This window comes from Python bivittatus, unplaced genomic scaffold, assembly GCF_059951505.1.
Source record: "Python bivittatus isolate LINGU-HERP-01145 unplaced genomic scaffold, Pbiv_v1 ctg000100_np1212, whole genome shotgun sequence".
NCBI lineage: Eukaryota > Metazoa > Chordata > Lepidosauria > Squamata > Pythonidae > Python > Python bivittatus.
In genome coordinates, this window is record NW_028277038.1 from 2,368,707 (window position 1) to 2,470,938 (window position 102,232).

Genomic DNA, 102,232 nt, shown 5'->3' on the forward strand with positions numbered 1-102,232 from the left:
AAATATAAAAACTAGCAGCATTGTAGGCAAGTAAGACAAGGCTGATCTCCCGATGAAGTGGATCGTGCTTTGTGATCGGCTGAAATGCCCCTTGGCAACAGCTCGAAAGTCTGAATTGCGAAAGGCGGAGAGGAGGAGGGCAAAGAGGCAGGCCCTTCCTTAGAGACAAATGGCCCCATCGTTCTCTGGTGCCAAAAGCTTTAAAACGTGGTAAATGAGCAGAGGAGCAGGAAGGAGATACTGTAAATCCCCTCTGCTCACCAATCCTATCTTACTCAGCATCAAATCCATCAAATTCCTTCCTTTCCTCTCTTCTAATTCCCCTTCTCAAGTTGACTGGTACAACGGGGGTCCAAATGGCTAATGCACTTTTAAAAAATCTCCTGAAACTATTGATGGGGTGGGTGGGTGGGTGGGTGGGCAGGCGGGTGGGGGAATCTCTCCCTTCATTCAGCCTGCCATGTTTGTGTCTGTAGGAATGGACAGACGTGCCGTGGCTTAACAACATTTAATGTCATGCACTATAAATACGGAAGGCGTAGCTTCAGAAAACAGACCTTCTTTCTAAAAGTTCTCAGTGCAAAACATAAAAACGATGAGGTTTACAGTTGCATATAACTACAGTTTAAAAAGAAAGCAAGTTTACAACCTCTGCCAAAAGCCGGTACTAACGTTGGAAAACGAGAAACGACCCCAGTCTAAGGGCAGGGGGGAAAATAATAGTAATAATAATAATAATAACAATCTGAAAAGGGCTGGGAAGAATTTGGACGTAGCTTCTTTTTATTTTCTGTTTTAGGCTGAGCAAATATAGCACTTCCCCGGGGCTTCAAATTATACTGCAGGTACGGGCTGAAGATTAGGACGTATTGCCCAAATCCGTTTCAGCTTCCTTCCATTCCAAGGGGCAGAATCTTGTGGCTGTCACATTCCTTTATTTATTTTTTCCTGAATTAGTGCAATCCGCCAGCTTCCAAACTCCTATTTAAAAAACATTCCTTTAACTGGAACCAGCCCCGATAAACCGCCCATTCTATTCGGATTGCCCCCGTAGCTTTATCGTAGCCACTGTCAACGGGACTCAGCCCTGGAGCTGTCTGGGCGTCGCTTCCGCGTGCTGTTCGCCGGCCCCGAGTCCTTCCTGATTCCAGAAATGAAGCAAGTGGCATTGTGGTTGTAAAGCAGTGACAGTTGGCAGCGTCCCCCTCCCCATGTCTGGGTCACGGGGCCGGCCTCCGTGAATGCACGCCCCCCTCCACCGCCTGGTCTGCCGGTGCTCCTGCGTGGCACCACGTGCTCTCCCTCTTCTCGTCTTCGACGGATGGCTAAGAAGCTGGACAGGCACATATTTACAATCTCTAACCCTGGATAAGAGAAAAGGTGGAGCAGGAAAACGGTGGATCTTGGAGAAGAGGCAGCTTCCGGTCTTCCTTCTTCCAGCATCTTCGGGGGAGAAGGCGGCTCCAGTTTGCAGCCCTCCCAGTTGCGCTCCGCAGGCCCAACGCCCCTGCCACCATCTGGGCCTGCGGGTTTCGTGGGGGAAAGGAAAACAAAACCGCTCGGTTGCTCCTGGCCTGGTTATTGCCGCCCCACCGGCAACGAGTAGCACCATATTTGCCCACGAGCCCCACGCCGCTCGCCTCGCCGTTGCCCCTGCTTCCGCCCTGCAGGCACGTGCAGCTGGCCATCATCGCGCCTTGGCTGCCTCTACTTCTGCCCCAAGCTCCCCGGTTCGAGCCTCGAGACCGGGCTTCGGCCCCAGCAGCCCGTGGCGAGACTCATGCTCCTCTGGCTGCGCTCCCGCTCCCGTTCCCGCTCGCTTTCCGACTGGCTCTGTGTTCGCTCTGGACGGTAACTGGCACTCTGGCTCCCGGACGCAGCGGGCTGGGAGGAGATGGTCCGCAGCAAGTGGTTCCTCTTGCGCAGGAATTCGGTCTGCCCCGGGAGCCCGAAGCTGCCCTTTCGGAGCGCCATCCGGGTGGTGTTCTTGGCAGGCCGGGACCGATGCGTGTACTCTAGCTGGGCTAGGTGGGACGCGTATCCTTCTGTGATGAACTGCAGGACAAAAAACCCAGAAACTCCTTACTTTGCAAGAGGACTCAGGGTCGTGCCCTTGGCCCAGCTCCTATTTGGGATGCCAAGGGGGAACCAGCAGGAGGGTCTTTACTAGAGGTCTGTGTGAAACAGAAAATACAATGGATTTTGAACCCAGAACAAACCAGCGCATTGTGGAAGCTAGGGTTAGGGTTAGGGTTTCCTAACCTTTCCCTCCCTTGCCTCTCTCTACTGCTGTCACTGAAGTCTTGGCTTTCCCTGCTCCTCCCCATTCCCACGTCTGGTGGACACAATTCTGTTTCAGTCTGTGTTAGCCTTTCGAGGTAGTCCAGACAAGAAGCACAACCAGGAGTACTAACTCTATCTTTACTGTAAGGTTACATTAACAGATTCTTGCAGGACTGAAGATATTTCTCCCCTCTCTTCCTTTTATTCCCCGGAAAACTAGGGAGGATCCCTTCTGAAACGCTTCCTACACCTTCCCTCCTTCTGTGGGCTGAGACATCTTTTACATGCTGGTTGTCCGGTCTGCAGCTCTTCCTCCTGTCTCCCAAAGTCATTCCTGCAGACCATTACAGTTTGCATCTGGAAGAAAACCACCTCGCCTGGTTCTGCATCCTGGCTAAAACATCTGAATGTGCACGTCTGGTCAGCTCACAAAATATGGACATTCCAGACCACCCTGCTCCATTGCTCAAGCTTGGGTTCAAAAGCTAAACCTGATCTCCTGAAAGTCTCCCCATCTTTCCGAAAGGTCCTCAGGCAAACAGAGCTAAGGGGGGTTTGCTACTTCTGCCCCTGATACTAGCAATCCTTACCCCTTTCTTCTATAAGAAGCATTTATAAACAGTGGACAGTGGGCTGGACAGATTACAGCCTTCTCCTAGGATCTTAACTTGGCATTGGATCTTACTTGGCATTGGCTTTGTAACTTTTTGGTGGGCCGCCCGACAATGTAGATCTGTGGAGGGGACAGGTTGATGGAGGTGTAGACTGAGACATCCTTGGTGGATCCATAGGCTGCATGGATCTTCATGTCCAGCTACCCAAGGGTGAGAAGAAAAAATCAATCAGCTGAGATAAGACCAGAATGCAGCCTAACCCTAGTGTGGACACTAGAGCCAGGTGGTACATCTAAGGAATTTCTGTCCATGCTGGGAACATTCATTATTAGGTGGGTTAAATGTGTAAGAATCGAAGAGTAGGGAGTTTCTGGCCTCCTCCCTCCCATCTCCCTGAATGACTACTCTCAGCATCCTACATGGTTGAACATGATGGTTGTGAACTGCAGCTGAGTGATATCTGGAGAGCTACGTGCTCCCCACCTCCAATACAAATCAATAGCCAATTAAATGCCTGCAGAAATGACCACAAATGGATCAGCCTGAGCATAACTGCTTTCTCATTGCCCTTTTCTTGCCAAGTGGCCGAGCTCCCAATCAGAACAGCCCTAAACACGTGCCCACCCATACAGAAGCCACCCCTAAATAGCTGCCCGCAGACATGGCTGAACAGGGGCTCCCATGCCAAGCCTTGGACAGTTTGGAAAGAAGAGACAGATGGAAACCAGACCTCCCACCCAAAACAGAGGCCCATCCAACCCATCGTGCAAAGGGGACAGGAGAAAGAGGTGCAAGAATGTGAATCTTGATTTCATTATAAACACAGCTCGCGTTTGATACTCAGCAGTGCCTGGAGTATTTTTCATAATGGCTTCTTAGCTTTCCCGCAATACAATTTCTGATCAGAAGGTCTTGGATTCTCGAGGGCCTGTTTAACAGGGCTCAGCCCAGCCTGGCCGCTACTGCTTTAACCCACTGAGAACGCTGCTTACGTCCGTGACTAGAGATTTCAGGAAGTTGGCTTTGTGTCGCAAGGGGTCGTGCACCAGCCCGTCGCAGAAGGAGACAATCCCATGGGGGAAGTTGTGCTGTGCTAACCAGGCGACCACCCGTTGCTTCTGCATGTCGGGCCGGCCCGTGACGTAGATAATGAGGTAGCCGAGGTCTTGCCAGTGCCTGAGGAGGGAAAGACGCGGAAGACAAATGAGTGGGGAAACAGCAAGAAAGCCAACATGGAGAAGGGGCTCTCTTTTTCAAATGGAAATAAATGCCCCTGTTCTTCACCCCGACTTCCGGGCGCACTGACTCTCCCCACCGCTACGCCCTCCTACCGTACGACATCGACGGCTCCGGCCCTGACTTTGGGGTCGCTGCCCATGATGGAGACGCTGGCTGCGAAGGAGCCGTCAATACTGAAGACCACGAATTCGGTCCCCCGGGGTAAAACGGTGATGTAGCTGTCTGCATATGTGTGGTCACCCCTAAAGAGAATGGAGCAGAGAGGTTTTGGAGTCCGCAGAAGAAGAGCAGGCAAACTTTGGGGGGGCCTGATCAGGTTTTGAGGGGGGGCTGAGATTGTGGTGGGCGGGGCAATGCTCAAAGCGGTGCCTCTTTTTTTTCCAAGGCTCCTTGGGGAGGTTAAACTCCATTACGACTATTCGAGGACTCGTGCTACTGTTTTGATGTGTTTCGTCCTTCCAATTTAGGGTCAACGGCATGCCTGCTGTTTTTCAACAACGCTGGTCAGGAGGGGTCCAAGACGACCAGGCAGGCTTCAGAAGCTATGTGTGGCTTTAGCTTTATGGGCAGCTCAGTGTGGGGTTAGAGACTGATCGTTTCTTTTCTTATAAGTTGTCCTGAGCATCTGCCTTTTAGAGGGGGAAAAACAGGATAGAAACCCAAAAGACGAGCAAACGCTCTCAGCCTCGGATTAATGCTGGAGATGCTGATAGCTAATCCACAGTGCCTCAGTCGCCACATCTGTGATGTTCAGCCCATGCCCATTTTTTTCCTATGGCCTAACAGCTGGACCTGCAGCAAACGTTCCTGCAAGAGAACTTACCTCACCACCATTTTGACAGGGTACACCCCGATCCCCAGCCGCCTCTTCTCGGGAATCATGTAAGAAACCCGACCGCTGCTGTTGGTGATCTCCGTGTCGAAGTAAACCCATTCCCCTGAGGGGGGCTGGGTCATGATGTGAATGTCCACCTGAGGGGCAAAGCAAGACCGGAGAAGAAATCTGGAATCAGCAGGGCGGCTCTGCCGGACTAGGCCTGGGGTCAGATGGATTCAAAAACCCAACGTCGTGTTGACTAATTTTTTTTTTCTTAGGTGAATCCTCTGCATGGCATCATTGGGGAGGGGGAGAAAACACCCACAGCCCCCCATGCAACAGAACTCCTTGCGCTTTCTTTTTGGTTAATCTGGCAAAAGGCTGCTCATTAATCTTGCTTAATGTGGACTAGCTCCTTAGCTCTAACTTCCATTTTGGTAGATCGAGATCTCTAGAGGCTTTGCTAGGGCTGAATTATTGGCTAGGCGTCAAGGAAAAGTCCTCAGAGGCCTTCCACCACGGAACAGACGCCTTGAGAGGGAAGGGAAGAGAATGTGTGAACAGAGGTCGGATGGCCATCTGCAGGGGACACCCGAGGCAGATGGACGGGACGATCTTTACGACCCCTCCCAGCCCTTTTGCTCTAGGATTCTGTGAATGCAACTGCAAGGTGAGCAACTCCAGCTTGGACGTGAATTATGGTAGAAATTGGCCACGGAGCACCTGCCAGGCTTCGCGGCAACGCACCTTCTCCCCTGTGAGCGTGACCATGTCTAACAGGCCGTACACGAACCTCCCGTTCAACATCTGGGGCCCTTCCTCGTTGGCCACGGCGTCATTGATTCGGTGGTTGGCTGTGACGTTCTGCCAAAGAAAAGGAGAGGGAAACGTCGGATTTGGGAGGCCAGCTGGGAGCCGAAGGATGGGGCTGGGGGATGCATGATTTTGTAATTCATTTTTGATTTTATAATTTCAGCGCCTACCACGCGTACGCAACGCTTGATGGATCTTGTTTGTTTGTTGACCCAGCGTGATCAATGAGTCTGCACGGTAATTAATCATTTTTATGCACGGAGCCTTACTTAGCTGAAGCAGGGAGCTTTCTCCTGCCTGGCTGAGTGGATGCATTGATCTAAATTTACTTTTTAATTCAACTCTCGGGGTCGCTGTCGGCCCCCTTCTCTCTTCATGGCACTGACAAATGCTGGACGGAGGACGGATGCTGCAGCACTGCCCGGTTGGACTTCTGCCCATCTCCATCCTTTTGATCCTGTTCATCGTTTCCAAACAGTTTCGGATATAAATTTTTAAAATTTATCCATGATCCATGATCACACTGCTTCCCTCGACTGTCAGAATAGGTGTTCGCTGGCAATCAAAACGGTGGCAGAAGTGAACAAAAGCTATAAAATCTCTGGCCATTATTTTTTACTGCAGGCCCAGGCCACAGTTAACTCACTGGTCTAATCATTTTTCCCTTCTGGGGAAAGAGAATTTTTAAAATTTTCATTTCACACAATCATACCGATGCTTTCCCTGGTGTTCGCCCAGAGTCGCTTATGGGTAGCCGTGTAAATGGAATAAAATAAAATAAAGTAAAAAGTAAATGGAATAAAATAATTAGAAACTGAATAAAATAATTTGAATGAAGTAAAGAAATCGAACAAAATAATTAGAACGAAGTAAAGAAATAGGATGAAACAAACAGGATGAAATAAATTGCATGAAACAAAAATCAAATAAATAAGTAAATGAATAGAAACCTTAAGCTTATCTTTTGATTTTGTAAAGCTTTCGTTCGGTTCAAAGTAACGTTTAAAAAAACAAAAAACAAAAAACATTAAAACCATCCTGCTTGCTTTGTAAACATTTTGACTGCATAATACCAGCTTTTGCCGTATTCTCGTTTTCCTTTATCTACGGAAAAATAACTATTTGTGGGATTCAAGATTTATCATCTGGGCTTTATCGCTTGACTCTGCAGGCTGCTTTTCCTCAGGTTTTCATCGTACCCCAGAATTGGAAGGAATCATTTAGGGCCGAGTCTTAACTTGGTGTTGCTGGAAATCAGGCAGGATATAAATTTAATAGACCATCATCATCGTCATCGTCTCCTTGCTCAGTGGGGAAATCCAGATCAAAGTAATCTCACAAAAGGGGCATTTAATTGGACCCGTAGTTTCTAAAAAGGCACACCATTGCGCACTATTCTTATTACTTCCAGGGGATTCGACAGTACCGCCCGTTGCCCTGGTTCTTCCCACGTTATGATTTTGGGGTGTTTCATCCCACTCTGCCCCCCATTTGGGGGCCTGCATTCATAGCAAAAGGCAGCTGGACGAAAGCCACCCACCCTTAGCTTGACGTGGGTCCGTTTGCGAAGCCATTTCTCCCTTGGTTTGGAAGGCGTGAAGACCGAGACTTCTTTCCCGTCCACTTCTAGAATACTGGCGTTCTCGTGCCGTATCACCTGGAAGAAGAAGCCCCGATCAAAATGAAGCTGGGTTTGCCCATGCTGTGATGTCATTGTGTAATGCAGTGTTTCTCAACCTTGGCAACTTTAAGACGAGTGGACTTCAACTCCTAGAATTCCCCAGCCAGCCATGGGAATTCCCATGCTGGCTGGGGAATTCTGGGAGTTGAAGTCCACTCGTCTTAAAGTTGCCAAGGTTGAGAAACACTGGTCTAATGAATGGGCCAGATTTGCATGATCCACAAAGACATCAACTCTGGTTTACAAATGGCCAAGGAGTTCATGCCCCACACTAAACCCAAGATGGGCAATGGTTTGTCGGCTGGTAGGGCGGGCAACTGCCCAGGAAAGTGCCAAGGTCTTTCCATCCTAGTTCGGTAAGACTGCTGTCTGAACCAAGGAGCCCCAAGGTCTGAGTTTCTAACTTCTTTTAAAGGCCCAATGTTATACCCTTCCATTTTTCCAACGGAGAGACCATTCGGCTTATTTTACAGAAAAAGAGGGGTGAGATCTTCCCTTCGGGGAGCTCGAGGATCCTACAGAGATGGACATGAAGAGGGTGAAAGTAAAATGGCACAGTGGGGATGGAAGGCATTTGCACCCAGTACAAACAAACCACTTTTTAAGACATGTTTGACATGATTGTTGTCATATGTTATGTGCGCTTGGTTGGCTGGTGTAATGGTATGAGGGGAAGACCTTGAGAGATGGGGTGAAGAGATGCTGCCAAGGGAATGGTCAGATAAGAGAGGGCATAGCCCACAGCTGCATAATGGGTGGAGAAAGAGGCTCAGAAGGGACCCTCCCTAGTTTCTCAGGCTGTAAAGGAGATGTGGGGAGGAGAACTGTATTTTCAGACCTGCAAGGTTCTGTTAATGCAGCTTTACAATAAAGTAGATTTAGCTCACCTGATTGTGTTTCCTGTCTGGTCTACCTGGTAATCAATCTTGCAAGCGTGAAAGTATATTCTGAAAGTAAATTCTCTCCCCCCCACCTTCACAGTCTGAGAAGTGAGGGAGGGTCCCTTCTGAGCCTACAAAATCAGGCATCAAACATTCTCAACAGCAGCAGGAATTCTTCACCCCCAGCATGAAGTCACCTTCCTCCACCGTCTGGCACATGGCATTTCTTACAAACCGAGCGCCACATCATCTCGCTCAAACTTCTCCCTGCTTGAGGGAGCCGGTTCTGCTCAAACACTCGCCCATTGATTGCGTTAGTTACATTTCTGTCCTTCATGGCGGGGAAAAACAAGAGGTGCTTTCATGGAATCTTACTTTCTTTTTAAAGAAAGGATCTGGACATTGGCAAGAGGCAACTGACCTGTCTGAGGAGGAAGGAGACCACGTCCGTGGATTCCCAGTAACTTGCGTGAAAAAGGTGTGGTAAGGCGACTGTGGGGAAGGCAGTCAATGCATCAGGGCAGTAGAGAGCATAATCGATCCTTTTGGTCCCCCACCATTTCGCAGCAACTGAGAGCAAAAAGAGATCCCCACAAATACGTTTGGTTTCTACAAAGTCCCACATCTTTCCACCTGCTTCAATTCCCAAGGCCGTGGCATATCCAGAAAAAGGATCAGAAAACGCCCCTGGTCTGGCCATGTCAGTGCTAGGAAATGTTTGGCCATGGCTCTTCTTGGATCATGGAAGATCCAGCTATCCCACCACCCTGGGGGAACCGTCATAGTCAGGGATCCGAAAGCAACCTTCACAGCTTAGCATTCCTTGCTACTTGATTTCTGAAAACATACCTTTATGAACCTGTTTATGAACCTAAGACAGAGCATCCAAAATTTGAGTATCAAAGGAAAGGATAGAAAGGCTGGTCTGGATAAGAAAGCCCCCAACTGCTGTTCTGCGTATCATTCTTGGAAACTTAAATGTAAAGGGTCAAAGACTCGCCCATAAGGAGAATTCCTATTCATTTTATGTCCAGGAAAGCTTTGGATGGTCAACCCCAGTGACTTTGCTGGATTTCATCAATTCTTTCTCTTAATCCGGCTCTTAATTCCAGCAAAAATCCACAGCTGAGATGATAATGAATGAAGCCAATCAAATACGCAGTAGGACCACATTTGGCGCGGCTCTTAATGTTAAATTGATTGTTGGAAAAGCACAGCGGGAGAGTCAAAGCCCACTCCAAACTCCGCAAAAAGATTTCTGAGCTGCAGGAGTGACCTTAACTTTCTTTTTTCTTTTTCACAAAATATTTAGGAAATTCTCCAAGCAGGGCAGCCAAGAATAAGCCTTTTCTTCCCAAGAAACAGCAATAAGATTTCACGTGCCGCATAGAACGTCAAATTAATCGGAACGAACTTGACTCTTTGACAGGCTGTGAGTAGCATGTAGGTTAATCTCCAGAGTGAGTGTAAAAAGAGTGCTTTGTTAAGTAGAGAGCAAGATTTGAGAAATGCCCCCTGTGAAGAAGACTTTTGGGTTCTGGAGACAGCGAAAGAAGAGATAAGCAAGTGCTGCGTTTTGATCCCGTTCTCGTCGCTCTCCAGAATACCTTTGTTGACGTCAAAGTCTGGAATCAGATGAACGGTATCCACTTCTCCGTGGAGGGAGCTCTCAAACCTTCTTCCCAAAGGATTCTGGGATCTTTCAGGCTTGGGCCCCCTAGTCCTTTGGGGGGAGGTCTGAATGGGGGATTTGTGGGGGAGTGCTAGCAGAGCCAGAAGGCTAAACCCTCTGGAGTGGTTGAGATGTTTTTTCTCTAAAAGGAATCACATTTTCAAAGAGAGAACACAAAAGTAAAACACACACACTTGTTAAAACACACAGAGAACCATGCAAAAATGCACCTTAGATTTTGACCTCTCATAATGCACTGGGGATATAAAATGCATTCAATAACACATTGAACGATATAAAATTCAACAATGTTTGTTTCAGAGTCTGAAATGTGGGATCTAGAAGTCTGGTATTTAGCTGATATGGTTCATATCAGGCAGGAAGTTGAAAATGGAAGCAACTTTCGAAAGCGATGACTTCCTAAAAAGGATTGCACCCTTGCTCCCTTTGTGTCCCGGGAGTTATGGGAGGGTAAGAAACTGGAGGTGAAAAACTCTGAATGTCAATGGGGCCAATGAGTTGCGATGACATTCCCTGAGCCTGGGAACAAAAATGGACATCTTCAAAATATCGCAGGACAAGGATGGGTGGATTTTTTGCAGTATCAAAAAAGCGATCTGCACCTTCCCCACTCAGCCATGACTCAGTTAGAAAGAAGATCAAGGGGAATAGGGAGGCCCCTCCGTTGTTCTCTCTGATCAATGAGAGCTGAGTTATCTATATCCAGTTTCTGTAACTCACTTCTTACTCACTGCAATACAGACTCTGAATCTGTAAGGATTTCGCTTTCTCGATGGGAGGGCCGCTCTAAGGGGCACGGCATTCATTCTGCTCATCGCTGTTCCTTCTTCTGCAACGTTTTGAAAAGCTCCACGTTTATTCCCCGGCTCAGAGAACACCATGCTATGAGCCCAGAGAAGCAGCAGAGCGCATCAGCTAATCTTCACAGGCGGTTGGGGGAACTAAGCAAGGGGCAGGCTTGTTTCCATGGGAAGAACACTTACTGTTAGCTATGTTGGAAGCAGTGTAACTGTCTGCCATTCCCGACACTTGGCTGACAATGCTCACTTCGCTTGCTCTCCGGAAGCCCCTGAACTGGGGGCCTGAAACGGGAGCAGACGGGGACGCGTTTTCCACGAAGACGCCACCATGAGACTGAACAACATCTGCTACAGAGACGAAACAGGGAAATCAAGAATATTAAACCAAACAACAAACACACTAAGACAACCAGGATGCCATACATAAATAAACACACAAATAAATAAATAAATAACATTTTTTAAAAATGCAGGCACGCGTACAAAAAAAAAAGGGGGGGGGAAGCCTGGATGCCACTGCAGCTGGCATCGAGTCAAAGCTCTCAAAACCAACTCAACAGAAGAAGCGTTTGTAGGGAAGCACCAATGGGAAAAATTAGGTGGACAACGGCAAAAGCGTCAAAACAGGATCTCCACAGCCATCGCCCCAGTGAAGAGACCACGGAACAGAAACCGAACAAACCTTCCTTAGAAGGAAACAGAAAGGTGCAAGAATGCCACCGGGATTCACACCAACAGGCACAGCTTGTGGAGAGCAGAGATTTTTTTCCCCCAGTGGATGTCTTGAGAAATTTAGGGGTTGAGCGTACGTGGCTCTTGCAGTTCTCTGATGAGGAAACCAGTGGGGATGGACAAATGTCCAAGACAGATGTCTTGCAAGTTTAGCCACAGAGAATTTGGAAAGCGAAAGGCCCAGGAGGATAATTCACAGTACATCCCAAATCCTTTGTGACGTTTCTCCGTTAAGATGCAGAAAGGATGGTCGAAAGGCTTGAAAGTGCTGGGGCAGCATTCACTGAGGACAGGTGTAGGCAACCTTTTGCAGACCACCCGTAGCCTTGGAAGGCAACCTCTTCCCCTCCCAAATAGATCGGCCAGGCCAGGGAGTTGAAGGGGCCAGAGCAAAAGACAGATGGGATTTAAATCAAATCAACTGAATGCTGTTAAGAGGATTATCCCCTGTTTACGAGGGTGGTGCAGGGGTGAAGGTGGTGGACGTGGGACCAGGTTCAAGTGACCACAGAACTCGGTGGGTGCTCCCCTTGCTTAGTCCAACTTCCCTGACGAGGGAGCTCAAAGGGTTGTTTTCAGGGATCAAATAAAGGGGCTCCCCTATGTATGTCCCTACAGCACTCCGAAAAAAAGCTGGTCCATAAATGCGTGAAATAATAAACCAATCTATGGTGTGGTAGCTGGAAATTTTGGGGATCTGAGTTGGGGACAAATACTCTAGAGGGGCTTTGTGATTTGGTTCCACAGGACTCTCATTGCCACCCGAGACGATGCCTGAATGGAAGAGAAGCATTTCTGTTTCTTCCTAAGCCTCTTGCTGGTAGCTGGGGGGGAAGCAGGTTAACCCACTCCTGAAACTCAAAACAAGCCATCCACAAGCTCACGGATACGCCATGCAGGAAAGCGGCACAGGAAAACCGTTGGGTTTGGGGAGAGGAGCCATGAGCGGGACGGGGGGCTCGTGAAAGCTTTCCCAAAGGAGCAAGACATTTCCTAAAGTCCGGCCTTTCTCAAATGCTTGGTATGCTTGGAGGCAGCCCCTGCCAGGGTAAATGCAAGCATGGCCTTTCTTGGCCACGTCCAACAAACCAAAATAAACAAGGAGCACAACCTTATCATGCTTGCAGCACCAGAGAAGGTGGCAGATGGTTCCTGCTAATTCTGCATGTTCTGTAGTTCTATACCCACCAACATTAACCTGAGTTAAATTCCATGGAGTTACTACCCAAAATTTACTTTTAAGCAGACGTTACTGCAGCTTTTCCCTGAAGCCAGGCACCTTCCAGTTGTGTTGGGCTACAACCACCATCACCCTCAGCCAGCATGGCCAATAGTTCTGGTCCCTGGGGATGGGGGCTCAGCATATTTGGAGGGGCTCTGCTTGGGAAAAATTGTTGCCCCAGACCAAAACAACATGGGAAACGTTCATCTTTAGATGATGACTGTAAAGTATTTATATTTATGGGGGGGCCTGCATCCCCAGCAAAACGAAGAGTTTCTTCTGGGGGGAACAGACGTTTCTCCATCCTGCCCAAGTGCTTACAAATTCTCTACAGCATATATTTCACACAGCAGGAAACACCCAAAGGCAACTCCTAATGCATTGAGCTGAACCTGGAGAAGAAATTGGAAATGAAAAAAAAACAAAGATCGAACAGAGCTTTGGAAAAGGCGACTCGAACGACCCTTTTGAAACTCATGTTTGCACACTGCTGCTTCAATCCACTTTAGTGGACGGAAAAGTGGGTGCAAAGACAGAGCGCAACGACAGGCTGCTTTCCGTGGGGCCAAGGAAAAAGAATCCACCGTCAAGGGAAATAAATCTATCTATCTATCATCTATCTATCTATCTATCTATCTATCTATCTATCTATCTATCTATCTATCTATCTATCTATCTATCTATCATCTCTCTCTCTCTCTCTCTCTCTATCTACAGTATCTATCTATCGCCAGGAGTGACTTGACATTTAGGTGATTCATTTTCCAGAGAAAGATGTTTCTATCTGCACCCTCCTCCTGTTCTATCAGCAGGTCTGGGGATTTAAAATTCTCAGTTCAGCCGGGCTGCTGAACATCAGCCGGGATCCGGCCGACCCTTGAATGCCTGCAGACGCAGGCTGGCTTAGTGGAAAAGAGAAACAAAGGAGGCTGGATTGATTGCTTGTCAAAAAACAAAAAATAGAGAGGTAGAAGAAGGAAGGAGAAAGAGGAATTCCTTAGGGATCAGTTAACACTCTGGGCCATACAGAGCTCTGCTTCCCATACCCTTAAATCTGTATGACTATTGATTAGCCTTACCATAACATTTATACCACCCTATTTTATACTGCTCTATATTACAGCTTACCGAGCTTTCATATTCTTAATTATAATTTCACAGATAGACTTTAGCGATACAGGGATTTTATACTTCTTCTGTTCGGCGTTCTGATTTTTAACTGTTTCCCTCCCATCGATTTCTATATTAACCTTTATATTGCATTCTTTTATACGGTGTTATATGATGCTCGTAATATTCCAAATATTTTACTGATGCTGCGATTTGAAGGTAGGTTAGTCATTCTCGAGCTGGGGTATTTCTTCACAGCCTAGAAGCTAGACAGTAGGGATGGTTCTCAATTGTCATCATCTAAGGTTATTTTACGTTGGTCAATGACCAAACTAAACTGAGATTAAGCCCTTCTTCAAGCACTCTTTCCTAAGACGAAAGAGAAAGAGCGGATGAAAGAATCCTGTTTGCGACCTTGCTGGGGATAAACATCAGCCACTGGGATGCCACCTTCTCCTCCCCTCCCTCTTTCATCCATTTATTCTGCTTCCTCCAGCACAGCTGGAACGTTCTGTGAGGTCTGTCCACTAAGAAGACTGGAAAAGCTTTCAGGATGTGATGTTCAAGCATTAGCCACCACTCCAAGAACAACACAAGACCAAATGGGGAAGGTTCAGATCACACACACTCAGCAAATCCAGAATTTTTATTGGAAACGTCTTGCCAGTTCAAGGTGGGAACGGGGATACTGGTTTCCATGAAGGTGTCCTGGTTCTGAAGAGCAACCAGAAGGTTGCTTTCAACGAGGAGGGCAGGGTGGTTCTGGACTGTTTCCACTAGAAGCAGATGGGGAAGAAAACAAAGAGGGGCACCAAGGGAAAAACAAGAAGACAAGAGACATTTGGCCACAAACACTGAAACAGGAGACTTACAATGTCAACACCATCTCTACAAGAGTTTGGATGCTGGAAATGAAGCTTTGGGGGTACCGTGGTGAGGCCCGAGCAGGTATAAAAGGGTGGTGGCTTAAAGCAGAGATGCCATGGCCGAAGAGCAGATGCTGGGCCGTGGCTGCTGCGGGGGTGAGGGGCACATCCAGACTTGGGAGTCCAGTGGGGAGAACAATGTCGGGGAGTCAGTTTTTTAGGGACAGGGAGAGTCTTGATGGAATCAGGTTCCAGCATTCTTTGTCCACCTGTTTTTCCTTCACTTGATGTCAACCCACCTTTTATACCTGTTCAGTGGGGATCCATAGCCTAAAACACGGATCCTCTGCTAATCACATTGCCCTAGACCGAAAAGCAGAAGTGGGGGCAGTCCATGCCCATGTGGGCCCAGTGGGTAAAACCAGGATCTATGGCTACGTGGAATGCTTTCCTTTGTTTGGAAAGAATTCAACAGACATCGGTCCAACTTGGTACATTTTTTTAAAGTCCAAGGTATGAACATCTTGGCTGAGTTTCCACCCATCCCTTTAGAGAAGGACATTTCTAATCATCAGGCTGGATCTTAAAGAAGCCTCAAGCAGAAAACTCAGTGGATTATAGCTAAGAGGCAAAGGTTTTAAAGTCTAAGTATAAATCTGTCAAATAGACAGATTTATTTGCTTGTTAGCCCAAGATTCAATATTTGAACACTACTGTGCTGGAGATTTTTTGAAAAGCAAACCCCGCAGAGTCTCCCAATGGGATGTGAGACGGATGACAATTAGTTACGGATGGCCGACTCAGAATATTGTGTCTTGCACATGAAAAAGGATCTGCGACCAGGAAGAACACCGTTAACTATACAACAGGGATTAAAACCCTGTGAAAATGCCATTGCTCGCCATTCCTCAGAAATGAAGGGCCTGGGACTCACATTTCTTGCCAACCATTCATCATCTCAGCTGGACTTGATTTTCTCCAAACTTCCCAATTCACCAGGGACATAAGGAGAGCTGGAGTTGCAAGTCACTGCTTCCCCAGCCTAGAACACTGTGTTTCTCAACCTTGGCAGCTTGAAGATGTGTGAACTTCAACTCCCAGAATTCCCCAGCCAGCAAGGCTGGCTGGGGAATTCTGGGAGCTGAAGTCCACACATCTTCAAGTTGCCAAGGTTGAGAAACACTGCTGTACATGGACCTCAGATTCCTGAGGTCAACCCCTTCTCACTGGCAGGAGAAACTTCAAGAATTTAAAGCCAGTTCTGCTCATCCAGTCAACTGCTCCCTTAAAAGATGGAAACATTAAAAATGAACTTACCCAGAAGGGCTGAATTGCCATCCCCAAGAGGGAACCTCTGGTAACGTGGAATGCTGAAGGGGGGCAAGATGTGGAACTTCTTCTCTAGAAGAGGCTCCAAGCGGGAGGCAGAAGGATCAGCTGGATGGAACAGGTTGTAGACTTGCTGGCAAGCTGGTCTCAACTGGAAGACTAAGCCAACAGGTAAAAGAGAAAGAATCAGCAAGGGAGAGGATACTGAAACCATAACCCACAGCTCGGCTATCTCACTGACAACCCACTTCGTTGGTTCTAAGCTCTTCCAGGCAGTCAATATTAATGGGTTGCGTCTTCCGAACAGAAACCTAAGGAATATTTAGAGAAGATGCTTTCTTATATCCTGTTCAGTCTCAGTGCTCCTCAATTTAGCATGCAATTCCAGAGCAATGGTGTCACCTGTATTTTATTAAATTAAGCACTCAGGTGGCTGACAGGAGCAGACAGAATTAGGATTCAAAAAGAAGTCACATCAGATTTTGTTGCAGCAACTTGGCTTAGTAATGTATTATAATATCATCATATAATTCATAACATTATGAATATTATATGTATGATATTATACATATAATACACAATGTCTTCTTGATCACATGACTTTTAAAGAATTAGTAAAAAAAACATCTACAGAATATTCCAAGCTCGCTCATCTGGTTTATCTATCAGCTCATAAAAATATTTTGAAGGGCTGCAAAATTACTCAGCGATCTGAAGGAATGTGGAGTCCTTGGTGCTCTCTGAGCTTGGTGGCTGGCTTGCAGATGCTTCATTACCCGACTATTGCACTGAAGATGTTACCTAGTCAGGTAAAGAAACGTCTGCAAGGCAACCACCAAGCTCAGAGAGCACCAAAGACTCCACAGTTCAACCCTGAGCTACAGAAATTCTTCTCTATTGAAGGAACGTCTTAGTGAGAAGGTGACTTTGCAGACACAGGTCAATCGTAGATAGTTTTACAGCAATCCTGTGCATCTCAGAATATTCTGCCATAGAGAGGAAAAGCTCTAAAAAATGCTCATGTTGGTCTCATGACTAACTGTAGCATTCCAGATGTGCACCTTTGCTCACAAAACCTGTGAAAAGTAAGGCATGGTTTCAGAAGGCCCTCCTCCCCATGCTGGAACCTACTGTCAAGAGTTGGTATGATGGTTTTCCGTAAGGCAAGGACCAGCCCCAGAGGAGACCCAAACAGGAAGAAGTCGGTGACCTCAAATTCAAATTTCCCAACATTCCCACCGTCCAGTTGAGTGGAACTACTGGATCGCCTTGACCCCGGGAAGTTCTTCAGAGCACTAGAATGTAAACTAGACAGGGAAGGAGATGGAACATCAGCAGCAACGCCCCAAAAAAGCGTATCTTCCCGATGGACAATCAGGAGAACGTATCATGCTCCAGTTAACGAGACATGCAGTTTTATGGGATGAATAACCAGAAAAATGCTCGTGAGCGCCTGGACAGAGGGCAGCTTCAGTGGGACCTATAGCTGATTAAAGCAACAGAAGAATTCTAACTGTTGATTTCGTGGAACTATCACGCCGGACATTAGACACAACGTGGAATTATTTTGATCGCAAAATTTAAATTAGAAGAACATTTTGGGTGAAGCTCTGCTCTCTCATTACTTTTCAGCAACCCCATTTCATTTGTATTCTTTGTTGTTATTCACTGCTACTAGCATCTGACTTGGCAGCTGTTTTGGTCCCACAGAATGCAACAGAGAGGGAAGAAAAGGTAGGTATTGGCTAAAATGGTTTTGAATACATTTCCACCTCCTTAAACCATGTCCAGTTTTTAATTTTCAACCCATGCTGTTTTGGAGAAAAACTGTTTTCCGATGTCAGTTTGGCTCCTATTATCCATGACTGGCGAAGGAAATCTGCAGAACGGTTCAGCCATTCTTGGTCCAATACAACGTTATTCTCTGAGCTATTCCATGCATGTGCTCTGCAACGGGGGCAAGTCTTTGCAGAAATCAGACCCCCCCCCGTGACCAAAGGGGCTTACTGCTAAATTAATCTGCCCTCCTGAACGGCAACCAGAGTTTTCTTGGCAGATGGCCCCTCCCGCGCCCCTCAATGTTCTAGATTTCTTTATAATACAGAAAGTGGTGAATGCTGCTTACCTATTTCTTCCTCAAGGAAGGTGTTGGGACAAGAAGGGGTAGTTAAAAGGGGTTAAGACAAAAGAAAAGAAACAAGAGAGAACAAATAAGAGAGGGAAATGAAAGAGGAAGAACCTCAGTTGGCTTGCATACGACCTTACGTAACCACCATCCTAAAACATGTTCTCATAATTATTATCTGTATGCCCAGGTGAGCCATCATTGGTCACCCAATTGTCCTGACCATCTGGATCATGAGGCTGTGAGGCCTGGTTGTGTGTGTGTGGGGGTGGGAATGCTGGGCACAGCGCTCGCCTCCCACCCTCCCATCTTGCCTTCTCATCTCTGTTATCCAGCATATTGTTATTTAGATCCCTGGCCAAGGAGAAACTGGAGTAGCGACAGAGCAAAGCTGGAGTTACACCTGGCACCTTTGCTCACAGGCAGGACCCCTCTCGATCTTTTTTAAAAAGGAAGTGTTGGACGCCACACTGGAGTCGCGCTGGAGTCACCTTTTGGAAATCCAGAGCAGCGAAGCTCAGGAGACATCCAATGTAAGATGCTCAGCCGATTGACTGTTGTTCAGCTGCCCACGTTGAGAGGCAGAAACTACATTTCTAGGAAACGGGGGATCTGTGGAATATGATCTGGAATCTGCAGGCTGTTCCTTGGACAACAGCCATCCACCCCTTTGGCTGGAAGATTATGGGAGGTTGCCCCTCGCCGAGAAGGAACTCCACAGCTGACCCTAACAGGAGTCTCGAAACTTCCCTCTGCCCATGGTTGCCTGCTCTCCACGGTTGACCTGGCTGAGCCTCAAATCTCTGCCAGGCAGGTGGGATCTCTTCTCTCTTGTAAAGAGACCTGGGTTTCAGTTTAGCGGGCTCTACAGTTCCTACAAGCCAGCCCTGTTTGCCCTGTGATCTACAGAGCTGGGGAGGCCGTTAATAACAAGGAGGGAGCTTTGAAGCAAAGGAGTTGTAATTTTCCCGTCCCTCCAAGGCAGGAGGAAGACAACAGCCCGCAATATTATTTAGTGCCGGGAGTAAAACCAAAGCCACCACAGAATCCGATAAATCTTTGGAACAATACCGGGGGAATTTTCCTACAGATGGGAGACATGGTAAGTAAAATAGATGGCTGCACGGCTGAGCGAATACGCATTTCTTATCAGCTTGGAACAATCTGCACGTCAATTCCAGGGCAGCTCTTTTCAAGGGGGTGGAGGGCAACAGCCCGTTCAGGGATCCATTGCTCAAGACTGGAGGGCACTAAAGAAACCTTGGTTCAAGTCCCCTCCGCAATCCTGGAGCTTCCTGGACGACCTGAGCCAGTTCCTCTCTCTCTCGACATATCCCACCTCGCAGGGCTGATCTTGCAGGGACCATATCAGGGGAGACCTGTCCACCACCACGCCATGCACCCTCGGCACGCTCGGAAGAGAAACATCTCCCACTCTGCCAAGCTACCTGGACAGGAACGCCTGGTGCTGCTTCAGGGTGTCCAGCTCGAAGGTGGACGAGTCGCTCCTCTTCCGCAGCAGCTGCTGCTTCTTGGCGTCTTCCTCGTTGCTGCGCGGGAGGTCGGCCGTGCTCCGGCTGAGGTGCCGGGTGGCTTCCAGGCCGCAGCCTTCCGAGCAATAGCTGTTGTTCACGAGGATGCCGGGAGACAAGAGATCCGTGTCCTGGAATTTGAAGGGCACAAGGGCCAGGCCGTCAGACTCCTGAGAAAGGGCAGGAGGGCGTCGACGCTCTGTTGGAGAAAGAAGGAGATCCGCGCACGGCCTGACCGCAAGCTCGAAGGGCGGTGGCTGCTGGACCTGCCGAAGGTCAGTGGCTGACCCCTCGCTCGCCGGGTTGCGCTTAGCAGTCCGACTCTTCCCGGGGACATGGTGGTTCTTACCACCAGCCCAGAGGGGAGTAATTGAGGTTCAGAGGTAGCCGGCGTTAACCGAGCACGTGCCATCCTCATGGAAGGTACTAGCTAAAGGAGGAAACAGGTTTATGCAACCAAATGAGGGCCTTGCAGAGGAGAAGTGTGGGAATTACGCAGGGATGGATTTATCGCCACATTGTACAAACGTGATCTCAGTCTCTGCGTCTACATTGGTGCCTGCCCTGTTCTGAGCTGAAGGCCTCCCTCCCCAAAGTGCCAGGGCCTCGAGGAAGAAGCAAGTGGGGCCAGGGCCAAAGCTAACCCCAAGATAAATAGAAGGAAAAGCCGTTAACGCCATCACTTACCATGCACTCCATCATTTTTCCATCTGTGCACTGAACGCCACGGTTCAGTGGCAATCTTTGTGGTGGCCCTGGGGGCCCCGACTGGGGTTTTGAGGGTCATGGATTCTGCACCAACCTGGTTTAAGTCATGATTTCCTTTCTTTTCTGTCCAGAACAAGCTTGAGAGTTTGTCTTGTTTACCTGCACGCTGATGACGCTCCCGCGCCGGCTACTGTTTTGACTCTCCGGCATGGTCTGGTTGCTGTAACAAAGGGCGTCAAAGGCCAGGATTCCTCCCACGCAGTCCCCAATCAGGCACACCTGAGGAAGAGAGAACAAAACCCATGCCTGGTTCCTTTCATGAGACACCAACCCTTCAGGTTCCCCACCAAAAGCAGAGAATGGAAGGCTATAGGATGAGAGGTGACGGGGATTCTCTAGAAAGCCACGTCTGAGGAAGATCCACCTTGAAAAGCACAAATTTCGATTAAGGAAAATGGGCCCGGTGCTGTTGACTAATGCCACCTTCATCCATGGCCACATGGAAGGCCCGCTGGCTAAGCCTGAAAGGAGAAGGAACTTGGTTTCTAACGATTCCCCTCAGATTGTGTCGGATGCAGAAAAAGCAACTGGTATGGCTTTAGCTTCTAAAGTTCTAGGCCGCTGCAGCCTAGAGGTCTACCTTTACCCAAGTCACCATTAAAGTTCTCTCTCCTCCAAAAGAGTATGTGGCACCTAGAACATTCTCTTGGGAAGTTCATGCTGGGGGTGAGAGGAGTCAGCCCCAAACTGGAACAACTAAAGTCAAGAGTGTGTAGATGCATCTGTTTTCTCTCTTTCTGAATCCCATTTCATCCTGACCAGTGGAGTTACCACAGCATGAGTCAAAACTCCTGTCAGAGGTGCGAACACGTTGCTTTCCAGGACTTCCAAGGAGATGAGGCCAAGGGCTACACTGAAGGACCACATCTTGCCTACTTCTGGTGTAAGGAAAGGAGCCACAGGCAGAACAAGCTGGTGTTCCTCAGATGGGAGTCCCGCAAAGCTCAGGAAAGCCAGCGTCACAAGAAATCAGAGCAAGTTTGGCGATTGCTGTTCCAAGGGTGTGTCTGCGCGCGATGTGGACAAAGACTTCTTTAACAGCAATCCAAATACGTGCAGATTCAATCTGCAGATTGACTCGTTTCAATAACCAGGAGTTATTTAATAAGGCAATGGACTTAGTATTGATTTTTTTGCCTTAAGTCAACCCTCATTAAGTGATCTGTTTTGATGAACTTCCTCCAGCCGTGGAAGAGGATGGCGAGCTTGTCTCTGATGACGGAGGCCGCCAGCTACTCACCTGGCCACTGAAAGATGCGCCTTCTTGGGATTTGATAAAGTCACCGTACACTTGATTGGCTCTCAGGATCACCGTGGCAACTGCCTCTTGGTACTGTGGGGAGGATGTTGCCAGGAGAGGAAGCGCAGCGAGTGGGATGTGATCCTGACTATTGGAAAGGCAGCCTTCATCGTAACTGTACGGGCTGAGGCTAAAGAGAAGAGGAGGAGCAGGAGTCAAAGTTGTTTCCTTTCTGGGCAGCTATATTAAATCTAAATAATAATAATGACGACAACAAGAAGAAGATCTGGTTAATGCCAGCAGGCCTGGGGATGCCAGGGGATGGGTGAGTTAGTGAGGTGGCTCCGTTATTTTTAACATCCCTTCGTCTGCTATTTTTCTTTGTTTCAGTTGGCTTTTATATCTTTTAATGCATTGATTGATTGTTTTAGTCTTGTTGCATGCCGCCCAGAGTCGCTTGCTGGTGAGACGGGCGGTGATATAAATGGTATAAATAAAATAGGAATAGATAGATAATAAATGACAACTGCCCTGGTTTTAACTGTAATGCCCAGCTGTCGCCAGCGCTTAATCCAACTGGATTAAAAGAGATGCAGTGAAATGTCCGGGTTACGCTCTGCTAAGGAGAGCAAGAATGGCCAACTTTTGATTCTGGGCGCCCAAAGATACTGATAGAGGTCCAAAAGATGACTGGAAGTGTGTGAAGCTGCTCTCTCAGAAGAGAGATTGTCTAGCTTCATGGCAGAACAGCAATTTGCCAGTGTTACAAGGTTTGAGCCATTCATCTGGGTCTACTCTAGGTGTCTCGGCCTCTGTGGATCTCAATGCCACCACATTGAAAAACAGAGCAGGAAAAAAAAGCTTGTGTTTTTTCCTAAACTTTTCTAGGCGTTATTACCATTTGCTGAAATTAAAAGTTTCCTCCTGTTTTCCTCTTGAGAACAACATCGCTGCCCAGCATCTTCGGTGCCGGCTGGTATAAAAATGCTTGCAGATAAATCAGTCTCTGAGCCAGCATATCCAACCGACAAAATTTTCATTAGCTAAGGGTAATCTTCCAATACTCTCTTAGAAACACAGACTTCTGTGGGTGCCCTGTTGCTTTTGCTATGACTCAGGCCTGCACAGCTACCTTCCCCAGCCGCCACACTCCAGGAAGAAAATCAGTGGCCTTTCAAACAATTGAAGTCTATACGTGGTCGGCAGAAGGGTAGAAGATGCGCCACATAAATAATAAATGAGTAAAGAAAGAAATTGGCTCTGAGTGATGATTGCTATAGGCTGTACTCAGCCTGGATGAGTCATCACACATGAAATCGATAGGATACATATCTAGTCAAACAGAGGAAGGAAGGAAGGAAGGAAGGAAGGAAGGAAGGAAGGAAGGAAGGAAGGAAGGAAGGAAGGAAGGAAGGAAGGAAGGAAGGAAGGAAGGGAAGGAGGGAGGGAGGGAGGGAGGGAGGGAGGGAGGGAGGGAGGGAGGGAGGGAGGGAGATAAGTATATAGGTATCTGTGTACATAAGTGTATGTCTGTCTTTCTATCTCTAAAAGATATAAGTTACACCTACTTAGATTTTGTTTAAATCTAAGGAAAAACTTCTTGATGTTTCTCTATCTCTGGAAGTTTTTAAGAAGAGGCTGGACAGGCCTCTCTTTTAACGAGGTTTAATGGGTGGGTGGGTGAGTGGGTGGGTGGACGGATGGACGGATGGATGGACAGGTGGCCAGGCAGGCAGACAGACACAATGGATGGATGGAGACAGAATACTGGTTGTGGTGACTTGGTTACGCCCCACCAGAGCTTAACTAAGTCTCTCTCCCAATCCCATACACATAGCCATCGAAAGCAAAAGCAGTTGTGAGATCCACAGCTGGTGCCTAAATCCATTTAATAATAAAACCAGGGACTACACTAATCTACAGAACAAAGACGCGAAGTCTCTTTTGGAAAACAACCTTACCCTATCCTTTGCCTTCCCCAAATCTGATCCCACCTTCCCGAAAAACCAAGCGGTTACTCACTTGGAAACCAGGGAAAACGCTTCGGAGCAGATGGCCGGACAAGGGACTAACTTGATGGCGATCCGTCCCAGGGCGGCCGGATAATGGACCCTGATGACAGTATCGAAAGCTGTGGCGATGGTGTTGACGTCCCCCTGCTTGGAGCTTTGCTCGCCACTTCCCGTATCGAGGATGTTGCCTCCATGCAGGACCAAAAGGAGGACGTGGATTTGGCTGGGCTGCGCCAGCGGAGGTACAACTTCATCCTGGAAAGCAGAGAGTAAGAAAGACCAAATTCAGATCAAATGGATTCTTAGGACCGAGCGTGTTTTTTGTTAGAGAAGCAGGAACTCTTGGGTATGGCCCAATTATCTGGAAACTTTCAGATCCCCTGGCATGTTGGTTAGGCTGGGGGGTTTGATAGGCAGAGCCCTTGCGCTACGACCTAAAAGAATCTCTGAGCTCTCACCGTGGTCACCCGGACACTATAAATGGTTTCATTTGCCACATGCGAGAAGAAGACATATAAACACAAAGGATCTGCTGGAACAGTGACAAAAATACACTTGAGTACTTTCCTGGAACCCACTCAATTTTTTTGTATCACTTCGAAGTTCTGTTTGGCACATTGGCACCTTCATTGAATACTGTTGCTCCTACGTGTTTATTCTCCTTATAATTAACCATCGGTGTTGTGCAAAACTTGATGCCCAGAAAACTCCCTTGTTTTTTTGCATGAACAGGATGAAGGGACAGAACCCTAACATGGTTAAGGACTGTATAAAGTTTCCATCCTGAAACCCTCACCATTTTGGCTACACCGAAATCAATGGACTTAAAAAGTATGAGATGACCACCCTTTCTCAAGGCTGAGGGTTATTTCAAGACTCCCTCGTTGCTCAGGAAAGTTACAGCCTGCAAGGAGAGGATTCTGGATGGGCAGAAGGGTGAAACCTAGTCGAAAATAAAGTAGCCAAGAGTGTTTTGAGTTTGCTGAATTTGGGGGTATTTCTGGATTCTGCTTTAGTGCCAGCACTCGGTCACCACTGGTGCGTCCTGAACTTTTCTTCTGCATTTGTCCAACATACATAAAGAGATTCTTGCAAAGGGCCTCTTGGTCTCTAACTCATTCCTCTCCAGCAGACCAAGGGAGTTGCAAATCTACTCAAGCGCCAAAACATTTAACGCTGATGCTCTTCAGATGGAGCATCCAGAGACTAAACTGATTGGAAAGATGGAGGCGGTGGTCCACAATATCTGGAGGGCAATGGCAAAGTGGTCTATGCATCCACCTACAAGTATACATGTACCCCAAGAGATGAGTAAACTGTCTAAAAGTTAGCCTCACTCAGCAGCGTCTCATCTGTGAAGCTTCTCAAGAGAGAGAAAAGGACTAGGAATGAAGATCCTTTTCAACAGACTCTACCATCACCACCCAACATGTCAAAAGCAACAGGAGTGTCCACAGGTGGTGACCACAATGGTGTGATTGCATGCAATGCGCATTAAAAAGGTGTGGAGCTTCAAACACTTTGTCATGGCTGAATTAACAACTTTGCTTTTATGCAAGCAGACTGAATCTTGATGAATTTGGTAGCATCCTCAGAGATCAGACCAAGTTGCTCCAGACCCCATATCCAGAGTCCCAGGTCTTACGGACGCATCATGGAAGTAGGGTATAGAATAGTTAAGTGGGTGGCAAGTTCATTTGCTTTTCAGTAGAGCAGGGCATTTATTTAGATGTTATACCTCAATAATACTTAGCCTTTCCACGCTGCATCCGACATGATACTCCGCTGCTGATTCAAGGCTTGGATCATCTGGAAGGAAAAGGGAGCGGGCCTGTGAACCGGGGTTATCTCCTCCCAGTGAGATACATTTTAGGATTTAATCTGGAGAAAGGTTGAGTTGTGATCACGGCAGCTTGACCAACACTCAGCAAAATCAGAAGAGGATCTTCTGGACCTCCATCTCTCTAGGGGGGAGTACCCCAAGATTCCCCCTTCTAAAGATTCCAAAACCCTTAAATTATATAAAGCCAACATTTTAGACTGTAGCCTAAAACTATAGTCTACCTGACTTAAAAGTTGCCATCATCAACTCATTCCACAAATCTATTACCTGGAACTTCATCGGTTTCTGCCGTTTCAATCTTATCCATGAGATCATTTGAATTCCATTTCGCAATTTCTTTCGGGAACACCTCTTCATTCTCAGACAGGCCCTCTGAGGGGAGGGGAGGGGAGGGGAGGGGAGGGGAGGGGAGGGGAGGGGAGAGGAGAGGAGAGGAGAGGAGAGGAGAGGAGAGGAGAGGAGAGGAGAGGAGAGGAGAGGAGAGGAGAAGAGAAGAGAAGAGAAGAGAAGAGAAGAGAAGAGAAGAGAAGAGAAGAGAAGAGAAGAGAAGAGAAGAGAAGAGAAGAGAAGCCATTAGGACATGAATACCAGTGACACGCTGCCTGGGTAGCTTTCTGACAGCAGGTCAAACGTGGAAACTCCTTGGCCTCCTTGGCCCGAAAAACAGCCCATCTTTAAATGGCCAGAGCGACTGAAAAGTTTCAGGCGAGCCACGCCAGGTTTCCTCTTCCAGGACCCGCTGCTGCCCACCGCAGCAACAGGATCCATGGGTGAAGAGTGCCAAGACCCAGGTGGCCACCCAGCCAGAATAAGGCAGCCCCTTCGGACCACGGGGGGCCCCACCTACCATGTGCATCGAAGAATTCATCGTCGGAGCTTTCGTCCGAGTCCCGTGCAATGCTCTGCATTCTCCACTCGGATATGCTATGGTGCGAGGGGCTTGCTAGGAGAAACCGAAGAGATTTATACCCTCAGCTATTCTCAGAGACCCAGGGGTGCCTTTGCTGGCGGAGACCCAGTTGGGCGGCCCCATGGAAACCCATCCACTATGCTGCAGGGCACAGCAAATCCGAGAAGGCTGGCGCTCGGTCCAGTTTTCCTCCCTGACTTTGTCACTTGTTGTTTACAGTTCTCCGAGCCCACCGCCCGGCCGTCGGAGAGTCTCCGTGGCTGCTTTGAAAGGGTAGCTATTTATAAGCCTGGGAAGGACGTATAAAATCGTTCTGGATTTCCAGGCCGGCAATTGAGCAAAGGAAGTGGTCTGATTGAAATTTTTTTTCTCCTAAAGCCCAGGAGGTTGCAGTAAAGAGCTTCTTTCCCCTATGACAGTGTTCCTCAACCTTGGGAACTTGAAGATGTATGGACTTCAATGCCCAGAATTCCCCAGCCAGCCATGCTGGCTGGGGAATTCTGGAAGTTGAAGTCCATACATCTTCAAGTTCCCAAGGTTGAGAAACACTGCTATATTAGCAAGGTTTGCAAAAAATAATAATAAAATAAATAAACCAGCAAGCTTTGGCTCCCACAGATCTCAGGAGCAACATCAGAATTCTCTGTCCAGAAGAGTGCAGAACTAGGAGCAGCTCAGATCCTGCACAGATCCCTCAAACTCCCAGGTCTCGGGTAGAGGACCCGAGACTGAGGAAGACACAGCCACCCATAGGGGTGAGAGGGGATTTTTTAATACATGTGTGTGTGTGTGTATGTATATATATATATATATATATATATAGAGAGAGAGAGAGAGAGAGAGAGAGAGAGAGAGAGAGCGCACTGTGTTTAGATCTCCCTATATTTAGATCTCTCTATATTCTGGGGAACCTCTATATATATATGGGGAACCCCTCTCTCTCTCTCTCTCTCTCTATATATATATATATATATATAGGTTCCCCAGAATATAGGGAGATCTAAATACAGTGCTGGGGCCGTCTGCTGAAGATTCACATTTTCAGCAGCGGTTGAGATCAGATAGTGACTGATTCAGGTTTTTTTCCAACACTAATTGCCTCTGTGAACCAGACCTTCCGCCTGTCGTTCAGCAAAGAAGCCCCCTCGTTTTGCATTCTCCCAGACACAAAAAGACAGCGAGGCACAAATTAATGCAGAAGTGCGCACAGGAAGAAAACGAAAACAGCTTCCAGACATTTGTTAGGCAGCTGACATCACTCACAAAATCCGCACCTCAGCCCCCCGCAGGGAAAAAATCCGCTTTTCTCTGGAATGCTGGGCAGTGTTGGGTGAGGGGTACAAACGGAGGCTTCGGTCTTGCAGCCGTGCAAAATCAAGGCTGAGCTAGACGCCATGCATTTCCCCCCTCCTGGCAAATAATTGTTTTGGTGAACAGCAACCTTGCATGCATGCTACGAGGTGGAACAGAAAGCGGATATGGGTGATTTGCCATTTTTCCTTCCAGCAGGCCAAAATCACCTCTTCCCCTTGGAAGATACACAAGGGGAGCAATTTGGAAGTGACAATTTTGAGAAAATGGTGGGGGTGGGGGAAGGACTGGAGAAAGAGGCTTGTTCTTGCATCTCTGATTGTTCTGAAGGACCGCAGCTCCGTGGAGAACCAGACTGTCAATCCAGCCTCACCCTTCTCCAGAGACACCCTGTTTCAGTTCCCTCCTCCTTTCATTCCAAAGCTGCTGAGGAACAGGTGAACGTATACCCAACGTCGAGAGGAGCCATTCAACGGTCTGGACTTTCTTAAATCCACCCAGAAGTCAGCCAACAGCTGATGGTGGATGACACGGGAACCCAAAATCCCTCGTCATGCCTGAGCACCAGAAGACAACCTGACAATGCAGCCATTCTAACTTTACTAATTGTCTTGCGGAAAGGCCACAGTATTCAGGGATGAGCCACAGAACTAATTATGTCTTCAGCATGGGCTCCGTACACCCTTCCTGCCGATCCCACCCCAAATCCTTTGGGGATGAGGGAGCAGAATGACAACTCAGTCACCCTAGATGGGTGTCAAAGGCTCTTGTGTAAAAGCTGCTAAAAATTGGAGACAGAATCACGCAGGCCGGCCTGCGAGGAGGGTCCCCTGCTTGCTCCAGGGGTCTCCTGAGACAGCGAAAAACCAAGCAAGGGGGCATGCAGAGGGAGGGAAAAGCTGCCTTCACATCTGAAGTGCAGGAAAGCAAGCACGCCAGTGGACAGCTGTTTTCAAAAGCCAAGCTCAAGAAGATGATTCAAAAGCCCACTGGGACGTGTGTTCCTAGCTCAATGTGTTGTCATCTGTTGCTCTCACTGGCTGGATCTGGTCTCAGGCGAGAGAGCAGCTGAGGGGAGTGACAAGAAGTAAGCAAAGATGCTTGTTCTCCACCCAAGATCGTCCTTTGCACACGCAGAGGTCCTTTGCACACGCAGCCAGCATGTGCAAAGAGCTACAGGGGACTCACTATCAGCCTTAGGAGAGGAACTTCTCTACAACCAGGCAGTGGGGAAAAAAAAAAAAACCACTGAAAACCAGTGGGTGGGGGAGAAACTTGACCTGGACTGGAACATCTCCATGGGTGTAGCTTTTCAGAGGTACAGAACACCTCTGCATTGGTTGCCTATTAAGAAGTCATACTCTTGTCAAGACCGATGGACTTCTGGCCATCAGCTGGGCCTCCAAAGAACAAGAAGGAAGTGATTTGAAAAGCATCTTCCTATTCACAGCAGCCCATTCCATAGAACAGGGATGGGCATAGTCTGGACCGTGTGGCCCAACAGTGTGAGAGTTGGCGATCTGGCTGGATCTTTTAGTGGTGACTATACATGACACAGGAAGGAGGCCCCTAGTCCTTTGGGGCCAAGAAGGACATTTGCTAGGAGGCTTATCCCATAACATAGGTGAGGCCAAGATACCAGTGAATTTGCCTTAAAATAGAAGTAAATCTATTCAACGCAGTTCATATGATTTTCTCCTGATGCTACGCTAAAGGCTACAACGGAACTTCCGGTCAACACGGCTCTCCTTTTACCAACCTTGGGGCCCGACTCACCTCCTCTTTTCGAAGAGGATTTGGAAGACGTTGACCACTGCTTAGTCAGCGCTCGCCCTGGCAAAGGTTCGTCAATATTGCTAGCAGCATCCACCATCTCGGTGGATGGAGATATGGCCTTGGTTTCCACATTGCGCTCGTTCAGGGGGTCTTGGGGAAGGTGCGGTTCTGGCTCAGGCTCGCTGAAGCTGAACTGGGCCATCTTCTGGGCCAGCATCAACTGGGCCTCCTTCTCCAGCTGCCGGATGTCCTCTATGGTGAGTCCATACCATTCATCCTGCCAACACCAAGCCTGCCGGTGAGCCCTTACCATCACCTTCCGTAAGCCTGGGGGAAACCAAAGCCAACCATCATCAACCAATTGACAGGGATTCATATTCAGACATGCTCTTTTCCCTTTCATGCCTCTCCACCCTACTCTCAGTGATTTACGTTGTCCACTCAGGTGGCTTTTGGGCAGAATGGGAATGAATATATCTATAAATATGAAACACTCTATCCACCTCCTTGTCCTATTTCAATTCACGTTCATTTCCCACTACTTTGGTACGAAACTTCCATGTTTTCCTCCCTATGCAGATATAAATCCTTTCTCCTGAAATTCTGGACCCTGGGAGAGAATTTGTGATGCTTCTGTAAGCCGTGAAGGTAGCTAAGGACACCTTGGGAAGGTGTACCTGTCTCCTACAGATGAGCTGGAGCTCCATTTAGGGGCCTCGTTTTCTGAGGAATGTATCTTCCGTCTAGGCAGGAGCTCACTGGACTTGTTCATTTGGAGGAAGTGTTTTGTCCTGGGCCTGCAGACCACATCTTGAGCCAGTTTATGCAGATTCCACTGGAGAATCCGCTGGGGGATGCCTCTCATCCAGCCTTCCAGATGTGTGGACCAATTCCCAGAATTCTAGGAACACCAGCTGGAGAATTCTGGAAGTGGAAGTGCTCACCTCCATGTGGAGGGTACCCAAGTTGGGTTAAGCTGCTCTATCCTGGTAAGAGGAACTATATGTAGTGCTTCCTACAATTCTTCTGGTTCTTCAGTCTTTGAGAACTCTCTCTCCCAAACTGGATCCTCCAGGTGTGTCAAGACGACAACTCCCACATTCTATGAACCTCAACACATCTGGAGGATCCCAGGTTAAAGCAGGCTGTCCTGGAATGGCTGCCTCAGGGGGAGGGAGGCAGAACCAGGAGCACCCTGAAAGAACGGTGCTCAGGGTGGAGACCCTGGAATCAGAGACTCACCGACGTCATGAATGAAGCGCTCAATTTTGGACTGCATTCCCCAGTAACGGAACTCCACTTTACACAGTTTATAGGCACACATGATAGGACACTTCCCGGGGTTATTCTTGTGCTCTTTGATCCAGTCTTCTGGCAGAGGGCCCCTGGCTGTCTTTGCCGATTTAAACACCTTTGGGTCTTCCTCTGATTTGTATTCATGGGGTGGGACGGAGTCTTTAACAATATCGATAGGATCTAATGCAGGGAAAATACATACAGTAAATATATACAAGCCACAGGAAGTTGTTCTTCAAGAACCCTTTCCTGAAGTTTGGTTTCGTTTAGATAACCACAGAAACAGCATGACCATCTCCGCCTCTTTCTATTTAGACAAGAAGAGCTGGTGTTTAAACAGTTTATTCAAGTTGGCCAGAAGCTGGGTAGCCTTGATTTCCTCTGGAGAAGCCAGAAAGAGCATCTCTCTCCTTCTACATTTCGGGGGAAGCTCTCTTGATTGTCACATCTCTCTAAAGGACACCATATTCTAGCAGTCTTAGCACAACGGAGATGGCTCTGACAACGTCAACAGTCCGCTGACTCATACGCTTGCAGAAAACAGAGATTTTCCAGCTAGAAAAGGTCTCCTCGTCTATCTTTTGGGCCAAATGGGAAACAGGAGGGGGCAATTCAAGTCCTGCTACAACTCTCACAATTTTCTGCAGTCGTCCACGTGAATTATTCATTTTGCTGAGGCCTGGAGAATGCCAACCGCAGCTGAAATCTAGGAATTGGGAACACAGAAATGGGCTTTGTACCAAGTTACACCAATCCATCTTCCAGTTGAGGATGGTCTCTATACACATCAGCTCCCAAAGTTTTCAAACCCATGTGACTGATATTGGTATTTTAATCTGAGCCCCACCTCAAGATGGAAGAAGTTGAGCTAGCTTCTCCAAAAGTCTTCGTGCGTTTTAAGTCTCTAAAATGTAAAATGGCACTAAGACTTTTGGGACATCCTGTATATGCAAAAATTGTGCCATACCACTGAAGGGAAGCTCCTCCATTTGGAAGCAAGATTTGGGCCTGGATTTTAATATCTGAAGTCTTACCTTCTTATTAGATTAGGTTAGGGAGAAGCAGGCAGGGTTGACTGACAGGGCACAGTCCTTCTCAAATAACCCCATCCATGCCATTAAAACTGTCCACATCACCACAAACGTGTCATTAGCTGGAAAGGCCACAGTGAGGCTATGAGTATTTTTGCTGCAACTGGTCATTGCTGACATCTGGTAGCCGAAATGTTCTACCTTTTTTAGTTTGGGCAGGAGGGAGAGTATAGAGGAGAGAAGAAATGTAGTAGAACTAATTTAACAGCTCTCTTAAAATAAGCCTGCATCTCAGAACTGATGTCAGGGGACATTTAAATTTCAGGTTAAAAAACGTTCTAGCATCTCCATTAAATGTTCTTGGGAGAATTAAGTGGTCTATGAATTCCAGGCACACATGCATTGAATTCCTCGTTCCGGCGTGGGATGAGAAAGGAGTTCTGGAAAAACCCTTAACAACCAACACCACTAGGTCTCACGAACTCTAGGATTTGAGCCCTCCACCTTGCAGGACCCAGGTTCAAATCCTACCCCCCCCCCCCTTTTCATCATAAAGGACTGAATGTCACTCAGGTCTCAACGATGTGATTAGCACTCATGCATGGTTACTGCAAACAACTTGTATGGCCTCGCGTCCTTTGATTCTGACCTTGCCAGCGTCAGCCCTTACAGATTCATTACTGCGCTGGTGTTAATTGGGTGTGGTTTATAATGAGAAAGAGTAACTCTCTAACCTAGTTCCAGAGATTTGGCTAACCTGCTTTGGTGACATGAGAAGAAGGCAAACTCCACCCTCTCCACTGCAGGTGTGTCTATGGAGAACGTGATGCTCTCCTGCCCCAAATGTCCACCAGCGTTCACCAAGAACACTCTACCCGTGCAATGCTGGTTTCTCCCCTCCCCTTAAAGAAAAGGAGGGGGAGGTGACGATTGTCAAAATAATCATGTCGAGTTCTGGATGCCAGCAATGCTTGGGGTTCCTCACCACCTGTGATACCACCCCAGCTAAGGGGTGGGATCCTGAATGATGAATTTAGATGGTGAGTAAGGACATCTGGACTGTTCAAAGAGGAGGGGAACCATTCTTCCAGGAGTCTACGAGCTCTTCCTTGAGCCGGGATGTAGAAACTTAGTTCTTTGCCCTTCTGCACAAAAGCTTAAAGGGCTGAGATGCAATTCCAGAAGTACCGGAAGGGCTGGTTAATCCCTAAGCAAAATAAGCCAAAGACAGATGCTGGAAGAGCCAAAAGGTTTGGCCAGGGAGTAGACAGTCCTCGGCCAGCAAGCACTGGGGTGGGAACAACCTGTGCGTGTGAGGAAGGAATCTGCCGTCCCTGGCAAGAACAAACGTGCGAATCGGGTGCCCTAGGCATGTAAATGCAGGCTAGCTTTGCTTTCTGGGTAGTCCTGGGTCCATTCTCAAGAAAGAAACCACAGATATCCCCCAACACCAAAGTCATTTTCTAGCAGGAATGCTCCTTCACAGCTAGTAATTATATCTGAATAATGCAACAGAGAATGCCCTTGTTTTGTCGATATTTGCATGTGAAGGCTGACCGTGCAGACACCTTTCCTTGAGACTCTGAAGGCCTCGCATTTGCAAACACATTGAAATAACCACAACTTTCTCTGGGAGATCTGAGTTACTTTTTAAAGGCCCAAGACTGCCCTTTCCGCCTCCAAGATCTGCAGAGAGCTTTCCTGGGAATGTCATGGGAATTAATAAAACACCTATATTTAGCCTTAAATAGGAAGGAAGGAAGGAAGGAAGGAAGGAAGGAAGGAAGGAAGGAAGGAAGGAAGGAAGGAAGGAAGGAAGGAAGGAAGGAAGGAAGGAAGGAAGGAAGGAAGGAAGGAAGGAAGGAGAGAGAGAGAAGATGGGGGGAGGGAGGGAGGAAGGGGTGCTGAAAACATGAGAGTTGAATTCCAAAACATTACAACGGTCCTAGATCGTAGAAAGGCGCCACAGGGACCCACATGTCTGCCCACACTAGCAACTGAAAGATAGAAATTAAAATTTGGAGAAAAATCCATACTCACCCAGAACAGTCTGCCTCTTCTCTGCAGGGGAAAGGTTGAAGACGTTGGCTTGCTCTCCTGAGTCAGCTATATAATAGGTTTCAATATCAATGGAGAACTTCTCCACAAACGGGCAGGTGTACCTGCAAAAAAAACCCCAAAAAACAGGAGCAGCCAAAAAGCTTAGATTAAAAACTTCTTCGCCTCAAAACTTCTCCCCCCCCCATATATATATATATACAGTGTGTAATAAAGGCAGATGTTTTCCAAAGGAAAAAGAAAACAGAATAAAATAAAAGGCCTCAAGGATTTACAGTGTAACACAGAATTCATTAACACCTTGGTTTTCATAAGATGAACATCAGCTTTCTGCAAACGTGGCAGAACATGGGCGAGTTTGCCGCCTTGTAAATGCTGATTTGGAGAAAGCAAAAATATTGCTTTTTTGTGTGCCCCCCCCCCCCGCCAAAGCCATCTTGGACGTTATAGTTAGCCAAATGCTTGCATTTTTTTTTTTAATCTCTGCCATGATTTGCGGCAAAGGCCAGGGCCCTTCCCACTGCACGCCTCGGCTCTTGCTCTCATTCCCCCACATCCTGGCCTACTACTCCAGAGGCTTGTGGCCAAACTACGATGGCGTAAAGACGCAAGGGAAAATCACTGGGTGGTACCTCGTCCTCGTATAAGGATAGGCATTCCACGATTCCTCTTCCACTCGGAGGGCTGCCTTTGGCAGGATAGACCGAAACCAGCTGGGAATATGCATACCGATATGATATACTTTATGAGTAAACTGCCCACTGCCACCTGGGCCATCGGTGTACGGTCGGTTTTCCAAGATCTCTACGCCGCTGCCCTCGCCACAAGTCTCTTCCCGGCTCTTTTTCTGAAACCACAGAAATAGACAGATGGATAAATTCGATAGCATAGCTAAACATGAGAATTGTAACTGAACGTCACCAAAGCGGAGGTAGCCTCGAGGTCCTTTTTCCCAATCGGTCGCCAGCTGCAGGATCAGCCTCTCCGGATTTGGCGCCATCCCTGGTCCTCTTCCCAGGCTGGCTTTCTAGTACCCCTCTGGCCACGCTACGTGGGCGAGGTGGAAGCTGCAGTACTGCTGAAGGGCTTCTGCAGTCGTATCATCCGCCTGGTTGGGGAGCCCTCAGTTTTACACACAAGTGTCCTCAAAAGGGGACGTCAAAATAAATTGGTTTGTCTCTTGGGTGCACCCCAAAGCCACCGGCTCCTCTAGCATAATGCCTGCAGACTGCTGGGTGTTTGCAAATGTGACACTTGGATGCAAGTTCCACTGTTTCCTGTTGCTTTGCTTTCTGGATGACAGGGTCTCTGGGAGTGACTTGGGAGACAGGAGGAAGAGCCACAGCCAGGCCGACGGTCGGATAAGAGGCAGCTGAGCCCTCAGAAGGAATGGGACGGTGGAAAGCGTCTCGGAAGGGACCCTCCCTAGTTTTCCGGACAGTAAAAGGAAAGGAGGGGAGAAATACTTTCTGTCTGTTAATGTAACCTTACAATAGAGTTAGCACTCCCGGTTGTGCTTCTGGTCTGGACTACCTCGCAGGGCTCACACTGGCAAATGTGCAATGGCTGTTGGAGTCTTTCTTCAGCCCCAGTTTTGTGTGGGGTAACAGCATTTTCCATTCATACCTCAAACTACAATCCCCAAGGTTTGGGGGTTGAGGTGGGGAGACAAATCTGATATATAACTCTGTGTTCAAGCTGAAACAAGGAGGATGCTCTGTGGTTATTTTATTTTAACAAGGCAGGCTATATTCAATAACTAAAAGGAAGCTCTGCCTGATGAAGAGGTTTTGGCAACTCAAAAACTCGCATGCCGTTTTGTGAACCTTCAGCACTGCCTTCGTACGGATGGAAAATTAACCTGGGAAATTAAGAATATTTTCAGGTTTCTTATCCATGCAGCATCAGGATGGATAACACAAGAGTACCCCTTACCAAGCAATTAAAAAAAAAAAAATCTTTCATTTTCCTGCACCCTCCCTTTCTTTCATTTGTGTTTCATAAGTGCTTTTAAAGAGCCTGCCACTTTGGGAATTAAAGACAAGCTGAAATCTGAGTTATGAACTGACTGTAAAAAAGACTTCAGTTGTGACCTTTTATTTTGGCAGGCAAACAAGATGAAGAGAAAGCCATGTTTAACAAAAAGAATGATTAATAATGATGAAGGGGAGAAAAAACACGTGTAAGAAATGGGACATTTACTTTCCAAGTCATATAAGGGCCACTTAAAACTCCGTAGAAAAATAAATATAGCAAAGGATGCCACGAAGAAGCGCAAAGAAGAGCCCTTTTATAGGGCAGCAAAATAATTTTGATTATTTTGAAGATTGGCTGCTACTGTTCCCACATCTACTGATCTCAAAACGCTGAGCATAGCCAGGAACGCTGGGAGTCCATCACGGCTCTTCGCGGCTAACAGGCTTCTGAAAGTGATCACCCCACTTCCCCCAAGCTGCCGAAGCTTCTCAAATAATAAAGATCTTCCATTCACCAATCCATTCAAAAAGGAAAGAATATTGTTTGTTAGCAATGCTCCTCCATTTACGTGTTCGTTACATGTTGTCTGTGTTGAGTTGGCTGTGGCGAATCAATCTGAACAGTTGCGATGGGAGAATGTACCTGGCTGCCAAGCCACCATTCCTTCGGTTTCTGTTAAAGCACCACTGCAAGCTGTGAAAATGAAAGGGCCGGATACGTGGCAACCCTCGAATTTCTACCTGCTGCAGAGGATTCCGGGACTTTAAGAGGCATTCTCTAGTCCTAGGCCACACCAATGCTTTCTTGAGGCTGGATTTTAAAGGAGAGGGAAATGATAGTGGTGGATAAGCCACCTCTCAAACAGGTGATCTGCTGAAGGTCACATTCTTCTCATCGCCAGAAGAAGTCTGGCTGTTGCTGTAAAATATGGAGCTTGGATTGGCAAGGCAGGAATTGTGCCAGCCTGAGACAGATGCCCTAGGCACGCTCCTCAGATTTTTGAGACGTTCGGCTTTCCTTAAGAAAGGAAGAAACTTAACCCACCCCACTTTGGTGGCCCTCAACATCCCACAATCTAGACCCGAGGGGAAGTCTCTCCTGCTAGATTTCCAGGGCAGATGGGGACTCAGCTAAAGTAATAACATTACATGACTCATAACAGAAACCCAGATGATGAGAGCAAATGGCAGTCACTTAAAAAGCTTTTATGGAAATAAATCTCCAGGCGGAGGGGAATCAACGTAGGGCAGGACTCAGCACATGATCTTGCGCGAGAGAGCAGTTGTGGAAAGAGCGACTCCAGTAGATGTCAAACAAGCAATCGGTCATCTGCTCCTGGTGGCCAGAAATAACAGGACACAAAGAACAGCTGGACCACAGCCCCCAGGCAGGTCAATGAGGGACACTGGAATGACCTTTCGGAAGACGGGAGGTGGGAAATTCTGATGGGACGTGGCCACCAATGGCAGCTTCCAGGATGTTGCACGAAGCAACCGATGCTTCAGTTGCATCTTAGCTTCTCGCGCAGAAGGGCTTCCCACCAACTGGAGTGCCTCCAGCAACAATGCTAAGAATTGGTGGCACGGTTTCCTATCATTTTAAGAAAACATATGGAAATGAAACCCATCGTGTGAGCCCTAAATTAAGTTCTAGACTATTTTTTTAAAGGAAACCCTGGCGGGGGGGGAGAAAATCCTGCTCCTTCCCACGTGCATGGCATGCCCCCCCCCCCATTTTGGATAGCTGATCCTGCAACCAGAATCCTCATCCATACAGAGTGGCTCTAGTGTATGGTTTAATTAGTTGGCTGTAGCGGCCAAGAATTGTGGGAACTGTAGTCCCAAAAGATCAGGATGACCTCGGCTTGGGGGATGCTGATTTAGACTCTTATAAAATAAGGCAGTTCTCTCGTTTAATGTTGGTTAGAGACGTTCAGGGATAGCCAAGTTTCCACGGATTGGTGGGCGGCATTTTACCCCAGATGAAAAGTACAGGTTTCTACCGACCTAATCCAGTAAACTGATAGCATTTCTGACCTATCGTCGTAATAAAAGATTTTGATTTGATCTGAAACTGATAGCAACACATTGTCACTCAGTTTGCCTATAAATAGGGAAGTCATCACTTGGACTTTAACAGGCTCAAATAAGCAAAGACTCTCAGCTTGGTGACTCTGATGTTTTGAGAGGATGACAGGAGACTTGTGAAAAGACGGACCTCCTTAGGAATTGAGGTATAAAAAGCAGAGGCCAAACTCTTCCCCAGTTGTTGATCTTCACACATTGCGTTCCTAAATTATCATGGTCAACAGGAACATCTGTGCCCTGTATATTTGGAAAAAAATGCTCTAGGCATCAGCTTGAGAGTTGATGGCCTCCACGAGAGAAAATAATCAGCAAGAATCAGCTGGTGAGGGCAGTAAAGTCCTTCCAAATATCATGGAAACAACAGTTGTGTTGATGCAACACCAGGTGTCTTCTGATTTCAAATGCCATGACCAACATATAACTAGCATGTTGCTCAATCTGTTATCTACCATAATAGCCTCTAAATCTTACGAGCAAATGCGTCTTCCCTACGTTTCACACTTCTGGGTTAGATCATCCTCTCTACAGTACTCCACCCTTGCTCAATTCCTTTACACTACTAGTAGACCAACTCTTAAGTTCACGTCAGAATGTAATTGCAAGTCAGACTCTCAGCTCTGAGCCTGTGTAGTTACCCAAAACTCCACACGGGTTCTTTCTCTTGTGTGTAGACTGGAAAAGTTAAAGACTGAACTGGGACATTTGCTATCTGTAGACCTAAGGCAGTTTTGTCCAAACTTGGCCACTTTAAGATGAGTTATAATTTGTACATTAAAAGGGCCTCTTCAGGGAATGGGCACCGGTTCCAGCAATAGAGCAATGGGGTGAGCTGCTGTCCAAACTTGGCCACTTTAAGATGAGTGGACTTCAACTCCCAGCCAACTCCATGGCTGGCTGGGGAATTCTAGGAGTTGAAGTCCACTCATCTTAAAGTGGCCAAGTTTGGACAACACTGACCTAAGGCCTTCAGACATTGCAGAACCACAATTTCCAGCATTTCTCACAAGTGGAACGCTGAGTTGTAATTGTAGTTCTGAAACATCTGAGGGCCACACCTCTGCTGTGACCCTTCAGTCACGTTCAAGCTGCTACTTTATCAAGTGGGAAGTCACACAGGGAAGAACTGAAGTGAGCTCCTTGTTCTGAAACCCAGATGTGAAGTCGTGCTTTTTTGAAGGGTAGAATTAAGCTCACCCTTAGCGTCCACCTAAACATTGAATGGAAGAAAGCTGGGTGGATCCTATTCTTAAGAACCACAATGCCCCATCCCAAAGCACCTATTCCAGCCAGGAAGTAAAGGAAGCACAGCCTAAGATGGTAAAAATCATGACGTCAAGTGTACACTACTCATAATGTCTTATTCTTAAATACTGAATCCCCGCTTTTCTATCCAGCTTTACTTCTAGTCAAGGCTGTTTTCTCTCCTGTATTTATATGCCATCATTCCACTGTCATTGTAATTGCAGTATAAGTGAGCAAGTTGACACTATACGAGAAATCACTCCATACAATAGATTGATCTGCGTGCGTTACACAGCACATTGTTCCTTTTGGGGCTGGGGATGAGGAGTGACAAGTGAGAAGACAAAATCTGGAGTCCCTGGGTGGAACGATCCTTTCCTTGCCCCCAAGGTCTCTTTTCGGCCCCCGCAAATTTGCATCCCCCTCACTTGTTATTTTCACACTATTTATTTAGGCTTACAGCCTGCTGCAATCACAAAGGATGCTCAGCGGTGTACGCGCAGTGCAACGATTACAAGAAGTAGTAATAGAGTACAAAACATCTTCATCATCATCACGACCTCCATCTCCACCAGGCCAAAGGACCCCACTCAAGACTCAGTGCTGGCTGGGGACTTCTGGGAGTTGAAGTACCCGTGTCTTAAAGTTGCCAAGGTTGAGAGACACTGATCTAAGATCACAGACCCAACACCTCTCCTTACACATATCTTATTGGATGGACAGAAACTGGAGCAGAAAGTCCTGAACATATCCACTTGGGAATACTTCCTCTTCTCATGTAGACATCTCGGCAGTAACCCAACGGGTTCCCCTATGTTCTGCAAAGGATTTGCAGAAACGTCCTAGGCGTCGATTGGAACAGAACTGGAAGCTGTTACTCAAACAGCCCTATTCTTCATATCCATCAACCAAATTAGATAGATGCTATGAGTTCAAATCCAGTAAAGAGTTGGTTATATACATAAGACATAAGATATGGAGGCTACCATATTGTAAGACATATGCCTGATGACTCCCAATACAAGGATGAAACCTGTCGTACAATGCTTCCTTGGAGTGAGTGCAGAAACCAATATAATAACACTTATAAATAAAGGATTTCAGATATAGATCTGAGAACACAGGCAGGTAGATTCTGGATTAAAGCATTCCTACAAGTAACCAGGATCCAAATTAGGATAGCATTGTAAGTCCAGTTAAGAAGAGTTCTCCATTATGTCAAATTATCTAAACCAGGGTTCCTCAACCTTGGTAACTTTAAGACGGGTGGACTTCAACTCCCAGAATTCCCCAGCCAGCCTTGCTGGGTGGGGAATTCTGGGAGTTGAAGTCCACCCATCTTAAATTTGCCAAGATTGAGGAACCCTGGTCTAAACCAGTGTTTTTCAAACTTGGCAACTTTAAGATGCATGGACTTCAACTCCCAGAATTCCCCAGCCAGCATTTCCCAGCATGTTGGCTGGGGAATTCTGGGAGTTGAAGTCCACGCATCTTAAAATCGCCAAGTTTGAAAACACTGGTCTAAACCTCTGCCCTTTTTTTGCATTCTTTGCCTTTTTCTTCATTTACTATATTCCTAATTTGAAAGGTCCTGATTTGCCTAAACAAGCGACAGTACACATTCAAATCCCAGCAGGACTTATCCATCCCGTGTTATGCAGGCTGTCTCACATCCTTACTCCCAAGAAGATCAAAAACAAACCACCCGACCCTAATTCAAAATAAAATTGCATCGTTAAAAATGGGTTCTGTTTCCAGCTTGAAAAACTGGCTCCCTTCTTTCTCGGGCTGGATCGTGCAACGGTCTGAAATTCTGCTCGCAGCAAAACAGAGCGGCGACCAGCCACGAGGAACACCAGCGCCAGGGTGTGCTTGTCACAGTGGCAAGATTTGTGAAGTCTAGCATCTTACCGCACCAAGAAATGGGAACGTGGCAGACACCTAGCTGGGAATGCAAGCTCTTTTAGCGGAGCGTGGTAATTAAGCAAGGGCGTAAAGCTGCTAATGGTTTTTGACAGAATTACCCGCCACTAAGGCAGGGTTGATTTGCGACGGATGCTTACAGGCCTCGCTCTCTAGGTAAACATAACTTCTCAGTCATTTGCCTGCAGATGAATGACCTGAATCGATGAATCAGTATATTCCAGTTTGCTCAGTGGCATCCAAAACTGATTGCCTTGCTTTGGATTAGGGGCATCTGGAGGGCACATGGCCCGTAAGAAGCAGGCAGAGCGTCAATTGCACCAGCTGGACTTTTTTGACCACACCAAGTGGACCCTCCTGCTTCAGATAATTAAAAAAAATATATATATATATATACAAGTGATGTGAAATGTCAAAATATTGATATAAAATACAGTCATCGGTAAGAAGGAAAGGGAAGACCCCTGATTTCTCTCCCTTCCTGCTTCTCCGGGCAACAATGATGTGCCCAGGGAGGTGCCCAAAGGGTTTTCTTACTTGCCATTTTTGGAGCCTTTCTCCAGGCATCGATAGTTTGATCAAAAGATGTCTGGAGCGTCTGGGGAAGGGGATGGGTATAGATGTCTTTTTAGAAGAGGCAGGACCCCAAAACATGGGCCAGTGTTTCTCACAGAGGTTCTACCCTGACATCCTGCTCCGTCTCTCTGTGATGAGATGTTATCAACCCTCCTTCTGCATCATTCGCTCTGACATTCAATTCATCTGAAGCCACTTGTCCGCAGCGCCGTCAGGTTTCAGTCAAGTATATTGGCTAAGACTAGGAATTCTTTAAGCCTGGCTATTTCGTGGGACTTGAAGTATCTCAGAATCATCCACGTAGGGCTGTCATTTTGAGATAATTGGTAGCTATGCGACTGCTTCCACCCCAGCATCACGCTTTGGTATATGTGTGATGATTCCCAAAGAGTGTTCGTATTGCTAATTTACTCTCCTTCTGACAAATCATTTTTGCTCTCTCGGATGTAAATTGCAAGGTTGTGGTGAGCTCAAAACACAGCCATTTGAGTTACACAAAAAGCTCCTTGGAGAAGGGAAGATCTCAGTGGGACATCAAATAAGGTCCAGGCCTTGTAGGAATATTTTGTAAGACCTGGCCATAAATTTTGCTTTTTATGGATGTTGCACACGGGTGTCTTCTATCCCTTCCCGAGTTCTAAGGGTGGGACAGACCAACCAATCTCAACATTTCAAAATAGAAAATATCTGACTTCCATCATAAGCTGATTCAAGAGTTTGGCTTCAGTGCTAACCCCCCCTTTTTTTTTCATGGCAGAGGAGGAGAATCGGATGAGTATTGAAAACCCAACTCCCACTTGCTGTTTCGACTTTCCCGTGTATTGACCCAGACCGCCAGCATCCTAAGCTACAGCATTGTTTTTTAACGAGATGGGCATTGACAAATTTAATTGATAGATAGATAGATAGATAGATAGATAGATAGATAGATAGATAGATAGATAAAATGTGTATCCATAGCAATGAAATTGCCTCGCCAACCCCACCGTTCAGACGGTGTGTATCGCACCAAAGCGTTAGTGTTAATAGCAGATCAAATGATCTCACCAGTGAAATCTGGGCCTGTCCAAAATGTTCAGCTTTGGAGAAGTGGATAAGGGTACATTTGAAGTGGGGAGGTTGGTTGGAACAAACTGGGGCAGCACCCAATTTGATTAAAACTAAAGCAGTCCTCCAACCCAGTTTGAACAGACTGCTTTTGATGAAGCTCATCTTTTTAAAAAAGAAAGATGAATGTATTGTGCTGGGGGTTCCTTTTCACATTCCCTTGGATAAAGGGATGACTCACGCTCATAAAACAGAGAGATGCCTGGCTGCATTTAAAGGTATCAGCCGGACCTTCAGAAATAATTTGTGTCATTTAAATGGAAACGTAACCCACGTCTCCAGCTTGAGAGGGCTGCTCTGGAGAAGGTGGGAGTCGAAGGACAGAGGACATCAGAGCGGAGGAAGGCTGTACCGAGGGTCTGTAATATTACAGACATGAACTGGCAATAGCACCAGCAGCAGCCAATGTTCCCATGGAAGCCCATAACCAGGGGCTGAAGATAGCAAACCTTCCCCAGAGTGGTTTTCCAGCAATTGCAGTTGCCGGTAACAGCCAGTCAGCTAAACAGATTAAGACAGATAATACTCAGGAACCAACCAGCTTCTAAATTTCGAGCTGGAAACTATTTTGTGCTCCACAATTGGCCACCAGCGGTGGTCCGGTTGGCCCAAGAAACTGTTTTCTCCGTTACAAGCAGAAGTGCAGCTGTCGTGTGACGCTTGTAACCTTTTGCAGGTATGGCTGTCCTTCCAGCCCTCCATCCCAGAGCAGCGGCAGATGGCGTGGGTCAATCCCAGCCAGTGGAAATCAGCTGCAGCGGACAACCAACGGGTTTGGGAGCTGGCGAGGCAGAGTTGCATGTAAAGCGAGAGAAAGACAAGCAGACTTCCTTCACGACACCACCTTGGGGGAGCTCAGAGCAGATGGCTACGAAACACGGCACTAGTCATCTGGACAACCTCACAAGGACGAGATCTTTTTTTCCCAGCCTTGAGTATGGGAAGCCATCTGGACAAGCTTTGCCATATTTCTCCAAAAACATAGATAAACAGCAGGCTTTCGAGACGCATGCATTGATGCCCAAGTTTGGAGGAGCTTCGTCCAGCTCTCCTGGGAAGCTGGAAACTCTTCGGATGGCTTCAGAACGGGGGTAACAATGGGGAAGAAAGGAAGCACCTCAGAAGGATTTAGGGCTCTCTGCATCAAATCATCATCACCATCATCACCATCTTGTCCTCTAAGCCAAAGGCGACAACTTCTATAGGAAACACGGATTCTGCAAATCCTTAAAAAAATCACATTATGTTTTGCCAGAAAGCCCCAGAAAAACGGTGAAAGATCATCTTTCTTAGGAGGGACTTATTCTATGAAGAATATATCTGCCTTGTGCCAGCATTTTGCGCTGAACCCCACTTGATAAATCTTGACGTTCTAGTTAGGGGAAAAAAATGGATCCCCAAAGCCTCAAGTTTGCTTATCCTGCTACAAAAAATATCTAAAAACATAGTTTGTCAGGGATTTTTTTTTTTAAATGATGGACTAGTTTGGGAGGGGCAGCTGAGAACGAGGGCTGAATTCTTCCCCGTCCATTCCTTTACTAGATAAACTGCCGTTCAAGATATTTTTCTCTTATTAACAACATTGTAATTTTTAACAGCGTCGTGGCCCTCTTTGAAACGCATGTGTAATGTGTAGTTCGTCCCTCGATCCTGCTGAAATTAATGGAGCACCAGGGTGCTCAAAAATAGGACGCTTTATCATGCCTATGCCTGTCTGGATTGCTCTCACTATCAAATCTGTTTTTGTAATCATAAAAGAAAAGAAGCTGCTTTTTTAAAAAAAAAAGAAGAAGAAGAAGATTCACAAGAATCTGTGTCACATACCAGAATCTCAGCAAAAGATGAATTGCTTCAATTATATAACTCCTGCTACTTCCCAAAACGGAAGAGAAAAATGTGCATTCTCCAGATGGCTGAGCGTACCAAAAAGATCAATTGCTTTTTGATCAGCTTTTGGAATTAAGAAAACACACGCGTACATCCTAGCGAGGGGAATGAGCTTTTCGAGGCATTGCCCGTCCCAAAAGGCTGAAAGAAGGAATCCAAACCTATTTGCCAAGGCGAGAGAAGGCAAAGTCCCAGGGAACTGATGGCATTTTAAGAGTTTAGTCTCCGTGCCTGCTGGGCAGAATCGCTTTTTCAGCCCAATTCTCGTCTTGGACCAAACGGAATTTCCGAACGGGTAATCAACACGCTGTGGCTTAAGCAGACCAAGAAAATAAAGGCGGAAGTCTTAGCAACATGGCTTAAGATCCATACTCATAAAGCCACTTGTCTCCGGTTCAAACTTCAGGATCTGCAGGGAAGCCTGAAAAAATTCTCTTGTTTTGGAGCGGTGGGGAGCCACCACCGGTCAGTCACTGACTTCCTAAATAATATGCAACCCTTTAAACTCAACGCACGAACCTGGTTACTGAAAGCAGCACTCGCAATATGCTAATCATAACACTAACCATAATCATAGTACCTGATTATGATGAATAACCATCTTAATAAGCTGATAAGGTCCTTGTAATCTGTCTCGCGTGTAACCTCGTCGGCATAACCAACCGCTCTTCCCCATCCTTCCCCCGGCACATCGCAATTTAATTCTTACATCAATCTGGCCTTTCCCTGCATTGGAGGGAGGGAGCTGCAGCTTCTGAAAGCTGATGCCTTTGAATAAAATCCGTGGGCCAGAGAAAGGGCTACCCAAGGCCTTTTGGTTTTTGGCTACCAAACGCAGCTCTCCTCCTGCAATGAAAACAACCCTGAGAAGGATGTAACTGCTCCGAGATGGGGCCGTCCGGCAGCTTCCAACAGTTTGGGGGTGGGAGGTCTGGGAGTGACAGCTTCCCCATATCTGGGGGGCAATTGAGGTTGGAGAAGAACCTGGAGGGGAAGAGAACCTAACACTGCTGGAGGACTTAAGGCAGTGTTGTCCAAACTTGGCCACTTTAAGATGAGTGGACTTCAACTCCCAGAATTCCCCAGCCAGCCATGGAGTTGGGAGTTGGCTGGGAGTTGAAGTCCACTCATCTTAAAGTGGCCAAGTTTGGACAACACTGACTTAAGGGAAAAGCAAAGAGCACCTCAGCAGCTCACCCCATTGCTCTATTGCTGGAACCGGTGCCCATTCCCTGAAGAGGCCCTTTTAATGTACAAATTATAACAAAATCATACCCTGGAAATAAAAATTGGGGGAAATTCCAAGCATGGTTCCTCGGAAATTAACTCAGCAGGGCTTCCAAGGAAAATACATTTCAAGGGCAAAAAAAAAAGCCAGATTGTTAGGTCTTTCCCGAAAGGCGAATGCGTGGAATCATCGCTCCGCTCCTTCCTCCAGCAAAAACGCATTTTCTCTCTTCTCCGTTGCTCTCCCATTCCCCCACCACCACTTCCCCCAGTTTCAGGTCAGCCCTACCGAGCCTATCAATTTAATGCGAGATGGGATCGTTCCCCCCCCCCCCGTTCATCAGCAAGAGCATTGCGCCGTCCAGAGCACAATAGATAAATTACAGGACATTCCCGCCCACGTTCCTTTGGAGGCCGTCCACGCCTCTTCGTGGCTCCAGCAAAGGGCCACGTTTGAAGCAGGAAGCTGATGGGCATCTTTTAGAACTCAGACCTAACACGTCAGACGGGGTCAGTGGCTTCGTGGATCTGATGGAAGAGTGTTTTAAAAGACCCCGGCATTAAAGTGTAGGCCACGGGCAAGACAAAAAGCAAATGACTCATTCCCAGGAATAACGCCGTTTTCCTCCTGGTGTTGATTCACCACCAAGGGGAAGGATTTTTGCAGGGGGGAAAAGCCCTCTCTGATGCATCCTGCAGCAGAATAAATTTATTTTGCAATACATAGCCACTTTTGTTTGTTCGGACAACAGGGATTTTTTATTGGAAAAAAGTAACATTGGAAAGTTCGACCTATTTACTAATGCCTGGCGTGAGAGTACTCTGCGCTCCATTTCCATTTCTATCAAGACATCGATAGCTTGGGTGGAGGCGTGATTATTGCCAAAAGATAAAAATGAAAGGAGCCCATTTGTCTTCCTTAGTCAGAGCTTTCAGCCTCGGCTCCATCTCACTGAGCAGCTTTTGGCCATCTACGTCACTCCCAACAGTGGTGGGATGTCCGTAATTACATATCCATTAAGGAGAGGGGGAGAGAGGGCAAAGCAGATGTTAGCCATTACTGCACATTCAGGAAAAGCGACACTGGCAGGTCTACAGAGGAGTTTACGTGGCCTGCTGAAAGTTCCAGGTTCAGCTCCAGACGGGGTGGGAAAAGGGCCTGAACTTCTGAAGAGCTGACGTCAACCAGCTTGGACACTATTTTGCTAAAGGCGTCAAGAGTCCAGATCTTGGCAGCGGGGGCCATGTTCTCCTGGCCACCTTCAATCTGAGATCCTTCCAATGTGTTGGGACTCCCTGTGTGTTCTCAGCCAGGATGGCGTTGGTGCTCTTTCCCGCTCCAGAAAATTAACCAGACCTTAGCCTTGTCTAGAGGAAGATGGGAAACACGGGATCTTGGCTGAGACTGACTTGCTTCTTCGACTTGCTCAGACTGACTTGCACTCCGGACCTTGAGAGAGACCGCTGGATGGCGCTTCTTTCTCCCGGCTGAAGCGCTTGCAAAAGACACCCGTGATTTCTCTCAAAGGACTTGGAATCTGAACTGAAGGAGCTGGCAAGCGCTTCCAAGAACATCCCAGCGGGATGCACAGCTTGCAACGTCTTAGGACGATGCTCCTGAGATACAACTAAACGTATATGGTCTTTTTATATAGTATGATTTTTTAGCTCATTTTCTAAGAGTTTATTTTCTCTTAGGTCTGAAGAAGCAGCAAAAGATGCTGACGATCTTTTGGCTGCTTGCCCCAAATTCAGAGAGGAGTTGCCTTCAAATTGGTCACGGAATGGCTTGGTGGTATGGGGTTAACCTAACCATGGCTTCCACCAAGTCACAGGATTTGCCCAGAGTGGGCTGGGTGTAGAGGAACAGAGAAGTGACCTTGGAGGAGGTAGGTAGAGACTGTTAGCCAAACAGGAGCTCAGTCTGAGAAAACAAGAAAGTGTGAGAAAGAAACTTAAGGTTGCCCTGCCTTGATGCTCTGCGGTATATGAGAGCAGGATGGGGAAACACTGCCAGGCTTTCAAGATTCTGTTATTACAGCCAATAGCAATAAAATAAAGTTCTAGTATTTCTTAGGGCCTCTGTTTCCTGACCTGGCCTACCTCGAAGGGTTGACCCTGGGCAGATTTGGGCCCCTCGGCACCGGCTCCCTCTTTATCCAACTATTTATTCATCTGGGCATTAGGGATCCACCCAGCAGGGAAAGTTTGCTCGGTCAAGGACACAGATACAAGCAGGAAAAATCAAAATGAAACCCTGTTGAAGTCAATCAATACTATCTGCAGCAAGCAAAACTGAATTTCTGAGAGCAAAGGCTGAAATCATCGAGAGAAAAACACGGGCAAAACCTACAGAAATAAAACAGCTTTAAAAATAGTCGCTGGCATATATGAAGTTGGATTTTTAATGCCGAACAAATACTCTCAGGCCAGGCCGATCTCTCCCCCGCAAGAGCGGCATTGAAAAGACAGCTCCTGAATATGCGCCTAGTTAAAATACAGTGAGTTTTTCTTCTTCATAATACAGGTTTGTGAGCCTCCTGTTAAATATTTCATAGTTCGTGGGCTCCTCCTCCTCTCTCTTTTTAATTTAAACATCTAATTTAAATTTGAAGAGGACATAATCGCAGCCCATTTTTCAAAAGGAAAGCAGCTTTGGGCGAAAAACTGAGTGGAAGTGAACAGGCACCTAAGAAGCATAGCTGAGATGGGGGAAGGTTCATTGCATTGGTTTAAAAAAGCCATTTCTCCGTGGACACCTTCAATGGGTCATTCCTGCTAATGGCCAGAGAGGTTCTGCGTAACTCCAAAGCCGCTACGCTCCAAATGCAGGGAGTCCATACAGGAGTCAGATCGCGTTTCTGGAGGTGGTGGGTTCACCAACTCTGGTGGTTTTTGAAAAGAAGCTGGCCGGCCATTTCTCAGAGATGGCTCCCTTGCCCTTCCTGCAGGGGGTTAGACTAGATGGTCTTAGGGATCCCTCCCAGCGCTACAATTCTCGGATTCTACAATTATTTTCCGTGCGCTTCCATTCCTGGAGAAGCAACTCCTCCCGAGAGCCGGGGATGAAGGCACCCACCTGGATCATGTACAGCTGGGCAATCCGATATTCGTCCACGCTCATCGGAAGAGGAATCCGATATTCTTTTATGAGCATTTTGAAATCCGGGCACCCTTCTGATCCGGTCGGAAAGGCGAGCCCCAAGACGTTTACTGGAGGCTGCTTAAACGACAGCGGAGGCGGACATTTCCTGCAAGAAAAGCGGAGAAAGAGAGAGATCCGTGGAAAAGTTGGCTTTGACGGGGGCCCTTCCTTGAGCAAAGAGCGAATTCTCCTTTCTTTTCCTCCATGGAGTTTCCCAGTTCCCTAATCTGGACCCAAACCTATGGGGAAGGCGGATTAGTCCTGCCTAGGCAAGCTTAAAATCTCTGGACAGGGTAGATGGGTGAGAAGAACAGAGTAGTGACGTGGAGGCTGGTTGGAGTAATCAGAAGAAAAGTCCTACCTGCTGGAAAGAGGTTTATCACTCAGGTCCCACCAAACCCAGGCACAGGAAAACTGGGGGGGGGGTATCTGGGCTCACATGGAGAGAGGCCTGCGGGCGCTCCCCCAAAATGGCAGCCTGAAGACTCGTAGTCTGAGAGCCAACAGTCAAAACTGCTCCTGGCCCTGGAGGATCACTTCTGTCTGGACCCCGGAGGAGGACATTTCAAACCCCAAGGATTCTGTTGGATAAGGATCATCACCGATGAGAATAGCTTAGTTTTGCAGTGGGCTGCCTTCCATCTTACTTACTTACTTACTTACTTATTTATTTATTTATTTATTTAAAAGGATAGGGGTAGCCTATTTTTTTTTTTAATGATTTATAGATGGGAGGAAGGGACTGAGAGTTTGGCAGACCTGACCACCACAGGGCACCTCCCTGGCGAAAGCTAACTGTGGTCAAGGGGCTACAACAGAGAACAAGCCCACGCTTAGACCCCTGGTCTCTTGAACCCTTTGCAGAGCAGGCAGGCTAAACAGGGCAAATCCCGCTGTAGTGTCTGAAGAGTTTCACACTCCCTATCCAGGACCGCTGGTGCTTTTTGCACTCTTCTTGTGCTGGCACACCCACTCTCTCAATCCTCCCAAGGAACCCCACGGTGGGGAAGCCAAGAGCCTTTTTTGCAGCCTGCGCAAGCCCTCTTTGCAAGCCGGCATCTCCCGGGATCGCTGAGCGTCCCAGAAAGGCATTGGAAGAGGTCCTTCGCAGCAAAACATTTAAAAACTGCTGCTTTGCGCCTGGGACTTCCAAAACCGCCCTTGCCCTCGGCAGTGGATTCTTGAAACCCTCCTCGCAAAAACAACAAAAAAAGAGAGTATCGATACGTTAAATTTCACAGCTTCTCCATAAAGCCCTTTCGATGCAACTCCTCCTCTGAAGCTGCAGCGCGAAAACGCCTCGTAAGGAGAAAAGAGTTCCCCCCCCCGTGTTAGAGTTCTTAATTGGACTCCCTGTCTGGAGGCGCTGATCGGGTTGGGGAAGGAAGGTGGAAACACAGCTCCTGATGTTCGGTTCCTGGGCAAGCATGAAGCAAAACCACCTTGGAGCACCAAATGCACTGAACTGCCACCCAAAACCTGTCCCCACCCCCCCCCACCCCCGCCAACACAGACGTCCTGGAGAGGTCTGTCCACCGAGGAAAGACTTGCGCTTTAGACATGCACCCAAAAACTGCCTTAGAGGTTACTTCCACATTTTTGAGCTCTCTTGTGGAAAAGAAAAAAAAGTAGCTGTTGTCAGCCCTTTGAGGTAGTGCAGACAAGAAACCGAAGCCATGAGTACTAAGACTACCTTTATTGTAAGGTTCCAGTAACAGAATCTTGCAAGCCTGAAAGCGTTTCTCTCCTCTCCTCTCCTCTCCTCTCCTCTCCTCTCCTCTCCTCTCCTCTCCTCTCCTCTCCTCCTTTCCTGAGAACTAGGGAGGGTCCCTTCCGAGATGCTTTCCACCGCCCCATTCCTTCCGAGGGCTCAGCTGCCTCTTATCCGACCGTTGCCCTGGCTGCAGCTCTTCCTCCTGTCTCCCAAGGTTATTCTCACAGCCCGTTACAGCCATCTATCCCCACTGCCTTCCTGTCTGGACTGCCTTGGAAAAACCTGGCTTGGCAGCTACCTTGGGATTTACTGCATCTGTCTTAACAAGGGTACTGCAGCCACCAGAATCCGCCACCACGAATCCTTCATCCGTAACATCTGGACTGGGGGTGAGCAGAAAGAGGGACGGGCCGCTTTTCCAAGCGACGTGCTGCTAATTAGCATGACAGATGTGCTGCTGAAGGGAGTCGTGACAAGGCAGCACCCGGCGTGGCTTCAACACAGCCTTCGGTGCCGAGAAAGTGCATTGCTCATTTGCACAGCAATGTGATCGTACGGCGCACACTTTCAGGAGTTGGGATTGATCTTTTTAGACCCTGAGGTTCAGGACAATATGATTGTGGCTGGATGCCTGTACCACCCTAAACCACAGTTTCTTTATCCCTGTTTTCTTTAAAATAAGCCACAATAGTTCATCCAACAGGACTGCAATATTTAGGAACAAGTCAGGGCAACACAGGCTTACAAACCTTGCTCGATGCTCTATTACTGAGAAGGCAGGAGTTCACTTCCTTGGAGAGAACATGTTTATTTTGAAATGAAAATAGAATTGTACTTCCTTGAAAGTACCTCTTTGTGGAGGGCCGCTTACATTTGGGGGGACATTTAGAAGGAAAAGAAACAGCCATCAACTTGTACGCAAAGGAAGAATTGAAATGGGGAAGAAAAATGGATTAGGAAGGAAGAGACACGGGAAGGAAGTGACAGGATTGACCAGCCAATGTGAAAATTGTGGTTCAGTGGGTAAATGGACACTTTGCCCCTGCCCGCTGCAGAAAAGTTTCTAAAAATACCTGGCTGGCAAAGTTAATAAAAGCAGATTAAGCTTGGGGAGAAATGAGACTGATGATAGTTTGAATCCAGGAGTACCTGTGTCCCGTTGGCTCCTCTACTTGACTTTGGCCATTTATTTATTTACTTTATTACATTTATAAGGCTGCCCAGCTGTGTCTCAAGGGACCAATGACCAGGCTCAACTTATCTGACTTCGGACATCTTATGCGAAGACCCAGCTCTCTGGAGAAGGCTCTAATGCTGGGAAAGATGGAAGGAAAAGAAGAAGAGGAGGATGATACAGTTGCAGAGGTGATGGGGGCACTGTTGGAAGATCTGAAGAACCAGGTTGGGGACAGATCCTCCTGGAGAAAATCCATCTACATGGTTACTAAGAGTCAACACTGACTTGATGGCACATAATCAATCAATCAAATCAAATCAAATCAAATCAAATCAATCAATCAATCAAAACCAACTCTGTAACAATGAGAGCCAGCTTTACAATGGCCCTCCTTTACAATGGCCCTCCAGGCCTGTCAACCTGATAGTCAAACCTGCCCTAAACCTTTTGGTCATACTCACTGCTTTACAAGCTGTATTCCATTCAAAGGCCAAGCAAGATCTTTGGTTGAAAAAAAGCGGCATGCTCTTTTTCCTTCCAGGGTGGAGAGATGCTCACTCAAGTTGGAGATGTCTTGAGGGGTCTTTTACGCCTGAAGTTCCCCCTCTCATCTCCTGACTCGTTAAGGTTATTCAGTGAACCGACCTGCAAGTTCAGGAGAAAACTTTGTGCGAAGCTGCGAGCGTTGAGCGTTTTGCAATCGCTCAGCTTTGCAAAGACTGCAAAATGCTTCGTTTCACTCCAGCAATTTCTGCCCTTCTATTTTAGCCAAGCTACTGAAAGAGAACTTGATCTGACTTCTGCAAATCAAGGGGAAAGTTGACGTCCCCTGCAGACTGGCGTGGCTAGGTGACATATTTTAAGACCGATCTGGGTCTTAACAAATATTTTATGAATGCACGCTTTGATATATACCTGAGGTTATCTTCAAGTCTTGTACAATTGGATTTCCTGATTCTCTTTCCAGCTGACTGGCAGATAAACAGTGACTCTACATGAGGCCTTCAATTAGTACTTCTGAGCACGTTCCTCGGTGCCCAGCATGCTCCTTACTCTACCTATTTTTAGGTCTAAAGATCTTTTTAATAATAATTTAAAAATGAATAGGAAAGGAACATGCCGCGAAGCAAAACCTGCTTTGTATTTTCAATGCCTTTGGACCCCAGCCTTCTTAGAAAATCAGAGGCGGCTGCAACTTTGTGCTTTCTGGGATCTCGGCATCTGGGAATCGGCCACCCCCCCCATGACTTCATTTATTTTGCAAGAATAACGTGCTCTCAAAATCCAGAATGTGCCCACTCACCCCAAACAGTTGGGTAACGCCGAAAGGAGCCAGCCTCAGCATTCATAATGCATGCAATTATGGATTTCTTTCAAAATCGTGCCACCCCAAGGAATAAGACAGCATAAGTGAGAAACCACAGCTCTCAGCAATACATTTTAACCTAAGTGACACACGCTAATGGGAGAGCTGTCAATAGCGTAACTAGCACTCTGATACAGTTGAATTACTTTCAGTTCGGGAATGGGGCCCGCCCTGCGCACCAGCGATCAGCTCTGAGAATCAGCACAAGCCAGCATTAAAATCCCCACGTTGGAGACCGACAACAGCTTCGCTAACAGGAGTCAGGCCCAATGCAGCCACCACCCAGATGTGCTTTACAAGGCATTTTGAGAGCCACTGTAATTTCCCCAGTTTTTAGCAGGCCATGGGTTGATAAGTGGCTTGACTCTGCCCAAAGACCAGCAACTTAAAACATACTCTGAAAAATTCAGAAGTTTGTGCAATAATACCAGTCGCAATAAAGCAGACTGTAGGATTGAAAAGGATGGAAAACGATGCATTGCAGCTCGGAAGGGAAATGAACCATCAGCTTGTTATTTGTCTCCGTGGCCCACCCATTGCCTTGTAAAACCAAGCAATGTTTTGGGGTTACTGGCAAAAATGAGCTAGAGAGAATGAATTCATCTGCCGAAGCCCTAAAGTCAAGAGCTCCGTGGCCAGCCTCTGGAGGTTCCCCAGCATGATCAAGTTTTAATTTTTAATGTGATGGGAGGGGAACTATCATTAAATCCACGGGTAGATGGTAGTGGTGTTGAACTTCAATTACATTTCTACATCAATGAATTCAAATCAAATTTCATTTCTGTCCATCCATGGTTTTGGAGAGGGGAACCCGCAACGCCAAGCACAGCTCTCGGCTCTGCAAAAGTTGGGTCTCCTTTGTCTGTCATTTTAATCAAATCTCTTTTTCCTATGCCATTAGCTTCATGTAGTATAAGTCACACCTTATTAGTAGGACAAAAGGGCTGATGTAGAGAGTAAGAGAGATGACCTTGAGGGAAATAAGCAAGAACCATTATCTAGGCCAGTGTTTCTCAACCTTGGGAACTTGAAGATGGGTGGACTTCAACTCATGGCTGGCTGGGGAATCCTGGGAGTTGAAGTCCACCCATCTTCAAGTTCCCAAGGTTGAGAAATACTGATCTAGGCAAAGGGGGATGAAGCATTCTTCAAGTCCTGGGAATCAAGATAACATTCAGAAGTGGATCAGGCAGACACCTCCCTAATTCACTGGATTATAAGAGGAGGCACAACAGAACCAGACTTGCAAGATTCTGCTATTATAGCCCATCTCAACGAAGTGTAGTTCTGGTCTTCCTGTGGAGTTGATTTCATGGTGTGGTCTACCTTGTGGGGCTGAGAGCCAACTTACTTTAGGAGCTAGTACACACATGGATTCCTGCAACGTGTTTATTCCTACCGTGGCCAATTTGGGTAGGGCTTTGTCTGTGAAGAGATCCCAGCCCTTGCGATGCGTAGATCGTGGCTTAGTGATTAGCACATCATCCCAGGGGCCCAGCAAGCAGTCGGAGTCACCCATTCCAAACCAAGTAAATAGATTTGGATAGACAGAAAGATCAGGAAAGGGCATTTCCATCTCCCTCATATTCCCTACCCATCTATGCTATCCCCCAACACGGCTTGTGACAATTAAGAGGGAAAGAGACCCCATGGGAGAGGCGCAGCATTGCTAAACAGGTCCTCTCCCACCCACCCCTGCAAGAGGAAAAACACAATCTTTTTTAAACCAAGCCAAACTAGTGCAGTTTTGTTCTGGAAAGACTCCCAGGACTTCTGAATCATTTGAATAATAAGAGATTCAGGCAAAAGCAGGTTGTGATTAACCTCCAAGAAGGCAGAGACCAGACAGCCTTCAGACGCCTATCTAATTTTCAAAGATAGATAGGCACTGGAATCGGTGAGTGTGCAAACCCAGCTCTCAAGCTGTTTTATTGCAAGCGTCTCCGTGCCCTGCTTGACACAGCTGTCTTGGCGTGACTGTCTGAGATGTCTAGTGCTGGGCCAGAGATGTTTCCAGCCCCGTTCTTGGCCTTCAGATGGACGCAGAACAAGGAATGTCTTAAAACACTTGACCCAACCGTGACCATTTGTGAAGGAGGACGGCATCCACCCTGACTTGCGGAATTTAAACAGTTCTGCTTCAGTACCTTAGTCAAGATCAAGGAGCAAAGTTCTTTGCATCCCTACTAAAATCCAAAACATCTTAAAAGGCGGCCAAATTGGGTTTTCTTCTGCAAGTTCGTTCACTCCTTGGCTTTCCCCCCCACTCCCCGTATTCCTCATCCAAATGATCAACTAATATCTCGGTCTCCTCTGACTCCCCCCACAGCGTCAGGAAATCAAGGGGCCTCTTTGGGTAGAGGGAGAGCTCTGATTGCATACGTGAAAGATGCCCCAAAGAAATGGAGATGCTACCAGAGAATGTCGCAATTCAAGAAAGGCCCACGTGGGTACTTTTAGTCTTTGTTTCTATACGACAAGGTTCTGACATCATGTTTTGAATTTAAGAGCTCCCTGGGAAGCTAATGTTTAATCGGGAAGAAGTATGGAAAACAGCCAGATGCAATGCAGGTAGCTAACGAGTAGCTATTAAATCTCGCTACAGGTCACAGCATAGTCAAATATTTCCCTGTGGCAGCATCGCATAAAAGGAAGGTAAGAGAAATGCAAACATTTTTCCCAGGTGTTACCACCAACTCACAAATAAAGATCGTATTTCCTCCACCAACATTAATGGAGGGAAAAATGCATTAAATTTTAGCCTTTCCTACCATATTAAACACGGCACCCACATCTGTTCCCTCTTGCAATGTTTTCGTCTCTGAGCTGGGGTCGAGCAACAGAAATCGTCTGCTCGGTGACCACTGGAAAATTCGCAGATAGAGTTATCCCGTGGCTGAGGAATGGAATGGGATGGAAAGCCGCACAGCTGGTGATCGACTTAATCCACGAGAACAGCACAGCCAAAAATTCAGGTCGGGGACGTTGGCGTGAAATCCTACAAAATCTGATTTCCACATGGAAAAACTCCAGACATCAAGAATAAGGGGAAGAAAAACATAGCAAATCCCACCTGTTGACAGCTGGGGTTGTGGACTCTTAGAGACGTGCTTGAAGGACACCTCTAAAAATGAAAAAAAAACAAAGGACCAAAATAAAGCTAATTGTGATTTCATTAACTGGAATTCAGTTTATTCCCCAGTTGTGCATTTATTTGTTTTCTCTGTCTATCTGAGTGGGGATAAGCTAGATGGAAGATGGATGGACTCAGTTACATTAGTGATGGGTGCACCATTGGAAGATTTGAAGGACCCGGTTGGGGCAGATCACCATGAAGAAAATCTATAAATGTGGTTGTCAAGAGTTAACACCTCCTTGATGGCACATGGTCAACCAACCAATCAATCTTTTTGGGGCTCTGAGGGATTCTACCTTAGATTTTGGGAGGCCCAGAGGTGGGCTACTCAATCCTAGACTTATTTTCATGGGAAATTAGAAGTCTGGCTCCCCTCCTGGGTTGAAATTCCAGGAATCCTATCTTCCTGGGGCTGAAGGACATTATTTATAGGTATTTGGAGTGGACCACCACTGAAAAGATCACAGGGTAAAGCGTCTCCACTTAGGACTGGAGACAGCGAGAGGACACTATATGCCAGGTTGTCCTCTCTGCCTAGAATGACCTTTACCAACGTCTTACGCAACCTTGGGGCAAACCGGCATGATCCCTGAATCCATTTAGCAGCTTAAAGCTTTGGCACCTGAATTGCCTCTCCCAACCCATCTCCTCTTCTTTTTTTTTTTCCAACTGTAAGTCACCCTGTCAGAAAAGTGGTGCAGAAATGTAGCACTGTTGTTTTAAAAATGAACATTTTAAACCCAAGTGATAGCCAAAGAGGGTCAGACTTTGACTTTCTCGTGGCCTTCAGACCACAGACGTTTCTCCACCAATCTAATTTTGGTCACTTTGCTGATGTGCAAAAAGTCACAGATCGTTGTGTGCCCCAAAGGAGCTTTTGGCAAGTCCTCTGTTTTCAGTAAACCCATTTCTATGCTTCAGTTCCCCCAGGCTGTAGTCTTCAATTCTCCTTCCTGCTGCTGACCCTCCCTGCTCTTCTGCCATGGAAACTAAAAATACCTGGCTAAAAATATATGTTAACAACAGAGAAAGAGGGGGGGGGGGAAAGGTAGGGAGAACTGAAAATAGTTTTCAAAAGAGCTGGGGGTGGTGGGGAGGAGGCAGATCCACCAGAAATAGACATTGCAGAATCTCAAAGGAGCATCTTTAAGGAGACAAACTATAAGACGGTCCATCCAACCATCAAATCTTGGTCAAAATGATTGGGATAAAGGAATGGGTTCTCGGAAGATTCAATTTGTCAAAAAGCATCTGCAGAGAAACGGAAAGATGTGATTTCTCCGAAAGACCAGGTTATAAACCCAGGGCCTGGGATTACAAATGTGTCCTGAGGATTTGTAAACAAAAGTTAATCATTCCTGAAATAAGAGGAAAATAAAGTTTTTCATAGTTCTGGCCTTTTCCTCTAGTAGCTCATGTTCTAATGGGGGTTGTTTTTCCCACCGGCACATCTGCCAGCAATATTTTTGGGAGATGCCAAAGAGATGGGAAATACTTGCCCATCTGCTCTGCCCCTTGGGGTTAGAACTTTACTTTAGAGCAACCACACGCAGAAGACTACACAGAAGCATTTTCCATGAAAACCGGGCGAATGAGTCTAGGCATTAATAGTTAAGAAGTATAAACATTATTATTTCATGCTGTTCTGATTGATCTGAAGGACCATTAAGGAATAAAATGAATAAACTTGCTGAAAGCCAAAACGACAAGTCGCACATGAGTGAAATTAGCAGAATCTAAGGACTGAGCTGTTTTCAAGACAGTCGATCGCGTTCAGCCCAGAGAGAGATCAATTCACTTTCCTACGAGTCGTGAGGAAGTCATCCTCATGCCAGGCAAATCTTTCATAACTTGAGGGCCCTCGCGACATAAACGAGCGCTCTACCAACAGTGCTATCTGAAAGGTTTCACAGGGACTAGAACCTTGAAAAAGACGCTTTGATTATGCTAGGGTTTTTTTGACTGTCTGTTTTAGATTGCCTTGCCCAGAATCTTTCAAAACTGATTTATCTGCTAGTCTAAACAATTGTGGGGAAGAAAATGCTCCCGTTATTAAATCACAGAGGGTAATGAATGCTCGCATAATTTAATTGCTGATTTGATGCAAGGCCCCAATTTCACTGCAGTGGTCTAAATGTTTAATATCTATGCCTTCATGGCTGACATTAACAGATTAGTAACATCACATTGTTCGCCACACAATGCTTCTTCTCATCTATCCGGGAAAATAATTGTACCGAGCAAGCTCATTCCAAAATTATTAGCGCAAGCAAAAAGATGCATCTCGCGGCAACTGAAGCCAGGAGGTTCCAACAATTAGTGTTCGGAGTTTGCAATCTTGCCCCTTCCTCGCACTTCTTCAACAAAGTGCTCCTTTCATTTTTGTTCTTTTTCTTTTCCTTTCTCTGCAACAGGAACTGGGCTCCTCCTGCTGAAAATTGCTGCAAACTAAGACTGCAAGATAAAACCCAGCCACTAATAACCGCTAAATAATTGATGGGCTGCCAAGATGTTTTCAGATTGCCAAACAACGTGGAAGTGCCGTAGGGGAGGGGGGGGGAGGAAATCTCTCCTTTGGGCCCAGATGCAAAAAGGGGATGCTTGGAAGATCGGAATGGAGGGTAGCAAAGTTTGGGTTCGATGAAGGAACAGCATTCTGTCTGCAAAAAAGATGCTACCGTGCGGGGATTTTTGGGGTACAAACGGCAGATGTCCATGTGGAGCTCAAGTAGAGTTAGATTCTTCTGCAGCTGATGCGGTTCCTCTCCAGTGGCCATTTCTTGCTGGGATCTGGGTCTTCCATGAGTCCCTAGTTCAGTGTTTCTCAACCTTGGGAACTTTAAGACGTGTGGACTTCAACTCCCAGAATTCCCCAGCCAGCCATGCTGGCTGGGGAATTCTGGGAGTTGAAGTCCACACGTCTTAAAGTTCCCAAGGTTGAGAAACACTGCCCTAGTTAATCCAAAGAGGGAACGCCAGGAGATCCAGATTCAGGCTAGACATGCCAATGACAGTACAGGGCAAAATAGTATTCCTTTCAACAGGGTAGAATATGTTATGTCCTATAGACCATGTTTCTCCTATAGACCATGTCTATAGAATGTATGTAGAATATGTTATGTCCTATAGACCATGTCCTATAGACCATGTTTCTCAACCTTGGCCATCTTAAGATGCGTGGACTTCAACTTCTAGAATTCTCCAGCCAACATGGGTAGACTTCAACTTCAACTTCAGCTCCTCGAATTTGGGGAATGCTGGGAGTTGAAGTCCACCCATCTTAAAGTGGCCAAGGTTGAGGAAAGCTGCCATAGACAATACCAACCCCCCAACAGAGGAGAACCTCTCTCCGGGGAGTTTCCTTGCTCTGCCTAACCCAGCCCCCTTCGCCTTTACTGTTTTAACCAAAAGCCACAGGGTTGGAAGGCGTCCCCAAAATCCACAGAGATCTGCAGATGTCCACACAGAAATCGGCCGAAGGAAAACACACACCACACACACATACCCCTTGGTGGTGCTCACTCGGATGGACCAACCTGGGAGGCACTGTCTCAAGAAAGAAATTGATTTCTGGCCGACCAAGGGCCACCTTGGAAAGAATTCACCCCTTTTCGCCAAACCACTGGAGACAGATTCAACTGGATTCAAGCAGAGGACAATCCCAGAGCTGCTGCGAGTTCTTCGCTTTGTCCGAATTCTTCCTCTGCTCACTCTGAGGAAATGCCTGCGTTTCCCCTGGACATTCAGGACGTATGCTCTGGAACTCTTCCGTCCAGCTTCTTCCAAATTCCTCAGTGTCCAACCTTTTCCTTCCTTCCATCAATGAAACCAAGAAGCTGTCGCTTGCCTGTGAACTCACTCCACTGGCCAATTCCAGAACCTCCCAATTGCTTTGTTATAGGCAGGAACGGAGGAGAAAAGTCGGCCTGGTTCTCAACAGTGCTCAAAAGCCTCCACGCTAATATTACTAATGAGATTTACTATTCATTTTCATTCTATTCCGCTCTTCCTCCTGAAGAAGCTCAGAGGGGCTGACAAAAGAATAGCAATTTTTAAAACGCCGTCCTGTCTATGGAGAGGTGACATTGAATACTGGTTAAGACGACCAAACCGGGAAATCCTGGATTAACTGCAACAGATTAATTAGAGTCACTCTCTGTAGCCATGCACGCCTAATATGATTCACTACAAGAAGCTGAGCCACTGGTTAAAATGCAGGAACACTCTGCAGAACCTCGTGTTTGGGGCAAAACTTTCTCCCTTTTTTGCAGACAAGGAAACATCGCTTTATTGTGCTTTAATTGTGTGGGTGGATGTGTGTGGGTGTATAATATGTATTTGCCAACTGAATGACCCCTTTGGCTAACACAGATTAGAAGCAAACAATAGAGCTATGGGAAACATGCAAAGAAATTTGAATAGTTGGTAATGCAAAAACGAAAAGAGCATAGCAAAGACTTGGAGAGACACAAAACATGTGTGGAATATACAGATGCAACAGCAGCCTCAGAAAATCTAAAACTGGCTTGAAGAACCCTAAGCAAAGGAACCAGTTCCAATAAACCGAATACGCGAGTGTCCGGTACAAAGAATAATTCAGGCCATTTATAGGACGATGTCACGTAACACATGACATCACGCGTATCCGCCCCACACACAAAATACCCAATTGAAAGAGAGGCTCCCAGAAGTGGTCGAAGCGAGGCAGGGGAATGACCAAGAACCCAAAGAACAATATCCTGCAAATACATCTCTGTCTTATTGCCTGGAGATAATTCTGGAACCCTGCAAAACCACAGCAAAACCCAACCAACCATCTGATATTCTATAGCAGGTCTGTTTTTCCCCCCCAAGTTTTTCTATCTATCCATTCTAACCGTAACACCGCTACGGTCTGAAATCTCACATATATATTTTTTTTTTTAAAAAAACACATTGTTTTAATCAAAATATTTATAAGAGCTGGGGATTACAGACACCGCTTTGGCAAAGGCATTCAAGCGTGCCGCGTGAGAAGAGATCGTCCTCCTAAAACGGACGTCTGCAGAATCCAGAACTAAAGGAACCGCTCCCTCCGTTTGCTTTCGCAGGAGAATTTGCCAACATTTAATCAATGGTCTAAATCTTCGTCCCACTTATCTGGATGAAGAGCCCGCTGTTCAATAAATAGCTGCCTGACTAAATGTGGGGAGAGAAGCAGGGGGATTAGAGGCTGTTGCTTACAAACACACTACAGTTTGGTAGCTGATGTTTAGCGTTTTAATTTAGATCCAGCAACACTCTGGGAGCATTCATTCAAACTGTCAGAGAGGGAGGGTGAAGTTTAGCCCTTGTAATTTCATATTCCGATATAAAATGTAATTAACTTGAAATCCAGGCCAGGCCCTTGGCATTAGGAACCAAAGCATGTCAGCACAGCTTCGGAAGACGTCAAATCCTTGAGCTGCAGTTGGAGAACAAATTGGCAGCTTTGGGTGTGCGTGCCTGTTTTATTTTAGGAAGGGCAATGCCAATTACGCATGCAGACCAACTCCTGTCCTTGGGGAGGGGGAAAATAAAACTAGTTTGATTAATGCTCCTCTGGGGAGAACGAAAGCTATGTGCCAAGCTCGCTCTTGCCCCAAAGCATTCTGAACATGAAGTCCTAAATAAATAAATAACTTTGCGACAGAGCCAAAATACAAAGACAGGTTCTCCCCGTGAGTCACTGACAATGTTTGGGGTTTGGCAAAAGCCCATGCAATCCAGCGTCGCTTCGGGTTCTCAGAACAAATGCTCCCCCATCTATTTTTCCTCTAACATTTAGACGCCACAGTAACAACATCTGAAACAACGACGACAACAAAAATACTAACGGTATTTCTGTCTGGAGCAGCTACACCGGTGTTGCGGGAGGCCGATCCGAGACAAGATTCAAGGAGTAATGTTCTAAGAAAGCTGGGCGTAAAAGAATTGCCCCTTTGACTTTACTTTCCCCCCTTTCTTGCGCTCATTTTCCCTGCAGAAACCCCACGCTGGAGAGGACCCAAGACAATCAAGTTCTACCCCTTTGTGCGAAAGGGAAGACGGAGCCAGGGAGAAGAAAATTGGATGTAGCGTTCCTCAAGGAATGAGCTGAACAGACGATCCCCCTGCCTAAGATTACTTGGCTGGCAATCCTTGACCTGGAAATTTCAACTCCTGCAGCCTCAGGAGCTCTCCCAGGTCCTGCAGTCGAATTGGATTCCTTCTTTTCTCCGGCACGGCTTCTCTCCCTGCTCCCAGCCGGCTCTCCCCAGCTCACGCACAAATTCTTGGCCTGCCTAAATAAAACCCACAAGGCTCGGGAGGGGCAGAGCTAGAACTGGCCCTGGGGAAGGTTATCAAGATTTGGAGGCTAAGAAAAGGAGGCCTTCTTCTCCTCGTGGTTTTTTAAAAAGGCTCATTTCCTGGCAGGCGTGCCAAGAGACGCGGCAGCCCGGCAGGGGCACCCTCGCGGGAAAGGACGCCACGAAGGGAGCACGTCTCCTCCACCGCTTTCCCAGACACGCTGCACTCTGCCTCGAGCGCGAACTCGAGGGAAAAGAAACGGGGCGAGACAGGGGAGCCGTGGGGAGGGCGGACACGTTCCCAGATTCCCATCTGCTAGAAAGTATTCCGAAACCTTTGCGAGGGAGGAGGGGAAACCGTGAGAAATCCAATTGTCGGGGCTGCAGCAAGCCCCCCGTGCGTCGATTCCCATCCGCCTGACATCTGGGGATGCACGGCTGCCTCAGGCTGGCTGGTTTTCTGTCCTGCGGGCCCCCTAAGAGATGAAGAAGGGGGTGACATCAAATGCCCTCGCCCCTCCAGGAAAACACAGTGGCTGGTCAGCCTTCCTTGAGACGCCCCAAAAGTATTGGGGAGAATCACCTGATCTCCTTCCCTCGTAAGGAATCCATCTGTCCACTTCAGCCCCCAGTAGGAATTGCAAAAGGAGGTTTCCCACGCTAGTGTTGGCAACCAGAGAGGGTTGGGGTGGCCCCATTTTAGCTTGAAGCGGCTACCAGCCCCATTGAAGGGGCTTCCAGGGCCCTCCTTGAGTTTACAGGCGATCTTAAATCATTGACTGTGGATTCAGAGATCTTCCCCATTAGGGGAGAGAGGGCAAAAGAGAGCAGGGGACCATCCCATGGGGATCTGCAGCTTCCAAGATCCATTAGGGTTGGCTAGGGGGTTGCTAGCCCCTCACTGAGAATCTACCGATTGACTGATTTGAATTTATAAGCTGCCCAACTCCAACGGACTCTGGGCGGCGTACAACACTCAAAAAGGTCATAAAAACAGAAATGAACAGGCATCGGTCCTCCAGAAGCTCAGCGAAGACTTCAAAACCATAGATCTCTTATTATCGGGGGCGGGAGATACGCCCTGTAGTCACTGGAGACAGAGTGCTAGTAACGGGTGGTGCGTGTGTGAGGCACCAATGTTTGTCTGGGGCGTCCATGCGTGTTTTCATGCTGAGAGCCAAAGGAGATGCTCAGAGCTTCAGCCAGCTTGAAGAAGGATGGGGACGAAGTCCGACTCCTGTTAGCCTCCAAGGCCCTTTTGCCAACTGGGCTCTTCTGAGACGGCCTTGCAGATGGAGCTGGGTGGACCATCCAGAACGGTGCCACAAATACACCCAGAGGAACAGCCTCTCAGGAGCTGCCGTGGGCTGCCAAGCTGGCGAGCTGCCTGGCTGGGGCACTGCAGAAACCAGGCACTCGAAATGTTTGGGTGGCAAGCGGCTTGGCTCCAGAATTCAGGGCTTGTCACATTTTTTTGTGAGATGTGCACGGGGCGGGGGGGATGATGAAAAAAGAGGGTAAGCGTGACCTGCAAACCACTGATCTAGCCGGTGTTCCGCTTGGGAATTTAATCATAGCGCGGGAAGCCAAAAGATCCCCGGAGCAATAGTCCCCTCGATATTTTCAACAGCAGGGGGAAGAAATGTGACATGTTCAAAAAGGCGCTGCTCTTTGATTTCACTGATAAACTGATTATTAAACACGGCTGCCCGCCTCACCAGGAGAATTCTGGCGCTGAACGAGATTAAAAACACAGCAGCTCATCTTAATCCAAGTTGAGCCCCTTTGAAAAAAAAATAACCGCTGACCTAACACGGCCTCCGGGAGGGGATTTCCCTCCTCCCCAATTTAATTAGCAGCACTGAAGCCCATCTACGGGTGAGTGAGTAAGAGAGGAACCTTTGCAAAGAATGTTTTCTGCCAGGCAGGGCGAGAATAAAAGGGGAGGGAGCAAAATGTCTTTTTATTCAAAGGCGTCCGGTCCAGACATTTTAAAATTTTCCCATACTCTAAAGCAATGTTTCTCAAACTTGGCCACTTTAAGACATGTGGACTTCAACTCCCAGAATTCCCCAGCCAGAATGGCTGGCTGGGGAATTCTGGGAGTTGAAGTCCACGTGTCTTAAAGTGGCCAAGTTTGAGAAACACTGCTCTAAAGAAACCGACCTCCCACTTGTGGGGCAACGTGGCTCTTTCTGGTTGAATGAACGGTGCACCCCCTCGCCAGCTGCAGGAGGGATCAAAAGGAAGAAGCCGTTGCAAGAGATGACAGGCAAGGCCTCAAGCGCGCCACACGTGTGTCAGTCCCCAAATTTACCTGCAAAGGAACTCGGGACCTTAAGTCACTTTCAAGAGGGGGAAAAATGCAGAAAAACCCAGGCAAGACCTATTTTCGGGCTGACGTCTGCAGTTCGGGAGCTGACCTAGTTTTTGCTCCTACCAATTAAAAGTGGAGATTTTCAGAAGGGACTAAAAGGGATTAGATGCCATATGGAGGAAGAGAGGTCAAATTTGGGTGAGAATGGAAAGCTTTTTCTGAAAAATCTCCGCAGGGAACTTTTGGAGTTTTTTTTTTTTTTTTTATGAGCCCAAAGATGAGGCAAGTTTTTATTTTTCGACTTTGTTTTTATTTTCTTGTTTTTTTTTTTCTTCCTTCTAGCTGTAATGGTTTCAAGGAACAAACAGTTGACCAAATTATCATTTTTCCTCTCTTTATGCATCTCCATGTTAAAGTTTTATTGTCATTCACTATCATGGCTAATTATCGTTATTGCAGTTTCAGAAAGAAAGCTCTCCACTCAGAGAGAGTTTTAGCAATCATCTCTCTCAACAACTTATTTCTCTGCACTAAATTTGGCACCAGTTAGGGGAAAAAAGGGGAAAGTAGCCACTTTTGTGTCAGACACATGTGTTCAGAAGTCTTCCAAAAAAGATGTTCATTATAAGCTGCTGCAAAACTAGAACAGATCAGCCACCAACGGATAAATTCAGTTTGGGGTTTTAGCACTACATATTGGAAACTAAGCAGGTGTGAGCCTGGTTGGTCTTTGGATGGGGAAGTTAGCCTGGGAAGTTGAAACACACCTGGAAGAAGATAATAGCAAACTATTTCAGTTTTGTTTTTCTCACTGGAGGCACACATGGCCAGGCTCAAATTATCTACTTTGGACACATGATGTGAAGACCCAGCTCTCTGGAGAAGTCTGTGATGCTGGGAAAGGTGGAAGGAAAGAGAAGAAGAGGACGACCAGCAGCAGGGTGGGTATTCTCAGTTACAGTGGCAATGGGTGCACCATTGGGAGAGCTGAAGAACCAGGTTAGGGCAGATCGTCATGGAGAAAACCTATCTGTGTGGTTGCTAGGAGTCAACACTGGTTTGAAGGCACATAATTGCACAATCAATCAATCAATCATAGTCAATGGAAAGACTCCGCTCACTTGAGAAGTCTATAATACTGGGAAAAGTGGAAGGAAAGAGAGGATGACCAGCAGCAAGGTGGATGGACTCAGTTACAGTGGCAATGGGGGTGCTGTTGGAAGACCTGAAGGACCAGGTTGGGAATAGATCATCATGGAGAACATCTATCTATATGGTTGCTAGGAGTCGACACCCACTTGATGGCACCTAATCGTTACAGTTTTGCAGCCACGAAGATGACATGGATGTTTTCATGAAATCTGTAACTAGACCTCAGGATCAGTTCCCAGGCCCCCTTGCAAGGCAACCTAGCAAGATGCTCCCAACACAAACCAGTATTATTCCCAGCACATTCCACCTACGAAAACATAGTCTCCAAATACCGACATCCTTCTTGAAGAACAGTGCAGATTCTGCACGCAAAGGATGGCCAGGTTCTACGCAACTGAATTTTGAAAGGGACACAAGTTGCATACTTGTCAACCAAACCTTCCTCTCATTTGTTCCTGGTGCCTGATGAGCGGGTATGAGTCACCACGATGGGGGTACAGCTATAACCTCCAATCTGGTGCTCTCTCCTGAGCTACTGGGATGGCCTGTTTCCAGCTGTTTCCAGCTGGGAAGGCCGAGAGCTCACACATCTGGAAAAGACCAGGTTGGAGAAGACTAAATCCAAACTTTCCTTGAAGGAGTTCAGCAACGAGTTCAACAGGGATAGTTTTTTGGGGGAGGGGGTATTATTTAGACAAATGAAATATTCTATAATATCGTAAGACCTGAATGATTTACTGGAACAGATTGACCTTTATGATACTTTAGATCCATTGTTTGGGGTCCCATACCTTGTTGTCTTTTATTTCTTTATTTTTTGCATTATTTTCTTTTTACTGATATTCTTTCCAAAAGAGGGAGGGAGGGAGGAGAGGGAAGAAGGGTTTGAACACACTTTAAGGCTCCACATTTTGCAATTTGGGGTGAGTGGATGGGAGGCTAGAAGAATACGATTGCTGTTTCCCACCACCTCTCAGGCAACTCATACAGAGCATCAGCCAGACTCACAGAGGCACAGGTGAACCTCCCTGCTTTGCATCCAGATCTCTGAAGCTCCGTGTCGCTTTGGTGACGGTTGCTATAAAAAGGGAATGCCACCGCCTTGGCAGTCGTGACTCAGCCCCCGTCGCCACCCCCAACAAGCATCCAAGACGCTGCAGCTTCATGCAGGTTGCGAGCCAAAGAACCAGCCCTGGAGAAGGAGAAGCGAGGAACAGAGATTTGGGGAGGCTGAACTTCAGTCAACATCTGTCAGGGTCACTGTTCTCCACCCTTACCAATAACGCCGTTCCCATAGTAACTCCAAACGGAGATGCATCGGGCATAAAAATAGACCCAGTGTGCCGAAAATAACTAGCATGTGTCATAAGCAAGAGATCTACTTCTAGCCGCAAGAGATATTTTTACAGCCCCCTTTGGATGCAGAGATCTGTCAACCCAGCCGGTCTGCTGTTGGGTCAGACAAGGAGGGAGGATCAATGAGCAGGATCCTTCCACGGGCTGCCCTTCGAAGGCTGGCAAGGACAGGATGGTGATCTTGGGTTCATTACTGGGGTCCACCCAGAGCCCCTCAAACAGAGGCAGACTTACAGGCTGGACAGGATCCCTTGGCAGGCCAAAGTAAATCCTTGTGCCCTGCTTGACTTCACCAGCACCTTTTCAACAGATGTTTGGTTGGGTAAAGGATGTAACCGGATGTGTCCTTTGGGGCAAGGCAGTGTCAATTGGGCCAGTCTGTACTACATATGCGCGAATGCAAGTACCTCTCTGGGCAAGTAACTACAACAGATGCTTTTGCCATGAAGGTTCCCTGATCTACAAATCTTCTGGGGATTGAAGTTCTGGGAAGAAACCCAAGATGGGCAACTAGAAATCCTTGGCAGTCTTCAAACAATAGCTCTTCCTTTCTCTTGGAAAGGAGAGTTTTAATATTGAACTGGTAAAGGCTGGAGTTAAGTACTAGAGATCATTTATTTGCACCCAAAAGATCCTAGGCTGAAAGTTCAGCATCTTCAGGTTGGACTGAAAAGTTCCTTAGCTCTGAAGACCTTCTTCTAGGCTAAGTTGACAAATAGTTTGAGTTGGACTAGGCAGCGTTCTATGCTCTTAAGTATGGATAGAGTTCATTTCTCTGAAAATGCAAAGCCATACCTTCTTTTTATCTGTTTCTACATAAATATCCGTTTCCTGGTTAGCAGAAAAAGGAAATTAACTCAAGTCTTCTGATTGAACAAACTCACACTGCCGAACAACGCTCCCAAACAAAAGGAGTATCTTGTGATACGTTAAAAAGCCGATTTCACAAACAATAGCTGGATTTTGAAGCTGCCACAAGGATCTTGGCTGATCTTTTAAGACCCTTCTTCTGTCCTTTTTTCCCTCACTACCCATTGCCATCAAGAAAAAGAGAGAGGGGTGCAATCTTTGTCTTCCTTTGAACCAGTCCTCAGAATCTCACCCTTCAATCCTGGGTCAACCTTTGGTGTAACAATGATCAGCCTATCTTAGACCTGGAGGGAACCAGGAGAAAACCCTCAACTGTCGATAGGGATCGGTTCTAAAAGAGGTGGCAGTTTTCTCCCTCCCCATCTCTTGGAAGTGAGTTAACCTCACCACCAGCAGAAAGGTTTTCACACTCTTCTTGGTCCCAAGAGGATTTAAGGGAAAGGGGGCTCAGGAAGAGCTGCTGTTTCACAGCTCAGCACTTCCTTGTGTGTAAATCCAAGGAAGCCATCAAGGGCAGCCCGTTCTCCTTATCCAGCAGAGGATTTATGATCTCCGTCTGCAGATCCGCACAAGCAAGTAGATGGGAGGTATGGCCCACGGGACAAAGGCCAGCGCGAACCACAGACTCTGTGGAAGGAACAGCTGGTGTTGAACCCCAGAACCCCAGGGAGAATTTGGGAAGAATATACTTTGCACTGGAGGATCGTAACTCAAACAGTTCAACTCCACTTCTACGCACTTCTCATGTTTAGTCCTCCCCTATCTTTGCGCTCACAGGCAAACCGTTCACACTCTCTCACACACCAACACAGATCAAACAAAACCAGGAAATGCCTAAAAGTCCACCTTCTCCCCTCCCTCCCTCTTCTGTGGGTTTCCCTTGCTGTGAAAATATAGATGGTAAACTCTGCAGAGCGGGATTTAGGACCTTCTCGTTCTCCCCAAAAGTCTCCATGATCCTAGCACAATCCAAACGATCCATGTTGGTTCAGACCTACTTGTGGGACCCAGGGAGAAGAACCAGGTTACTCACCATCACCCCAGCCAGCTTGGTTTGCCTAAAGGAAGGTTAACATCTCCAGAAAATGCCCTACGATGCCAGAGAGAAGAGGCACAGAAGAAGGATCCTTTTCAGTGGCACCTGTGCCGTTGGGCAACCTTAAAAACGGAAGGGCAAGAGAAGCCCGGGTCCACCTTCTGCCTTTATCCAATAACCACCTCTTTCCACAAACGGATCCCAGTCTGGCAAAAACGGATACCGACTCTCCCAAAACATAAAGAGCAAAGCAAGAGGTATCATCTTGCCACATTTAGTTATTACAATTGTTCCTACGGCAAATATAACCTACACAGCTCAACGTATCACTGGGAGGCATTTTTAACCCTGTCGCCTCGCTGGTCCAAGTGCTCCTCAAACTTCAGGAGGAGTTTTGGAGAAACCAAGCGCTCTTTGGGAGGTTTGCACACCCAGATAAAAGCCCAGGGATGTTCCAAGCCCCTCATCTTTTCTCTGCTTTTTCCATGCTTGGAAGAGAAGAGAAAAAAGAGAAAACGTGTGCAGTATGAAAGGAGAAATGCACATGGGGAAATAATGAGAAATCTAGACAGAGTATGTAGAAATGAGGAAGGAAGGAGAAGGAGAAGGAGGAGGAGGAGGAGGAGGAGGAGGAGGAGGAGGACGATGATGACAACAGAAAAGCCTACATTTCCTCAGTTTACAAAGAGAAGTGACCAAGACCTGCGTTTCCTACTTCTTCTCCTCTAACCCATTATGTTAGTTCAGGAATCTGTCCAAAGATCACTCCCCCTTCTTACAAAGGACAGCCATTAACTGGGGGGAAAAAAGAGGGAAGCGGGGTCCAACACTTGGCTTTCTTTCAAAGTATGACCCAGTGGGAGCTGTGTGGGACCTCCACCTAAAACTGGTCGTTGCGGTGGGGAACCCAAAACGGTGTTTTGCTTCTACGTCTTCCGCATAAGGAAGGGGAGCTCCAGCCCGAGCAAAGAGGGGGGACATCAGGCTCTTGAATGTACTAAGATAGTTCTCATTAGGGGAAGAAAAGCAGCAGCAAACTATTTTTCATTTGACTTTAAAATACCCCCCCCCAAAAAAGTAAAGACATGTTACAAGTGTGTGTTAGCAAGCCTTGACTGTTAAGGAGGCTCCATCTGTTCTCAGTTATATTTACTTTTCCCAAGCAACAAGTCATTGAAGCCATTTAAGGATGCAAGAACTACACAGGCGATGCATTTCCCACCCCCCCTTGCACTGTCAGGTAACCATGATAGAACCTCTCCCCAGGGGCATCTCTTCTAAGGTGTATTATGGATTTCTCAAGCTGCTGCACCGCTGATAGGTTGGAGTTCAGCCCCCAGAGCTTGCCTTGCTGACCTCTTGGGCAATGGCAAGGGAAAATGGGAGTTGTAGTTGAAAACATCTGGTTGCTCTCTTTGTCTCCCCAGTTTCCGACCCGGTCCAGCTTAAGATCCAGGCCTTTGGCAGCAGGAAGTTGAAAACCGACTGCTTTGCTTCTAAAGTCTGTCCGATGAAGCAAGCTATGGCCGTCAAAGAAGAAGACAGCTCTAAGAGGATGGTCAAGCTCCGATCAAGCTCAATTTGGGATGCCACCGACAAGCCAGCATTAAAAGCCCACTGTACCCTCTCTCTCAGCGGCCAGGGGCTTCACTGCTGTGAAAAGGGAGTTTTCACCTCCAAATGCGCTACTCGGAATGAGAACCAATGATGATTTAGGAAAGGATTTGATATGCTAGCAAAGCATTGAAGGCAGGCGAAAATCTTACCTACTCGAGCTTCATGGATACGTAAGGTTTTTGACATTGGAGTCAGGAACTATTGCGGTACAGAATCAAAAGGACTATGAATCAAAGTGTGTGTGTGTGTGTGTTTTAGCATTTCCCTGCTTGCAACCTATTCTTCTTTTTCCCAAAGTAAATCCAAAGCCCTTTAGAGCAGTGTTTCTCAACCTTGGCCACTTGAAGATGCCTGAACCTCAACTCCCAGAATTCTGGAAGTTGAAGTCCACGCATCTTCAAGTGGCCAAGGTTGAGAAACACTGCTTTAGAGGAAAGGAGGAGGACCTAAAACAAGGATAAGTTTGCCACCCCCAACTTGACTCTCCTGACGTTGGATGGAGCTTGGTTTGTTAAACTCCTGCACCGGATGCCAACGCGCCATTCCCACTCACACATTTCTGCCTCCATCTCCCAAAATCTCCATCTCCCAAATCTTCCAAGAAGGTTCTTCCAGGCCACCTAGAAAAGTGGAATTTGGCTCTTCTCTCTTAGCTTCAACGTACCAGTGGCCAGTCTGAAAACAGGAGGTTCTCCTGCAAAACCATCAACGATTCAGTTATGACAGTTATTTCGGCCACATTCCAAAATGGGATGAGGCAAGCCAGACACCAGGCGGTGTGGTTGATTTGGGGAGCTCAGAAATAGGGGTTCAGCTTCTTTTGGCATTTATTTTTGCGGGAGAAAACCTTCTGGTTGCCAAATGCAGCCTGCATTTCGGAATGCAAAAAACACCACTTATTAGCATTTATTTATTGACTGCCTTTGGACCCGCCACAATCACAGCACTCTTGAACAGGTATAACCTGATGTTCTCCGGGCATTACCGACTGAGGATGCCCCCAACTCAGAGGTAATTTTTTTAGGAATCCATAAAACGTTTTAAGAGTAATTCAAAGATTGGTTAAAATAAACCAATACATTCAAAGATAAGATTGGGTAAAATAAATTCAAAGATTGGTTAAAATAAACCCATCTTTTAATTACTCCTAAAATTCTGGGAGTTGAAGTCCACCCCTCTGAAAGTGGCCGAGGTTGAGAAACGCTGATCCAGGTCCTGGAAGTGAATATTCTAGGATAGGAAAAGCTTTTCAGAAATGCATCTTTGTGGCAGCAGACCGTTCTCCATTTCGCTTGCCTATTTAAAGCAAGGGTCTTAGGACTTTATATCTGAAAATGGACTGGGAGGTCAAGCCCACGGAGCCCCCCACCGCAACCCCGTATTTTGCCCCACCGCCAAACCATCCTCCGTGGTGATTTCTAGCGGCTGCAGTTTGCTTCTTAAGCATGGGCAGGCAAGGGTGGGACCCCGTGAATAAATCAACACGGCACAGGGTAAAGGTCCACCTGGCATTTCTCACCCTGTTACCACCAAGGTCTAGACGGGACTATTGACAACAACACCTTGAGGAACAATTGCATTTTTCTAGGACGCCTAATCGGAAAGAGAAAAGCCACCCTGGTTTTTCAACCACCACAAGAAGTTAGGTGGCTTTCGAGACTTTAAAACACCCTTCCTTGGAGAATCTCTCCGAGCCCAGCCCGGTTTCCCCACCTTTCTGCAAACTCCTTTTCAACCCGAAGTTTGATGTGGAAGCTTTTAAAGGTGGAATTTCTTCTCGAAAGAGAACCCTTGGTGCAATTTATTCCATTTCCTCCTCTCTGATTTTTGCTGGTGGCTTCATCTCGGAGAAGGTGGGGTGGAAATGGCCAGATAAACCTGAATAAATAAACAGTCCTGCTCACCAGAATATATTTGCACCATTAACAGATTAAGAGAGTGGGAGCGAATGTCCGAAGGAAAGAAAAGCAGAGGGAAACAGAGAACAAGGAAACATCTGGATTATATTCCTCCTGTTATGCTGACAACAGGCAGAGCCCTGTTTCAAGCAAATTATAAAGTAATAGGCTTCCATTCACAGAGTGACAAGTCAGCAGGCCATCCGTTAATTTTAAGAACTGATCACGCAGCCCGGCTTTAAATAAAATAAACACGCTGTCTTCGCTTTTTCACTCGCAGCACAGGATACAAAACAGACGATCATTTGAGCTATCTGGTTTGATATAATATCCTGATTTTTTTTTTTAAACAGCCTTTACATCACTTCTGTCTCGGATTCCATGAGGACTAGCGTCCTTCTCCCTGGGCAAAATCTGTTTTCAACTCCGAACAGGTTTAATCTCACAGCAGGTGCATGAGAAGCAAACCCCAACAGTAATTTCAGGCAGGGCAATGTCTCCAGCCAGAATCCCACAAAAGGAGAGAGAAACTGCAGAGTTTTGCAGCAGGGTGACAACGGCAAGGAGGTCAAAAAGGGCAAAATGGCAGCTGTGATCGTGGGGTTGAAGCCCCGTCCCCTTTTATGGCCACCACATCTGCCTTGCACATAAAAAGGGGGTGGGCTTTTGACCACAAGGTCACGGCCTCCATCTTTACTTTTTGGACCCTCCCTTGTGGACGCCAGGCAGGCTTTGCCAAAATCCACTGTTTAGGTTTTGATCCAATCAAGTGTACGTCATTCATTTATTCTTTCATCTGCATCTCGTCCCCCGCTCTTAATCCCTTTCTTTTCGGGCAGTTTTACAAACAAACATCTGGCTATCATTTAATCTTAATCATCTGATTGAATATCCGTAACTGGAACAATAATAAGGATGAAGATGGCCCCCTACCTCAACCACCTTCCTTCCAGATATTTATTTATTAAATTGATAGGGCCACCCATCTCAAATATGTTGATTCCGAGTGGTTAAATATATTAAAAAGCCCTCGGCGCTGGGACCTTTGGCCATGCTAGCTGGGAATTATGAGCTTCTTGGTCGATACCTACGATGTCACCTGGCCTGGATAACGGTGATTTATGGTTTTAAAAAAGAGAAGGGAACTTGACTGAGCGGCTGTTTGTTTCCTCTCCTACCCTTAGGAAGGGTAGCAAAACCATCAATAAGTCATCAATAAAAAATCCAATAATCAATTGGATTCAGCGGCCGGGTGCAAAAGAACCCTGGTACAGGACCACTTCATGACAGAGCCGCCAATATTTTCTAAGACGACGGCCCGGGTTTGAGGCTGGCACCGGGGAGCATGAAAGGCTATTCCAGGGCTGAATGATCTCATGCCCTGTCAAGCGCGGGCACCACGCAGAGCCGTGTGATGAGCAGCTCGTGACCGAGCGCACCTACAGGATGGGTTCCAGATCCATCCATTCCTCCCTAAAGTGCCAATCCGAAAAGGGTGAATGCTAGCAGGAACTGTGCCATCTGAAGCTAAGATGAGGGTACCAAACACCCTGGCACGTCGCATGTTCCACCCGCTCGGCACCACTTCGGAGCCCAAATCGACATCGCACAGACGTCTGCCCACTCCTCTTCCTCATCTAGTGCTGCTAAATCAGGATTTTTCATTTTGCAGAAACGACAGCTCTGTTTCTCAAAAAACCCTCTCGAGTGCATCGGGCACATAAAAAAAGAACACAATTTAAACACACACCTGCCCACACACCCCCTCCAGAAGCATTCTAAAGTTTTGTTACAGACCGAGTTCTAATGTCCATTTTCTGCTCCGTTCTCAGGCCGTGACTAAAATAGAGAGGAGGACCAGCTGGGGATCAATCTTTAAATATATCTGTACGAGGCCGCTTTGGGAACGCTGATCTCAAAACAACGTAAATAATAACTCAAAATAAAAACATCTGTGTACGAGTAATAATCAAACGACGGCAGAATCACTCCCCCGATCTACAACGCCAATCCGGGAGCAGAGAACCTCGCTGGAAAAGGCAAGATTTGATCCACAACGTCCCTTAAGACCCGAGAAAGGCATTGCATAAGGTGAAGAAATAAGATGAGAAGTATATATTCTGAATTAATAAAGTGAATAGGTGCATTGGGAATAATATCAAGAGATGGAGAACCCCCAGTCTCAAGAAGTAGACCTGTCCAGTGTTGGACAGATCATCAGGAGGTTTTCTCTTACTTTAAATTAAATCTAGGAAGCTGTAACCTACTTCCATTATATTTGGCCTCAGTTTCTACAGCAGTGTTTCTCAACCTTGACAATTTGAAGATGAGTGGACCAACTCCCAGAATTCCCCAGCCAGCCATGCTTGAAGTCTACTCACCTTCAAGTTGCCAAGGTTGATAAACACTGTTCTACAGCCATCAGATCATCTTCCCCACGGGTCCCCTTGATCCACCAGAAGCTCAATACCATGTCTCCTCCATCTTCTGAACATCTCCAGTTCCTTCAGCGTGTCCTCATTGGGCATGTCCTCAAATGAGAAGGAAGGGATGGACACCCCTTCCCCACATCCTAGCCCAAAACCTGGATCAGACCCCCCCCCCCCCACCATTTCAAGGCTCAGGCAGGACAATGAAGATGTAGCAACCTCAACAGCAGGTTGCCCATTGCAACAACGCAAACCCTTGATGAAATCTGGCCCAGCGAGTCTCATTTGCTGCTCGGATGGGGTCAGCCGTTCCTGCTCCTGTTTGGAGCCAAAGATGTACGGCTTTACTCGGGGGGTGGAGGGGGGGAATTTGAGACAAGCTTCATCAGCGGGGTAGAGGGAGGCGGAGGGAATTGCTCTGGACAGGTTCCAGCCACCAGAGTTTGCAAACAAAGCAGGAGAAACCTTTTTCCGGGCACCGATCCAGAAATGGATGGTGACCTTTAATGCAGAAGGAGGCAGGCTCCACATTGCCTCCATTGCCAGCCACAGCCAGAAGGGGACATGCACGCAAAACAGCCCTTTTTTTACGCGTCTGGGGTTCTTCCTTGATGCAAAGTTGGCCTCCTTGGGGGCCCAATCCCCTCTCTTGCTTGGAAATGCAGCTTTCCTTCATTCCCCGGCTGGGAAGCTCCACGGGCAGGACCGACAAGCCCCCTCTCCCAGCCCAGTCTATCTTACAGACCTGTGGCAAGAAGCAAGGCAGGTCAGAGGCAGAGGAGAACGCTGCGTTACGGGCTCAGATTTTATACGGGCATCGGGGTTATTGCAATGACGACTGTAAACATGTCCTGAGCTAGATTTAAGTCGGGGTTTGGCATTGTTTTTGCTTCTGTTTTGGCTTAATTGATCGTTTTAATCGTGCCCTGGCTTGTTGGGGGGGGGGGTTGTTTTATCAACAGAAGTTTGATTGTTTCTTTGTTTGCAAGGGACTCATAAAAGCAGCTGAATCATTACAAAGGATAAAAAGGCAGGAGACAATCAACGAAAATGACCGGAAGCCGCACAGAAGGACACCCGGCGCCGGATGACCGGGCAGAACGAGAGAAAAATTATTGGGGGGCGATTTTGTTTCCTTGGCTCCCCATCCCAGGTATCCCCCAGACTGGGGGGCTTTGATGGAAAAACGCTCTTTGCACCAGTCTTGGCGTCCAAGGTTGTGCGGTTTTGCTGGCCTTTTGCGCAAAAGATCATGCGCTGTGCAGGGAAAGGGCTAAAGCGAAGAGAAACTCACACGCGCCATTCCTAACTCAAGCTTCTCTCTCAAGCGACCCACCTCCTCCCCACACAAATGAAAGAAAAAGTCAATCTAGCTTTTCCTGACACCCCCCCCCCCCCCGCCATCCCTTCCCGGACTCAGTGAGTTTTATTGCTTTCCCCCCACCAAGTCAACACTGCTGTCGGCACAAAACCAGGAACTCTTTTTCATCTATTTCTCAACCTTGGCAACTTTCAGAGGGGTGGACTTCCACTCCCAGAATTCCCCAGCTGGCGTGGGTGGACTTCCACTCCCAGAATTCCCCAGCTAGCTAAAGTTGTTGAAGTTGAGAAACCCTGCTGCAAATGCTCACGTACAGAGCACTTTTTAAAAATGCATAAACCTTCCATTGCCCCTTTTAAAATATCCTGATTTTTCCAAAGTTTGGGTGAAAAAGATTTGGGTTTGTTTTTTTTTTTTACAAGAAAACAAAACCTCCCTAATATTTTTCAGGTTTATCCTAATGACCGTTTTGCCATTGACTTTAGTGGGAGGGAGATTACATTGTTTATAGGGACTGATATATTTTATTTTTATTATTTCAAGAGGCGGACTGCTCCCCTCTGTCTCCTTGTGGACAGACCAACGTTCACTCCTTCTGGCATGCAGATGTATATGTAAATAATGCAACAAAAATGCACGCTCATCGTTATGGCAGGGGAGAAAGTGCATAAACCCAGAGGCCGCGCTTTATTTTTACACCGAAATTCCCTTCCCTGCGCTTTGCAAGCGTCTCCCTGGCCCTGAAACAAAAATGAAGGAAAAAAAAGTCACACGGGGGCCGGAGCCATCGATTGCAATTCTCTGATCAGCAGAAGCAGGAACAAGATTGAAAGGAAAAAGGCAGATTTTACAGGTGGCTTCATCATACTGTAGGGGGTTTATATTGGTTATTACAGCCTCCTATCTGGAGAGCATTTGGACTCTTTAAATCAGTGCTTTTCAAACTTGGGAACTTTAAGATGGGTGGACTTCAACTCCCAGAATTCCCCAGCCAGCTGTGCTGGCTGCGGAATTCTGGGAGTTGAAGTCCACCCATCTTAAAGTTCCCAAGTTTGAAAAGCACTGATTTAAATTGTGGTCCAAAGGATCAGTTCATGGGGGGGGGGGGTTGCTCCATTTTTTATTATTTTTTAACTTCTAGGCGTGCCTCCTCTATTTTATAAGGAAGCAGGCCTCTTCCTTATTTTTATATTTTTACCCCCAAACCGGCATTTCCAAGGCATATTTTTTTCGGTGCCCCTTTTGGCCCAGGCCTTTGCCGATGCCCACCTTTTTGTAGAAGGCAGGAAGTTCTGATTCAATGCCCCGATCAACCAACAGCCTTGTCCCAATAAAAACTGTAGTTCTAGGCCTGATGGAGCTCAGGGTTCGTCTCCTGAACTGGCTGGGTTCCCAGGACATACTAAACCATCACCCGCGCTTGACAAACCAGCGAGAAGCGTGAACCCGGTCAGTTTCCCAGCCTTCATCACAGCAGGCTTTACGTCCCATTATCTTTTCAATTTCGCACGTTCCCTCGCGAATGAATGCCTTCCCATCTGAGATGCACAGATACCATGTTATATACAAGAGTCGGGTAACCCGACGAAAAATACTGACATATTTTTCTCTGCCCCATTTGTAATTAGTTGCACGGGCCTCCCGGTGCTCGAGATTTCAAGGGTCCTTCAAAAAAAACCATTAGCAACTCTCTGCAAAATGACTTTCTCCAAGCTGTTCTTCCCAATTCCTTGCTTTCCCACCTCACGTCCTGTAACTCTGCTCTGAACTGTAGTAAAAAAATATTTAAAAATCGGTAGATCATTTTAATACACGCAGCGGAAGTACTGGCACAGATTTTAAAGCCTATCAAGAGTGTCCCCATGGCTAATTTATTTTTCCAAAAGCTCCTACAGTACAGTAAAGTGAATTTATGTTTCTTTCTCCTTCCCCACCCTTTAAAAAGAAGGGATGTATTTAATTGCCAGTGGGATCAGAAACAATGAAAGCAAATCTTGCCTGAATCCTCATCACTTAAAAAAAAGAATCAGAGGGTTATTTCATTTGAAATATACCTCTCCTAATATAATATATATTATATATTGATATATAATATTATATATATATGATGCAGGCAGGAACAGCATTCACTGAATGGCACAACCAAGTAGCTGGCACTGCGTACAGGAACATCTGCACGGTGTAGGGGCTAGAGCCGGTGTAGAGTCCAGCTGGGAGACTCCACAGAAGGTTGTGGAGGATGACAGGTCTAAGATCCTGTGGGACTTCCAGATCCAGACGGACGTGCAGGTACTGGCCAATCAACCAGAGTCATGGTAGTAGACAAGGACCAGCAGTGGTGATGGAAGTAGCGGTGCCAAGTGAGAGCAACATCAGGAAGGAGGAGCAGGAGAGAAGGACCAGGGCCTGAAGGAGGAACTAGAGAGGATGTGGAAAGTCAAGGCCAAAGGGGACCCCGTGGTGGTGGGAGCACTCGGGGCTGTGACTCCTAAGCTGGGAGAGGGGCTCCCACAGATCCCAGGAGCAACATCAGAGCTCTCTGTCCAGAAGAACTCAGGGCTAGGAACAGCTCAGATCCTGCGCAGGACCCTTCAACTCTCTGGTAGAGGACCCAAAATGGAGGAAGACACAGCCCACCCATAGGGGTGAGAGGGGATTTTAAAAAAATATTATATATTATAATAATATATATTGTATAATTTATATCATATATAAATATATAATGCTTCTCCTAACTGTGAATTGACGGAGTAGGGGAAAAGCCCCACAAAACTCTGTTCTCTTCCCTTTCGTCAGTCACAGCTTTTCCATAAAACTGAACTTTTCCCCACGGCAACCCCAAGCTGTCTTGTTTACATTTTTTCCCCCTCTTTCTTGGAGACACCACAACTAAAGACCAGAAGGACGTGCAACTTAGCCACAATTTTATTTACAGCACCGCAAACCGCAAGGGGAGCAATTGTCCAAGTTTCTCTCCTGGGTCAGAGAGGGCAGAGGAGAAGCGACGGTCAGCCGAGCGGCCGTGATCTTTTACAGATCTTTGGGATCGGTCGTGGATGCTGTACCATGCGAGATTCCATGGCAAGTTACATAACCCAAAATCTCTCAAAAACGACTCTTTTAAAAGCAGTTTTCACCCGAGCAAAGACATTTCTGCTTCTGAATTCTCTTAGAGAAATTACAGTGTCCTAGCTTACTTCTAAAGCCTAAAACAAGATCGCGAGAGTAAGTTCAAGCATCAGATCGTTAATGAATCACCAGTACTGGCTCCCACAACATGAAAAGTGACACATCCTCGTTTCCCCATCACAATGTCTGGATTCACATAACACGTTAACCTGAAACCAACCCAACCCACGATAGGGCTGAAGATGTTAGCAGCATCTATCAAGAAAGTCAATACTTTTGTAGTTTATCAGAAGCTTTACAACTGTTCAGTTTATTACCTGCATCTCATATCTGGTGAAGCCAATAATGCAAAAATCTTTCTCCTCCAATCAGAACCCAAATCACCGCTTCAGGGGCACCACAAAGCCAGGACGCATTAAACCATCATTGAAAACATCCCAACAGCCGCATTAGAAGAGAAGGTAACGGATAAGATGGATGGATAGAATCGGGTATATCACCGGAACATCCCTGGAAGAAAGTGGATTCTCATGAGAAACAGGCTGTGATCTCGCCTAGAGTCACAGGAGTTGGGTTCAGCTTGATAGGACCTCACTAGCTTGGAGAAAAGAGGACCTCTTTGCTTGCTTTGGCTGGACCTGGAAAGACCTTGTGCTGAAGCCTCTCTTCCACGAATTCTCCATCCGTGGTGCAACACAAATGGTAGTGGAGCTCTCAGAGAGGTACTTGAATGAAAACATAACTAAGATTTCAGCTCATAGGACACACTCCGTGAAAAGGATGAGGGTTGCGATGAAATGGATCCCGGCAGGACCGCAAATAGACCATCCCTCCTTAAAGACTTGGCCTCATCTCCTTTCAAGGCCATTTCAGCGGCCAGCCATTGTCAAGTCTTGGAGAGTTCCGTCAGCTAACCTTGTGCAGCGTGACCGTCTTTGGCCCAAATCAGCAGGACTTCTCAACTCACACAAACTGTGTTACACAATGGGTTTGCTTGAAGTTTTTTTTTAAAAAGCAAGAAGGGAAGACAGCGTCCTTGTATTTCTTGTTTCTTGTTTCTTTTTTCGGACAGAGCAAAACACCTTTCTAAACTCCCAGCTGCGTTTTTGTCACGTCTCCGTCCGTTGCTTTTCTTCTCCCTTCTACAACCTGCTGCAAATACAAACAAGATACTCCAGGTGCCCTATTTTTAGAGACCCCGGAGAACGTCAGACACAAGAGTAACTCACAAACAAGCAAAGCTATTTGGCAAGTCTTTCTCCTGGGGCGACAGGAAATACGCAGTCATTTGACACCATGCTCTAAGCCCACAAAGATCACCCACTCTTTCCTCTTCAATTGTAACTACACACCTGCAGTACAGAAGGACCTGTAGACTTTCAGAAATGAGGAGAAACAAGCTTGAAATCAACCTTCTTTGGACCATATGCTTGGAGCCTTCCATCTGTAATTATTTCTTGCCCCACCAGAACAGTCTGATGACCCCAATTTTATCCCCACTCTGCCCTTGTCTTGCTCAGGCCTTCTCCTGCTCTTTTCCACTGCCAAACGTTTGGCCCTTTCTCCTTCCTTTGCCATGCCGTGTAGCATTCCCATTCCCATTATGGAGATGTCTTATAGGGTGAGCTCAATCTTGATTGCCAAGGATAAGTTGACTGATTCTTTAACTATTTACAAGATTTTGAGGCTGCCCCCATCATGCAATTCTTGGGGGGGAGAGTTTCAAGAAAGGAAACCCCTGCAGTACCATAGCATAACTGATCCTAAAAATAATCATCAAAAGAATATTCATCATTGTCTTACATCTGGAGCTAGTGAATTGCACAAAGTCCAAATTGGATTCAGGTTTATGCGATCTGGGCGATGAAGCTACACCACCAGAAGATAGGTTTCCTACAGAATCCTAAATACTGACTTAAAAAGTTAAGATTTAGCATATTCAAGTTAGCCGCCAAGTTAACCACGGAAGGAAACATGGGTACAAAGCAATGTTTGCTACCCTGGAGTAACTACATACCTCTTTTGATGGGGAAAGGGGAGAAGTGGGAGGAAAGGACGTACGTCAGAATATTCCCTCTCCTTATCCTTGCAAACAATACAATCTGTTTTGGAAAAATGAGAATTTCTCGTCACAGTAGCTACAGATGCCCAACATTGTGGAAAGGAACTGAGTCATTTACCCATATTACCAAAGATGCTTCCACCACATTGGGAAGCAGGACCTTAGAGAAAAGGCTTGATGGAAAGCTCTCTTGGACATTTTTGCACCGAGGTTTAGGAATCGCATTAGGAAGGAGACTCCATGAAACGAAAATGCCCACCTGCCCAAACATTTTGGCTCTTTCTCAAACTCTGCATTAAATTACAGAAGCCCCAGAGGTAGGAGAAGAAGAGGCCTATGCGGTGCAATGTTCTTTATGCCTCATTGTAACTGTGGTGAATGCGGGCTTTCATTCATTGCATTTTTAATTTATTTTTAACCCTCCAGGCTGTAAAAATCTCCCGGGAAGCAGGTGGGGCAGAAAGAGGGTTGGATGGCACGGCAGAGGTGCAGAAGTCAATCTTACAAAATCTGCTATGACTTCCTGCCCATTGACAAACCCATTCGAAGGACCCCCTGTGGGGCTGTGCACACCTGTGCTGGCTTGCACAATTTATAGAGCTGCCACACACACCTCCTCTTCCTCCTCCTCTTCCTCCCCTGTTGCAGCCCTTGAGTGCCTTAGGGGCAGAATGCTTGTTTGTCTGTCTGTCTGTCTATCCCAGAGTGACAACTGCAGATCCAAGCATTGTTAGGAACCTGGGGATGGAGAGGGAAGAGGGAAGCAAAAATAAGAATCAGCATTTTCTTCTGCCAGGCTCTCGGTCTCTTGAGAGATACCCACTTAAAGCACCAGAACTTACCCTGGGGACATAAGAGAACCACCCAATGTTTCTCTGCCTTGGAGATATCAAAGCAACTTTGCAGATGGAAATGGTCAGCAGGTGGGGATCCTCCATCCAAGCATCTTAGAGGGAAGCCAGGCTAGCATGACTTACCCCAGCGCAAAATGAGCCTCAGAGCAGGGGCTCGCTGGGCTAACTGCTCCAGGGCAAAGGAAAGGGAGGTCGGGGAGGGTTTGGGGGAGAGCCCATCCCCTGGAGATCCCGCAGATACCCCCCACAACGCTGGAAATGCACGACGTGACAGCAGCCAGCAAAAGGAGCCCCAGAGGGATTTTGACACGCGGTGACTCATCCTCCTCTCTTTTCAACAAATGGAAATTCAAGTGGGGAGGAGGTAGAAGAACGCAGAGGACGCTGACCCCCACCCTTGTGTCTTCCGTCTCTGCTCCGTCCACACAAACATCTCGATCTGAAAACCACCATTTCAAATACACGTTTTGTTTTGTTTTTAATATGGAATCGATCCCTGATATAGAAGGATCTGGGGCCTGCCTGATGGTTGGGATTCCAACTGCCCTAATCCCTTGCCACTGACCGGGCTAGCTGAGGATGATGGGAGTTGCCTCAGACAGGTTCCTGGTCTACAGGACTTACTACCTCCCTGCTCTTTGCAGACCTCACTCTTTGAGAAAGTGAAGCTGCGTCTCATGCTATTTCCACACCACCGTGGTTTTCATTTCCCAAACCCATCGAAGCAAGCTGAAGGCAATCTGTGATGGCTGACTTGAGATGCTGAGAACCAGGAGCGAAGGTTTATTTATTTTATTTATTTATATATCACATTTATGTAGCTGCCCATCTCACACAAGGCGACTCTGGGGGAGCTATATAAATGTGAGATTGTTGCTCACTTCAGAAATCTCTCAGCTCCTCACTGCTATACCACACAAGAGAAAGATCCCCCCCCCCGCTGCTTTGCACACTCACTGCTCCTATTGAAAAGAAGGGGGAAAGTGAACAAATTCTTCTCACTTCCTCTGGACTACCAAGACGGAGCTGCAAGGCAACCAAGCCACCATTCCCTTTGTAAGACCCAAACCTCAGGAACTGGGAAGAAAAGGAATGAGTCCAGTTTCCTTTCAATGGGAACACGGAGAGTTTCTGTGGAGAGTAAGGATGTGCAGGAAGCCTAGGCAAAGGGGGCTGAAACATTTTTTAAGTCCAGGACAAGATAAATTCAGAAGCAACTCAGGCAGACACCTCCCTAATTCACTAGAGCAGTGTTTCTCAACCTTGCAACTTTAAGAGGTGTGGACTTTGACTCCCAGAATTCCCCAGCCAGCCATGCTGGCTGGGGGATTCTGGGAGTCGAAGTCCACACCTCTTAAAGTTGCCAAGGTTGAGAAATACTGCATTAGAGTATAGGAAGGGGTGAGGTCCAGCACAATCAGACTTCCAAGAGTCCATTATTCTTGACCATCTCAATAAAGCAGTTTTAGGCTTCCCGTGGAGTGGATTTCCTGCTCTGGTCTACCTCGTGGGGCCAACAGGTGCCTTTTCTCAAAGCATCCTTGGCCCTAAAAGAATATCCAGAAAAGAACATCTTTTGGAAGACGGGATAGTGCACCTATTTATTCAACTCTTCTGGAATAAAAGATAGGACATGTTCCGGACGGGAGAAGCAAATTTCCGCATAGGATACGGAGAAAGCCTGAATTTTAGCTTTCATCCTCCCTTCCCCCCACCCCACACCTGCTCTCCCCCTGAAGACCTTTTATTTGCACCTCTGATTCTTCCTGCATTAATGTGCCAATTTTATCTCATTTGTGATAAACTCCACCTGCTTCCCAACATGTTCAGCCTCCTGTTTCTCTAGGGGGAAAAAAACCCAGCAAACGAAGCGTGCTTTCATGTTCTCGCTGTCGTCCCCCCCATCCCCTATCCATGTATGTCTTGGCTCCACATTATTTTAAAAGAACTAAGCCTTCACAGGAATTTAACTAATTGGTGCCAACTGGAATGCCATGAAAACAGAACTAAAAATAAGGTCCTTTTCTAGGGCTTGGGGTAGGTAGGAGACCAGAGAATTTTGGTAGATGGTTTGGACATTTAAAATGCACCATGGGAATCTCGTACTTGGCCACAGAATTTTTCAAACCACTGTGAAGCGCAAGGGGGGTCAGGCTGAAATTGCACCGGGCAATCCATGATAGATGATGCCAGATGATGGAGCCCCTTCCCATCTTTGGAAGTGAGAAGGTGAAGAAGGGGGCGTCTTGAAGGAAGGGTGAACTTAGGGGAAAGAAAGAGGTCCAGCCATGGCCAAGACATCACTTTATGTTCTCCATAACTCCCTGTAGGGACATCATGTTGGGAAAATGGAGGAGGTCAACAGCTGATTGGAATGTGGATTTTATTTTATTTTTAAGAGGGGCATCAGCATTTAAGGGGATCAGCTATGAATGACTTTTGAATTCAGACCTATTTTCAAAGGCTCTAAGCTGGTGTGGAAGACTTAGTTATTCTTGAACAGTTCAAGAGCGTCACATGATACAAAAACTTTGGCCAAGGAGTCACTCATAGGCCATTCTAGGTTTCTCCTTCCTTCCTTCCTTCCTTCCTTCCTTCCTTCCTTCCTTCCTTCCTTCCTTCCTTCCTTCCTTCCTTCCTTCCTTCCTTCCTTCCTTCCTTCCTTCCTTCCTTCCTTCCTTCCTTCCTTCTTTCCAATACTTCTCCCAAAACAGACTATTCCCTTCCATTCCTTTCAAGATCCCCATCCAAGATGGCATCTACTGGCTTTTACTTATACTCAAGAATAAACAAACAATGTTATAATTGATTTTGAGGTTTTATTACATTGTGCAATTGTGGTATTTTATTGATTTTATCGAAGTGGCTTTTGATTTATACTGTGAACCGCCGCGTGCAGGCTGGCTTCGGAGTGAGCACATTATAAATTTGACGAATGACTAACAGAGAACAGTTTGCAGCAAAGGGTTTTGTCTGGAACCAGCAACTGTAGAGTTTGCAAGGAAGCTGTTTTTGTTCTCTTATCCCTAGACGACGGCGGTTTAACTCACAGCTAGCCTGAAAAATCTCCCGCTGCAACACCAACTCTGGACCTGAAACCGGACGTAAGACTTCAGGTGAAATATAACTTAAACAGAATGGAATAGCACTGTTATCTAGACACGAACATCTGAGCCAGGGACTTCTCTTTTTCCAAATGAAAGTTCTCCAAGATCAATCATTCAACCCAGCACATGATGTCGAGGGAAATCTGCATCCTTGCACATATGAGGCCCTTTCCAGTGAGTAAAACATGACAACTCCCAAGAGTTGCATTGTGAGCTCCTACAAACACACAGAAGTTCCTTATCTAAGGTGCAACATTCAAAGGAGAGCACTGAAGCCCTGTTATTTTAACCAGTATACCTAGAACCAGTATCAAGAATACGTTATTGGTTTTCTCAGCTACGTTTCACATGTCTGAGACCTGAGCTGTGGCTGAAATGAAAACGGCCGGGGCTGATCGTAGCCCCAGCAAGGGGGAATAATCCCCTCTTTCAGAATTGCCTCCGGTCCGAACTCCCCAGCGAACAAAAGCGAATTTGCTATCCCGTGCAGAATTTGGCCCAGAATGGCCTAGAATGAGAGCCACGCTTTTATCTGCCTCAAGTAAGCACAATGCAAGTTTTTTCTTCGCAAAAATAAGCTTGAGAATAGGCAGGTTTTCCCAAACCGTCAGCACTATGGTAAAGATTGAAAAAAACAAAAAACCAGTGGCATTTGGGTTTCAAAAGCAAACCAGCAGGTCCTTCCATCCACAAACTGGAAATTTAGCTAAAGAGCACCCCACAACTTTGCTGGGGGGGGGGGGTGGAAGGATCCTAAGAACCTTAAAGAGTTATTCAGCCCCACAGCAGAAAACACCGTGTTGGAGAACTAGAAATAAGAGAGACTCTTAAAGACAGCTTGTGTTACTCACTAGAGAGACCACAGCCAATGCTGCTATTTTTAAGAACCACTTCTCTTCAGCATGTGGTGACTGCACAATACCGAAAAGCTACATTTAAAAATACATTTAAAAAAAAACAAGAAGAAGAAGAAGAAGAAGAAACACCAAAAATACAGCCGTTCCTACAGAATCGAAATCGCAGGAACAAAGAGGGAGGAAGAATGTTCTCGAACAGGGCCAAGTTTGAAATGGACAGGTGGGGCAGGGGTACAGGTCCCCAACCTGAACGTTCCGGACTACAACTCCCATCAGCTCCACTCTCCTGGGATAAGAGTTGAAATCCAACCTGTTGGGAGGGGGCCAAAGTGGCAAAACCTGCCGTGGGGCAATAACAATAACAACAACAACATCTGGAGAAAATCACAAAATATAAAGACCTGCAAATAGAAGTAGAATGACCATGGCAAAAGAAAGCAAAGGTAGTCCCAACAGTTATAGGCGCCTTGGGTGCAGCCCCAAAACACCTGGAGCACCGCTGGAAGACCCTCGGCCTTGACAAAATCACCATCAGTCCATTGTCAAGGACAGCTTGACTTGGAACAGTTTATATCCTGTGACGATACCTTTAGCACCATCAAACAACATCTGCCTATCCCAAGTCCTTGGGAAGGACTCGATAGGACGACAAAAATGCAGTCTAAACATCTGGCTGACCGTGCGACCCACCATAATAATAATAATAATAATAATTTATTATTATTATTATTATTATTATTATTATTATTATTATTATTCCGCTGAGGTACCAGTCGTGATTGGAGTCCTTGGAGCAACACCTAAAGGACTCCCTCAATATTTGGAAATGTTGAATTTATCAGACCTGAACACCCTAATTTTACCCAAAAAACAAAGAACCCCACCCTGCTAGGAACTGCCTACCTTCTCAGACGTCACCTTAATAATTCTTAGGTCCTTGGTTAGGACTTGAATTATTAGGCTTCTACCAGTTTTAGACTGTGAATTTAATTGTAGATTGCTACTACTACTATTACTACTACTACCAATAATAATAATAACCACCACCTCCTGTAACTTTGGGCTGCCCCAGGGCCACCTCCATTAGCTGTCCAAAATCCTCAACCGCTCTCAAAACCTTCCATCCTAAACTTAGAGATGCCTGTTTCAACCTGATACCTTCTGGATCTCCCAGCCCCCACCATGACCACCTGTTTGGACATCCTCCAGCTTGGAATACCCAGACTTACATGTTTTGCTTCGTTTTAGGCCATAATTACTACCTTATTTTGCTATTGTACACCTGGACCCACACCACCTTTCCTGTCCTCCAGCCTTGGCACCTTCCAGATGTGTGGACCTCAACTCCCAGAATTCTCCAGGCCACGTGGCCACTGCTGAGAATTCTCCGAGTTGAAATCCATGCATGACCTCATTGCCCATCATCTCCTAGGAGAGGAAACGGATTGTACTCTATCCTCTCCAACACAACTGAGAGCCAGCTGTACAGCTGAAATCTTACTCAAGGTTCAAACTGGAGAAAGGAAGCTTAGAAGATGACTTTGAGTCCAGCCACCTCCAGAGTAATAGGAAGACATTTTACGAGGGGTTAGAAGGATGGTATATAAAATCACAAGGACTGTTGAACGCCCAGATTTTCATCTCATCTTCTGAGCATCCGCAAAGACAAAGGGGGAAAACGCAAGTCCCTACTTTCACCCGTGGAAAGAGAGGCGAAGGAGGTGAGATATTTATTATTACCATTATAGAAACATCCACAACCAGCTGACAGCCTGAGCGATAGCCGGGAGATAGAAAATATTGGATTTCATTTCTGTTTCATCCATGATAAACACCAAGTTGCCTCTATTTGTACAAAGAGAAGGATGGAAAAGAGATTAAACAGAAAAGTAGCATTAAGATAAGTAACTCACCCACATGGAGAAACAATGTGTCAGTTCTTTCTAAAATAAGGATACATTTTATCTATCTATCTATCTATCTATCTATCTATCTATCTATCTATCTATCTATCTATCTATCTATCTATCCATCCATCCATCCATCCATCCATCCATCCATCCACACACACACACACACAGGCATAGCATACAAGGAGAAAAAATGCTAAGCATATTGCATTTTCTCTTTCAACAAGTGCAATCTGGAAATCTGGGGGGGGGGGTTAATCCCAACCTGGCCGTTGGGCCTCCGTTTGGGGAAATTCATCCAGGTGGCCTCAGCCAAATCCTGGGGAACACGGCGCTTTGAACCCCAAACTAGCTTTGCAGAACCGCCCTGCCCTTAAGGCGACTACAGTGGCAATCTTTGGCGATACCATTCAAGATACAGGAGAAATATCCCATTGTTCTGTGTTCAGGTCTTCCTGTTTAATAGCCTGCCCTTTTTTATTTTTTAAATGTTGCTGCACAGGCCGAGATACCCAAGACAAGGTCTCTCTCTCAAAATGTTTCCAATGATGAGGTTCCCTTTTCCTGCACCAACAGGGTAGCCCTGTTTCTGTTTGAGAGCTGGAAATGTTATTGTCATTGTCTGTTTTAGAAATCTGGCCTTTGCCAGGTATGGCTGAATGACCAGGCCTCCCCAAGAGATTAACTGAGGACAACACCTGAACAATAAATCATACAGAGATGCAGCAGGCAGCCTCTTCTAAGAGTCTATACCCATGCTTCCCAAATTTGGCAACTTTAAGATGCATGGACTTCAACTCCCAGAATTCCCCATGGTGGCTGGGGAATTCTGGGAGTTGAAGTCCACACATCTTACAAGAAAAATTTAGATAAATAACTCATTTTTTCCACAAAACAAGGCCTGGGACCCAGACTCAGAGCACAATGGGGAGATGATCAGCTTACTAGGCTGGCAGGGACCTGGATGGAGACATTTTTCGGCATCTTTTCTAATGGCCTTGCAAGTTCGACCTGACGCCGAGGCCATATAGTAGCGCCAGAAAATGTCTCTGCTTGACAACATCAGCATAAGCCCTCAGACAAGCCTGTGACTCACTGGCAGATTTTCCAAAGATGACTCACCTGTTTGAAAAGCCACATGGCTGCAAGCTGACTTGGGGGTTTTGGCACAACCGTAGGAGAAAAAGCAAAAGGTCTTCCATTACCCGTAGTGAATTATACACCCTGGGGTGGAAAAGCTCTGACCTGGAGCTGAACCAGGTTAAATGACAGGGAAGGGGAGAAGAGAAGAAAAACTCGGCTCAGCCATCCCGTTGCATATTAAGCTTCCTTCCAAGGAAAATTCTACTTTTTTTCAAACGAGTGCTAGGCTGAAAATCACCCAGCTCCCCACTTTGCTTTCTAGGACCAATTTAGGGTACAAACGAGTCGAGAAGGCAACTGTTTGCCTTTTAAGAAGGAAGCTAATTCAGCCTAAAAATTAAGACGAGTGCCAGTAAACATGATAGAAATTCTACACGGACGGGGAGAAGATACAGAGAGATGCATTTTCCTGCATGCGGTTCAGACATTTGCACCCCAAACCCCAACAACTTGATTCAGCAACCTGGTTAAAAGGTTGCCATTGTGCACACTGCTTCGAATGACTTCTGCAACCTCTGCTGGGTGGTGGAAGGGGAATTCGTTGCAGGCCCTTCAACGGTGGACGCTCCCCTCTTTGCAACCGGCTTGTGTTGCTTTAAAACAAGATTAATATTGGGGGGGGGAACCACCAGAGTTCTGTTAAATGAATGTTCCAGCCCCCAAAGGTCCACCAGCACTGCAATTTGGCTAACAGGCCGCTCTTCGTGGGCCACGGTCGGAGGCGATGCCTCTCCCCTGAAACAGATGTGAAAAAGCATTGATGGGGATGGACGTCTTCTACCCCAAGCCCAAGGAAACATTTGCAGGACGTGCAACGCGGTGGTATCCTTCTCCTGGGCGGCCTCCAACGTCGGCCACAGGACATGCCCAGGGGTGGTGTGGGGGGGGCGTCTGTTCTTTTTCTCTTGACGTCACAGCCTTTTCTGAACACAGCTGTCCAAACAGATGCCTCCCCAAACCGAGCGTGCGTGCCTCAAGTGCCGGACTGGATCCTTTGCACTCTGCTTGGAGGAACCTACCCCCAAGACCCCCGTCCCCCGGGGGGGGCAATCTGAAAATGCATCTTTCTGCAGCCCCCCCATTGAACAGCGGGCAACACAGCCATTCTGTCCACATATCAGTAAAGTGGAAAACAGTTGCGCAAGCTGGGTTTGTCTTGGCCACACGTTCCCACCATACCCCAGGTCACCAAAGGAACCTGTTTCCTGGGTTCACCCAAGAGACAGAATCCTCCGTTTAAGGAAACGAGAGGGCTTCGCACAACACATTAAGCCTCACACCCATGCAAACACACTAGCCAGCCACGGGTTATTACAGTGTTTCTCAACCGTGGCAACTTTAAATGGGTGGACTTCAACTCCCAGAATTCCCCAGCCAGAGTTGAAGTCCACCCAGGCCGGCTGGGGAATTCTGGGAGTTGAAGTCCACCCATCTTAAAGTTGCCACGGTTGAGAAACACTCAAGCTCATTAGCCTTTTGAGTTTAGCTGATCAGGTAGATGGGAATGGCTTAATCCAAAAAAAACGGGTCCTCCGCCGAGTCCGACAAGGAGTCCAAAATATGGGGAGGATTGCAATCCCAGAATGTTAAATTTGCCCGGTAACAGGAACAAATTAAATCTCTCCTAGTCATTTGCCACCTCCAGCTATACAGAGCCGGCTGTTCCCCCCACCTCGCCCCGCGCCACGGCTGTTTCTTGTTTTGCTTCGTTTTTTTAAGAACAGTTTTGCAGAATCGTTTCTCGTACAAAATAATTACTGGGAACTTACGAGTAAACAATAGGCGAGTTCTGCCAGAGCACTGGAACAAAACAGCAGGTACACAGCATAATACAGTTTGGGGGGGGGGGGGGGAAGCAGGTCACGCGCTGGGAAAGAGAATATAGTTGGTGGTTTAGATGCAAAAGGAAATATTAGTGGCTGCACAGGGCTTCGGCAGCGAGGGGGACGGGATCTGGCCTCAGCGAAACTCTTTCCTGAAGATAATTGCATTACTCCGGTGAAAGGGCGACGCGAGACACGCAAAGGAAAAAGGCACTAACGGATGGTCTTTTTTCAAAAGCAAAAGGAATGTGGGGGGGGGGGGGTGGAAGGAAAAGAGTTATCCAAGGCTGGCTCCGAGATTGGAAGAAAGGCTCCAGGTATAAAGAACCCAAGGAGGACCCTCTGCTTTGGGGGCTAGGATTCGGCCTCCCGATCTTCTGAATCTTTGAAATAAGGTTAGGAGAGAGGGAAAACGCTCTTGGAATGGCAACAGCCCTCACTTCCTGGCCCCACCCTTGGCCCCACTTTCTGAGGCTCGCTCCTTCCTACCTGGGGATGTGCTCCATTATTTAAAGAGAAGAAGAAAATAACGTCCATTACAAGGAAAGGATTCCTCCAGGAACCTTGAAAGGGTTCACACCAACTTTTTTACCATAGCTGACCAACTGCAGGTCTTTGCTGAACTGCAGAGCAAGGAGGGACCCACACACACACACCCCGCCTGCATCCGGACCTTTTAGAAAATTACCAACCAATTCTTCCCCTCCTTGTCAGGGACTGCATTTTAAGAAAAGCTTGCAGAATATTTCTGGACACCTTGAAAACTCAGAGCTCCTTTCTTTAGCCAGACTCGGGGGGCAAATGGGAAGAGTCTGCCCGCAAAGATTCAGTACTAGAGGTTACCCCCCCAGTTGGTTAGAGAAAGGCTTGGGGGCAGCGGTGACTAGATCTGTTTGGACTGTCCTTGTTCATTTCACTGACCACTGAGATGAAAAGGGGGACTCAGCCAGGCTGAAGCTTTAGGGGAAAATATCCAAAGTAACAACTCATTATGATATGTGCTGAACCAAACAGTCATAAAGAGGAAGCAAGTTTTTGAGTTAATCAAGATTCATTATTGGCCCAGGAAGAATATTTCCCTCCCTCCCTCCCTTCTCTCCTTCCCCTCCCTCCCTTCCTTTTTTCCTTCCCCTTTGTTCCTTCCTTCCTTCCTTCCTTCCTTTTCCTTTGTTCCTTCCTTCCCCTTCCTTTCTTTTTTCCTTCCCCTTCCCCTTCCTTCTTGAAGGAACTAGGGCAATTAAAATCCACATTAATTTTTTTTAACACAGAATGTAAGGCATTTACACAAATTAGTTTACATTTTGTAGCTGTAAAAACAGGAGGGGGAGAAGTTCTCAAAGCCAGAAGGATGTTGAGCTGTTCTCTTTTCGAAAATTTAAACCCCTGCCGTTCTCTGGATCAGCAGCAGGAAGCAAATCAGAAGGGAATGTTGAAAGTTAATTTTACCTGCAGAAATGTCTCTGGTGCCTTCGAGGCAACAAAAGCAAGCGAGACGCCTTGAGGGTCTAAAAAAATATATCAACGGATTTCAGCAGGGGAAGAGTTTTCATCTGACTTGGGGAGGAGAGGTCTGTGGCCAAAGAACTTGTCGGTTAAAAAAGATGGTCAAAAGGAGACGGCTAAGATAACTTTGCAATGCAAGATAAAGAACCTGATAACAACTTTAACACTGCATGTGTAGAAGCCAACTTTCTAACAGGAGAGGAGTTTTATTACAATTCTGGTTTCTGGCCACAACCAAGGATGGTGCAAAACAGGGGATCCATATTGCTTTCTCTCCTTCCCTGCCTTCTTCTGCCTCGGACAGACGCTTCAGTCTCTCCCACAATAGGGTCGGCTCTTAGGAGGATGAAAACATGCAGGCCGCTGATCTCCACTAGAATCCAACCCTCAGGGTTAGGAAGAGCAGAAGTCTGAATACATATAGTGAATATATAAACCAACTCATAGCAGGACAAGAGGAGGATTTTGAGAAGAGTCTTACAGGAAGGATGTAAGAATAGCTGTTGACATAGGGCTGAGAAATGTTTAGAGTGAGAGAAAAACAATAGGGACCTTTGAAGTGCCAATCTGGAGATGGCTACTAAGACGACAAGACCCATGGACCACAAGAAGGATGGATGAATCAATTAGTCCTGGAGCAAAGAGAACCTCACCTACCCTGGGTACGTGATGGACTAGAAAAAACTACTCTCCTTGGCAAGACTGAAAGATGTAGAAGACAAAGATGAGAAGGATGCATGGGTTCAGGAACATCACTGGAGTGTCCCTGGGAGCACTGTAGATTCTCACCAGGAATAGGATCGGATGGAGGACATTTGAGTCCCCAGGAGCTGGGTTCAACTGGATAGCACCCAACTCAAGATTTCGCATTGGTTGGAACTCCAAATATTGGAATGTTTAGAGAGCTTTATCCTGGGTCACAAAAATGGTCAAAGTCTTCTTTCCTGACCTGTGCGATGCCTGTTGCAGCACGCTCGCTACAACTCTGGAGGACAACTCCTTCATCTTTCACTGTCTCCCCTTCACCCTCCCATCAGCCTAAAATTAGGAAACGGAGAAGAACTCCCACAGACCAGATGGTCCCCCAAATGACAGTAAACGTTTGGGCTGTGAGCTGCACAGCCTTGGTGAACACATGGAAACAGGCTGGGAGAAGCAGAACGTGAAATGAAATCCAAAATGGTGTGACCTAGTAAGAAACGGTTGTTCCAAAGTGCCTGCATTCAAGAGCCTCCATTTTAGGAGTGGAAAACCAGAGGCTCTTCTAGCCAAGAGACCAGAAGAAGATAGTTATAGCATGATCTCACCTGACCTCCCCAAACTGGTACCTTTCAGATGGTCACCAAGTCTGGGATTATGGGAGTTGATGGCTAACTCATTCAGAGGGCTGTAAGCTGGGAAAAGCTGATCTAACACAGACTGGGCTCACACATTACATTAAAACATGGTGGGTTAAACCTTGGATAAGGCAGAAAAACAGGGTTCGCATGACACAAAGTCAGATCAAATCAACAAACCATGATGGCTTATTTGTTACTTGAATCCACCCATATTGTTTCATTCACAGGACTTGTTCACAGTGTTATGGAAAACCTACAGCCCAGATAGTCTGGATGAGAAAGTCAAGGATTCCTCTAAATACCAGGAAAGAGGGTTCCCGCCATGTCCCTATGACAGTCTCTCTCGATGTTGGCAACTCCCAGACATGAGGACTTCAACTCCCAGAATTCCCCAACCAGCATGCTGACTGGGGAATTCTGGGAGTTGAAGTCCACATGTCTTAAAGTTACCAAGATTAAGAAATACTGCAGTATGATTTCCATCTTTTCTTTGCCTTCCCATCAAGCTCCTGAAATCCTGCTCACCTCAATGCAGTTAAATGATTTAGCAACCCCCGAGGCAGAAACAAAGCATGTGCTTGCCCTCAAAAGAAGAAACCAGGAATTGATCCTTGGAGAAATGTTTCCTTGGGAAAACAAAGTCGGACTCCTTCCCAGTTCATGTAATCTCAGTTGTTTAAACTTAGTTCTAATCAATGAAATCCACAGATGTTTGGAATCTGCTATCAAGGAGGAAAAACAGGCTTACTCAGTCATGAGATGGTCCTGCAGAGATATGAGTCAAAAGGGCTGCCATCTTAGAAGAGGCATTCCTGGCCCTAAACAGAGATACCTCTTCTAAGACATTCTTCAGCAGCAGTCTCCCCCCCCCCTCTTGAGATTACAGCAAATCATTTTTTATAAAAGGTGCCTGGGAAGACACATTTGAAACTAATTCAAGTTTGTAGTCCTAATCAGCAACTCTTCTCTGGGAGCATCCACTCAACTCCATGAGTAATGTATTTAAGGATGAAAAGAACACAGAAGTAAATGGGAAGTCTACCAGTTGGCTTGAAAGGCAGGCAGAAAGATGAAGCATAAATCAGAAGAAAAGAGGAGGAACAGGAGAAATATTTGTTCCAAGTATTAGAAGATTGGATAAAGGGTACAAGCGCTTGGAAAGGATCATTACATCCCACTACGAATTAAAAACACTCCCTGTGTAACATTATCTGCATTGCCCAAAGCTAAAAGGAAAGAGACTGCTTCTAAACAAATCTTAACCACCTCACTACAAGGCCGCTTAATTTATATGCAGATGAATTTCAGCATTTAAACAACTATGGCCAAATTGCCAAATCTTTGAGTAATAAAACCATGGTGACCGTGATACCCGTAGATACAGCTTCAGTTCAGCACCTGCCTTGGATTGTTCTTTACCAGGGAGAACAATTGACAATGCAATTCTTAATTCTCCAATTGAGGTAGAGAGAAATAATTACCTTTTTTTTTAAAAAAAAAAAGAACAAACAGCTGTTACCAAAAGCCATTCAAAATGGCTCCAGAAGCAACCGAGGACCATTAAGGGGAGAATGCAAGACTTAAAAATAAAACTTTTTTTTTTTTTTTGCAACTCTCAAGACAGCTGTGCACAGCTATGTTCATTAAAGCTAGCATCCGCTGGGCATTTAATTAAAAAGTTGGTTATGAGGCTTTAAATATGATTAACAAACAAAACAAGCTATGGGATTTTGATGGGTCTTTTGAGAAGGTGAAGAAAGTTAATTGCTTGCTTCAGTTTTTCCCTCCCAAAGTTTTAGCAACAGCTACTTTCTTCCCCCTGATGTTTTACATCTCCCTAGTTTTTTTTTTTTTTAATTAAAGTGCTAGGGAGCTAACAACTCTTATAATGAATTGGTTATATTGCCCTGCCAGAATTTCATGTCTGTGTTTCAGTCTTTGTGGGTTGTCATGGTGGCCTCTCGGCTCAGAAAGCAACCTTGCAATTTATTCCCTTTACCCTCAAAGCAGCTGGCGGTATATTCTCTTCTGAGCCAGTTTGGAAGAACACACATGTAATATAAACGAATAACAAGTAGAAAATATCAGATACAGAACTCAAAATAGCAACCTTGGGTAAGATAAAATGGTCAGATCCCAGAATGAGTTGACCGCCCGTGGAATTCATGTGAATTTCGTTTCTTTTTCCCCACTGAATTATTCCTTTCTCTCCTTCAGGTTGATTGAACCTGGCTGATTTGAAAAACCAGGCAGGCTCAGACCGGGCAAGTCCTTGGATGGGACACCACCAGGAAATTCCTGATTTGTAGACCAGACTGGGAAGCCATAAAACATGGCAGAAGGAAGCCACGGTGAACCATTTTTGTCTTACTACCAAGAAAAGCATATGGTATCTAAAAGGAAAAAACCCGAGTCACACAAATCTAGCTGTGGACTGATCATTTTCTTGCTCTTCTTGCCAAAAGGTTAAGAAGGAGGAAGCCAGCAGGGGAGAGACCACTGTTGTTTGCAAAGCAAAGGGAAACAGACAATCGGAAGCGCAATTCTACACCAGTGAGATGCAAAGACATTCCCAAATCAATTTTTCTTCCTTTGGCCTCTTCCTGTGTAGAACGGCAGCTTACGTGTCTGTCCCTGCATTACTTAATTAAATTCCTCAACCAAAAAAAAAAAAAAAGAATAAAATGCTTTGGTTGCACCCCAATGTGAAGTCCAAAACCAGCTGATTTGGTTCCGGTTCAGTGTGTTGTGTGAACTCATGATTAAACCATGACTAACGGGATTTATTTAGGCCACGTGCTGAACCACACAGACTTAAGAGCGGCTGGCTTAGCTAAACTACTAAGCCAAGACTGAGAACTCCCACTGGATATGCCTTGCCTGTCTCTGCAAAACAGCCACGATCTCCTCCCAGGCGAAAAATCTTATTCTGATTTTTCTCTCGTTGTTTTGTCACCCCTGGCGAGGAAAGACAGAAGCAGGGAGAGGATAGAGGTCAGCTGGACGGCCCTCCGCTCGCCTATGGTCAGTGCACCGAACAGGCAGGTCGATGGCAACCGCCGCCTCTCAAACCCACATCCGGCTGACGACTCCCCTAACCACCTTTATCAAGCCTTCACGATTGCTTTTCTTGACAAAGAAAACCGAAGCGAAGAGGCTGCTGGGGGGGATGCCTTGAGATTCATCACCATTCCAAGGCAGCGGCACCCCTCCAAATCTAAATCTAAATCTATCTGGAGAAACAGCAGCAGCAGCTGCTGGAGCAAGAGAACGGGATGGTCCGCCCCGAGGACCTTGCTGAATTCCAGGTGCGGCGGCTGCAGATCAGGGGGGCCAAACGGGCCATCCGGGGGTCGCAGCGGGGCCCGCGCCCTCCCTCCGGCCCCAAGTGGACGGGGCCCGAAACGCGGCCCCGGGGTTCGCAAGGGGCCAGGGCTGCCTGGGCCGAAGAGACGCTCCGGAGCCCGGCCGGCCGGCCGGCCGGACCCTCCCCTCGGGGATGGAAGTTACGCGCCCCTGCTCGGCTCCACTCTTCGCCGCGGCGGGCGGGTCGGTCCAGCAGAGCCGGCGCCCCCGCCCCAGCACCACGGCCGGGGCCCGCGCCTGTCCCGCGCCTCCCCAAGCCCCGCTCGACCCACCGCCCGACCCCGCGCGGGGCAGCGCCCGAGCAACTTCTGCCGCAGGAGCCTCGCGCAGGGCAGGGCAGGGCAGGGCAGGACAGGACAGGGCGACCCTTCCCTTCCCTTCCCTTCCCTTCCCTTCCTCCCCGCCCGGCCCCGGCGGGGCGGATGACTCACCTCCGCGCCCGGGCATCGCTTCTTGGGGTTCCCCGGCCGGCAGGCCCCGCGCTCGCCTCCTGCTGCCGCCGCTGCTCCGCCGCCGCCGGCCCCGGGCGAGCGGTGGCGGCCGCGCTCGCCTTCAGCTGGCCCGGGCAGGGCGCGCAACGCGCCTCCTCCGCCGGCGGGGCTTGGCCACGCGGCTCCTCCCGCCGCCCCCGCGTCCGCCAGGGCGCCCCGCGGGCTAGCGCGACTCCCGCGCCGGGGCGCACGGGCTGCGGCGGGCTCCGCGGCCGGCGGCGCCCGCCCGCCCTGCGGGCTCCATGCAAGAGGCGCGGGCGCGCCCAGCGGGCCGGGCAGCGCCGGCCGTGCGCCCCTCTCAGCAGCGCCGCCGCCGCCGCCCCCTCCTCTTCGTTCGCCGGCCCTGCTGCGGCGGCGGCGGCGGCGGCGGCGGCGGCGGCGACCGGTTTGACAGCTCCTGCTGGACGGCCGCGGCGGCTCCCACTTCCTCCTGCTTTGCGCGCATTCCCGCTCCGCCGCCGCCGCCGCGAGCGCAGCTGGGTTGCTCCAGCTGCGCCGGGCCAGAGGCGGCCCTGCCGCGGCCCCTGCCGGCCGCCGCGCGAACTGCAGCTGCGCTCGACCCCCGCCCGAAGCCTGGCGCGCCCCTCCCGCCTCGGAGCGAGCGCTTGGGGTCCCTGGGAAAGCGCGGGGCGGGGAGGCTGCCCACACCCCCGGCCTGGCCCAGCCCGGCCCGGCCCGTCTCCGACGGCCTCTGCCCCGGGGTTGGGGGTGATGGGCGGGGGGCATCCCCCACCTCTGGAGAAGACAGCTATGCCTGGAAGGGAGGGCACACCCGAGCTGGGCCACACTACGCGGTCAGCAATGCTTTTCCATTCGCGATCACCGGCCTCGCAGAAGAACCCAAACCCTGGTTTGTTTTGTGGTGGGTTTTGGGATAAAACAAAGTTGGCTGGATTCGTCCAATACCTGTAAAGTCAGGGGAAAAAAAAGTTGCAGCTGATTGAGGGGTCCTTTGGGGCCAGAATGAAACCTTGCCCAGGTACCATGGGGTCCAGGGATCTGCTGCCTGGGGTTCAACACCCACAGCTTGCCCAGCCATACAGTGGTGGGCATTGAAGGACCCCGGAAGCCCCTCGATGCCCTCCAAGAAACGATTGCAAGAAAAGAACCAAGCTCAGAGAACCCCAAGGACTCCAGAGTTTAATTTTTCTCATGAGGGCGAGTGGCCGTTTTTGCCTTGCCCCGACTGCTCTGCCAGTTTCCCTGGATTAAATCCCCCAGGTTTGGCCCCATAAACGGGAACCTCTTAAATAGCAGAGAATCTGGGCACTGAGTCGCCACAGCTCTGCAGATGAAGCACCAGGGGCAGAGAGAAAGAGAACCGGGAACACTTTGGTGGGGGGATATTGGGCACCGCACGCTCCAGACAAGGTTGACACAAAGTTTGGGGCAATTATTGAACAGCCCAACTGGATTTGTGAAGGAACAGTATAAGCGTGTTGCATTTTACCCAACATTTTCAACTGAAAACACTCTTAAAAACTTACTGAGAAATGAATCGCCGGTGCAGGCAATCTCTTCCTTGTGCAAGAAAAAGCAGAGATTTTCTACATTTCTTGCTGCAAAAACTGACCCAGCAAATGGAGCTTCTTTTCAGTATCCAATCCAGAAACCCCAATGCAATCTTTCCATCAAAAAAAAGTGTGAGTTTTTCTGCACCGGATCAACCACACCTGGGCTGGGTTCCCGCCCTGCACTCAGCGGTCAGGTGGTTTCTGTCTAGCTTTGGCTGAGTGTTGTGCGAACCCAGCCATGGTGGCTTGCAAGCAAGCAAGCCACGGTGACCAGACATGAATGGACAAGAGTCGGAAGTGGCTGAGCAAGCCCTCTGCATTCACTGCAGCGACGCTCATGAATTACAAATCTAGGGCATGGGAAGGCAAACAGTTTGGTGCAAACTGGGCTTTTCTTCTAATATTTATGCAACAGGCAAAAGTGGGCTGGGGGTGGGATTCCTGTTACCGGGTTGACAGTGAAGGCATAGCACTAAAACTCTCCTTCATTAACTGCAGTAAGGCCACTTACTGAAAAGATAAAAACAGGAGGTAATGCATATTAAAAGAGAAAGTTTTAGGACTTTCTCCTATCATAATCTCCATCATCAAGCTTTCTCTTTTTCGCTCCAAAGCTTGTGCTTTCCCTCAACCCATGGATTGTATTTTGAAGCCCCCAAATTATCCTATGCCCATAAAGAGGGAAGCTGAGATACAGCAGCCTCAGACCCTTCTTGGATGGAGATGGAGCTTCTCCTGCAGTATCGGGGGCTGCAAGGGGCTGGCGCAGGCCTGAGGGGAGAGCAGACGAGCTGATAGGAAACCCAAGGCCGGTTTCATGACTCAGCTTCCTGAATTACTCTCATGATAATAAAAGCAGAAAGCTATGAAGTGAGTTTGTCAGGAGTAAATTTAGGGCTGCAACGAAGGACAAGGGAGGGATAATAGCCTGTCTGAAATTGGAAGCCAGAAGGGTACATCAATTATCTCAGGAAGATTAGGCTGGCTGTGGAACCAGGGAAGGGAACGTGGCTTCGATAAAAGCAAGAGGCGGCCATTGGCCGAAAAGGAACGCAGATCAGTCCAGGGAGAGAGTTTCCTTGCGGGCTGCCTTTTCCGAGATGAAGCTTTTAAAAGCAAGATTGAAAGCAGGAAAAACCATTTTAGGCCAAGCAAGGCAGCACTGAATTTGGGATCCAGGTGGCGGCACACCTGCCCTTTCCCTGCGGGCTGCTTTTCTCAAGGGAGCCTTCCCAAGCCTTGCATTTTCTCCTCTTTGGGGCTCAGCGTAACTGGATCGCACAGGCCTAACTGGTTCTCAGATGCTTAATGGGAAACATCTCGCCTGAAACCAAACTGTCTTTCTCACGATTTGGAAGTCCTACTCTTTGAAAGGCTAAATAAAGAGAGATTGGTTTGCAGTGCTCCTCCCGGGAATTACAAGAAATTACTATTTCTATAAAATATATGTATTTTTAATGTATGAAAAACAGCTATCCTTCTGAGGATAAAAACAAGCCTATACTTGTGATTTCTCTCTCAGCTGCATATCTAACTCACAAGTAAAGCTGGGAATAGCTACTGAAGCATGCTACTGTTTGCTCTTTGCTAGCAAGATTTAGGAAACCTTCATTACAAATAGACCTGAAATCACAGAGGGATTTCATTCTTAATTTCCAGTCCTCCTGATTTAATAGAGATGAAACAAGGGTTTTGTGAACCACGTTATCTGGGTTCACACAATATGCAAAGCAATAAACCATGGTTTACAAACAGCAATGACTAAGTTCCTACAACAGGAAAAGTAAAACCGAAGAGTCTCATTATGTAGAGATAAACACTGACTTGTAAACCATGCTTTACAGTTTATGGCACTATGTGCCACTAGCTAAAAGTGGCTTTTCAATAAACTGCTGTTAGAGAAGCAATGGCTTAGCATTACCTGAGAATCCAGCTGTCACCTACGTGTTTTTGGTAAAATCACTAGGAATGGAGAGAACAATATTAAGATACACTCATTAAGTTTCTTATTTGCTAAAGTGAGACATCTAAGAGAAAGCTACTTTTTTATGCTTATAGTAAGTTAATTCTGAATGACCTCTAGTGGAATATTTAATGGGCCCATACAGAGAGTGAAAGTGCCCGAGACTTATACTCTAAGACAGTGTTGTCCAAACTTGGCCACTTTAAGATGAGTGGACTTCAACTCCCAGAATTCCCCATGGCTGGCTGGGGAATTCTGGGAGTTGAAGTCCACTCATCTTAAAGTGGCCAAGTTTGGACAACACTGCTCTAAGAGAACTG

The 102,232-nt window shown here is 47.1% G+C and overlaps 1 protein-coding gene across 6 annotated transcripts; it reads right to left on the reverse strand.

The window, feature by feature from the left end:
• Window positions 1-677: 677 nt before the first annotated feature.
• On the reverse strand, window positions 678-98,899 carry PITPNM2 (phosphatidylinositol transfer protein membrane associated 2). Of its 6 annotated transcripts, none has more exons than XM_088135237.1 (26): window positions 98,376-98,899; window positions 49,088-49,259; window positions 34,615-34,829; window positions 33,965-34,086; window positions 30,840-31,073; window positions 29,598-29,924; window positions 26,448-26,543; window positions 25,868-25,972; window positions 25,496-25,566; window positions 23,768-24,012; window positions 21,746-21,935; window positions 20,605-20,724; window positions 19,654-19,868; window positions 17,212-17,387; window positions 16,069-16,239; window positions 14,512-14,661; window positions 11,005-11,169; window positions 9,936-10,142; window positions 8,750-8,898; window positions 7,307-7,423; window positions 5,701-5,817; window positions 4,960-5,108; window positions 4,229-4,378; window positions 3,890-4,073; window positions 2,969-3,097; window positions 678-2,055 (listed from the first exon to the last, which is right to left on the reverse strand). In XM_088135237.1, the coding sequence occupies exons 2-26, from the start codon at window positions 49,163-49,165 to the stop codon at window positions 1,708-1,710; spliced, it is 4,230 nt and encodes a 1,409-aa protein (XP_087991363.1). In that variant the 5' UTR covers window positions 49,166-49,259; window positions 98,376-98,899; the 3' UTR covers window positions 678-1,707. The 6 variants fall into 6 exon arrangements, with proteins under 6 accessions (XP_087991363.1, XP_087991362.1, XP_087991365.1 ...); XM_088135236.1 differs by lacking the exon at window positions 98,376-98,899 and adding an exon at window positions 80,297-80,730; XM_088135239.1 differs by lacking the exons at window positions 9,936-10,142; window positions 98,376-98,899 and adding an exon at window positions 80,297-80,733.
• Window positions 98,900-102,232: the final 3,333 nt, after the last annotated feature.

Bases quoted from the DNA above. Each gene is read 5' to 3' on its own strand.
- PITPNM2 (XM_088135236.1), bottom strand. The intron at 25,567-25,867 runs GTAATAGATTTG...TTTTCCTTCCAG, and splicing joins AGAAACCGATGAAGTTCCAG to ATGATCCAAGCCTTGAATCA. The intron at 24,013-25,495 runs GTATAACATCTA...TCTGCTTTCCAG, and splicing joins AAAGGCTAAGTATTATTGAG to GATGAAGTTGTACCTCCGCT.